Source organism: Felis catus, chromosome B1 (genome assembly GCF_018350175.1).
Source record: "Felis catus isolate Fca126 chromosome B1, F.catus_Fca126_mat1.0, whole genome shotgun sequence".
NCBI classification, from domain to species: Eukaryota; Metazoa; Chordata; class Mammalia; order Carnivora; family Felidae; genus Felis; species Felis catus.
The window spans coordinates 31747568-31891746 of record NC_058371.1 but is presented as its reverse complement, the minus strand read 5'-3'; the positions used below and the strand labels follow the sequence as shown (position 1 = coordinate 31891746).

The following is a 144179-nucleotide window of genomic DNA, read 5'->3' as shown; positions in this document are numbered from 1 at the left end:
ACCTGCACAGCGATTCACTTCTGTGGCTTTAAACACCACCTATAGGCCGAGTAATTGCCAAGTCTGTATTCGCAACTCATATTTCTTGCCCGAGCTTCAATTTTGGAACCCCAGTGACCCACTAGACCTATTACCTTGGATATCCCGTAGACCCCGAACAGTCACCATGGAAGCAATACGGAGGCCATAAATTGGTCCTAGTGTTAGCTATGGCACTCGGTGGCTTGTGAGGCTCGGAGCAGATTACCCAGTCTCTCTGAACCTCAGTCTCCTCGACTGTAAAATGGACCATAATAAGAGCTCAACTCATAAGGCAACTGAATAAGTCAACTTATGTACAGTTTTTTGAATGGTGCCTGGTATATGGTGGTAGGTCTCTGAAATGTGAATGTTCGAGGATTAAAGAAGACAATACAGGCACAGCACAGGGCCCATGGTAAGTGTTGAGTGGGCATGATCTGGTATGGTTACCTCCCAGCCTCAGCAGAGCTCCTTGGTCCTCTCTGTCTCCCTCAGACAAACCCACTCCTCCTCCAGCATTTCCTCACTCAGCAAACGGGGCATTTATCTCCCACCTCTCTGCTCCCCGTGTCCAAGCGATGACCAAGTTCTAGCTCTTCTAGCATATGACTTCCTTTCTCATCAGTCCACCTCTTCCATCCCTGCTTCCATGCCACAAGATGTCCTCCCCAGATTCCCTCAAAGCCTCCCACCGGGTCTCTCTGCCTCTGGTCCTGCCCCTGGCCAATCGATTCTTCACACCGCAGCCAGAGCAATCAGTTCAAGATGCGCATCGAATCTCGAAATTTCCCTGAGGCCTCCGCGTTGCCCCCCAGGCTAAAGCCCGATGCTCTTAATTGGATTGCAAAGCCAATTATTGTAGGAATTTTGCTTTCCTTTCCAGACTGAACTCCCAAGCTCACCCTGCTTTCGGTGTCTCTGCTTTCTCTAGCCTGTGTCTTTGCAGATTTTTCCCAAACCTCCTCACCTTGCCGACCATCTCGTGCTGGTCCTGTAGCTCTCAACTTGGATGACGTCTCCTCCAGGAAGTTTATCTGACTGTCCCCAAACCAGGTGAGGTATGGCCCCCAATTTACTCTCCTGGAACCATGTGGACTCTCCGAAATCACGAGCATCATACTGTTATAACTAGCTGTTTATTTTCTCCCCAACTTATGTCATAAAGGTCAGCACGTGATGGATGAATGCAAATACAGACAACAAATGAGCAGCCGTCTTTCATCTTTAATGGCCTGTGACATTGTTGATGACTCTCACCACATTGTGGGGGGCCCTTTCCAACCTGTCCCTAACAACATAAGCACGATGCCCTGGAGGGCCCATGTGGGAAATTGGGAGAGCTGAGTTTAAGTCCCATCTGCCGTTTACGAGCTATGAGATCTTGGTACAGCCACATAAGCATCCAAAAACTGGGAACAATAATACCCTTCTTCCAGATTGCTGAGAAGCTCAAATAACGCGTATGAAAGTATTGTACGTGATACCAGTTCCAACCCTTTCCTTCTTGGGGTTTTTGGTTTGCTCTCTTTCCTGCCTCAGGCTCACTCTCTCTTTTTTCTTCCCCCTCTCCTTCTTCTCATTCCTGCTAGAAGCTCCCATAACTTGGCTGACGATGGTTCTCAGAATATCTAGGGTCAGGGAGTTACCAACCTTTCAGAGAAAGAATGGAAGACACAGAGTTGGAGCTGAAGCGTGTTGCCTCATCACTTCTTCACTGGAAGCCTCAGTTTCCCCCACCCTTTAGGTGCTCGAAAAATTGCACACAGAATTCCTAGAGTGGCATATGGCTTCCCAATGATCTCTAAACACACTGTATCATTACCATTCAGAGATCTCTGCACACACTACATCGTTACCATTCAGAGATCTCTACAGGACTCCCTTCTCTGAGTTAAGTTCTTCTCCAACAAGTAATGGAGTATTTAAGATGAAAAAGTTAAAGATTTGGAGATTTCTATTAAGGCAAATAGAACAGCTTGAAGCGAAAGAAACAATGTCCTTTTTTTTTTAATGTTTTTTAATGTTTTTATTTATTTTTGAGACAGAGACAGAGCATGAGCAGGGGAGGGGCAGAGAGAGAGGGAGACACAGAATCGGAAGCAGGCTCTGGGCTCTGAGCCATCAGCACAGAGCCCGACGCGGGGCTCGAACTCACAGACTATGAGATCATGACCTGAGCTGAAGTCGGATGCTTAGCTGACAGAGCCACCCCGGCTCCCCAAAACAACGTCCATTTAAACATTTAATATGGCCAGGAGCATCACATAATTTTATTTCATTTACTTTTGACAACAACTGTGGAGGTACATATTATTTTCCTTGCCTTACAGGTGGGGAAACCACATTTCGGAGAAGTTAAGGAACTTTCCCAGGAATATGCAGTAAGCAAACTGTGAATTCAAATCCAGTTCATACTTCTGTCCTGACCTTTCTACAACAGAAAAAGTGTTTCGTTCATTTGATCGTGAGTTTCTCCTTACTAGCAATTCAGAATTGTTTTTCCCTCCTTCCATCGCATGTCCTAAACCAATCCTAGCACAAACCTGAATATTCGATAGAAGTAGCCTACTTAAACTGCTGGTTGACCAAGGGTTACGTGGAACTCACGCCTAGAAGTTGAAAGCCTAAGAACAGATCCCTAGTTTTCTGGAACAACGGCTACTCCCCATAACTCCATTAGTCTTTGAAATTGTGATGTAGGGGCTAAGAAGCAAGCTGGGTAGCCTATACAGGGAGGATGGGAGTAGAGAGGGAAAGGGAAGACGACGAAGGGTCTTTCAATGTGGCCCAAAGCCAAGATGGCGGCCAGCAATTCACGCACGCATTGCGGTATAACTCACAATGCCGCTAGCCAAATGGGGTGTCCCAAACCATAAATACATTAGAGATTCAGAAAAGGGGAGTTCATCTAAGACAGCGTAAGCACAAAAGCCTTCTGCTGGCCAAGCATGAGGGCAGGCATGCCAATTCTCACTCCTGCGTAGAGTGAACCGCCTTGTAATATACATCTTTGCGGCAACTCCCGGCAAGAAATGGAATCTGTTTCCCTACCTCTGAAACCTGAACTTGGCCCGTGACTTGCTTCACCAAAGGAGTGAAATGGGAGTGACTTCGTGCCAAGTTCTGAGCCCAGACTTCAGGAGACCCACTCTCTTGGAACCCTCTTGCTGCCATGCGCATAAGCCTGTGCTAACCGGCTAGATGACGAGAAACCCAGAGTCCGGTTGCCCGCTTTAACCCGGCCAATGGCCAGAACACCCTGCAGCTGACCAAAGGTGCATAAGACAGTCCAGGTGAGACCGGAAGAGCTGTTCATCTGGGCCAAGCTGAAATTGCGGATAAGCAACTGGGGACCTAAATAAGTGGTTGTTGTTTTGAGCCTCTCACTTTCGGTGCGGTTATCATGCAGCTATAAGCACGTTCGAGCATCAGTGTGAGTCGTAGTGTCCTCATCTGTAAAACTGGGATCGTAATCTTTTATCCCACAGGCATGTTGAGCCACTAAGCAAATAGGGGATCTCCAGTCAGTGCCGCATCAGAAGAAACATCAAAACCTGAAAACAAAAATCATTCGTCCCTTGTGCGGGTATCCGTCATCTTCCATGCCTTCCCTCTACAGGAAGCACGGCCCCCCTGTGTCAAGCCAGGCGTGCCCTCAGATAGTCGGCTGGGGCTGGGTGAACCCAATTCCTGCCTCCCCGATGACTGGATCTAGTCGGTCCGGCAGCAGGTGAGTGGTGCAGGATTGAACCATTCAGTGCGCAGTTTTAAGGATGACAGATCGGTCGTTGCTTCCTGAAAACAAATTTAAATTGATGAGACCTTAATGAATTCTTTCTCCCGTTCCTGGGGGAGGGGGAGGGTTCAGAGAATGCTTTAATCACACTGTGAATGGGAACTGTTTGCCAAGCTCTCTCCTCTCTGAGAAGGCACTGGATTTCCCCTGCTGAAGAATTGTGTGCTTGTTCGGTGAGAGCAGTTTCAGGGGCTGATAAAAACTGTCTGCTTCCACTTTAGCTGTCAAGGACTCGCTCCTCAACTTCTATATAATATGTAAGAGCGTGCCATGGAGCAGGGGGAGCATGGGGAAAGAAAATGTAGAGTGAACTGCAAATGCCAGTTTTAAATCGGGTACTCGGGGTAGGCAGCTTGCCAGCCAGTGGTAGCCTCTGAGGCGGAGAGAGCAGTTGTGGGTCCAAAAGATGAGGGAGGAAAACCTAAAGAAGTACATGATGTATCTGTGATACGCCATCGATATGCTGAAGTCCACTCGCGCTCGCTCACCAGAACCAATCATCCGCACTCCTTCCCAACTCGTTCAGCGTTGAGCAACTTGTTCAGCGTTGTCATGTGGGGAGACCTTGAGATCAGTTGTGATGAGAGTATGTACACCATGGAAACCGGCAAACCCTTTTTTGTAAAGAAGTAAGAGCTGCTAAGCATTATCTTTGCATCCCACTGCGGGGACCCTACCTCCTAGGAGATGAGCAGTTGTTTGCTCCTTAATAATAAGCATAAGCTGGCGGGGGGGGGGGGGGGGGCAAATTCAGTGTAGCCCTTACAGGGAGGGATCGTTATGGCAAAGTTTCAAGGAACAGTTCTTTGGAAGAAGGGCTCTTAAGAGAGGAACCAGGCCAAATTTGCGTAATGGAGAAGAAAGAGAGAGGAAAGAGAGTGAGAGGGGTGATTGCACGGGCAAGGCATGCCCATCGGGCTGACATGATGTTACAGAAAACCTCCAGTGAGTGAACACGAAACTGACACCCAATTCAGTGTCCCAAAGGTGGGATGGGATGCTTTCCAAAAGTGAACTAAAATTATCTTGTCTTTCACGCCCCCACCAAAATCATTCCCAGCTCTCTGAAAGCTTTGCAAGCCTTGATGAACATGGTCCACATGTATCTTTAGGAATAGAATGTGGGCTCAGCATCTGTTTTATTGGAGTTCTCTGAATTTTTCTCCATGGAAACACAAGCTGGTAAATAGAAACTAGAAAGCCGAACGTCTGTGTTCTTTTTCCATCGCTGTAACTGCTTTGCTTGATAACATCAGGCACGTTATCTCAATGCTCAATTTCCCCACTTTAAAATTACTTCACTCATTGGTAGATAAAGATGAACAATATCATCTTTGGGAACTATTCCAAGCTTTTTAAAGAAAGGCATAAACAATTATATGCTTATGAGAAATGGAATCATCTTATTTTTATTCCAAATACGAATATAAACATACTCAAAAAGCTCAAGAGGGAGAGAAATCCCTATTAAATATTTCTGTTGTCAGGGAAGCCTTTTTCTCTCCAAGTACTCCTCCTCCAGGCCATGAATTTGCAAAAGGGATTCCCGCACCAGACGGGGGTTCCTCTGGCCTCCCATCACTGGTTCAGAATACCGGGGGGCCAGCAAAAGAAATACAGGGAGTGGAGGAAATGTCCCATTGGGATGCCATTGTCCTGTGGGGCATGACATTCACCGTCTCAAATCCTCTCACCTCCCCGCCACCGTCCTCCTTCTGTGGCACTCCAGCCCCGGACGGGCCCGGCAATTAGCTTTGTTTCAACCCACACCTTTAAATTCTCGGTCACTGACATCAAAAGGACATTCAGGATCCGCTCGACCAGGTTATGACGCTTTTCTAATGTGAGTTTTATCCCCCCTCCCCACAGAAACTAGTTCATATCTTCTCCACAGCTTCCTTCATCCTGGGTCCTTGACCGTCTGAGCTCAGGCTGCAACAGAAAAAATACCGTCATCCGGCTGACTCAAACAACAAACATTTATTTCTACAGTTCTGGAGGCTGGAGGTCTATGGCCAAGACGTTGGTAGATGGGAGTCTGGTGGGAGTCCTTTTTCTGGTTTGTAGACCAACACCTTCTAGCTGTGTCCTCACACAGTGGAGAAAGTCAAAGGAAGCACGCTCTCCCATCTCTTTCTCTGTGGGCACTCATCCCTTTGTGAGGGCTCCGCCTTCATGACCTAATTATCTCCCAAAGGCTCCACCTCCGAAGACTGTCACCTTGGGGGTTAAGCTCCCACTTATGAATTTGGGCTGAGGGGACACACACCATCAGCCCATAGTGCCAGTCTTGCCCTACTCCTAATATGCAACATATAAGTCACCAGACAAAACTTTCCTCATTTTCCCTTCTCCCCCCAAAAACCAACACCTCCAGTTGGTCGTCAATCCCCTCTTCTCTCATTTTTTCCGAGACTCCAAACCATTGTTTATCACGTCTCTTTCTTTAATCTTCCATCTCTTGTCTTGACTTGCTGAATTCTGTGATGATTCTAAGACGTGCTAGTAGTAAATATCTTGTAACTGTTTATGTGTGTGAGTGTGTGCGCGCGGGTGTGTGTGTGTGGAGGGAGGAAGGGAAGATGAGAGAGAGAGAAAGCACATGTGGCAAAATGTTAAAAGTTGGCAAGTCTGTCAAATAAAATGGTCAAGTCGCTTACAGGGGAGAGAAATCAGGCTGGCCTCAGAGTTCTCTACAGCTACAGTCAAGGTCGGAAGATTGGGGTGCAATATTTAAAAGATCTTCAAGGAAAAAAAAAAGCTGTTACCCAAGGATTTTATATCCAGCCAAATTATCTTTCAACTCTAAAGATTGCAGATGGTCCTGAACATAAGAGAATTCAGGAAATATCAATTCTGTGAATCTGCTTTTGAGGAAACTACCAAGAGATGCTCAACTAAGAGATAATTGGGAAAATTATGAAAAAAAAAGATTGGCAACCAAGCTTAAATGCATCATTGTAGACTAAAACTCAAATAATTTCTGCACATTGGATCATTGAAAAGGATGTAAAATTGTGTGTTCTGTTGATACATAAAGTATGCCATTAACAGACATTGGTGAAGGAAAAGAGAAAGTTAAGTGAGAGGTGGCATAAATTTAGTGGTTTCTACGTCTGTAACAACGGGAAGCCAAAACACATTCCTTGGGGCGCCTGAATAGCTCAGTCAGAAAAGCATGTGATTCTTGATCTCGGGGTCATAAGTTCAAGCCCCATGTCGGGGGTAGAGATTATTAAAAAAAAATAAACTTAAAAAAAGAACATTCCTCAAAGATGACAAACCAGCTAATAAAAGAAACGTTTAAAAAATATACACAAAAGATGTTGTCAAATCTGGGTGAAGAGTATTGAGAGTTTTGTGCCATTCTTATAACTTTTCTTGAAATTTCAGATTATTTCAAATGCCATTTCTTCAGAAAGGCTTCTCAAACGATCATATCTAAAGCAGTTACCTAATATTTTCTCTCCTAGCAAGCTGTCGAACCTACCGTATCTCATAATTCTAGAGCTACAGCAGCCATCTCGGCTGTGTTTGTTTAACCGATGACACAGACACGGTACGGTGACATCCATCTGAAAGGTTGGTGGGAGTGGACCCAGGGCCAAGACTAGGGAGAGGCAAGTGAGGCACTCACCTTGGGCGCATAATTTACAGGAGCAACCAACACCTCAAAAATCAAGATAAATGATGTTTCAATACGGTAAAAAGTCAAACGTCAGGCAAAAATCTGTGATGAACAAAATATCATAATTTTTTTTTAATTTTTTATTTTACTTTTGAGAGAGAGAGAGAGAGACAGAGCGTGAGCAGAGGAGGGGCAGAGAGAGTGGGAGACACGGAATCTGAAGCAGGCTCCAGGTTCTGAGCTGTCAGCCCAGAGCCTGATGCTGGGCTCGAACTCACAAGCCATGAGATCATGACTGAGCCGAAGTCGGATGCTTAATCGACTTAGCCACCCAGGCGCCCCAAAATATCGTAATTTTAAGGGAAGACAAGATCCAGACCTGTGACTTTCATGACTCTGCCTCACTCACCTTACCTTAATCCTGATGTTGGTCCCAACAAAACTTTATTTATAAAACCAGGCAGCTGGCCTATGGGCCCTAAGTTACCATTATTAAAAATGTATATCAATCCCAATTACTGAAGCTTTTAGTAACCCCTTAAATTTTGCCTCGTCTTAGTCCCAGCCCTGGGAGACCCCTCTACTGCTAAAAAGCATCCAGGAATTGGGTAGACGTTCACGTATTTGTTCGAAGATCACGGGCTAGCCTTGGAGAGGAGGGACAGTTCTGAACTCAGCACAGATGGTGGCTGTCTGTCTGCCTGTCGCTCAGATTGTTGCTTGTCCTGGTTGATTTAAGGACCCCACGTACACTTTGCGAGCTGCGTATCTTCTGCATATTCATGTATTACGCTTCATTGAAACTATTTGTAGTCTGTGTGCTCCTTGAAGGCGATTATGTCTTTTATCTTGAACTCTAGAGCCTGAGCTCTAGTCGATGTAACAGGGTTACATCGGGGATTCAAAATCTAGCATTTTTATGTGTGTCTAACGAGGGTGATGATGGCAAGGAAACCCTCAGAGGTGTCACAGGGAGGAGAATCTGAGCTGGTGGCCTGGACCTGAATTCCCCGGGGGTGAACTTCCTGGAAGGGGTAGCTAATGCGATGAAGTTGACCTCCTTGGCATCAAGGCCCTGCTTTGGAATAATGCCTAAGTACGTAAGCATTCATTTCACGAGTTCTTAAGTTGGAGTCCAAAGTTGGGACAAACCAGAGATGCCTCAAGAGGGAGAAGATGTTCTTCCTGATAAGCAGGGCCCATGGGATCTTGCACGACTAACTGGAAAGCAGAAGAGATGTGATCACGTGTGCACACCCAAGCTGCTGACCAGGCCACGCTGGCTTCAGCAGATACTTGATAAAAGTGTGATCAGTGGGGGCGCCTGGGTGGCTCGGTCGGTTGAGCGTCCGACTTCGGCTCAGGTCACGATCTCACGGTCTGTGAGTTCGAGCCCCGCGTCGGGCTCTGTGCTGACGGCTCAGAGCCTGGAGCCTGTTTCCGATTCTGTGTCTCCCTCTCTCGCTGCCCCTCCCCTGTTCATGCTCTGCCTCTCTGTCTCAAAAATAAATACACGTTAAAAAAAAAATTTTTTTTTTAAATGTGATCAATGAAGGGGAGTCGTAATCTCTTCTGCCCCAGTGGCTGGGCCCTCCTTTTACCCTACAGGATACCAGTTAATCAGAGAACGGGCTGGATAAGAAAGGAAGGAGAAGGTCGCTAGGAACTGTGATAATTACATTTACCAGCTACTCGATTCTTTTGGATAAAAAGTTTCTGTCTTTTTCAGGAGAGACTATATTTGCACACCATCTTCCCTCAAGTCAGCAAATATTTCTCGTGCACTCGTGCACAGTACACCTTTCCTCCAAAACAATTTGCCCATTAAAGCGTTCGGAATTCATCCTCCGTTGGCTTCATTACTATGCAGGATGACTCATAGATCCGCCTCCCTCTGCAGTATCGAGTAAAGAGGCTACAGTAGAATAGACACCACATATTTGAATATCCAGATTTTCTTCCTTATTTAGACGCACAAAGATCCCTTCACACGCAGTAATACTTCTGGAACCATAAATAAGCAAGATCTAAGTAGGGCAGGTCCACGTTTTATGAAGTCATAAGCCCGTACAATTTAGGGGGCCTACTTTCAGAGGAAAAAAAGATAAAATTGGATATGAAAATGAATATTTAATCAAAATGAGAAAATGAATCATAACAAATCGCCATTTTTAAAAGCTGGTACATCTCGAAAACCTGGCCAAAAAAATAGCCCAGAGAAAGCAAGAGGCTGTTTTTGTCAATTTGCTGCCTAATATCCCTCTGTAATACGGTTTTCGTATATTTTTTTACTGTATTATCTTTGATCATTTATTAACCTGGGGATTATTTTGTAGTATCATTTATAGAGATAATAGAAAGACAAACCCATTTTTTTTCTAGCTTGGTTCTTGGAAATTTAGTTTTTTTATTATTGACAATTCCAATTTCTAGAGTTGTCATCAAATTTAAAAAGTCCTTTATCAAATTCCTTTCATATGAGCTGTAGAATTTGGAAGAATTATCCATAGACTTAATTTTGACCCAGCATTTCAAGGCTTGTTTCTCGCCACTCTCCTCCTGCTTCTGGAGCTCGGTGCGGTGGGACACGTCTGTACCGTGAAAAGTCTTCTAACCCCACGCTTTTGTGTCCGGATGGCCAGCAGTAACTGAGTAGACATGGAAGTGACTGTGACCAATATAAATCTATGCCATTAAACTCAGATTAAACTCATCCAATCAATTTTCCCTTAATTGGATCTCCAAAATGCCCATGGCCATCCCAACACCATCAACATGAAGTGAATGTGGCGGAGAGCAAGACCAAGGCCATGGATAGCAGCCCTAGTCAACTATGGCTAAAATGTCTTAATTTTGGAAGTTTCCTAACATGTACGTCCATGGGAACACATTGCCAGGTCCCCCAATAGGATCTTGGAAGGGGACTGAGCAAGTGAGAGGGCCCAAGGCTTACGATTCATTGGCTTGACTGTAAATCTTCCTGTCAGCCCGTACCCTTTCCCCAGATCTAGGGGTTTCTGTTGTGTTCTTAAGGCTCTCTTGCTGCCAATTGGACCCACATTCAAGATCTCCACCACCCTTGTTTCTCCCATATCCCTGGCCAGTTTCTGCAAAGGAGACTTCGGCTTTGTGCCAGCTCTCTATCTTATTCTTGACAGTCTTAGAGTGCTCACCAATAACCCCAGCATGATGGTGGGTCTGCCCTATTGGTCCAGGATGATCATGACCTCCCTGTTGGACTCTGAGAACCAGAGACTAGAGAACCAGAAAACTAGACTCTCCCCTCAGGTTACACTTGGAATACTTGATTATGACCTGGTTGTCTCTTGTCAGAAATGCTTTAAAATGCTGTTTGAGTCCAAGAGAAGCATGCCCAGGAGCACCTGGGTGGCTCAGTCGGGTCAGCATCTGACTCTCGATTTTGGTTCAGGTCATGATTTCATGGTTCATGGGTTCAAGCCCTGCACTGGGCTCTGTGCTGACAGCACAGAGCCTGCTTGGGATTCTCCTCTCTCTGTCTCTCTGTCTCTCTGTCTCTGTCTCTCTGTCTCAAAAATAAATAAATAAAAATTTTTAAAAAAGAGAGAGAAGCATGCCCATACTCTTTGTACTCTGGGCTCTGTACCTTGGACTCAGGTCCTTGGAGCTAAATCCTCAGATATCCTCCATCATATATTCTGTTCCTGGCTTAACTTATGAGCCAGTCGTAAGGATGATGCAGAATTGGTTTTGGTAATCTCAGCCCTATTCCACTTCCCACTGTCCTTAGGAAAGAGTTCACTTAAGTCACCTCTCCCTCCTTCTTCTAACCACTTGCAACTTTGCCTCCAACATACTTTCCTTTCCTTTCCAGTAGACCCATTATCTCAAAAGGTCTCTAATTATGACACTGAACATATTAATGACATTCAACTCATATCTGGGGTGGGGCGGGGGGGGGGGTGGTGGCTCAGTCAGTTGAGTGTCCGACTCTTAATTTTGGCTCAGGTCATGATCCCAGGGTCACGGGATAGAGCCCTGTGTCAGGCTTTGCTCTGAGTGTGGAGCCTCCTAAAGAGTCTCTCTCTCTCTCTCTCTCTCTCTCTCTCTCTCTCTCTTTCTCCCACTCCCTTGCCCCCCCGCTCTAAAAACAAAACCAGCCAAACAAACAAAACGAAAACCTCATGTCTTCTCAAATTCTTTATACTACACAAACTTTTGACTTCTTGAAACTCTTTCCCGTGGTTTCCACACCACCTGCGTCCTCACCTACCCCTCTTACTTCCCAGTCGTCTTCCCTAGTTTCTTTCCCTCACTGTTGCTTGCATTTAGACCTTCTCCATTGATTTGCTTCTTGGTCCTCTTCTTCCAATTTCTCTTTGCTTTAACTACAAACTTCAGAGATGACTTAAAGCTGCATCGCTGGCTCCGGTATTTCTTCCAAATTCCAGACTGGTATTTTCCAACGGACTTGTAGACATCTCACATGCGTGTCGTGCCTGGTTTCAAGCTTCACATACCAACACTGATTTCCTAATCGTCACCCATCAAAAGCTCTATCTCCATTAATAGCCTAACCACTCAGTCTGGGCTAGAAATCTCTCGTTCTCTCCCTCCTCCCTTCAACAAACATGTTAGAACAAATCATTGTGGGGTCCGGCTCCGCCACAGCTCAAACCCACCCCTGTCCATCCATTCTCTGTGGCCATCTCCCCCAGCCAAGGAGGCTTTTCTGCAGACGGCCACTGTGGTCCCCTACCTGATGCTCCTGTCTCCAAGCGTTCCCCAGTCCGATTTTTCCTGCGCACTGCTGACTTTCATTCTTCTGCAACACAGAGTAGCCCGTGTCAGTTTCCTTTCAAAAACACCTTCACGCTCAACAAAGGAAAGTTCAGGCTCCTGGGTGTGAGCTTGAACATCTCCGTAATACGCCCTCGATCTAACCTCCCTGCCTGTCTCCTACCTAAGTCCCGTGCACTTCAAGCTCCAGCCACCTAATCACACGGGCCCTCCCCAAGCCTTGCGCGTGTTGTTCTGTCAGCGCGATGCTCTCCTCTCCTCCAAAATCACCGTCTTTCCCTTTAAACCTGCCATCTTCTTAACTCGAGAGAATCCTCCTCTCCTCAGGGCCATGGCATAGGTCTGGAATGATGACAGTCAGGAGGGCTGTTGTATGGCGTGCGTCTATGGAGGTGGAGACCTGTCTTCCCCGTCGAGCCGCGAGTTTTCCAAAAGCAAGCAGCGAGCCTTCTTCCTACTTGTTTTTCTCCATTCTTGGCACGGCGCCTCTGCTCGGTGAACTGAAGGTTGTTGTGGAGGCTGTGGGATAAATTCCTCAGGGACAGCGTGACTCACTATGGCATGGCCACGCTGCTCCATAGGAAGGACACTGGGTTTGCCATCAAAGAGACCCAGATTCCAAACCCAGTTACATCATTCATTAGTAGCACAACTGGGAGCAAATCCCTTGCCCCCTTCTGGCCAGTTCCCTCACCAGTAAAAATGGGATAATCATAACTTTACAAAGCTTAAATGTCACAGGTGCCGGAGTGTTTGGGCCTAGAAGACTCTCAAATATTGATTGGACCTCATCCTGAAGTCCCTGCCAATCCCGCCTCAACTTTTTGTTTTTGTTTTCCTTTTCTTTCGTTCTTTCTTTCCTTCTTTTTCTTTCTTTCCTTCTTTTTTTTTCTTTTTCTTTCTTCTTCCTTCCTTTTCTTTCTTTCCTTTTCTTTCTTTTTCTTTCCTTTTTCTTTCTTCTTCCTTTTCTTTCTTTCTTTTTCTTTCTTTTTCTTTCTTCTTCCTTCCTTTTCTTTCTTTCTTTTTCTTTCTTTCTTTTTCTTTCTTCTTCCTTCCTTTCTTTTCTTTCTTTCTTTCTTTCTTTCTTTCTTTCTTTCTTTCTTCTTCCTTCCTTCCTTCCTTTCTTTTCTTTCTTTCTTTCTTTCTTTGGTTAATGTTTATTTATTTTTGAGAGAGAGAGAAAGCGTGTGTGTGAGCAGGGGAGGGACAGAGAGAGAGGGGGACAGAGGGTCCAAAGCTGGCCCTGTGCTGACAGCAGACAACCCACTGTGGGGCTTGAAGTCGCAAACCGTGAGGTCGTGACCGGAGCCGAAGTTGGACCCTCAACTGAAGGAGCCACCTAGGAGCCCCTGTTTCTCTTTTAAGCCGGGAAACATATCACATTCCAAAAATGTGTTTTGGAATGAAAACCCTTCAAAAATCTTTTCCTCTTTTTTTTTTTTTTTTTTTAATTCACAAGGAGGGAATAAAACTCGCGGCTAGCACAGGAAAGTGATGAGGGTCATAAAACCCTTATTGTGGTGCTTACCACATTACATTATAATAATTTATTGGCTGTGTGTCCCCTGTGAGCTCGTCAAGGAAAGGGACTGTGACCTTTTATCCCAGCAACCAGCACAATGCCGAGCGTGGAGAAGGCTTCCGGTATTCGTTTATCGTCTACTTGGAGAGCAACTTCACAATCTTTCACAGATACAGCCTCGCATACCTCTTGACCTAAATATTCCACTCCTAGAGTTTATTTAACACGTAAACTCACACAAGCGTACAAGCAGATGAATCTCCAAACATGAGGGTTGTGGTCTTGTTCATAGTAACAAACCAAGCGAACAAACAAAAAAAATCCCTCAAACGTCCAATGTTAGAGGTCCGGTTAAATAAATAACGCACATGCACATGCACATCAAGGAACGCTATGTAACATTGAAAACCATGAAGTAGATCTCTAGGCACTGATGTGAAGAGGTGTCCACTATATGTTGTTAAATGAAAAAAGCTTCTGCATAGTGCAAACATACACACTCACGCCCACAACACGCGCATATAGACACGTAGGCCTGTATGCAGAAGAACAGCTTCTTCAAGGTCATACAGGAAAGTGTATATAGTGGTAGTCTCTAGGGCTGCCTGGGTGGCTCAGTCGGCTGGGTGTCCGACTGGGCTCAGGTCACGATCTCACAGTTCGTGAGTTCGAGCCCCGCGTTGGGCTCTGTGCTGACAGCTCGGAGCCTGGAGCCTGCTTCAAATTCTGTGTCTTCCTCTCTCTGCCCTTCCTCTGCTTGCACTCTGTCTCTCTCTGTCTCTCAAAAATAATGCATAAACATTAAAAAAAAAAATTATAGTGGTAGTCTCTACAGAACAGGACTAAGGAATGAGGAGAAAGAGGAAGACTTTTCAGGCTCACCGTTTACCCTCCGAAACAATGTTAACTTTTCATCAGCAGCAGGAACGAATTAAATGTTTTGATAATAAACAAATAAGTGTCTGTTGAACAATTCTACTTTGACCTTGTCTGGGTAGAATTTGATTATTAATTTTCATCAGCGGGATACAGAAAGTGATACGCATAAACTCCTTTCTTTTCCCTTGACGTGAGTTCAAAGACCGTAGGCGCAATTTCCGGAACATTCGGTTGCAAAGCTGGCGTCTCTGGTGGTTTATCAATGTCACTAAGAGCACCAGATGCATTTATAATCCCACCCCTAAGAGTCAATTGTGGCTTGTTCTCTGTGATCAATTACCAGCCCCTTCTTACTCTCTTAGCGGAAAACACATCCTCCCCAGGACAAAAGGGAGAGTGGAGAAAATCAGCCTGCCGATTGTCTGTGCAGGCTTCACGCTCTTTCCCTGGAAGCCATGTGGCTGCCTTAACAGTTGTCCCAAAGCTGGCACTGCATAAGGGAGAGGCTTCTATAGCAGCAAGTGGTGGTGATTAATGTTAAGCTGTCATGGAAAATGTTTTTGCACTTTAATGTCAGAGAACTGAATTATTATTATAGGTCTGATGTTCCCTCGCCAAAGCTGTGTGTTTGCTCCCCGCCGCCCCCCCCCCCCACCGCCCCCGATACAAAATGAACACAGAAAGCTTTCTGGTTGGCTCCCAGGAGCATCTTTTGGAGAAAATACAAAAGGAATGCCGCCAAGCCAGCCAAGGCCCCTTGGGGCCCTGATGGGAGCATCAGGCCCTCCCCCCACCTGCCTGCCCCAGGCTGGAGGAAGCCCTAATAAGCCCCTCTGCCCGCATGGATCCCAGCTTGCCTGCTTGAGCCATTTGGAACCCCCAGGGGGTGGTGGACACCCCGGAGGAGAAAAGGATAGAGAAAGTCCAGATTTGGTACAGGGAAGAGAAGTTGCTGAATGCAGAAACAGGTGGAAGGGAGCATGGGGGCCAAGGTCAAGCCATACGCGGAGGTCTTTCAGATCCACGCCATCTGGATCTGAGTCAGACACAAAGCGTCACCCACCGGCCTGCCTACGAACCCCTCCTCACTCCCCCCAAGCAGAGGAGGAAGAAAGGGGTGCAAAAACTGACTGACTTTTGCATTGCAATAAAATATTTATTTCTTGCATAATCTGCCAGCAAATTAGATCAAAGAGCTGTCAGTTTAAAACCATGCAATTCATTAAGGGAACAAACTTAAAATATACTTAGTCTAAAATAACATTTACCAAGAGGCAGGATTGATGTACGTAGCTAGAACAGATCTAGGAACTAGAAGAGAGTACCAAAAAATGGAACGCTGACTTTCTGGCACCGTATCAACTCTTTTCAAAAACGGAAGGTCAGCATATTAATAATAACAACTACTATTTATTGAGATCCTACCCTGTGCCAGGCCAGGCGCTTTACAAAGTTTTTATCTGTAACCTACCACGTGGAAAATGTAGTTATTCTCAGTTTTCAGATGAGAGATCCGAGAATCAGAGAACTTGCTGAAAAGCATACGGCAAGTCAATGGTGGATTGCCACGCTGTCTGTCCGCCTGGCTGTCTGTCCACCGAACCAGACTGCTTCCCAGTACGTGCTATCAAAAGGGATACACATTGGGGCGCCTGGGTGGCTCAGTCAGTTGGGCGTCTGACTTCGACTCAGGTCATGATCTCGCAGTCTGTGAGTTCAAGCCCCATGTCGGGCTCTATGCTGACAGCTCAGAGCCTGGAGCCTGCTTCAGATTCTGTCTCTATCTCTCTCTGCCCCTTCCCTACTCTCACTGTGTGTCTCTCTCTCTCAAAAATAAAATAAAAACATTTAAAAATTTTTTTAAAAAAAGGGATACACATTATGGCTAAACAGTCTACATTTTAAGCTAATCTTTCATCCAAATATTTGTTTTCATTGCATCTGATTCAACCCTTGACAGAAGGTGGGTCCTAACTTCAGCTTAAAAGTATGGTCCTTGGGGTGCCTGGGTGGCTCAGTCAGTTAAGTGTTCAACTCTTGATTTCGGCTCAGGTCATGGTCTCATGGTTCCTGGGTTCAAGCCCCGTGTCGGGCTCTGCACTGACAGTGCTTGGGATTCTCTTTCTCTCCCTCTCTCTCTGCCCTCGCCCAAATAAATAAATAAACTTTTTTAAAAAATGGTCCTTGAAGCTACTCGAATACTGACCATGATAAACCAATAGGAGAAACTGACCTGGGGCCCTTGACTCAAGAAATATTGCTATATTTCATGTTTGAATCTGCTGGAAGGGGGCTGCAAGCCAATCTTGCATATATTATATGCTTCAGTATCTATAGCTGTATTCTTGTCCACTGGGTTAATAGCTACCTCACGAGGTGGTAAGAGAAGAAAATAACGTATTGGGTCAACTCTGGATTCGCTCTCTCCTCTGGGCTCCAGAATAGTATAACCAAAGCCATTTAGATGCCCCATAGGTACCTCCAATTAATTCATCACCTCTGGAAGTGAACACAGCATTGCCCTCCAAACTAACTCTTCCTGGTTTTCCAGGGAAGATCCTTCAGAGGGGGAGCAAACAGTTCGCTCCAGCCACGCGAGGGCCCCAGGGAGTAACTGGGGTGATAACTCCTAACTTCCCATCCCCCACATCAGATACTCACCAGGTCAGGTCACTTGTGTTCCTTAACGTCTCGGATGTGTCCGCTCCCCTCTATGCGTGCGGCTGCAGCCTTAGTTCAAGGTACCATATGTCTCTCCCACTACTGCAACCCCCTCCTGACTGGCTCCAATCTTTCCAGCCTTGCCCTATCCCAACCACCTTCCATATTGATTCCAGAGAAAGTGTTCTAAAGACCAAATCTAATAATGACACTTTTCTGCTTAAAATCAAGTGGCCTCCCTCTGAGCCCCCAGATTTTTTTAACACCTTCATTGAGATATAATTCACATATCATACAATCTACCCACTTAAACTGTTTAGTTCCATGGTTTTAGGATATTATGAGAGCCGTACATCCATCAACACGAGCAATCTTAGAATATCTTCATTAAGTAAAAGGAAACTTCATACCCATTCACAGTCACTCTCTTTTTCTCTCCAACCCCTCTCATCCTTGGCAATAAATGATCTGCTTTCTGTCTCTCTAAACTTACCTATACTGACATTTTATATAAGTGGGACCATACACTATGTGGTCTTTTAGGACTGACTTCTTTCCCTTAGCATGATGTCTTCCAGGTTCATCCATGTTGTAACCTATATCAGTATTTTGTTCCTTTTTTATGGCTGAATAATATTCCACTGCGTGGATACACCACCTCTGTGTATCTATTCATTCATCAGATCACCACCTTTTGACTATTATGAATAGTGCTGCTTCGAACATTCACATACAAGTGTTCGTATGGATATACATTTTCGTTTCTCTTGGCTAGACATGAGTCAAAGTGCTGGGTCACAGTTAACTTTTTTGTATTTAACTTTTTAAGAAACTGCCAAGCTGTTTTCTAAAGTAACTGTACTACCCTCAGATATTTTTAAATCCAAGTTGTTTAACGGGGTTTGCAAAGCCCTTCCTGCTTACCTTCCTGGTTACAGCCTACCCTTCCGTCTTCATCTCCGTCTATACCCCAATGCAGCCCGCCTGCTTCAATTACACCCACTTAGCAATCCCTGAAAACAAATCCTCTGTCTCATTTGGCTTCCGTAAACATTGTTTCCCCATGCTTGGACCACCCCTCTCCAGGCTAATGCCCACTGGTCCTCAGGCCCGAATTTCTGTGACACTTCTCCCCAGAGCCCCCAACAATCCTGGCATTAACCTTTCGCTCTGTCACGTGGGCCCTGAATTTACTATTCCAGCAGGACTCGTCACACGTACTGTCATTGGTGACCTCATTGGTGACCTTGAGCCTTTACTAAACAGTAAGCTCCCTGAGGGTAAGGATTATACTCTTTGTCCTTGGCCAAGAATGGTTTCTGGAGTCTTGGAGGTCCCCAATAAATATTTAGTGAGTATACAAAGCCGCTAACATGTAGTAGGTTATCACTCCTCTTCCCTGACGAATTGAGCTGTGGAGTGATGGGTCCCCATCTCCCTTCACCCAAAGGAAATCGTTCACCAATCCTCTTGGAAATGCACAATCTAATTTTTAAAATAAAACACTTGTGGTTCCTTCCTAATTCTGTTTTGCTTGGGCTAAGAATAAAATGAGTTGGCATTTCTTGGGTATATATCAACTGACAGTAGAGGGAGCCAAGCCAAGAATGTGTTAGGTAGCTGGTAGGAATCTGTATGTGATTAAAAATAGGCCATGTGTAATAATGAAAAATTGAAAATTACTCAAATGACCAACAATTGGGGAATAACTAAATCGATTCTGGTAGTAGACAGATAGATGAATAATACTGCCATTAAAATTGTAAATATGGAAATGTCTGTTTGAAATGATCCTAACGTTTATTTATTTTTGGGACAGATAGAGACAGAGCATGAAGGGGGGAGGGGCAGAGAGAGAGGGAGACACAGAATCGGAAACAGGCTCCAGGCTCTGAGCCATCAGCCCAGAGCCTGATGCGGGGCTCGAACTCACGGACCGCGAGATCGTGACCTGGCTGAAGTCGGACGCTTAACCGACTGCGCCACCCAGGCGCCCCTGAAATGATCCTAACAATAAAACCGGAACACCAACTAGAATATACACGTTGGTCGCAAGTAGGCAACATTGTGTGTGTGTGTGAGATGACAACGAACAGAAAAGATCACGTCATAGAACCATACTAACGGTGGGTGTTGTCTGGTGAAATTTAGAATTTTGCTCTTTCAATGTTTCAATGTTTCTTAGCTTTTGCCGTAAAGATCTATAACAAATGATTGCCACGTATTGCTCTGAAAGTGTGTGTCACAAATTAAACCTACTGAAGTTCCCTAAGGTAACTAAGGGCACTGTTGAAAATGTTTTGGATGTATATATGATGCACTGCAGCCTTTAATGTAAAAATCTCTATATATGTACATGTTGCATACATATATTGTATACCTACACACACATGTATACGTGTCTTCCCCAGTGCTCATAAAGAAGGCAAAATATTTTCACTCTGTGATTCCTCCTTGCACCTAGCACCTTTGGGAGTCAGACAAAACAAGCACTATGGTATCATCCCCTCTTCATCCATTTAACTTTAGACACAAGCCAAAACTGAGATTTGTGGGGCACCTGGGTGGCTCAGTCGGTTAAAGCGTCTGACTTTGGCTCAGGTCGTGATCTCACATCATGAGTTCGAGCCCCGCATCGGGCTCCGTGCTGACAACTCAGAGCCCGGAGCCTGCTTCCGATTCTGTCTCCCTCTCTCTCTCTCTCTCTCTGCCCCTCCCCTGCCCACATTCTGCTTCTGTCTCTCAAAAATAAATAAACATTTAAAAATGAAAACAAAACACAAAAACTGAGATTTGTAAGATGACTTGCTCAAGGTTACACAGCTAGAACCAAGATTGGAACCAAGATTGGAAGATCAAGATTGGATCAAGATTGGAACCAAGATCAGAACCAAGATTGGAATCCAGGTGTCTCCACACAGACACAATTCCTTAACTCTACCCAGAAACTGGAGCTAAAATGCGAGCAGGGAGGGCCCACAAGTACTCAGGATCTGCAGAGTTCTTTACTGAAGCATCTTGCCCAATATCCTGCCCCAGGAGACGCTCCGGAAGCGTTTGTTCAAAACATCGATGGATCGATGGGTCCATCAATGGGCATGAGTTCAACAGGTCAACACTGCTCAGCAAAAATTCTTTGGTATTCTATGATGTCATTTTCACCAGACCCTCACTAGGACTTCCAACTTTTCCTCTACAAAAATTCCATCTATTCATTTATTCACTCGGCAATTGGTTATTGCTTATTAATTACCAGGCAACTGCTCTGTGCAAGAAGCTGTGTTAGTAGCTTAAGAAGTGATAGGAATAAGGTATTGTTCTTACCTTTGATATATTTATAATCTACTAGAAGAATGCAATTCATATTTTTAAAAAATCCTAAATTTCCAGGCAAAATCTGAGGTCAAGAGATGACAAACGCTGTTCAGAGAATCCGGAGGAGAGATCCTTGTGTCTAGTTGACAGGATAGAGGCAAACGCCATGGAAACGTGGCATTTCGGCGGGGCCTTGAATGACAGGTACAATTTCAGAAGATGGGCTGGGGGAGGACATTTCAGGAGAAGCAAAGCATTTTCACAAAGACGCGAGGTAAAAAATTCACAAAGGTGAGGATCTAAGAAGCAGTTTCCTCAGGGAAATAAATGCTCTTCTGCTAACGTGGGTTCTCTTTTTCCACGGGTGCCTTTGTCTAAAGGTGAAGTGCACGGTTCCCCGGTCACCTCACGTGCCTCACGCAGATGCTGGGTCCCAGCTATGCAGGAACATGCTGTGAGGACTTGTGTGTTCAGTTCCTGTAGAAAGTAGCGTTAGCCCCGGTGTGCAGTGGAGTGTGAAACAAAGGTGCAGAGAGCCCGGGGCCGTTCTCAAGGTCACAGGATGAGTCAGCCGGGTAGAAACCCTAGAACGAGGGCTGTACCTCTCCAAGGGAGGCTGCGTAGACATGTGTGCGGGAAAGCACAGTGTGTTCCCAACCCCTGCCCTCTGCGTCCAAGTGGTGCCTTTCTTCCTAGGAGCTCAGCATGTGCTGTAGACATGATTTGCTTCTCTCTCTCTCGTGGTTGAAGGAAGGTGAAGGCTTATTTACCTTCTTTTCTCAAAGAGACGAACCAAAGTCCACAAGGAATCCTAAGCAGTTTATCTGACACCATGTAATATGTGCTAGAGTTAAGCAGGCTTCGGGCCCAGGAGTTATGTTCCATGTGGTTCCTGGGTTGAGATTACGGAGCCAGGGGCCGGGCATTCGAAGACCTGACTCGGGATCCCGGCTCTATCATTTGCCTACAGTTCCAGCCTGGACAATTGCCCCTCCCCTTTTAGTCTCTTCCTTCATCTGTCAATGGGAGTAACACGATGCTTTTGTGTCTGTCTTCAACACACATTTTTAATGCTAAGAAAACACATCTGAAACAGTACCTGCGAACGCACTCAAATTGGTTACTTTGGGGGGCCGGCGCGGGCGCTCAGTCGGCTAAGCGTCCGATGCTTGGCTTCCGCACAGGTCATGATCTCACAGTTTGTGATTTTGAGCCCGCACGTCAGGCTCTGTGCTGACCGTGTGAACCTGCTTGGAATTGTCTCTCTGCCCCTTCTCCACTCGTGCTCTCTCCTTCTTTCCCAATAAATAGACATTAAAACAATATCGGTTACTTTGGGGAGGAGAGTGGAAGCGATTGGCTTCTATTTGTTCTTGATGTACTTCTTTTTCATTCGGGATGGCTGACAGTGACCTAGGCAAACCAAGGGATAGAAATAACAGCACTCTCATAAACTACCACACAGAAAAGACCTAGCCCGGTGATTGCCACATAGGGCCTTCTCCATAAAAGTTGGTTTCGTGTTTTTTTAATGTTTGATTTTTGAGAGACAGAGAAACAGATCGCAAGCGGGGGAGGGGCAGAGAGAGAGGGAGACACAGAATCCGAAGCGGGCTCCAGGCCCTGAGCTGCCAGCACAGAGCCCCACGCGGGGCTTGAACTCATGGACTGTGAGATCATGACCTGAGCCGAAGTCAGACGCTTAAGTGACTGAGCCACCCAGACGCCCCTCATCTTTTGAAAATGAGCCAGTATGCTTTGTGGTGACGAAGAGGTGGAATGTAAGACAGAAAAAAAACAAAGAACAATAGAAGAGTAACACAAAGTTTCTAATCAAGGGTTAAATTCCTTGAGAGATCATGGAGACGAAAGAACACCGGCCTTGGCTTTGAGAAACAGACCCGTTTTCAAGGTCACTGCTGCCACACGTCCGTTCTAGGACATTGGAGAAGTCATAACCTCTCTGGGCCTTAGTTTCCTTATCTGTAAATGGAGAGAAAAGTCCTCACCGTATAGATTTACTGTAAGGATTCTATGAGACAAACACGTAGGATGCTCCAGAAGGCACTGAATATCACACACAGTACGGGCCACGGAAATAAAAACACCGTGTTTACCTACAAAGCTCCTACTTTACCTGCTTCGGGCACAGATTGTTTCACAGGGGCGTCTCTAGGACCGTATCGCAGGGGCTCACCTACACTGTTTTAGCCATAAATTATCCTTTTAAAAATACTTTGTATCGTACGCTTGAAAGTTACTGTGAGGGTAGAGCTTTCAGGTTCTTACCATTAACAACAACAAAATGCTCGTTATGCGAGGGTGAAGATAACGAACCTTACTGAGATAAACATGTTGCCACGTGTTCGTACCTCAAGCCACCATCGTATTGTATACGCAACGTCACGTACACAACGTCACGTGTCAATTGCCTCTCAATAAATCGAGGAAAAAACCATTTCCACAGATACAAATTGAAGCCCAAAAAAGCACACCAAAGACCCGCCGGAGTGGACCTCACTTTCGATCTTTCTGATCAAGACAGGCTTTTCAAGCTCACATACTTGTGGTCAAGCGCTGACCTCGGTGATCTCCGGGTACTTCCGGGACATGGCATGTTTACTCTCCTGCAGCCTTCGGTAGCAGATGTGTTTAAAGAGCAATAAACTCAAGAGAGTTTAAAAAAAAAAAAAAAAGAGCCATAAACTCAACAATGAATGATAGGTAGGGACATGCTTAATTTCTTCTGGCCCTCCTTGTTCTGAGCCAAAGAATTTTCCCTGGGTAGGAATTTGGCCCATGTACTCTGTTGGGTGTACCTAGCTGAGGTATACTTTTATTTTTATTTTTTTTAAGTTTATTTATTTATTTTGAGAGAGAGACAGAGAGAGCACAAGCAGGGGAGGGGCAGAGAACGAGAGAGAGAAGGAGAGAGAGAATCCCAAGCAGGCTCCACACTGTCAGCTCAGAGCCAGAGGTGAGGGCTCAAACCCACGACTGTGAGATCATGGCCTGAGCTGAAACCAAGAGTCAGTTGCTTCACCAACTGAGCCACCCAGGCACCCTGGGATATTTTTATAGGGAGCTGTAAATCAGGGATGATCTTTGTCCCTTTCAACTCAGAGCAGTTGGCTTTCTGCTTTCTTCACCTACGAAATGAAGCCGGCCTGTTGTCGTGACAGCTTGACATCATGGCTTGTGAGATTTAGATGAGACACTGTATGTTTGCACAGTGTTGTCCAAACTGGGAATAATAAACCATCCAGGAGAAAACCCACAAGGGGAGCCGAGGTCCCAAATCCTAGAACCCCGGCCTCAGTTTTCTTGTCCGCGGAGAGACTTAACGGAAACGTTCCTGAAACTCAGTGGAAAAGGAACATTTTGCTGTTGAATTTGATCTATTCTTTTTTTTTTGCCCTAAAATCTCCCGCTTCGTGTGTTCTTGCTCTCAGTGTAATACTTTGGATCTTGGTTCAGTGTCCTGTGTGTCTGAGCCTTGATTCTCTCTGCCACCTCCCTTCCCCTTCTCTTTGCTATTGTGAGCTCTTCCAGGCAGAGGTAGGGGAGCAGTAGTTCTCAGAGGGAGCATAGGGGCAGGTCGTGGCGTCTCTCGCTAATTCCATCTCTTAATGACGCCACAAAAGGGCGAAAACAATCTTCTGAGAAAGCTTGTCTTCTCTCATTTATTGGGCCCTCCCCGTGTGCCAGGCGCCGCGCTTACGGTCCGCGCAACAGTCTATGGGCCAGGACTTTTATCTACGTCGCGGTTAAGGAAAGGAAGAACTTAAGTGGCTTGTTCGCAGTCACACAGCTAATCGATGACAGAGGTGGGCTTCAAATCGAGGTGCATCTGACATCGAAGCTTTTAGCCCCTGGCCTCCACCGGCTCCTGTTCTACTAACGCTTGCGTTTGACCTGGAGCAAATCCGACCCCCACCAGCCACCCCACCTTCCCACAGGAGCAGGGTTGTTGTTCATCCAGCTGGGACATCCTCTTCCCTCTCTTGAAAACCCTGGCTAACTCCTGCCTGCCTTTTAAGACTCAGTTCCGGAGATGCCTTGGCTGACATCCCCAACTTGACCTCAAGCCCCACCCCCCATCCCCCACCCCAGGCTCCCACGGTCCTAACACTATGTATTTTCATATTTCGATTTTTGGGTTACCTGTGTGTGCTCTCACAGCGAGCAACCTGAGGGCAATTTTTTTTGTGCATTCCCAACGCTTAGCCACTGCCCGGCACCGGCCCGAAGTTGGCCCTCTGTACTTGTCCGTTGAATGAGTAAATGGATTAATATATAATGAATACGTGAACAGCAACAAAGGCTACAACAGAGAACAGCCCAACCCTGCTCCTTACTTCTTGTACCCTAATCTTTATCGACGCGGCCAACCAAGTAGCACTAAATCAATTCAACAAAGATTTATTGCGCCGTAGGGAGGTGTCGCAGAGCGCTGGCACTTTGCTTCAGAGTATCTCAGAAGCGAGGACCCTGGGCACAGAGGTCTGGTCTGTAAGAGGAGTGTGATAATCATACCTTTATCACAGGATTGCCATGGGGTCAGGTTGCAGAATAGATACAAAAGCTCTTCTGAAATTGCAAGGTGATATGCACATGTCGGTGGTTGCTATTTTACTGTTATTACTACGCACAAGGCACTCTGTCAGGCCCCGAAGGGGGACTTGAAGATGAGTAAACTACTGCCCACAGGACACTGGCCACATAATGAAGCACTCAAAGGCCTATGAAATAAGGCAGAAGTTCAACGACCTAGAGGGGCTCGCAGGAGGGAGAAATCAGGAGTCAGGGGCTAGGAAAGCCATTTGTCTAAGGCTGTGGGATCTGTGAGGGAGGTTGAACGGCAGGGTCACACTCCGAAGCCATTTATGGTCATGGGCAGTGTCATAAGCAACTGAACTGTGTGGTATTTGAACACAGCAGGATCTTCCAGGGTGTGGTCAGTGAAGGCCACAGAGACCTGGGCTGGATCTCAAAGAATGGGTTGGATTCAGGTTCGGGGACAGGTTGGATTCAGGTTGTCCTTGCTGGACAGAGGATACAAATAATGGCAGGCTAGAGCTTGGAGAGTCTGGGAGACTAAGGATCGAGGAGAGCAGAGCCAGGGCTCGTGGTGCTCTATTCAGGCCTCATCCCATGACCCCAGGCGAAGCATCAAAACCGTATGAAGGGCCACCCTGGGTGGATCCATAGTCCATTCAGTACTCTATATTTGGACCGTAGCTCCAGGGGATATTTTGGGAGAGCTTCTGGTGATACTCTTTGGATGAGTCTTTAGCGATTGGGAAGATAAATTGTATAATAACCTACTCTGGAACAATCATTCATGACTTTTTATTAACCCTGTCTTCATCTCTAGGCAAAAATTCACAGACACACAAAAGACGATCTTCAAGGAATGTTCTATGATACAAAGCTGTTTCATAGGCTCTTGGATGGCTGATAGAAAAAAAATTTTTTTATATAAAAAGCAACACTTAAAAAAAAAAACAAACCCAAACTGTAGAGATGAACAGCAGACCAGTTGCCTAGGGCTGGGGCTGGGAATGGAGATTGGATTGATTGTGCAAACTGATCACGTTGGCACAAGGGAACCTTTGGAGGATGGAAGTGTTGGAAATTACAATGGGTGGATTTTATGTTGTGCATGTTACAACTCACAAGATTTAAAATAAAAGAACTATATAAATGCTTCCTTCAGTCCTTAACCATAAAACATTATTCTTTTTTTAAGTTTTTTTAGAAGTTTATTTATTTTGAAAGAGACAGAGATAGAGCACGAACAAGGATGGGCAGAAAGAGAGAGAAAGAGAGAGAATCCCAAGCAGACTACGTGCTGTCAGTGCAAGGAGCCCAATTCAGGGCTCGAACTCACGAAGCCAAGAGATCATGACCTGAGCTGAAATCAAGAGCCAGCTTAACCGACAGAGTCACCCAGGCACCCCAAAACATTATTCCTTACCCAGAAAGAAATTGCAAGGACAGAGACGAGAATGAGAGGACACGCAAAGTCATGTCACAACAGAAACGTAAAGACTTGGGGATGGTCAAGCTAGAAAGGCGAGGGGGAAGGGAAGAGAGGAACCCTGGGGGTACTCCGTGGGGGAAAGGGATGCGAGGTGATCTGTGTAACCCAGGGGAGGTTGAACTCACTGAGATGGATGAATGTCTACTTTGCTCTGAGAAGTCGGGAGCCACCCAGCACTGGGCGTGGGCCCGATGCCCTGCTGTTGATGTTGTAGGTCTTTAAACATTGGATGAGGGTGTGGTGTATAAAGACTTGAAGGCCCTTTCTCTCCCTAAGAGTCTATGATTCTCTAAACTTGGTGAAATGTGGCCTTGCCTCACACATTAAGAGAGAAGAGAGAAAGCAGACCAGATTTGTGTTCCTTTCCTTCCCAAAGCGTCCGACTACGAAACTGGGCAAAAAGATCCCGCAGCCAAGACAAGGGACTTTCTTTACAGTAGCCAGAGCTTGAGAGTCAATTCTGTTGAACTTTGGGGCCTTGAGGTCTTTGAGTTCAATCCTCGGCTTGGCATCTAGAAGCTTCCATCTGTAGAACTCTGAGCTCCCTTCGCAGCCTTTCTCCCATGTTCCCTGCTGCAAACCATCTGTTCCAGGGGAGCTGACCAACACACAGCCCCTCCCCCCCCATGCCTTTCACATTTTCCATTCTGCATCGTTCTTCAGATCACTACCCCTGCATGAAATGCCCTACTCTGATCATCACCCTTGCCTAAGCCTTAACCTACCCGCAAGGCCAAAATCCAGTCGCATCCTGCCACTGCCTCACCAGTGACATAGTTGTGACATAGAAGTGTATCCTGGGAGTACCTCACCGGGAGCCGTCTGCCGGCAAAGGTCAAAGCTGATCATTGCGGGGCTGAGACTACAATAGGCCCAGGGATGAACTGGGAATCCAAACGGGCCAAAGCCAAGGGGATGTTGACAGGATTAGGGGATCCAAACAGAATGCTGATCCAGTGAGGTTTTTGTTTTCTCTCAAAGTTTTAATTTATGTGTACTGTATATGTAATATTCAGAAAATCCAGAATGGGATGCCTGGGTGGCTTAGTCGGTTAAGCATCAGACTCTTGGTTTCGGCTCAGGTCATGATCTCGCGGTCCGTGGGTTCGTGCCCCATGTCAGACTCTGTGCTGATGGCTCAGAGCCTGGAGCCTGCCTCAGATTCTGTGTGTGTCTCTCTCTGTCCCTCCTCCATTCATGCTCTGTCTCTCTCTGAAAATAAATAAATAAAACACTTTTTTTTAAAAGTTCCAAAATAAACAAACAAACAAATAAATAAAGTGATGCCCCTGCTGAAAATGTAATGGTCATTGAAATGCCATTTCTTAATTTGGGGCAAGCAAGAGAGGAATAGTTGTAATTTCTCTGTCCAAAGGTTTTTAAAAATCAACTTACTGGGGCGCCTGGGTGGCTCAGTCGGTTGAGCGTCTGACTTTGGCTCAGGTCATGATTTTGTGGTTTGTGAGTTCCAGCCCCGCGTTGGGCTCTGTGCTGACAGCTCAGAGCCTGGAGCCTGCTTCCGATTCTGTGTCTCCCTCTCTCTCTGCCCCTCCCCCGTTCATGCTCTGTTTCTCTCTGTCTCAAAAATAAATAAATGTTAAAAAAAAATTAAAAAAAAATCAACTTACTAAGTATTCTCCAAAAGGTATCCTCTTGGCCTTTGATGGTCTCTATTTTCAAACTGAACAGGAAAAATTGAAAATGAAGAGACTATATCCTAAGGGGGGGGGGTGTCCAAAATTGAAAAATGTTACAGATATTTCAGTTTATATTTTCATAACCAGTAATCGGTGATCTCTCTATAAATAGTACCTTATTATTTGAAGATACCACAATATAAAGGCATGTTAGGCACAAAGCTCTTACGTGCAGTAAATATGTCATAAGCTGAAGTCAGTTGACACACTATTAGTTACACCATTCCCAACCACCAAACCCGCAATCACTTCCCAGCTTTTGGGTGACATGCTTGGACAGCCTGTCATATTCAAGGTGATTATATCCTAGGGAGAAACAGTTGTATCCTTTGGAATAGGTCCAATTCCCGGAAATGCCTCAGTGATCAAGATGGAGTAACCAAGGTCCCCAAATTGTCTCCTCCCGTCTCACCTCCCGTGTTGTTTCTGCACAAGGAGGAAGGGCTGAAGTGGAAGGAAGGAAGCGGATGTGCTCTTGGCATAGTTTGGCTGTGGTTCTAAACCACTGATTAACCAGTACTTGTCATCTTTAAAAAGAAAAACTTGACTCCTGGTTCCAATTTCATAAGTGGCTTTATAGCTCAGGAAACTTCCACCAAAGGGCCCATCCTTAAAGAAAAAATTTTTTCCTCCAACTGCAGTGATAGGATCAACATTGAAATGGGGGCCACGGGTGGTTGGTCCCCTAGTGTAAGGATGCGACATAGCTTGGTGCTTTTCTGAGTCTCCTTACAAAGACTGGACGTCACAGATGTCATCTGTAGGGAGGAGAAAATATGTTAACTGTAACTGTAGAGGGAGAACATGATAGCCTTTGGATCTTTGGAATGGCCAAGCTCATGAACAACAGCAGTAAACAAGTTTATGCCTTTGGTGTGTTTAACCTAGATTTCAGCCTCACCGAAACGCAAGGCTTCTCGAATGCCAGCTCGGGCTCCGTCAGCTTGATGGGCCCACCTCTGCCATCAAAGGATTGGAGCCCCTTGTGTGAGCTCCTTGTGTGAAATGTATCCTAACGTCGGCCTCACCGGGGCTAATCTGTCTGAATTGCAGGGGGTCACGTCACTCCGTACTTGAAAAGCCTCCTGGATGGCAATAGTCCATATCTTTCCACGCCACGTCAGGAATGTAATTCTTGATTCCGTAGGTTACATATGTTCTGCCCAGACAGGCTTCCCCATCATTGTGCCGGACCAGTGAACATGGGGTCCTCCGCAGTGAGGTGTTTACATCATTGCCAGAGGAGATGCACCCGGTTGCCCCGTCACATTTAGCCCCAAGAACTGCTGCGTGGCCTGGGTTATGTCCACCAGCAAGTCGCTAATGACTCATTTTGAGCACGGGAGTTCTTTCCATCTCCATCTGGAGGCCATAAAAGGTGCCCCGGTGCCTTTATACCCCATCATCTTCTTCTGGACTTGTACCACCAGGCAGAGGAACAGCTCCAGAGGCAGGGGCTTGAAGAACCAGACTTAAGAGTAGAAACTTCTAACTTTCTCTTGAATAGTTTAACCCAACTTACTTTGTTCCTTTTCAATCTCCAGCTGGCTTTTATTCCTGCCTTTTATATATGCAGATATTTCCACCCCCAACATCCCTCGGTGTCTCTGACACCAGATCTCAGGGAGCACTCCCACCTCTAAATTCCTTATTATCTGTACTTCCTCTGTGATAACACCTTGTATTACCACTTAGCTTCTCCTCAAAATGATCGGATTTACCAACTGTGTTGCAAGACCCTCGATGGCACCCAGGCCAACCTGAGTTTCCAGTGTTATTATTACTTTTTTTATTTGCTATTTTTTTTATTTTTGAGGTTGGCATCTCCCTCTACTTCCCACTCTCTCCTTTGACCCTGAATCTTCAAATTTAGACCAAAAGAGTTTTCGCAGGTGCATTCATTTTTTTTTTCAATATATGAAATTTATTGTCAAATTGGTTTCCATACAACACCCAGTGCTCATCCCAAAAGGTGCCCTCCTCAATACTCGCAGGTGCATTCAAATGAAAGTGAAGGTGAGGAATTTGGAACTGCCCTCTGGCCAGAGGGAAAGGAAGCCCCAGCATTCAGGATCAATGTCCTCAAATGATGGCATCGTAAGCACCTCAGATCAAGCCTGATTTTTTTTTTTTTGAGAGGAGGGGGGCACCTGGTGGCTCAGTCATGATCTCGCGGTTCGTGGGTTCAAGCCCCGCATCAGGCTCTGTGCTGATGGCATGGAGCCTGCTTTAGATTCTCTCTCCCTCCCTCCCCTGCTTGAACTCTCGAAAGAAAGAAAGAAAGAAAGAAAGAAAGAAAGAAAGAAAGAAAGAAAAAGAAAGAGGGGGAGGGACAGAGAGAGAGAGAGAGAGAGAGAGAGAGAGAATCCTAAGCAGGCTCCATGCTCAACATGGAGCCCAACACTGGGCTCGATCCAACCACCCTGGGATCATGACCTGAGCCGAAATCAAGAGTCAGACACCCAACCAACTGAGCCACCAGGGGCCCCAAGGCTGATATTTAAAATTAGGACTCTTGGGGCGCCTGGGTGGCTCAGTCGGTTGAGCGCCTGACTTTGGCTCAGGTCATAATCTCACAGCTCTGTGGGTTCGAGCCCCACATTGGGCTCTGTGCTGATGGCTCGGAGCCTGGAGACTACTTCGGATTCTGTGTCTCCCTCTCTCTGCCCCTAACCCACTTGCATTCTGTCTCTGTCTCTCTCAAAAATAAATAAAAACATTAAAAAAATAAAATAAAATAAAATAAAGTAAAATAAAATAAAATAAAATAAAATAAAATAAAATAAAATAAAATAAAATTAGGACTCTCTATATCTACACATCCACATCGGAAGTTTTAGGCTCGTCTGAGCCTTTTGTTGGTGTGGTTAAAGGAAACAAATGCTGTTGCGGGGCGGGGGGGGGGGGGTCCAGCCTGCATGTAAATGATTCCCTCAGAATGAAAGGGCTTAATGTAAAACATTTTTCTGCAAGTCATTCCACATTCATTAAGTACTATCACTGGTATTTGTCTCTTAAACCCCTTTTACGAGTGGGAGGACCCCAGAGAGTTTACAAATAACGCCAGTGCCAATGGAGGTGGTTAGTACGACCTAACACACATCCATCTACTGGAGAAGTCCTGGGAGGAGAGACTGCTTTATCATTTATTCCAGTTACTCACTCTTGTTTCGGCCATCAAGTCGTGTTTAAAGGGGCCCTTCAAGGTTATTTGGCTCAAACTTCCAGCAAATTCTGGGATTTGCTTTCATACCTGACCTGCGTTCGACCACTCCGAGCGTTGGCAGATCACCCCTGTGGGAGGCAGTCCCACCCCCCATGCCTAGCTATGGCGGTCAAGAAATTTCCCACGGGGGGAGGGTGGGAATCTTCTTGGTATTTGTCTGCACTTGCCCCCCCCCCCCCGTCTGCTCCCTTCACTGAATGGAACGTCTTGACCTAGTAAGTCTTGTCCAACCCACCAGGGCACGGACACCCATGTGGGTTTTGTACGCCTGAATATCAGAGACGGTGTCGGAATATGCGTGGAGTGTGTAGCCCCTTTCTCGTTTCTGTTACTTCAGATAAGTTCAGTTTAGAGAGTTATATAATTCTCAAATTTATAAGGGGCCTCAAAGTTCATCTAGGACGTAAATTCACAACCTGAGCAAAAAAACCCACCTGACTCTTTTATGCACAGAGTGCAGATGCGCATACAGCGCGTAAACATACACATGGCATATCAGGTGGTGGTACATTTTTATGGCAGAGGGTAACGAGGAAAATCCATCTTTAAAAAGGATCTTAGGGGAGAAATAACGAAAACACAAAGTTGAGAAACACTGATGGGCCAGTGTCTTGAGGCCAATTACCTCAGAATCCGTCAGGAGTGGGATCCAAACAGCACTTTTTTTTTTAATGTTTTTTATTTATTTTTGGGGAGAGAGAGCATGAGCTGGGGAGGGGCAGAGAGAGAGGGGGGCAGAGGATTCGAAGTGGGCTGTGCGCTGACGGCAGCAAGCCGGATATGGGGCTCGAACTCACAAACCGTGAGATCGTGACCTGAGCCAGCCTACGTCGGACGCTCAACCGACTAAGCCACCCAAGTGCCCCAAAACAGCACAATTTTTCAAAACTAGTTTTCGACTATACAGCCGAGATTGAGCACCAGTGACCTAGACGAACCCCCCTCTTATCCCATGGGGCATTTGGGGACCGAAAAAGGGAAGTAACCTGTTGTGATGAGCAAACTAGACAGGAGTAGAGTCCCTCTTGACGGCTATTTGAACCTTTTTTTTCACCGTGCCATGATGTTTTTTTCAACTTTTCTGTACCATTTTGTTATGCTTCTATAACATGTTAGCCTGTGGACAATTTGGCCCATGTGTTTATACCACACTTTATCCTGACAGCTTGAGTAATGAGGTACCGCCCTTTGTGAAAGTGGAAAATGTGCTATCTGCACATGGTTTTTAAATTTTTCAAATATAAAACGTCTATTATAAAAACGAAGTTTCTGTTTCTCAACCCCGACTCCAGTATCCCAGTCACTGACTTCCTCCCCCAGGCGTGGGCTCTGTGCCAAGCGTCTTGACTATCTTTCCGACAAAATTGTGTGCCTCCTTCGGTGGCTCTTAAATAATGAAATCGCTTGATAATTAAACAGAAAATGATAGTGTTCAAATCAGGGCTCCCAAGTGGCTTTACTCCCAGCTTCATTATATCTTCCTCAGGGTCTGGTAACAAGTACACACTCTTCACCAGGAGTGAAAATAGCATCACTTTGAGCAAAGCCACTCTTACACTTTCATTTTATACCGAACCTGCCTATACTGAAAATATCCCTGTAAACTACGACCACAACAGGCTGTCTCATTGTCCCATTAGATGGCAGCAGGATGGTAAGTTACCCAGCATTTCACAGAACAATCTAGAAAACTTTGCCTATTGGGGCACCTGGGTGGCGCAGTCGGTTAAGCGTCCGACTTCAGCCAGGTCTCGATCTCGCGGTCCGTGAGTTCGAGCCCCGCATCGGGCCCTGTGCTGATGGCTCGGAGCCTGGAGCCTGTTTCCGATTCTGTGTCTCCCTCTCTCTCTGCCCCTTCCCCGTTCATGCTCTGTCTCTCTCTGTCCCAAAAATAAATAAAAAACGTTGAAAAAAAATAAATAGAAAACTTTGCCTATCACAGACTTCCTCTTTTTTTTCTTCCTTTGAAAGCAAATTGCTTTAAGCACACATCAAAGTCCTGAATAACTGATACATTTAATAAACTGTAAAAAGTCATGGTGTTTTTCCAAATGCATATAATCGTGTGTCATGCTTGTTGGATAATTTGGATTACTTGGATAGTTGGATTATTGATTCCTCTCATTCATGATGAGAGTTTTAAATTAGAACCTTTCCAAGGAAAAAGAGAACATCCATCTGTCTTTTTTTTTTTTTTTTTCAGAGAGAGAGAGCGAGAGAGAGCGTGCGCAGGAGACGGGCAGAGGGAGAGGGAGAGATCATCTTAAGCAGGCTCCATGCTTGTTGCAGAGCCCGATGCCAGGCTTGAGCCCATGACCCTGGGATCATGACTTGAGCCAAAATCAAGAGTCAGAGGCTCAACCAACCGAGCCACACAGGACCTCCTAAGTGTCTTTCTTAACACAATATTCTCGACGTCCCAAAAGATGACCTCCGGCAGCTGGGGCGCCTGGGTGGCGCAGTCGGTTGGGCGTCCGACTTCAGCCAGGTCACGATCTCGCGCTCCGTGAGTTCGAGCCCCGCGTCAGGCTCTGGGCTGATGGCTCGGAGCCTGGAGCCTGTTTCCGATTCTGTGTCTCCCTCTCTCTCTGCCCCTCCCCCGTTCATGCTCTGTCTCTCTCTGTCCCGAAAATAAATTTAAAAAGTTGGAAAAAAAAAAAAAAAAAGATGACCTCCGGCAGTGACAAGCAATCATCTATAGACTCAGGCTAGGTTGATAACTAGTGTCCAAACCTCTGCTCCTCTTCCCCACCCAAGTCTCAACTCTGAAGCGCTACCCTAAGGAGAAAAACCAATGTTATTTCCCTGGGAAGAGACATTTTGAAAACCGTTCTCTTGGAATTTATCCCTACCCTGAACATGCTGACATAGAAGTGATAACAGTGAAATTTGGAAAGTTCTTCCTCAAATAAGAGAATACTCACGCTGAGAGGAAAGACAGAACGCATTCCACCCCGTTATTTCCTTTGACAGAGAGAAAACTGAAGACGAGGGAGGTTAACTGGTTTGTCCAAGGTCACGTGGGAAAATTCACTCTTACTATGTAGTTGTTGGGTGTCTACCGTGTGCCCAGCATGTCCCAGGCACGGGGGTACAGCCCCCAGTGGGTTTCCATCAGGGGCATGAGCGGCAGCCCCAGGGCCAGGATTTAGTTCCGTCCTCTCCCACCGTTCTCCATTACAGTCCCCTCTGGGGGACCGCTGGCCTTGCCTCCTCAGAGGATCAGCATTCAGAATGATAAAAATAAAGCAATTTCCAGGAAGGTGGAGCCTCATTTCTCTCAGTCCCTTCTGGTAGAAATTGAAGGATATTTGGGAGGAAGCCAGGGACACGAATGTGTCCTTATTTGTGGACATGATGCCACTGTCCCAAAGCCCACAGGACATGGCCTTGACTAATTTTATAGGTAGCCCTCCTATGGTTATGCGTCCCCTTGTGAATCAAGAGGGTCGTGGGGGCTAGATGGGTGCTGTCACCCTAGAACACACACGCCACCAGAAAGCTGACCCACTCGGAGATTACAACCGAGACTTATCTCCCTAGAACGGTACGACAGCCAATCGGGCCATAAACAGAACAGCCCTCGAGTCTGACTTTCAACCAACGACTTACTGTTCCTGAAATGTGTATTTATTTTGGCTTCATGACTTAACAGAAATAGTGTGAGGTAAAATGACATGAATCACTTAAAGCCTCTCAGATGGTGAAGTACCAGTCTTGGCTGGAAATATAAAACAAGCCATACAGGCACAAGGCATGCACACACACACACACACACACACACACGCACGCACGCACAGAAGTTAAGACTTATCCCTACGAAAATAAAATCTGACAATAGGAAACTTCTTGGAAGTGTCACTCTGGTACATCTCTGTGAATGGATATCTGTTTTGTTTAAAAAATTCAAATAGGTGGATGAACCTTGAGAACATTACGCAAAGTGAAAGAAACCACTCACCAAAAAAAAGGCAAAATCTATAGGATTCCACTTATGTGAGGTATCCAGAGTAGTCAAATTCATGGACACAGAAAGCCGAACGGGAGATCCCAGAGGCTGGCGGGGAGGGGAGGATGGGAAGTTGTTGTTTAATGGATACAGAGTTTCAGTTTTGCAAGATGAAAATGCTCTGGAGATTGGTTGCACAACAATGTGAATATACTTAATAATACTGCGTTACACTCTTAAAATTGATTGCGACGGTAACTTTTACGTTATATGCATTTTACCTTAATTTAAGAAGATTTTGAAATAGAAATGAAGTAATACATGTTCTCCATCAAGAATTTTCTATCATGTATCAGTGATATAGGTGTCACAGAAGAAAAACTTTTCCTCTACCCTCTTAGGGGTTGTGCAAGGGGCCTGTGAATTAAATTGCCAAAAGCCAGATTGGCAGGAGAAAAGATGATGTTTCTTTACATAGGTATTTGAGAGCTCACAAAGAAACCAAACTAAACTGAGGGTTTATGTACCTAATCTTAACAAGGGGAAAGGAATGGGTCAAAGAAAGCTCCTAGGGGAAAAACGAATGGTTTCTTTAGGAAAAACAAATGGGCTTTTAGTAGAAAAAAAAAAGGGGGGAGATAAGATAGTCTGCGATAATGTTTATTTATGCAAGTGGGAGAGCGGTCTTCTTTATCTTCTTTGGGGCCTGAATCTTCCCTGGAGAGGGGATTTATGATCATTTTCATTCTAGATATCCTTCCTGGGAGTCAGACTGCCCAGAAGAGGGGAATTATGACAATCTCATTCCCAGGAGTTTCTGCTTTTAGTCAGATACATGTGTGAAGGTGGGAGGGCGGGCAGTCAGACAAAGCTTCTTTCTGGATCTGTTGATTGTCAGATGTCTTCAGCTCAAAGTAATTCTTATGCCACTGCCGTCCGATTTAGACTACTTCCTAAGCGTTATTCCAAATATTAAAAAAGGTGCAGTTCGTAATATTTCCCAAAACGTTAGTTACCATGTCTGCCAAACGAGCCTCTTCTCTCCTTGCAAGGGGCCCAAAATTGTAAACCTCATGTTGTAGTTCAGTTTCAGTCCACAAAAAGCTGAGAGTAAAAGCTCAAAAGATCTTCTGAGATCAATCGTCATCAGCAAAGGGCAGCGAAGTGATAAAATGGGGGGCTGTCATTCAGTACAAAACTATGATTTTACCCCTGGGAGGCACCCGCTGGGTGGCACAGAGGATTTTATTTTTGCTCCAGATTCTAGAGCCCAGAAGAAATGAAATTATAACATGCCCTCTTTGAGGGGATGTTCATTGGTCCTCGGGACCAAAGAGATACAGGTTTGAGTTGCTTTTTTTTTAGAAGGCATGTTTGTCTGTCTATGTATGGGTATTTTTCAATATTGCTTTCATTCTTAAAATTCTATATGCTTTACTGCTTTGCACCAAGTGCTGGAAATAAACCTAAGGAGTTTTCTAGGCAGAGTAGAAACCTACAGAGTGTGATCCTGGAACAGCAGCATGTGAGAGCCAGTTAGAATGCAGAATCTTGGGTCCCACCCCAGATGTACTGACTAGAATCTGCATCTCTCAAGAATCTCTTTAGGGGATTCTTGTGCCCTTAAAAGGCTGGTTAGAAGCATGGAGTTCCAGGTAGGCTTGGGTGGCTCAGTTGGTTAAGCCTCTGACGTAGGCTCACGTCATGATCTCGTGGCTTGTGGAGTTCGAGCCCTGTACCAGGTTGTCTGCTGTAGGCAGGGAGCCTGCTCGGGTCCTTGGTCCCCCCTCCCTCTGCTCCTCCCCTGGTGGTGCATGCTCTCTCTTTTTCGAAATAAAATTTTAAAAGGAAAAGAGAAACCTGGAGTTCTGCATTCCACCTCAGTGAATCTTTTCTAAAGTCTGAGACTCCTTGGCCTAGAAGTTTCAAGTTACTTACCGTGAAATTTCATATCCATAGAATTCCTGTGACAACAGTGAATTGCTTGTGGAGGAGAGTGCTGGGAGAGGGACGCTTTCAATGTCATACCCTTTGTATGGCTTGAATTTTTTTTTATGTGTCTATATTATCTTTTTTATGTTTATTTAAGAGAGAGAGTGCGAGCATGGGTGCAGGAGGGGAAGAGAGGGAGAGAGAATCCTAAGCAGTCTCCGTGGCTTGAACCCACGAACTGTGGGATCGTGACCTGAGCCGAAATCAACCGACTGAGCCACCCAGGTGCCCCTTAGGTGTCTATATTTTCTTTATTATGATTAAGTAATCGTGAGCTGTCTCTAACCACCACATTTCAGTAGGACATTATAATTTACAAAGGACTTTCGTGATTGCACAAATACTCCAAACACCCATGAACCAAGAAGTGACACATTCGGGTATCCCTATACTAACAAAGGAAGATTCTGAAGTACAGAAATCAAGAGCATAAGGAAACATTGAATTTGAGCCAAACATGGGATCCAAGTGTTTAACATGTTTTTATTATGAAAAATTCAGACATTTATAAAGTAAATAGAATATCCTAATGGACTCCCATGTTCTATCATTCCCACCCCCTATTCCATTATTTATATGTATACTTTTTTAAGTAAAATGTACGTACATTGAAATGCACAAATCTTACCCAGGTCCCTTTTTTCCCTTAATTCCAATCTTGTGTGGCAGAAATCTGGCTCTACCACCTCCCAAATGTAAATGCTATTGACGGATTTCCGGCTGTTTCCTACACTGAGTTGAATCATCCTTCCCTCGATTTAGGTTTGGCCAGAAACGGAATGCCTTTGTTCTCAGTCAGAAAGCATATGGGATTCTAAGTCTGACTGCTGCATTGTTACCCACTCCGCAAGTGAAATCGGGGCCTGCCCCCTTCAAACTGCCCTCCTGGCCAATAGCCTCCCTCCAAGACCGAAGCTCAGAGCCCCTTGGCTGTGCTCCACCCCCACCCAGCCTTGCACCCCATCCGCAGCGCTCTGCGTGGGCTCTCGGGCCATCGGAAATACCGCCGCTCATGTAGTCTCATGTGCCAGGCGTTGCTGGCGCATCATCTCATCTCCAAGAGACCTGACCTTGCAAGACTCCCATTTCACTTTAAAAGCTGGAAAAGAAAATCTAAGCTTGCCTTCCATGTCATTGCAGGAGATGAGTCAGCAGAACAGGAAATTCTCCCCGCACAAGCCCTTCTGATCCCGTGGGTTGGGCGTGTGTGGCATCGAGAGCGAGGGCTGGGAAGGGAACCGGCTTCTCCCCTGGAACCGCTTTGAAAGGCGAACAATGTGAGTTGGCCGGTGAGTTTAGAAGTGTTGACACACACACCTTGCCAATTAGGACTGTCCCGACATGTTTTGGGGAAAGCTCAGCTGTTTCCAAATAAGGAACAAGGCAAATAGGGAAGCCGGTGGTTGCGAAAGTCTAGGTGGCTTTAGAGCCGGAGAGGTGAGCGGAGTTGCTGCCCGTGACACTCGCCGTGCATCTGAGCGGCAAGGCCAGCTTTGTGGGATGTTTGAGGGAAGAAGTGAGTTAAGGGGGGGGGGGGGTCCCCGAGAAGGTCCTTAAATGCCACGGAAGCCCTAGTGGTGCAATTGTGCACACGTGGTGGGTTACAAAACAGCGAAGAAGAGCTGCGGGCACTGGAGACGCCTGTGTGAGGCCGCCACCTCTGGCCCCGTCTGCATGACACTGCCCTGTCCACCGAGGGCGCTCAGGTCACGGCCTGGGTTCTGCGCCTAACCAGCTGTGGGGCACTTGGAGTAAGTCTTCCAACTGTGTGGGGGCCCAGTTTTCTCAGCTGCAGAAAGGAAATGCTTAAGAGCACAGTAAGCTCTTCCATTTCTAAATCGCAAACCTTTCTCGACCTGGGATGCAGTTACGTCCCGGGGAAACCCCATCGTTAAGTTGAAAACAGCGCGAGGTCGAAAAGCATTTAACGCTCCCAACCTACCGACCGGCACCGCCCAGCCGAGCTGACCCGACACGTGCTCAGAACACGGACGCGAGCCTGCAGCCGGGCAAAAGCGGCTCACGCCAAGCCCGTTTGGTAACAGACTGTTGATCGGCTCGTGGGATGGATTGAACACCGTACCGGAAGTGAACAACAGAACGGCTCTATGGGTGCAGAAGGGTTCCGAGTACCCGGGTTGTTGGCCCTCGCGATGGCGAGGCTGACTGCGAGCTGGGGCTCGCTGCCACGGCTCCGCATCACGAGACACGATCGTGTGGCACGTTGCTAGCCCGGGAAAAGATCCAAATTCAAAATTCGAAGTATGGTTTCTACGTGTGGAATACGTACGGTGGGAAGATGCGAAGTCGAACCATGGCAAGTCGGGGACCGGCTGTACTGCTGCTCCCTCACCAACTCAGACTGGTGTAGCATTAACCCCACTTTCTCCTGCCTTTCATGACTTTTCCAATGGGACAGGGAGAAAGAAGTGGCTGAGTGCGGCCGTGAGCGAAGCCAGGACTCTTTAAAATAAGTCGCCTGTGGGAATCAGGCGCTAGGTGCGGGGTGTGTGTGTACATTTCTATTGTGTGTGTACATTTCTATTGGGTGGGGCTCTGTAGAGGGGAAGAGCATTCAGCCTGCTCTAAATGTTTCAGCTTTGCAGGAAAATAGATGCAGCAAAGATTGAGGAGTGAGATTTTGCATATGAGGAGGTGGGGGAGGAGCAAATGCGCTGAGATTCCAGCACTGAATTAAAAAAAGAATGAGGACACAGAAGGGTAGGCTGAAAATGAGCCAAGAAGTAAAAATATGCTGGGGCTTTTAAATAGGGTGTAGCCAGAGCCGGTTAAATCCTACCCTTCCACTCCGACTGGCCTTCCCCTCACCCCGCCCGGACCCATTCTGAATTCTTTCAAGGCGCGGGTCCCTCCCCCCCTCCTCCCCCGCGGAGAAATGATATAGGAGCCAGGAGGAAGTGACACATTTTCCTGCTTGAATGGAGCAGGCCCCTGCTGCAGCCTCCAGCCGTCGTCAGCAATCTTATCTCCCCCCGGCCATCCATCCATCGTGGGCGCCTGGTTCCTCAAACAATGGTTTCCTCTGGCTGAATGAACCCTGGGTGATGACCAGAACACCCCAGGCGAGCTCCGTGCTGAGAGGTTCGGGACAACCGTGCATGGTTCGTGTTCCTTTCCAGGGCACCACCCCACGAATAATCAAGTGCAGAGGGTAGCACTTAGCGTTTCCAAAAAACGGGTCTGAGTCTGGACCCTGCACCTGGCGAAGTGCAGGGCCCTTGGGCGGTGAAGTGGGAGAATCCTGAGGTTGGTATTGAGGACTGAATTTGAGTGCCAGCTGTGTGACCTTGGGCAAGTTATGCAGCCTCTCTGAACCTCTGTATCTTCCTCTGTAAAAGGAGGAAGGGCTGGTAATAATAACTGCCTTGAAGGTTCTTGTGAGGATTTAATAAGGTAGCAGGTGTGAAGGGCTTGGAGTGTTGTAAATATGCAAAGTTCATTTCCCTACCCCGCCCATCTTAGACACCCCCCCTCACCGGTCCAACCCACAGTACTATTTGCTTACCCTTTAATAGCACTTTTTATCAGTACCTTACCAGCATAGCACTTAATTTTATGCAGTTATAGTGTAGTTTAATCATGTAGGCCTCATTTTGTCAGTCACACAGAAAACATAAATCAGCATTCCAGGCGAACATCTTATTAGCGGCTCCCAAATGACTAACTAAATGCTGTACTGACTAAACAATAAAACTACATAAGAATAGAGAGTGAAGTTAAAAGCATCACGGGCAAAAATAACCTCTAGACCTCCCTGTTCCCATACGGTTTTGTCCTGCCTGGTATGTATCTCCACTTTGTAGGATTTTCCTTTTTTTTCTTTTTTTAATTTTTTTAACGTTTATTTTATTTTATTTTATTTTTTTGAGAGAGAGAGAGAAAGAGAGAGAGAGAGCACAAGCAGGGGAGGGAGAGAGAGAGAGAAGGAGACACAGAATCTGAAGCAGGCTCCAGGCTCTGAGCTGTCAGCACAGAGCCCGATGCAGGGCTTGAACTCACAAACTGTGAGATCATGACCTGAGCCGAAGTGGGACGCCTAACCGACTGAGCCACCCAGGCGCCCCTAGGTTTGTTCTTATTATGTTATAATCACCTGGCTCCATACTTGTCTCTCAAGAGTCTATAAGCTCCTTGAAGGCAGGGACAATGCTTCTTGTATCTTTGTATTTCCAGAACATAGCTTAACAAACTACGTTGTGGGTGCATAATAACTTTAATCAATTACTTTGAATAAGCCATTAAACTAGTAGATTTTTTTCCTGTTCTGTTCACTGATGTAGCCTCTGCACGTGGAATCGTGCCTGGCACATAGCAGGCTCCCCTAAACGTGTGTTGAGTGATTGCCCTGGGACCTTCCTGGGTTGCACTCTCTTCATCTGTATGAGGCTCGTTCAAGGGGGGGGGTCAGTGGACTAAATTAGCAGTTCTCAAACTGGTTCTCCAATGGGCCACAGCAGAATTGCACTGGGATTTTATTTTATTATTTTTTTTTTCCAACGCTTATTTATTTTTGGGACAGAGAGAGACAGAACATGAACGGGGGAGGGGCAGAGAGACAGGGAGACACAGAATCAGAAACAGGCTCCAGGCTCCGAGCCATCAGCCCAGAGCCTGACGGGGGGCTCAAACTCACGGACCGCGAGATCGTGACCTGGCTGAAGTCGGACGCTTAACCGACTGCGCCACCCAGGCGCCCCTGCACTGGGATTTTAAAAGACACAGATGCCTGGACTCCCCTGCTGAACGATTCAGTAGGTCTGAGATAGGAGCTATACATTTGTAGCTTTAAAAAAAAAAAAAAGGAAGAAGAAATCTTTCCAGATGATTCTGGACAAAACCCAGGCCTCACTATGTTAGATATTTCTAACAGTTCTCATGTAGTATGATTTGGTACATCATTTTGACTGTTTCAAAAGACTGCATGCAGATCATCAGAGGAGTTTGCTGGGCTGATATAAGGAGAATATATAGAGCTTGATTTTGTGTTCAGAGGAGTTAGAGAGGAACGCTTTTGGGGTTTTTTTTTTTTTTGATGTTTATTTTTGACAGAGAGAGAGCGCATGCAAGCAAGTGGGGGAGGGGTAGAGAGTGAGGGAGACATAGAATCCGAAGCAGGCTCCAGGCTCTGAGCTGTCAGCACAGAGCCCAATGCGGGGCTCGAACCCACCAACTGTGAGATCATGGCCTGAGCCGGAGTTGGACGCTTAACCCACTGAGCCACCCAGATGCCCTGAGACACATTTTTTTTTAAAGAAATAAATACATATTGCATATGTCTTTCTGTTTAAAATAAGTAATTTATGACATGTATTTTTTTTTTCTGATTTTCTGGACCAGACAACATCTTCGGAGGCAGAGAGCATAGTTTCAAACCTCAGATAAGTTGTTTCAGGTAAACGTCCCTTATTCAGACCACCATCAGCTGGCTGCTTTCGGGGTTCAGACAGGACCTGAGTAGTTGCCCCTGGACCTTTGCATGTGCCACAAAATCCTCAAGTTACCAGGGGTACAGAAACCAGGAAGGGTTTTGCATTTCTTCAAGGACACACTCTACTTTGGTGGTGGCAGAACCCATTTAATATTTCACCGAGTTGGTATTTTCACCTGGCTGGGGTCGTTCAACTCTAGTACTGTACTATACTCCAGCGATGGTTGACTGCACCTTTTAGATTGATGCTGACTGGCTGGCCCAATAGTCCTCTTAACATTTGGGACATGCTAATCAAATGACAAAGGTCACTTCTATACCCCCACAAATATTTTTTCTCTCTCTCCCAAGTCAAAGAGTGTCCTCATCTGTTATATAACGGTACAAATTGGGGATGAGGAGGCTGGGGCGAAGGAGGGAAGTAGGTCTATTTTAACTGGATCAAGTTCCCTCCCACTCAGTAGTCAGGGCATCCGCGAAGAAGCCACGTACTGGAGGGAAGAGTCCAAGGGAGACCTGCAGACACCTTAGCATCTCTTAGCAGCCAAATAAGGATGGGTCAATGAAGGCACGGCAGTCATCTGTTGAACTACACCAGTAATTCATTGTTTTTCTTTCCTATGTTGATGAAAAATTTTGTGGCTTTGACACTCTCACTGAAAAAAAAAAAAAAAAAAAAACCACCTGTGACATTTCACAACATTTAGGCCATTCAGTCAACTTTTCTGACGCAGAAACGTGTTCAACCCCTCCGGGATGGTAAGGGTGTCACATGTCTGCCTTTCTGTTCCCCTGTGCTTTGTTTATATCACTATGTGACTTCTGGTACCAACACGGCCAGACAAGATCAGTGACCTGGTCGCACAGTCCCCCAGGATGTTCTGTGTGGTGACAGAGGAAGGGATATCCCTCAACGCCACTGCCCACAGGGGTGCTAGGGAGAGGGCTTCTAACGAGTCTCTGGCAAAACGAGTGCTTACCATTGAGCTGCACGAGAAAGTTCAGGATTTAACAGGGAAACGCCAAACTGCAAGGTTCTGGCTGACGAAAAAAATTGAAAGAGACGGTGCACAAATCCCATAGCACTTTTCAGGAATTTTTAGGAGCTGGAGTGACAAAACGGAAGTCATAGACATTTTGGATTTGGCCACAGAGCTGATTTCTCTGGAAGGACCAGAAGCTCACGCTGCAGGACATCCAAAGCCTTCCTTCTTTGGGATCCAAGGCTGCGAAGCACGCCTCCAAGCACGACCTGGGAGACGTGGCTCCTTTGGTAACCAGCAGGACTTGTATTGAGCACGCAATCATTCAAGAGGCGCCAGCTGATGGGGGTGGCATAAAATGGCATGTGCTTCATGACTGTACTCTCAGACTTTCTGCAGAGGGATGAAGAAAACCGGGGGTGACTCTTGCACGTGGAACAAAAGTAGCCTGCGTGTCATTTGCCAGGTCTGGAGTAACCATCACCCTTTCTTCAAAAATATGTCTCCATGGGGCGCCTGGGTGGCTCAGTTGGTTGAGCGTCCGACTTCGGCTCAGGTCACGATCTCACCGTTCGTGAGTTCGAGCCCCGCGTCAGGCTCTGGGCTGATGGCTCGGAGCCTGGAGCCTGCTTCCGATTCTGTGTCTCCCTCTCTCTCTGCCCCTCCCCCATTCATGCTCTGTCTCTCTCTGTCTCAAAAATAAATAAACATTAAAAAAATATATATATGTCTCCTGTGAGCAGCTGGGAGAAGCAGTCGTGTTCTCAGCAGCAGCTTTTAAGTGACTGGAAACTCTTTGTAAATAAATGGAAATAGATCACATTCTATGGCATCATACTCCAGTTCCCTCAACTATAGTACGGTCATCCTAATGTATCCGATTGTATTATTGTGACCTTGCATCCGTAGGGCTGTAATAATGAGGGGCGCCTGGGTGGCGCAGTCGGTTAAGGGTCCGACTTCAGCCAGGTCACGATCTCGCGGTCCGTGAGTTCGAGCCCCGCGTCGGGCTCTGGGCTGATGGCTCGGAGCCTGGAGCCTGTTTCCGATTCTGTGTCTCCCTCTCTCTCTGCCCCTCCCCCATTCATGCTCTGTCTCTCTCTGTCCCAAAAATAAATAAAAAACGTTGAAAAAAAAAATAATGAGAATGAGGGTGACAAGCAGCACTTGCTTTGCCGCAGTGATATCTTTTCAACACATTTGTTGCTAGTTGTGGGACGGAACAGGTGGTATTCACCCCATTTCATCAGGGTGTCGGGTCTAATAAAAATACAACACTTGATTGGGAGTGATACCTTTTTTGAACCAGGAGCGCTGATTCGTGGGAAATCATCTTAAAGGGCCTCGATTCTACCAATATAAGGATATTTACTATTTACTTTGAAGCATCTCATATGACCTCCCCCCATCAATAAAGCAGTGGTTCTTAATATTTTAGGCCACAGACCCCTTTAAAAACCTGAGGAAAACTGTGGGCCCTCCACTTGGAAGAAGGCACATTGACATATGCATAGAATATTTTTCAGGCTGTATCACGGGGCTCATTCACCCCAAGTTAGAATTCCCCTGCTATAGACATAGGATAGATAGAAAAAAGAAAGATCTGGAATGGATCTTCTTTCCACAATTCTTTGGGGCCCATCTCCATGGTGACCGTTTTAGATTCCAAGTTCCAGGGCCATACCTTTATAAGGTGAAACTTGAGATCCAGCTATTTTTGTCATTATTTTCAACTTCTCTTCTTGCAACGGTTCTCTGCCTTGGCCATATGTTGGAATCATATGTAGAATTTTTAAGAATCGCAGTGTGTGCCCAAAGCCGTACCCCAGATCAATCAAATCAGAATTTCTGGAGGGTAGGAGCAAGGCATCAAGACTATTTAAAGCTCCCAGATAATTTGGATGTTAAACCGAAGTTGAGAAATCCTGCTTTTCTGCCCCTCCGTGCTTGAGAGAATAATTCTGTCAATCTGGGTATTCCAGCCGCTTGCAACCCCCTATATCTTCTGTGTCTTTCTGTGATACATCCAGTGTCTTTTCTGTGTGGGGTATAACAATTTCCTCTTTAAGCTAATAATTGCCTCTCACCTCGTTATCTAGAATGTCACTGAGAAATGCATTGTTCAGCTACCACTTAAGAAAGATTTCGTTTGACTCAGAGGTTATGATGGGGGAGAACAAGAAGCAGAAGAAAACAAAAGCTACCCCGAATCGTTAAACTCCATCCAACCTCATGGGTATGCTTTACTGAAAGAACAGAAGACAGAGAGGAGGTGGTGGCCCCAAAAAATTCCTCAAGCTGATTTTGAAGAGGTAGATGACTCAGTTAAATCTGCAAGAGTGAAGAGGTCCAGAGAAAAGGCAGAAACATCTCAAAAGTGATGCTCCTTTCATCGGCAGAGGTGAGGAATAAGGTGAACATCGGGAGGTGGGATTGAGTAGGCCAAAAAAAAAGTTCCTACAAAGTCACGATTTTAGAGCTAGAAGAGATCACTGAGATACCCAAGAGTTATTTCTTTCATTTTCTAGGTGAGAAAGCAACCCAGGTTGGTGGTGTCTCTGCCTGAAGTCTCTCAGCTGGTCGTGGTGGGGTAGCCATGGGCCCAGGCCTCCTCAATGGCCAGGCCTCTCTCATCTTCAATGGGCTAGAGCTCATTAATACGGTGACCGCCCACTTTGTCATCTAAACCTAGACACTTCTGAGAGTAAAAGAGGACAACAGGCAAACCTACATGTTTTTTTTCCTCTCTAAAACTCATTTGTTGGGGCCCCCCGGGTGGCCCAGTCGGTTAAGCGTCTGACTCTTGATTTCGGCTCAGGTCATGATCTCATGGTTTGTGGGTTCGAGCCCCGCGTCGGGCTCTGTGTTGACAGCATGGAGCCTGACCGCTTGGGGTTCTCTCTCTCCCTCGCTCTCTGCCCCTCCCATTCCGACCCCCTACCCCCATTCACGCTCATTCTCTCTCTCTCTCAAAAATAAATAAACAGGGGCGCCTGGGTGGCTCAGTCAGTTAACCGTCCGACTTCAGCTCAGGTCATGATCTCGCAGTCCGCGAGTTCGAGCCCCGCGTCAGGCTCTGGGCTGATGGCTCAGAGCCTGGAGCCTGCTTCCGATTCTGTGTGTCTCTCTCTCTCTGCCCCTCCCCCGTTCATGCTGTGTCTCTCTCTGTCTCAAAAATAAATGTTAAAAAAAAATTTTTAAACAAAAATAAATAAATAAATAAATATTTCAAAAAGAGAAAAGTTTGCTGGTTCTGAATCCTGTTCCTTATATCTTTTCATCCTTTCATCTGGATTCTAGCATCCCTGGAGGGTAACACATGGACGCTTGAGAGAACACTCCTACAAAGGTAATAAGGCCCCAGATGTGTGTCCTATGCCTCACTCTCCACCTCTTTCCTTATAGAGTTTCTTTGTATGAAAACTGGCCTTTGTAGGGGAGCCTCTGAGTTGACTTCTCAGAGATATAGTGTTGTCCCTCAGATGAGTGCTATTTCTCCTTCCGCCAGTGGTTTTCCTTTTTGAGCAAGCAATGCTCTGATTTCTGTGACTTTTTGCTTGTTGAAAGACAGGCCGGCCCTCTTTCCCGATTAGGCCCTGTTTACTTAGGGCTGGGTTTAAATATCTGCCACAGATTGGTCAGTGATGACAACGGCATTTCTAGTGAGTTTTCTGTAAGTGCTGCCTTTATATTAGCCTGTTAAAAATTTACTGCTGGGACCTTCCAAGAACAGAGTACATTTCCTTATGCGACAGTAATGCGGTTTCCAAATGGCTAACTACGAATGTCTTCCGGACCTTCTGCTTTTTATTTTTTTCTAAAAGTGTCCAAGGTAGTTACCAGACTCTGAGATACTTGGTAAACACCTTTGTAATCGCTCTGGACTGATTTAGAGTGAATTCCTGTTATAAAACTTGACATTGGCGGGGCGCCTGGGTGGCGCAGTCGGTTAAGCGTCCGACTTCAGCCAGGTCACGATCTCGCGGTCCGTGAGTTCGAGCCCCGCGTCGGGCTCTGGGCTGATGGCTCAGAGCCTGGAGCCTGTTTCCGATTCTGTGTCTCCCTCTCTCTCTGCCCCTCCCCCGTTCATGCTCTGTCTCTCTCTGTCCCAAAAATAAATAAACGTTGAAAAAAAAATTTTTTTAAAAAAACTTGACGTTGGCTAAATTTTAGGACTCCATTTCCAATCAACATTGGGACCAATAAGGAGCAGGACTCAGTCAAGTTAATACAATCCCTATAAAATACATAGATTTCAGAGATCAATACTCCAATGTCCACTCAGCTGAGGTAGCCTCATTTTCCGATTTCTTAACATAGCAGCTGATTAATTCAATTATCTTAATTATTATCATTATTTTAATTTGAGAGAGGGATATAGCACAAGCAGGAGAAAGGAGCAGAGAGAGAGAGGGAGAGAGAATCTCAAGCAGGCTCCACGCTCAGCGTGGACCTGGGCTGGATCTGGGCGTGATCCCGCCACCCTGGGATCATGATCTGAGCTGAAATCAAGAGTCAGACGCTCAACAAGGTGCCCACAATGATCTTAATTCTTAGTGGCTTGCCAACCACTGGTACCCCTCGGTTTGCTGTTACTGTAGACTTTTGCTATGTGGATGCAGCTTAAGCCCATTTATTCCTGGATATAACAGGATTTTAGCTGAGGACCTGTCTCCCAACTTTGATGGCACATGATGGGACCATGAAGCCTCCAGTGATTAGACAGGCTTATTTGTGGAGGTAGATACCTGTGTTGGAGAGAAGTCTTCTTAGGTTGGAAAGGACTCTGGCAGGGAACATAGGCGGGACACTGAATAGCATTCTCACGTGACCTTCAAAAGAATCACACATTTTTCCTTCTGCACCTTGACGGGGATGGCTGAGGTGGAGGAGGTTAAATCACAGAGGGGCGCCTGGGTGGCTCAGTGGGTTGAGCGCCCGACTTCGGCTCAGGTCGTGATCTCGCGGTCTGTGAGTTCGAGCCCCACGATGGGCTCTGTGCTGACAGCTCAGAGACTGGAGCCTGTTTCAGATTCCGTGCCTCCTTCTCTCTCTCTGACCCTCCCCCATTCATGCTCTGTCTCTCTCTGTCTCAAAAATAAATAAACGTTAAAAAAAAATTAAAAAAAAAAATCACGGAGGTGGGTGCCTCAAATAGCATTTGCCGAGTGGCGTCTTATCTCGTTTCCCTCGCTGAAAGCAATTTTGAAGTTTAACTTCTGTTGTAGCTTTATTGCCTTCCAAATTAAGAAGTTATTAAATTTAAATTTTTATTGCAAAGCTACCAACATACCATGTCAGAGAGGTTTTTGCAGGTCTATTAAGTATGAGCTGGATTTGATTCATTAAGCTTTCAATTTGCTCCAAAGCTGTCTTCAAGTGTTTGCGGAAGCATACATAACCTTTTTCGGGGGTAGGAGTCTATCTAAGGAGGAGCGATACGGTCATACCGGGCCACATTTAGGGGCTTCATAGATGGGTTTCTATGTTTCATCCCCAAGGAATTTTTACCCAGCCAGCTGTAGTTTGATTGTTTTTAAAATGTGTGTGTTTGAGGGGGCGCCTGGGTGGCTCAGTCGGTTAAGCATCCGACTTCGGCCCAGGTCGTGATCTCACGGTTTGTGAGTTCGAGCCCCGCGTCGGGCTCTGTGCTGATGGCTCAGAGCCTGGAGCCTGCTTCGGAGTCTGTGTCTCCCTCTCTCTCTCTGCCCCTCCCCAGCTCATGCTCGCTGTCTGTCCCTGTTAAAAATAAATAAACTTAAAAAAAAATTTTTTTTTAAATGTGTGTGTTTGAGGACTTATGTCCTCTAAGTGCTCTGGGTCAAGATATGTGACCAAGATAAACAGTAGTTTCCTGGGAAAATGGAAGGAGCACTATACTGAGTGGACTGAGAGCCAGAAACTAGTTTCTAGCTCCCAGACTCTCCACTGACTAGCCCGGGTGACTTCAAGGAAGCTACCGGCATTTAATAACGAACACCTTAACCTCTTAGAAACCCAGTGTCCTCATCTATGTCGTAAAGGTCTTCGAGATAACGTACACGACGTTATAAATAAAGCTAACGTACTGTCCATATGCAGAAATCTATTGTTGATCTCATTGTCATGAATCATAACATGAGGGATGAAGCCTGAATTATGGTAAAAACTGAAACGAACAGACCTTTGGCTCACTCAAAAATTTGGGAGGTGAACACAGGAAGACCCGCATACACTTTCCCCCATACTCTTCAGGGACTTCCAGGGTTCCCAGGCAGACTCAATGTTGGACCAGGCTTCGAATTCAGAAGTGCGTTAAGGTAAGACATTGCAAGGTGTGTGTCAATATCGAAGGCTATTTTCTGAATGGCTGAGTGACAAACTGTTTCTCGTTCGGAGGGGCCTGGAAACAACATGGACCAGACTTGGATACAGCAGAGCAGGGTCCAGTCATCAATATGAGAGGAATCCTAGGTCCTTGAATATACTCAGACCCAATAGTTCATCTGAATAGCTAATGCACAACTGATGAATAGAAGGTCTGGTGGAGGCACATCAAAGGATTTGATCTTTCAGGTCGAATGTTCCAGGCTAAGAATGTATGTGAAGGAGGAAAGGTGTGTGATGAGGACTCATGGAGTACTGTTTCATCACTGTTGTTAATGAGTCCAGAGGAATAATGAAGGACAGTGCGGGATGTCCAGCCAGGAGGCGTGGAAGAAGTATTCGCACCGAAGGGGTTCTCATGACTTGGTGCAGAATGCCTTGAGCTAGAAATGAGCAGGCAGTGGGTGATGGCAAGATACAATACACCTCATATACTGGACGTATGAGGTTAAAGCACAGAAACAACGGCTTAAGCCCGAAAGTGCATTACCAAACATCGCGGCAGAGGTGTGCGCTGACTTCTGGAAAGAAATACAGGAGCGATCCCTAACTGACAGTGTGGTGAGGGATGAATACGGAACAGCTTCTATCATGTCCAGATCGATCTGTATCGCAACTCAAAAACAGCCTTTACGTGTGAGCATAGATTTCTTTTGATGTTGGTTGGCCATCAGTCATGACTACACTTATTCTAACATCATTGTTTTGCCATCTCAACAACAGAAAAAGACATTTACTTATGTGGAAGTCACTGAATCTATGAGTGGTGATGTGCTAATAAACTTCTCATCACCAGCCTTCTGGCGGGGCGGGGGGGGGGAGGGGTTTAAGGAGTATGGGGAGGTGAGCTACTTTCTAGCATTTGCTGCTTTCTGAGGTATAGTTTCATCATGCCCAATTTCTATCCCACAGGTACAATAGATGTAAATAACCTCCAAAGCATAGAAAATAGTAAAATGACAAGATGATTAGGAAGTGATGAGTGTTTTATTATCTTTGTTTATAATATGAATAATTTGATTGTCAGTTTACAATTTTTCCTTTTTTTTTATTTTAAAAAAAAATTTTTTTTTCAACGTTTTATTTACTTTTTGGGACAGAGAGAGACAGAGCATGAACGGGGGAGGGGCAGAGAGAGAGGGAGACACAGATACGGAAACAGGCTCCAGGCTCGGAGCCAACAGCCCAGAGCCCGACGCGGGGCTCGAACTCACGGACCGCGAGATCGTGGCCTGGCTGAAGTCGGACGCTTAACCGACTGCGCCACCCAGGCGCCCCAACAATTTTTCCTTTTTAATAATGTCTGGTTTTTAACAACCGGCTCACAAAATTCCTAAAAATTTAACAACTAGCTCTTGAGAGACAATATGAGAGGCTCCAACACACCATTGCCAATGAGCGAAAGAACATCAGAGCATCTTTAGGGAGAGATAAAAAGAGAAAGGAAGAGCAGTGAAATATTTTTTTATTTATGAAAAAAAATATGGAGAAGTGTGGGTTTAGGTCCTTCTCCATTCAAGTGAATACTTAACTGTAGAATGATAATGCTGGTTTGTGGCTCAATGATTTTTGTCCCATAAGCTTGGGGAATGTTTCATGTTAGATCTCATTTGCTGCGTATTCACAATGTACATTTAAACATTGCATAGTAGGGGGCGCCTGGGTGGCGCAGTCGGTTAAGCGTCCGACTTCAGCCAGGTCACGATCTCGCGGTCCGTGAGTTCGAGCCCCGTGTCGGGCTCTGGGCTGATGGCTCAGAGCCTGGAGCCTGTTTCCGATTCTGTGTCTCCCTCTCTCTCTGCCCCTCCCCCGTTCATGCTCTGTCTCTCTCTCTGTCCCAAAAATAAATAAACGTTGAAAAAACAAATTTAAAAAAAAAACAAAAACATTGCATAGTAAAGAACCCTTTACTATGTTCCCCAACTTTTTTGACTGGTAGAATCATTTTTTTCCCCACAGAGTACTTAATATTTCATGGAAAATAGATTGAAAAACACTGCCTTGTGGGTATGCTTAAGTATCCCGTCTCTCAACATTTGTTATTGATGACTTCAATCAGACAATTTATGGCATGTCAGTCCAATCTGTGGTATACTAAATCAGTGATTCTCAAATTTGACTACTTATCAGATTCACCTGGAAGCTTATTTGCCTATTTTATTTAAAATTTAAAATATGACCCCCTTTGGGAAAAAAATGGAAAACATGACTATATGAATAGTCTAGGATATTGAATAGGATATTGAATGAGATAATGTATTGATACATAGATCAAAGCTGGGTCAAGGAAGGAAGCTTTAAGGAAGCTAGAGTGATTATTGTAGAGAAGAGAACATTTGGGAGACATAGTTATGTTCCAATATCCAGATGACCTTCATATTCATGTTAAAGATGTCCCAGATGGGAGAACCTGGGTCTATAGAATAAAGTTGCCATGAAGTGCATTTCTATACAATATAAGGGTGAATTACTTAGTGGGTATAGCTGTCTAAAATCAGAATAGATCTTAGTTCTTGATTAATTGGACATTTTTAAGCAAAGGCTGAACGAACACGGGAGGGCCCGTTGAATAGGGAGTTCATCCATTGTGAGGATTGAACTAGTTAATCCCTAAAGTTCCTTCCCGTGTTGGATCCATATGTTTCTGTTATTTGGGCATAAAACACATACTAGTGTCATAGCTAAACTCAAATGCCACCTAAAAAGTCGGCAGCACAGAAGTAGACTTATACTTCAAACAAACAGGCCATTTGGATAATAGTTTGTCAACATTGCAGAGCATTTATGATTATCTAATAAGCAATACTGAAAATAGATTTCAGAGATAATGTTTAATTTCACAGAGTTTGCATCTCATATCGAAGAGATATTCAGCTATACATCTATAGACGATCTCCAACAAAAGCATAAAACAACATTTTCGGTTGCAATTTACAAACTCAAGGTTAGTGACATGAGTTTACTCATGAAGATCTTTTTCTCATCTTTAAATATTCACACTATTAAGAGACGAAAAGAAACTATTTCTCTGTTTTATGGTTGAACCATGAATTAAATCATATCTGTGAACACAGCTATAATGGACTGCAACTTTTCCTTTAATGTGGAAAACCTATAACATAGATTTTATCATCAGGCTCTTATACCAGCAGTAGAGTGGACTTTTAAAGGACTTTTTAAATTCAGTTTATTCTTTCCCTTAGTATATACTGATTATAGACAATTTGGAGAAACACGAATGTCAAAGAAGAAAAAAAAATTGCCAGTTTGCCGCTGCCTGGAGACATTTCTGGTGAACACCTTAGTACATTTCCTTCCTGTCTTTTTCAGCTCTATGTATTTTGTGTATGTTTGTTGTACAAATGTGATCATATTGTATCTGTATTTTGTATCCTGTTCCTAAAGCATAAGCAACTTCCTCTGGTTTTACAAACATTTGGCTACATAATAATCCTCCTGGTGGCTTCACTATTGTTATTTTTGAACACCTGCTAGTGAAGGATATTTTCATGATTTGATAGTGCATACTATACCTTGAACATTGTGGCCTGAATTGTCAATACAGTCTAGACTATGCAGGGTTTTGGAAAACTGCCTTGTAGGCCAAATTTGTAGATATTAAGGAAGTACGTAAAAAGCTGACATCTGCTTATAATTTTCCCTATAAAGCCTTTGAGCATATTCCATGTTAGAAAGCATGGCTGTAAGTAGTTTGTCAAAATTTTAAATTGTATCACTCTCCTTTTACCCTTGAGTTCATGGTCCTTCCTAGATACCTCTAATTTTTTTTTTTTTTTTTTTTGAGAGAAAGAGAGAAAGGGGGAGGGGCAGAGAGATAATCTCCTTTTTTTAATTTTTTTTTAAGTTATTTACTTTTAGAGTGAGAGAGCATTCAAGGGCATGCCAGCAGGGGAGGGGCAAAGACAGAGGGAGAAAGAGAATCCCAGGCAGGCTCTGCACACCGTTAGCGTGGAGCCCAGTGTGGGGCTCAAACCCACAAACTGTGAGACCATGACCTGACTCGAAATCAAGAGCTGGATGCTTAACCAACTGAGCCACCCAGGTGTCCCTAGACACCCCTAATTCTAACGGCCTAGAGGAGAGAAGCATCTGAACTTCTCATTTAGTGTGGAGGAGACTTAGTATTCATCTTAACTCCAAGGAAACACACAACTTTCAAGTGATTCTCCCCCCATTCTATAAAATTCTTTAAAAAGCCAGCTTGCAAGATCCCATTAGCTCCATTCTTTGTTGAGATTGTGGGTGTCCTTAGTACCTCTCAGCTTAGATTTGAAACAAAACACCTCCGAGACTCATAGATTCTCCGGGACCTTACCAGGAAGAGTTTTCCTCTTGGTGTTCCTAGGCTGAACTCAGTTTTGCAGGGAACTATTATTTTGTGCATCTTACACACGGTTAGGTGTTGAAGTTCTGGCGAGGGGCTTACATGAAAAAATGTTTACGTGAATGTGTGTGGATCATGTGGATGAGGGAATGATGTCCTATGGGATTCTCTTGGATGATATGTATTCAGGGACAAAGGACCAGTTCGAAGTAGTTGGGATGAATCTATCTATAAACAACTTACATATTTAACCAACCATGCTTAATAGATATAGATCCGAATGACCAAGATAATGTGTAAAATGCCTTTTATTTCCTGGGTCAGGAAGGGTGAGTGAAAACATTCACGACATAGTAAGCTTTTTTTTTTTTAATTTTTTTTTTTAAGCGTTTATTTATTTTTGAGACAGAGAGAGACAGAGCATGAACGGGGGAGGGTCACAGAGAGAGGGAGACACAGAATCTGAAACAGGCTCCAGGCTCTGAGCTGTCAGCCCAGAGCCCGACGCGGGGCTCGAACTCACGGACTGCGAGATCATGACCTGAGCCGAAGTCGGATGCTTAACCGACCAAGCCACCCAGGCACCCCACGACATAGTAAGCTTTAAGGAGGCAACACTTCAGTGGTTTCCTTCCCAAGCCAGGGAGATTTATTCATTCATTGGTTAATCCAATAAATTAGGTGGTTGGTGATATGGAGATGAATAAGACATATTTCCTACCTCAAAGAACTCAGTCTAGTAACAGACACGTATTTAGATAATTTTAACATGATCTCGTAAGAGAGAAGTACATTCAATTTTATGAAACTATTTCAGAAGGTAGGGAATGAGGGAACATATCAGAGAAAGCTTTCTGCAGGCAGTTACATCTGAATTGGTTTTTAAAGAATCAGAAAGAGTTTTGCTGGCTGAGGAAGGAAAGAGAGATGGGTAAGTGGGACTGTTGAGGCAGGGGTGTGGAGAGTAGATGGTGACATTCCAGGGGAAAACTAGCATCATCCTAGATATGAAGAAGACATGGAATCAAGACTTATGTTCTGCCAGTGCTTGTTTGCTTATTAGACATCTGTAGAAATGTCAAGCAGGCAGGTAGAAGTGTGTGTCTGCAGTTTCAGGGTGGGGACAGCGCTGGAGATCTAGATTTGGCAGGGACTGGTATATACATGGTATTTACACCTATAAATACTCGATGAAGTTGCCTGGGACAGAGAAGCATATGCAGGGCAGAGACCAGGAAGACATATCGTCCTAACATTTAGAGGCTGGTCTGGGAGAAGGAGCTAGCATCCTGAAAGGGGTGTATAGAGAGACTGGAGGTAAACCAACCCTGTAACACGCAAAAAAGGGTCTCAAAAAAGCATGGGATGGTCAGTGGTTTCAAATGCTGCTGGGAAGCAGAGAAAGAGAAAACCAAAGTGAACCACTGGAAGATCATTAGTGACCTTGGTGCCTTTTCATGAAAGGGTAGGGACAGAGCCCTACTACAGTAGCAACCCTTGTCTTTGGGCTAATAGGTATTTGGGCCTCTCTTCCCAAGAGCCATTCAGAAGAAAGGGAGGCAGCTTGAGGCCTGCTGAAATTACTGCTTAGGGTCACTGATCCTTGATTACTGGACCCATCTCAGCTTGTCCCAAGATTCCATACAATGTTCTTAGAACAGTACCCAGCACATAGTGCTATATGAACTTGTTGTAATTATCTCAGTTTCTAGAAAAGCCTTACTGGCTTCCCAGAAGAACAGATCATTTATGTAGACCAAATCATTTTTCAGGAAGTGTGAATATACCAATCTTACACGTGACAAAAACTGAAGAAAATGGCTTATGTATAGGGGTTCCAGTCCTCTGGTTGATTGGTCTAGTCCCTCATTCTCTCTTTGTCTCTCCCTCTTAGTTCTGATTGAGGCTCACTGGAGAGCCTAGGATTGAATTATTAAACAAGGGCAGAGAACGTAAAAAGGAAAACAAGTAATAAAAGGCAGATGCAGAGAAATGCATTTACAAAATCAGCCAAGATAGAAGTACATACAGCACAGTGCGTTAAAAGTTTTGTACCTGTTTGTACAGGTAGCTGCAAGATGAAAATACAGGGTGGATTTTTAGTTTGGGTTCGTTCTTTGGTTAAGTGAGAAATACTAACATAGCAATGGAGGAATAATAATACAATGGTACAGCTTTTTTGAGTGGAGACATTTTGAGACTTATTTTACAACTGAACTGTTCTGGAAATCAAGAACAAGGTAGAGAGTGGAGATAATGGAGAGGTGTAAATAATTATAAACTTCCCCTTGGTCTCTCAATGCCTGACCACTCCTCTCAGCCTTAAGGTCAAATTCTGGATATTTTTACAGATATTTTTCACGTGCAAAGTAGAGATCTGTCTCCTAGGAGCATCGTGGGGATTAAGGGAGATCTGCAAAGTGTCCAGTTGATAGTGAGTGCATCATTAATGCATCTTTCAATGACGTACATATACATCTCCTTTTGGCTGATGACAAGTGTTTCCTGGTCGTTTTCCTTATACCTCTTAACTATTGAAGATGCTTTCAATACAAATCTAATAATAAGAGCAGCAAACATTTAGCACGTATTCTAAGTCATTTAATCTTAGAAACAATCCTATGAGGTAGGATTGTTACCCGCATCTCATCACCGCCTCACCATTTGGCAGCCTGGCTTCGGGGCCCAGTTCTTTCCTCAACCACCGCTTCCACTTTTTCGGCAGGACAGACCTGGGCCGCTTTTTTCGGCCATGTTCTGCTACTAGCAAACTCAGTTTTCTGTTCAGAAAACACTGAACCGCTTTCGGTCGCCAAGGGCTCTTGCCTCAGTTGCCGGGGCCCATCAGAAGGTAATTTATTTCACCCAGATGGAACCGGCCCAGCTGCGTCTTTCCCAGACCCAGGAACTGTTCCCCTGGCCGAGCCGCAAGGCTGCACCCCCCCCCCCCCCCCCCCCCCGGTCTTTCATTTCATCGGCCATAGTGTCACTATTTTGAGTAGAAACACAGTATGCTCAAAGACACAGGATCCCGCGAATCCACCGCGAGCGAGCACGGTAACCGCACGGCTGAGCCCGCCCGGGAATCCATGCACAGACGCGAGGGTTTGGGACACTGATGTGCGCGGGACCGCCGACCGGGCCAGGGACAGAGGGCAGGACGCGCGCGGCAAGACACCAGACCAGCAGCTCGCGCACCGGGGCGCGGCGAAGGCCAGGCCGCCCCGGCGCAGCGCGGGGCGGAGAAGGAAGGGGCGGGAGCCAGGAGCCGGGCCGGCCGCTCCCCGCCCCGCCCCCTCTGGTCTCCGCCCCGGCCCTCGCCCCGCCCCGCCCCGCCCCTCGGGCCCGGCCCGGCCGCTCCGCCCCTGGGTGACGTCACTGGCCAGGCCAGCCGGCGCCATTTTGAAAGTAGAGTCGCCTGCCCCTGCCGCCGCCGCCGCCGTCCCTGTCGTAGCTGCCGCCGCCACTGCTGGAGAAGGAGAGAGAGCGGGGAAGCCCCCAGAGTGAAATCCACCATCCTCCTGACTGGTCTGCCCGCCCCTCCTTCCTTCTTCCCCGACCCCCGCCCTCTCCCCCCACAGGTGCCATCCGCCGCCATCCGCCCTCCCTACCCCCCCATCCCCAGGTGAGGGAGGTGAGTTCAGGAAGCGGCGACCCCGAGGAACCCAGCAGGGTCACCATTTGCAGCGCAACATGGCAGGTAAAGGAGAAATCACCCTCGTCCACTGACAAGGCACCGCTTCCTTCCTCCTCCCTCCATCACCCCCTAGCGACCGTCTGTGCCTCGCGTAGAGCCACGGGGCGCCCCTCGGATTTCAGGGAATTGGTCAAGTGGGGTGGGGTGGGGGTGGGGAGGGTTTGTTGAGGCGAGGGGCGGCAGTGATACCTAAATGGCTTTTTAAACGAGGGCTGGAACCTTGGCATGGGTGGGGGTGGGGTGTGTGCTGGCGAGCCGAGGGGTAAGGCGTGGGTGGGGCGGGGTGGGGGCGAGTGCAGATTTGTTCCTACTCCTTTGGACCCGGTGTAACCTCTGCTCCCCCCACCGTCTCCTCCCCGTCCTTCCCCCCCCCCCCCCCGCCCCGAGCTTTTTATACGGATCTTTCTCCATATAATTCCAATTTTTTTTTTTCCTGCTGCAAGCCTTCTTGGGTGTTTATACCAACGTATTTTGTACTGAGAGGGAAGAGTGCCTTCCAAGTTAAAATACAATGGGGACCTATGTGTATTTTTTCCCCACTGTGGATACATGTATTTTTGAGACCATGAACCTTTATTTTTTGTCTCGAACCAGCTCCCTTTCGTTTCTTACCCTTCGTGTCCAAAGAGTGCAAGGCCTTGTTAATCCACCAAGTTGCATGAAAAATGTGATTTAAACTTTCCGTTTTGTATGTTAGTTTTTGTGCAGATGTCCTTTTCCCAAAAGGGTTTCGTGGAGTTAGTTAAAATAGTTGTGGAGTTCAGCGATATAAATAGCCAAGGGGATTGATTTAGGTAAAAGCTTGGGGGGGGGGGGGTGGGAAGGATGCATGGAGAAAACCGGCTTGGAATGTTTAGCAAGGAATGATGGTGAAGGAAGGAAAAGGTGATTGCTTTGAGGATTATCTTTGTACATTTTGATGTTGCTGAGTATCTTCCTGCTTCTAGTAGAACCAATTCTAGTTCTTGATTCAATTTCTTCCTTCATAGAGCCAGGGCATTTCCTTCTTAGTGCTTGGAAGTGAAATAGAAACATTGAGGAACTAAACCAATTCTCCATGCGTTTTCTAATATTTAGATAATCTTTAAATCATCAAACCTTTAAAAAAGTTAACATGTTGGATTGACTTAGGGTTTGCTGTAAACAAGTTGCTCCTTTGGCCTTGTCGAGTAAGTGAAATGAAAATTGTTTTGCACATGATGATGACAAACGAGCAAAATTGTTTGCAAGGTCCTTTGGACTCTGAGGGATAAGGTGGAGGGAGGCAAGCAAGACAAGCTTCCTCTGACAGGCTCTTGAGCATTTATTTCGGTTTCTTTTCCTGTCTGGAGCCGGTGATGTGCTGGTAATGAAATGCAAAGAAATGGGTGGTGAGTGTTGTGTTTGCTGTGTGTGCGCTCTGGTGATTGGGTTCACACGAATCATTACTCCTCACCCGGGCAGTAATGTTTCTGAAGTTTTCTCTTCGTTCCGTGTTTTACGGTAGCTTAACCTTATTAACCCTTCTGTAGGCTTAAAGGAAAACTGTCTAATTGGTGGTATGTACTTTTCTCTGGTAGGTCTGGCGTGACTGTAAGGCTTTTACTGTCTTTGAGGGGAAGGGAAAATGGAAGTTTTGAACACATGTGCAATGTTAGTGGTAGTACATGGCCTTTAGATTATCTCATACCTGGGATCTCTGTCTCTCCTCAAATGCAGTGCCAGCTATTGGAGACTAACCTTCCGAATTAATGCTCTGGGCTGGTGGTTGTATGTGTGGGCAGCACTAGGCTATTAGTGTCATGCCAACCATGGATACCATCTCTGTGTTTACGAGAGTAAACATGAACAGAACTGAGTTTTAATTGGTATGTTTTCTTTTTCCAGGAGCTGGAGGAGGGAATGATATTCAGTGGTGTTTTTCTCAGGTGAAAGGAGCAGTAGATGATGACGTAGCAGAAGGTAAGAAAGCATTTAATCATGCAAAGTTTGAATACGGAATCTTCAAAGTCTTGATTACTGAAGGATTTCTTTGCAGCTGAGTCTGTTCCAGGTTAAGAACATACTGTGTTTATTGCATAAGCAATGGAGGGACAGTTTTAAAGTCATCCTTCTGGAAAATAGTCTTCAGGGTTTTTTTTATTAATACCTTGTATCATTATTTTTTATTTCTATTGAATGAAAGGAGCACTGGATGATGATGTATTAAAAACCATCACAAGAAAAATCTAAGGCTCGTATCATAAAGGTTTCCTGGCTGTATAAATTTCTCGTACAAATAAACGGTGATGCATTTTCATGTTTGTAAATCATTTTTAGATAATTGTGTTGAAATACGTATCAGCATTTAGCTCGGAAACATTTTTCAAAAAGGAGGATCTTTTTTGAAGGAAGATTTTTAGTTTAGTTTTGTTTTGTTTTTTAACTTGTGTGCTTTGAGAGGGTGATGTTGGTTGACATTCTGTGAAGAAATGCTGACTCAAATGATACATTTTATTGTCTTGTAAGGATTAATTTAGGTGGATAAGAAAACAACAGTGTTGTGGGTACACAGCATGGCTTCCTGGGAGCTTATTCTGGTGCAGTTAGAAGCAGGGTTTGATCGGTTGAAGTATTTAAGTCTTCTCCCAAATTTCTTAGTGTATTTCAAAAGCTTAACATTTTGAGACGTTAGGGTTTTGCACTCATTTGGGGTGGTCTTAGGTGCTGGAGGCATTATTTCCCATAAAGTATTTGTGTTATTTCATTGTTCAGAAATATTATTTAAAGTTTGAATTTTAATGGTATCCTGTCTTGAATTACAGTAGGAATTTTTGAACAAAATTCAAACGAATTAAAATGTACTTTTAATTAAAAAAAAAAATGTCTAGGGGCACCTGGGTGGCTCATTTAAGCGTCCGACTCTTGGTTTTGGCTCAGGTTGTGATCTCACAGTTTGTGTGATGGAGCCCTGTGTTGGGGCCCTGCGCGGAGAGCATGGAGCCTGCTTGGGATCCCCCCCCCCCCGGCCCCTTTCATGCTCACACACGCACACACACTCTCTCACTCTCAAAATAAATAAACTTAAAAAAATTTGTCTAGTGAAAGTTTATAAATCATCTTTCTCGAAACAGTATTGTCCTATTAAGATTCTGTTTCTCACCTACTGCCTACAGTGCAGTTTGTTTTGAGGATTTCTTTGATGATAGGATGATGACTTTGTATTGAGCCAGTGAAGGGTTTGGATTTGCATGTGCCCATGTCTTTCTCAAAGAAGTGTCTGATCAGTTTGGTGGGTCCTTTGGGGAGCCAACTGGTATTCATTATATTTGTGATACTTTACAGAGCCCTGTCACATTTCTGATGAGTCCTCATCTGTGTTTCAGATGAGAAATTAGACGCTTTAGTTAAGAGAGTTACTGATGGTCACACAAATGGTACAAATCAAGGTTTTCTGGTGAAGCCTATGGTGTTTGACTTGAGAGATCCTAAGTTCAAGGGAGGAGCCATATGTGACTCATTTTGTGATTCCATTACCTGTTGAATAGTAGGCACTCGGATATTGGACCATTCATTCTGTGCTGTTGTGTAATATGCACCAAGTTATGAGAGTGGTGTATACTAGAAAACTTCTTTTGTTGATTGCCATTGATTTTTGTATGAAAGATCTGTTGGGGGGCTTCCTAAATGTTGAGCACTGGGGCTGCGAGGTGTCTGGAACATAAACCCTGCCCTGAAGGAGCTTGCAGTTTACTTGTTAAATGGTAGGCAGAAAGACCACATGAGTTTTATTTAATTAGAAGAAATTGATGGTTCCAAACTTAACCTAACTGAATCAAATGATAGTTTGTGATATGTGTCATGGGATCAGTTGTAATTCTCCTCCTAATGCTTAGGAGCTGTATTTTGCTATTGATTCATCAAATAATTTTCTTTTGAGGTTGTTAAATGATACTTTAACATACAACCCCATCATCTTACCATGTTGAGGTTTAGTATGTACCTTTTAATAAAAATATGACTTACGCTAGCACGTACGTGTATGCTAGTGTATTAAGCATAACAAGCACCCAGTTTTCAAATGATACTCCGTCAATTTGGGGATTTTTGCATACGGCAGCTTACATGTCATAGTGTATCATGTTTATGTTACTAAGGGAAGATTTGCTTTTCCAAAATAAGATTAATATGTTTTCTCCTTTGGTTTAGACTGTAATCTGTAAACAGGTTACATCTAGCTAAATCTTTAGTTCAGCTTGCCTGTTTTCTGTTAATGATGCATTGGAAGTTCTTTACCATCGAAGGCTCCAAATTGTCTTTCCTCCTACGTGCAGTTAGCTGTCATGGCATACCATTTTTACTTCTGTAATGCTTTAATCTTCTTTCCATACCCACTTTCAGCTTAGTTCAGGTTCTCAGTATCTTTCTTTTCAGGTTGCAGTAACTTCCTAAATTTCCTAAACTTCCAAAAATTTCCTGCTTCTCGTCCTTTGTTTTGCTTCTCAGTTGATCTTAAATGCTATCCCAGTTTTATGTTCCTCAGAAATCTTCAGTGGTCCCTGCATCTGCAAGGTTACATTCAAATATTTCAGCCCGGAGTACCAGACCTGTCACCAGTATGACCCCTATTTCTCTCAGTTCATTGCTGATACAGTTCATGATCCAGCTCAGTGGATGCTGTTCTTCAAAAAAATTTTGTGCGCTCTTACTCTATCTAGGGTCTTTGTTTTTGCTCTTCCCACCTTGGAATGCCTGACACTCCTCCCATACTTCATCGCTTATCAGAATCCTTCAAGTCACATTTGTAACTCTTTTACTTCTCTTCCTTTTTTGGGAATATTTTTTACAGTCTTTCTTTATAGCACTTTGTATTTATAATTTACCCTAAACCTCTGCGGTTATACTGTAAGCTTAGTGCAGGACTAATGCATCTTTGTGCTCTGTGCAGAACGTCCTATACAAACTTCTGTGCTTAGGACGATGCCTGGCACACAGTAGGTGTTGAGTATTTGTTGAATGAGGGAATGTGAGTGTTAGGAGGCTTTGAAGGGGAAAGAGATGGGGTGAAAAGATGATTGAGACATACTTCTGGAAATCGTAGAGGTATTTACTCAGCAGGCTTTGTAACTGGATTGATGTTCTACAGCTGTGTAATGGAAAGAAGTCAGGAGACCTTGGGCTTTTATCCTGGTGACAAACTAGTGTATGTCACTTGGGATAAGTGCTTCTCTGGGTTCCAGTAAGCTTAGCCTTAAGGTGACAGGACTGGATTAGATGATTTCTGTTGTTCTTTATACTGTAGTCTAGTTACTTCTGAAAGATGCTTTAGAAAAGAAGCAGCTCAACATTATTACCGCGAAGTTAAATTGTGTGAGATGTTGGGCTCTTTGGGGGCCTTAATTTAGAAAGAAGTCTCTACTTAAGGCTTAGAATTTTTCATTGTGTACATTGCAGAACTAAGAATTTTAATGTTTGACCAGATACTCTTATAGACCTTTGGCCCACATAGACACTTTTTGGGATACTTCTTCTGTGCATAGGTCTTTTGGGGCACTTTAAGTGCTTTACCTTTGGTGTAGCTTCTTGTCAGAGAGAAGGGTGAGGTACTAAAATCTCTATCATTCAGATGGTCTCCTGTCCTGCAGTTTTCATTTTAATCTTTGTGGTAGTAGTAGTAACATTTTATCTATACTTGAAAATTTTCCTTCACTGACAACTTTCTCTCGTGAGACTATAGGTAACATAGACACCAGTGCTAGGCTACATAGTTCGAATCCTACTTAGTCCTTTACTAGCTGTGTAATCTTGGGCAAGGTAACTCACTTCTTTGTGCCTGTTTTCCTCTCTCTAAAATGAAGATCACAGTAAAATCTGTCTTAGGCTGTTGTTTTGTTGATTAAATGAGTTAATATCCAAAAAAACAGAAACCTGGCCCATAGTAAGCGTGTTATAAAGGATTTAGCTGTTATTATTTGAACACTTACGGTAAGTAAGGAAGAGTTGGAGAATGTGAAAACTGGGGAATTGTCCTTAAAGGTTACTAAGAATTTCTCCTCAGCCAAAGTGAAGAGATTTATACGTATTCTTTGGTTCCACTAATATAAAGTTCAAAAAACATTCAGCACTAAACCGTAGCCTTAGAGACACATATTAAACTGGTAAAACTTTGAAGAATAGCTACAAAATAATTGCTGTAAAAGCCAGTATGTGGTGGTTACCTTTAAGTGACGGACGGGAGTCGTTCTTGAAAGGGTCTGGGGAGGCCTCATGGAGACAGTGTCTTGACCTGGGTGGTGATTGTACTGACTGATTATCCTGGTCATTTTGTGTTGATTTGTGATTTGTGTGTGTTTGTTAGATTTCACCCCAAAAGGTGTATGTTTGTGTGTGTGTGTGTGTGTTTAAATCAATACTGTACTCTAAAAAGGGTTTAGAGCGAACACTGGCCATCCCCACCTTCACCCACTCTCTAATCCTCCCTCGTCCTTCTGAAGGCAATTAAATTGAACTCCTCTAGTTGTATTCCTTAGTGCTTAATTTTTGTGAATAAAATGATATTTCTATTTCTCATCAGTTTTAGACATTTCCAGTTGACTTTCTAGTAGATGAAGATTAAGCTGTTGTCATTATCACCCCCATACCCCAACGTTAATAGCCAATATTATGGGTTAAGAAGTCAGTGCTCACAGGGGCACCTGGGTGGCTCAGTTGGTTGAGAGTCCAACTTCAGCCCAGGTCATGATTTTGCGGCTCCTGGGTTCCAGCCCCACGTCTGGCTCTGTGCTGACAGCTTGGAGCCTGGAGCCTGCTTGGGATTCTGTGCCTGCCTGTGTCTCTCTGCCCCTCTTCTGCTCATGCTCTGCCTGTCTCACTCTCAAAAGTAAACATTTAAAAAAAAAAGTCAGTGTTCACATTGTTATGACCATTCAGATATATATTGAACCCCCATCACCTGGCATCATCAACCTATGGCGCATGCTGTCCTATGTATACATCACTTGATCCATTCCTAGTCCTCTGTATTTAGTAATAGAAACACTGATTGTATTTTTAAAATCTGGTTAAACAAATTAGAAAAACCAAGATCATCATTTAAAGTGAAACAGTAAGGAATTTTTCCTAATTTTTTTTTGCAGTAGCAATACCTGGTAATCTGTTATTTGCTTAAATTTTACTTGTGGAAATATTAAACATTCAAATACATGTGGATAATCTGAAGTCTGTAATTTTTGGTTAAAAATATGGGACTATTGTTAACCATTCAAGATGGTTATTTTAATTTAATGTAAATTTTCATTATTTAATAGTTAATACTGTTAACTATTAAATAGGAATTTTAAATATACATCATTTTAATGCGAGTATAATTTTCCTCATTTCCGTATTTGACATTCTTAATTTTTTATAGGAAATTGTTTTAGGATATGAGTTTATTACACGATGCCTGTTTTTATGAAACTTGGATCCACAGGCATAGCATCTTTTCAACGCTTGGCTTCCTGTTTACTTTTGGTAGGACTTAGACTTACAGACTGGTTCTTGGGGGAAAAAACTCAATAGTAGAGCCTAAATACTCCCCAAATAAATATATAACTAAAATTGTGAAAAACAATTTTTGAGATACCACATGAAATTTAATGTTTTTAAATCCATTCCATATATCTAATGCTACATACAGTGTAAACAATTTAAGATCATTTGTGTTCTGTGTTTCTTAGAGTAGTATGCATGTTAGATTTAGGCACTAAGGCCATTAGTAGGAAAAAATAGTAGAACCTTGATATGTGTGGATTTCAAAATAGTGGCACATAAGCTATATTCCAAAACCTAATGACCCGTAGGAAAGGCCTTATTTAACATTCTTGTATCACATGTGATACTCCTCCTTGCCCTTAACACACATTACTACTGATAGAAGTCTTGTGCTCATGCAGTAAATCACTTAGCGTAAATTTGCCCATTAAATAATGTGAATGATTGTATTTATCTAGCATTAGGCAGTATCCTTGTTTTTTGTTTTGTTTTGTTTTTAATTTTTGGGGGGTGGGGTGGTGGCGGGCAGAGAAAGAGGTAGACAGAGGATCTGAAGCAGGCTCTGAGCTGACAGCAGAGAGCCCAGCGTGGGGCTGGAACTTGTAAACCGTGAGATCATGACCTGAGCTGAACTTTAGGTATGTTCTGATACTCTTAATGAACTAAATTTTAAAATTCTAGAAAATCGTGGAATAAGCAGCATGATGAGAGGTTGTTTGAAGCAAAGAATTTGTTATTAAGTCAGTAAAAAGATTCCCATATATTATGTATTTGCACATCCGTATTTTCTTAGTTGAGTTGCAAGAGGAAAGATAAGCTATATTTTAAGTTTCTTTTGTCGTTAATAAGAAAATTGAATGGTTGGACATAGATGTTTTATTTATTTTTTATTTTGTTATTTTTTTGCAAAAGTTTATTAGAATATAAGATTAGAAAGGAAGAATAGTAGGAAAGCTCTCTTTACAGAGAGGGGACATTTGGAAGTGAGTGCCCTGGACATAGATGTTTTAGCTAATCTCCTCAACTATAATCTCTTTACCTTAGGTGATAATGGAAAATACAATTTAGTAACCAGGGGTCCACAAGTGCCTTTTTAGTAGTAGTAAAGAGAAAGTCTTGGTGATACTTAAATTACATTTCTTATAAATAATTGAATTTGATTATTATCACTACATAATCAGCATGAGGAAGAGATGGCCTGGTCATCTTAATCACAGCGGTCAGCATTTATTGGGTGCTTAACTATGTGCCAAGTACTATGTTAGCTGCTTTATATATTTCATTAATCTTCACCAAAACTGAAATAAGTAGATGTTGTTTTTCCAGATTATAGATGAGGAAACTAGGCTAGGAAGATTAATTGTGTATCCTTGAGCAGGTGATGGAACTGGGATTCTTAACTTCAAATTTAATTTCCCTTCTAATGTCCGTAATGTAATTTTTTAATTTAAAAGCTTGCTATTTCTCTTAGTTTAAATGAGGGTGTTTTGAGGTTGTTGGAATGTGACTTGTTTAACAGAGTTTGTAATGTCCAGTAGATGTTGTTTTGAAGTAATTAAATCCAATTTGGAGATTTTCTGGATTTTCTAATGGAATTTTTAAGCTAGGATGTTCTATAAGTGGGCTATAAGGGCTTTTTAAATCTTCTGAGGTCGTATGTCACATATTGTGTATACTTGTACATACGTGCATTTTTCTGATCAGAGAGGTCCACACCATTGTCAAAGCAGCTATTTTAGAGTGTGGTCTGATGACTTCTCAACTCTTTCAGAAGGTCTATGAAGTGGAAACTATTTTCATAATAATATGATGCTTGCCTTTTTGACTGTGTTGACATTTGCAGCAGTGGTACAAAAGCAATGTGGGTAAATCTGCCGGTGCCTTGGCGTAATCAAGGCCGTGACACCAAATGGTACCAGTAGTCATGGTGATCTTCACCATGTACCAGTAGTTCAAAAATGCCAGTTTTACATATGAATGTCTTTGATGATGCAGTAAAAACTAATTTTATTAAATCTGAGTCTTGAGTACATGTCTGTTAAACATTCTTTGTGAGAAAATGAAAGGTACACCAAAGCACTTCTGCTGCAGACCAGAGCACAGCGGTTGTCTGGAGGAAAAGCATTGGTGCAGTCACTTGGGTTTGAAGGTGAACTAGCTGCTGCTTTCATGGAACATTATTTTTGATAGAAATAACTATGGACAAATAAGTGATGATTATTCAGACTTGGATATTCGGCAGAAATTTTCTCAAATGGACAGTGAATTTGTTGCCTCAGTGGACAGTATCTGTTGGCTGTGATAAAATTTGAGCTTTCAAGCACAAATGAGAATATTGGAAGACATGTATCTGCCATCCTGAGTTGGATAACTTCCCAATACTCAAAGAATTTTCAGATAAGATCAGTAGTAATATTAGTGACTGCAATTTTTTGATGTCATGTAATGAAAGGTGTCAACATTTGGAAGCTCTGTATAACTCTGAATCAGTATTTTGCAAATATCCAATGCTTGTGAGGTTAAAAAATGATGCATGAGTAAAAATGCAAGACACAGCATTGGATTTTAATGGAACAGACAGCTGATATGGTTTCAGATTCCACAAACCTTTAAGAAACTACTGCTTGTCCGGTTTTGGTGTAGTATCAAAGGGATAACCATAATTACCTGAAAAGCCTATTAAAATACTCCTTTTTCAACTACGTACTTGAATGAACGTGGATTTTCTTCATACATCTAACACAACACACTGTGGTGTGTTGAATGCAGAAACAATCAAGAGACAACAGGCATCTTCTGTTAAGCCAGATTTGCAACAGTGTAAAAACAGTGCCATTCTTCTTACTAATTTTTCGGGGAGCAGGGGAAGTAAAATCTCTTTTTTTTGTTTGTTTGTTTGTTAATGTGTAGGGCTTATCATTAATATATTTATTTATTTATTTATTTATTTATTTATTTTTTAATTTTTTTTTTCAATGTTTATTTTTTTATTTTTGGGACAGAGAGAGACAGAGCATGAACGGGCGAGGGGTAGAGAGAGAGGGAGACACAGAATCGGAAACAGACTCCAGGCTCTGAGCCATCAGCCCAGAGCCCGACGTCGGGCTCGAACTCACGGACCGCAAGATCGTGACCTGGCTGAAGTCGGACGCTTAACCGACTGCACCACCCAGGCGCCCCAATCATTAATATTTTTAAATTGATAAATATTTTAAAATTTGAAAGGCCTTTGGGGACCCTCAGATTTCAATTGTAAGGAAATCCTGCCACCCAGAAATACCTGACAGTTGTTGGTTTAGTCTGTTAGTAGATTTCACTGTATTGATGCTTTAAGAGAGTCTCACAGACCACTAGGTAAGTAATCAGAGTAATATGCTGCTTTTGTGCATGAATGTCCAAAGCTTTCCCATAAAAGCTTTCTTGTGACTTGATATTGTTTCAGCCTACTCCCTTGCTGTTCTTTGGATACCAAATTGGATCTGCTTAAGCTCTTTCAATCTGGTGATCTTGGTGAAGGAAGGATACCTTTAGGACTTTAAAATTATCTATTTTTAAACTTAACCTCCCTTACAGAGATTACATACTAGTGCATATTTGCCAAAATACTTCAGCTTTAAAAGTTTTTGAGGTCTTTTCCCACTATCTGTTCAGGTCCTGTTAACATTAATACTTAATGAAGGATTACTGAGTTCCTCAGAACCTGGCATGGTGCCATTTCTGGGTTGCTGCCTGGTTATTAGAAATGAGTTGGTGCCCTTGGCATTGTGTTTTATTCTGAGCCCAACATGCAGGAGTTTGATGTATTGTTTTTTCTTGGAAGAAAGGCATAAAATTGCCTTGGTAACTTTCTACTTACCAACTCTATTACTAAAGAGAGGGAATGGTGTTTTCTTTAAATTTTACTTGAAAGCACAACATAAGTCTATTTTAAAATAGATGCTGAATTTCCCATTCTAAGAATTCAGTATCAACTCTTGATTGCTTAGTATTTTCAGTACTTTTGTAGTTCTTTTTCTACCCTTTAAAGAACATTTGTCAAAGAACTTTAGGACTTTTAAAACTAGCTACACCAAGTTTCTCTTCCATGTTCAAATGCTAGGTTTATTAAAAAGGAAAACTAATTTTTTATAATATATTTTTTAGTTAATATTAGCAGTAGTTGATTGAAATGTCATCTAGGTCTTTGCCAATGTCATATGTAGAATCCTTGGCAAATCATGATTGAATGCTTTTCTGTAAGCCACTATACCAGGAGTTGTAGTTTTTTAATTTTAGTTTCTTTTGGTTGACTTCCTCTGAGAAAACTGGGATTTTCTCTTCTGAAATCTTTGAATAATATCTTTTATACAGTTCGGGGGTGGGGGTTCATGGACCAATGACTGTGTTTAAGAACCTTTGCTTTAATTCAGGTTTTGCCTATGGTTATATGCCTACTGAAATTTGGAGGAGTTGAGGATATTTTATATGGAAATGATAACTTTTAGACTGTTAAGAGGGTATTCTTTCTTAGGAATCCTTACTGTGCTTACTGTTTCTTCTATGATATTAGAGGGATGACTCTTCTCTAAGGTACTGGACTTGACAACTTTAGTGTGTTTCCATCTTAATTTCTTTTTTTTTTTTTTTAATCAAAAACTTGTCTCTATAACCATGGGTAAAACTGTTAGAGGACTATATTGAGTTTTGAACCAGCTGCTTGTTCTATACTTCATTCAGAAGGAATCTAAATTTTTCATTAGCCTGTATTAAGAGAGATACCAAAGTAGATAAAAGGGATTGGTAAGAAATATTTTTAAATTTTCTAAAGATACAGAAAAATTTTTAACTTATAGAACCTGACATTGTAGAGCTTTAGGTCTCCTTTGTGTGAAAGTGGAACCTTTTCGTCTCCTTTTTTCTAGCTTACCACAAAGTAAGAGTTCTGTGGGTCTGGAATAGATGTGTTTCTAAGATAACGTAAGGGGAATAGTTAGTACATTTTTATTGACTCGTTGATTGGGAAGGCTCTATTTCAAGAGAGAAAGGCTATTGTAGGCAATAAATAATTCCTTATCTAGGGATGCAACATGCAAAAATGGTTATTATAGGAACTGGTAGGCTTTTCCCCCTTAACATAAAAGGAGAATTAATTTTTTTCTAGCAGCAGAACCAACTCTTCAAACGGAACATTTTTAAGCCTATAAAATAAAAAGCTACTTTTAATTTTAATGCATTTTTATTGTTAAAAATAGATAACAAAAACCACATAACAAAGCTTACCTTACTAACGATTTTTAAACATACACTTGAGTAGTGTTAACTATTCACATCATTGTGAAACTATCTCTAGATCTTTTTTCATCTTGCAAAACTGAAACTGGACCTGTTAACACTTCCCTGTTCTCCTGTCTGCCCCTGGTATCCACCATTTTACTTTCTGTTTCTATGAATTTGACTACCTTAGATAACCTACAAATGAACCTAAGACAAAAAAGTATTTGTCTTTTTGTGACTGGCTTAACTTCATGTCCTCAGAGTTCATCCATGTTGTAGCACGTGACAAGATTTCCTTCCTTTCTAAGGTTTAATAATACTCCATTGTATGTAAATACCACATTTTGTTTATCCATTCATACCTTGATGGACATTTAAGTAGTTTCCACCTCTTAGCTAGTGTGTGCTTTTTTTATAGATGTCTTTTTATACATGGCTCGGGTTCTATGGGAAGGAACAACAGAAATACTTTCTTTAAAATTGTTTTTTATGTTTGTTTCTGAGACAGAGCATGAGTGGGGGAGGGGTAGAGAAGAGAGGGAGACAGAGAATCCGAAACAGGCTCCAGGCTCTGAGCTGTCAGCACAGAGCCCGACGCGGGGCTCGGACTCACAAACCTTGAGATCATGGCCTGAGCCGAAGTCAGTCGCTCAACTGCCCGAGCCACCCAGGTGCTCCAGAAATACTTTCTTTAAATGATTGGAGGTTGGGGTTGTAGACAAGGAATGATCAAGATTGTATTTTTTACAACAACCTTTGAGGTAGACACTGCCATTTTGTACACAAGGACACTGAAGCTCAGAGTTGAGCGTTGTTAATCTAAGATTGAGTCAGTAAAACTGTTCTGCTTTTTAGGCTTCCATGTTTCTTCTGTGTGGTTCAGTTTTTAAAAATAACTATTTGATTACAAATTTAAATATTTTGTTCTCATAGGGAAAGGGTAGAGAGCTAAGGTGAGACCTTAGTTAGTATCCACAAGTGAACAAGAATATGTAATATTGAGTGCCCAGTGCTGTAGAGAATGTGTAGGAAATAGAACAGATCCTTCACTTCAGGTGTATTAGGAGGGTCAAAAGTATTAAAAGAAGCCTTTTCCATAACTTTGTGGCTTTTGGTATTATTAACCTGTTGACATTACTGGGAGATCCTTTGCAAATCCTGTGTAAAAAATTTACAGGTAATGTTGGGATGTAAGAAATTATTTTCCCTTTTCTAAGTTGGCATTGTTTTTAAAGTTTATTTTTGAGAGAGAGACAGCACGTGAGCGCACATGCAGGCCAGCAGGGGGAGGGGCAGGGGGAGGGCGGGAGAAGCAGAATCTGAAGCAGGCTTCAGGCTCCAACCTTGTTAGCACAGAGGCCAACGCAGGGCTTGGACTCAAAAACCGTGAGATCATGACCCGAGTTGAGTCGGACACTGAGCCACCCAGGCACCCCTCAGTTGACATGCTTTTTGACGTTGAGATGGTGATGTAGTACAAATACTTAGTTGTTCTTGGAATTAAATGAAAGAATCATCTTTGTCTCAAGTCTAAGACATAAATATGTCTTTCAGTGATTTCAAATAGCTGTGAATCGAATTTACTCATGAGTATCTTTGAAGATCTCTCCAAGTTAAATGTCCATGGTAGTGTATAAGCCTTTTCTTTCTTCCGTCTTTCCTGTGTGTTTCAAGACCTTCATTTTAACAGTTTGGCCATTCCTTAAAATGTTAAACATAGATTTAACCATAGAACCCAGTAATTCTGTTCCTAGGTATATACTTAAGAGAATTGAAAACATGTGTGCACAAAAACTTTTACATCAACGTTTATAGCAACGTTAGTCATAATAGCAGAAAAGTGGAAACAAACCAAATGTCGATCTACTGACTATGCATAAAGCAAAGGTGGTGTATCTATACAATGGAGTATTATGCAGCCATAGAAAGGAACGAAATGCTGTTAGGTGCTGCAGCTTGGATGAACTTTGAAAACATTATGCTAAGATGAAGATGAAGAAGTTGGTCACAAAAGACTACATATTATATGATTCTATTTGTATGAAATATCCGGAAGAGGCAAATCTATAGAGACAGAAAGTAGATGAGTGGTTGGTAGGGCTGGTGGATGATGTGACTGCCAGTGGGTACAGCGTTTCTCTAAGGGGGTAATGAAAATGTTCTGAAATTAGATAGTGATGACGGTTGCACAGTTTTGTAAATAGAGTAAAAAAGCTGAATTGTGCACTGAATCTGACAAATGAATAATAGTAAATAAACTTTTTAGTTTTACACATACAAATGGTAAATCCAAACAGTGCAAGAGATACAGAGTGAAAGTATGTCTCCCTCTTAACCCCCTTCTCCCAGGTTCTGTGTCTCTAGAGATACTGTCAAAATTTTTTATGTGTTTCAGAAGTGTTTCGCGGTTGCAAATTGTTAACTTTAACAGAGCATGTTCATCATTTCAGATTTGAAAGTGGGAAAATACGTTCCAGAAATCCATGATATGCAAGGTTTATAGGCCTTGTCTTAGGATCAAAAAAATTGCCAGGTAGCTACCATTTTCTTTTAACTGTCCTATGTGGTTTCTGTAGCTTCAGACTGAAGAGTTGCTGAGAAGATTGTACATATTTGGGATGTGCATCTAGATGTGCAATTAGTAGATTCTAAAGCTGAGTAAAATTTGTGAAATAACAATGTCTAATAATAAAGTAATAATGTCTCACATATCCAAATCTTTAAAAATAACAATGAGGGGAGGTGCACCTGGGTGGCTTAGTCGGTTGAGCGCTAACTTTGACCCAGGTCATGATCTCACGGTTTGTGAGTTTGAGCCCCATGTTGGGATCTGTGCTGACAGCTCAGAGCCTGGAGCCTGCCTCAGATTCTGTGTCTCCCTCTCTGTCTCTGCCCCTCTGCTTCTCATACTCTGTCTCTCTCTCTCTCTCAAAAATAAGATAAACACTAAAAAAAATTTTTTTTTAAATAACAGTTTGGGTTCATTGATACCTGAAGTCTGTGTCTTATCCCTCATTAAATTAGACCTTGAGTATTTTTCCATCTAGATCTTACCGTTCCTAATGATGTCTGTAGTGACTAGGTCCTTTTTTGGTGATTATTTAATTAGGACTAAACTAGACATTAGTAGGCTAGATCCTAAAGACCAAATGTGTCTTTTTTCCCCCCTCCTTATGTGTCTTTTTGACTCTTTGGTAAATACATTAGCTCCTTGTTATGTCTACCATCTCTAATTCTCAACCAAATTTCTTGGAAATTTTGTTAACATTGTACAAATGCCAAAATGTGACAGTTTTTACACTGCTCAGTTTGGTGAGAATACAGTTTCATTAAATTCTTGTTATGTGGTAATTTATTAACATTAATAAGGATTTTTATTTAAGGAAAAATAATTCTCTGAATGTAAACATAAACTGTCTGATGTATTTTAAATAAGCGCTCGAGAAACTTAGCTAACTGCCTATCAGTGTTGTTTTGCATGCATTATCATTTAATCTTCTCAGCCAGCCTCTGAGGATAGGTATTTTTATTTTATAGATGAGGAAATCAAGGATTAGACAAAGTAACTTGATCAAGGCCACAGTGGTAAGTGGGGAAGCCAGTGGTTGAGCCTTGGTTCTTCTCACTTTAGAACTACCATAAAGTAAACAAAAAAAATAATAAGATCACGCATAATCTCACCATTTTTAGATAACATCTCAACATTTTGGTGTAGATCTGTCCTTTTACTGCTGTGAATATATATATTTTAAAAACTTGTTTTACATGTGTAGTTTTGTATAATGCTTTTTTTCTATTTAACATCTAGAAAGATAAATGGCTCTTGTACTTAATTTGGGCATTTTAGTTTTCTACAGTTTTTGCTGTTGTAAATTTATGATGAACATCTTTGTGAGAATCTTAATACTTTAGGGTATGTTTCTAGAAATGGAGCTGCCGGTCAAAAGATACGACCTTTTTATGGCTTATGTAATGTATTACCAAATTGCCCTAGAAAGTTGGTGTTGGTTTTCTCTTCCTCCAGCAGTGAATAGGAGTACCCATTTCCTAACCTGTTGACAACGTCTAGCACAATAATACCATTCAATAAAATCTTTTCCACTTATTTGTTTGAGCATGTTTAACTATGTAGGTTCTGTTCATGTCCTTTATTGTTCTTTGGGGGTACTTTTCGTATTCATTTGTAATAGGTAAACTTTCCCCCCACCCCGCCCCCAACTTCCATCATCATAGCTAGTGAAAGTTGTATGGAAGCTCAAAGAAGTAATTTGGGTCTAGAGTAGATGGGAAAGTCTTTTCTAAATGAAGGGGTTTTTTGTTTGTTCTTGCCAGGCAATGGAAGGCAGAGGGTAAGAAAAAAACATTTGACAACTGTTACTTGTTAGTTTTCTTATCTGCAAATGGGGATGATTAGTAGTACTGGCTTTGTTATTCGGAGGATTAAACGTATAGGAGTGCTTAGTTTTGGCATATACTTACTGCTTGGAAAATTTAGTGGATGCAGTTATTTATTGCATGATTAACAGAAATAACACATTAAAAATTAATGGAGTAAATGCCTATTCAAGCCCACAAATCAAGATAAACTAGTTGTTTTTGAGATTTGGGGCAGGTTATACAGGCACTTTCAGTAAATATATGTTGCATTAATGAATACAGCTTTAGCTTGGTTGAGTTAGGAGTTTGGGGAATCCAAAGACAGAAGTAGGAAGATTAGTTTTATCGGAATTTGGGTTAGGCAGGGGTCTGGCACTTTGACTATTTGAGAAATTTAAAATAGAAGTTCAAGCTCATTCTTTAGGGGTTTTTTTTTGTTCCATTTTCCTGTTGTTCTCAAGTCTCTCCATTGTTGTTTTTTTTTTTTTCTGTCTTTCCTGTGATTGGATACTCTACTTGAGGGGTGGGGCTTTGAACGCACTAGAGCCAAAGCAGCCTTCGCTGCTGGTTTCATTTTCCTCTAGCAGGTAAGAAATGGGAGTTTGGGAGCACTTGAAAGTGTGATCTCAGGAAAATCCCATTAAAAGTGTTGACCCTTAACTGCTGAGGCTCTTAAAAAAAAGCCCTTTCTTCCGCCTCTCTTTGGCGACGTTCTCTATTTCTGTTGTGTTATATGATGATCTGAATCCTTTACCAGACCTTGAGCAGACTGATGAGTAGGTGTAGAGCCCATAAAAAATTTTACAGGAGTCTGAAGAGAAAGCACATTTTATTGTACCGGTGAACACCCTTATTTCTCTCTCTGATTCCTTATTCAGAAGTTGTGCTGTGTTTTATTTTGTCAAAAGAATTTTATTAGCGGATACTAGTACTTCTCAAGCTTTCTGTGCTTATGGATTTCCCCGAAATCTTGTTAAAATGCAGATTATGATTCTGCATGTACATCTGGGGTGGAGCCTGTGATTTTTCATTTCTCATCCACTCCAGTGAGGGCCATGTTGCTGCTGTTGCTGGTGTGTTGGTGTACAGTCTACACTTCCAGGGGAAAGGCAGCTGGTTTATAGCCAGCTATAGGGGAAGGGAGAACAGGTACGGTAGTATCTTAATTATTTTACTCAGCATTTCTGACAGACTGAATAGATTCATTGTGCTGTTCTCACATCATTTAACATTTGCTCAATAAATGAATAAACACCTCCTGGGGAGCTTTGTACTAGCTGTTAAAAGAGCAGCTTGCATCACAGTGTACTGCACGTTAGCCATCCGTAATTGTTAGATTGAATTTGTTTGTATTTCAAGTTTAGCTCAGGCCAATATCTTAGTATACATAAAGGTTTGCTTTTGCTAGTAATTTGCTTTTTTAAATAGATTGGCCCCCTAGTGCTGTGAAAAAGATGAATTTAGGAAATAAAATTTTAACGCCTTAATTGGTTATTTTATAACTGCTAACAGATTTCTAATAAGTATAAATTCTAATAGGTATAAATGATTAAGTTTTGAATTCTTTATGATTTTCTGTTTGCTTTGTTAACATTGGAGGTACCTTTTCAGTCTCCTATCAGGATTTCTCTCTTCCTAACCACCCAATCTTAGTTTTATTTTAAGTTGATTTTTATTTTATCTTTGTAGCTCAGGTACATAGTTGAACAAGCTGGTAAATTCAAAATGCTTATGAGGAAAAGGAACCAGTTTCCTGTCCCTTTAACCTGTAATCACCTTGAGTCCCCTTCCCCACACTTTTCAACTGGCTTATTTTCCTGTTTCTAAGTACATAGCAGCTGTTTATCCATTTTAGATGTCCTCAGAAGTAAATGGTAGTTAAGAGTTCTGTTCTGCCTCTCTTAACTGCTCCTTTTTTCTCAATATTGCTCTACCATTATTATTGTTGTTTAAACCAGTGTTCAGTGTTGTGGTAGGCTGAGTAATGCTCTCCCCTGCCCCTCAAAGAAACCCACATCCTAATCCCCAGAACAAGTGAATTTACTTCACCGGAGAGGGAGCAGAGATGGGATTAAATTAATGATTTTGATCTAAGGAGGTTATTTGAGATTATCCTGGCCCTAAATGTAATCACAAGGACGCTTGCAAGGAAAAGAGGGAGATAAGATCTAAGGAGGAAGTAGTAGATGTGATACCAGAAGCAAGAGGTTGGAGATACAGGGGAAGGGTCTTAAGCCGAGGAATGCAGGTGGTCTCCAGAGTTTAAAAAGCAGAGAAACCAAATTCTTCCTTGAGTCTCTAGAAAGAAGCCTAGCCAGGCTCGTACCTTGAATCCAATGCAACTGAGTTTTGGGCTTCTGGCTTCCAGAACTTCAGTGTGCTGTTAAGGCACCAAATTTGTGCTAATTTGTTACAGTAGCCATAGGAACCTCATATAAGAGTGGACATGATTGTGTCCATATACCCTGTGCTGCTATGCTCTTTTCTCCAGAGTTAATAATTACCTTGATTTTAGTTTGTTGTTGTTTTTAGTCTGTCGCTGCTATTTTCTTTCTGCACCTTTCAATATGATTTTCTTCATTGTCAAAAGAATCAGATAACGTACATACACACCCCACCTTCTGGTGTTTTCTCCATTTTGTTGTTTCAGTCTAGAGTGATTTGCTTTGTTTTCTGTGAATCTATCACGAAACCACCTTAGATTTTCTGACAGGTGACTAAATCTCCTGTCAGTATATTGAAGTACATCAGATGTTCTATCACTTTTACTTTTGCCTTGAGCTCTATCCTTCGGTATGGCCTGGCTTTTTTCTACGTTTATTGCACAGCTGTTGTCCTTGTCCTTTCCTTCGTTCTTATTTTTACTTCACCATCATGGGAATTCCTTTTGCTTCTTCTGTGTTGGATCTCCTTATTCCTGGATTCCATAACTTCCTTTTTTGGTTTGCTCCCTCATTTTAGTGGTGCGTACCATCCAGTATTTCACAAGAAAGATTTCATGGGTGGTACACGCTTTGAGATTTCGCTTGCCTGGAGAAGTTGTCTTTACATTACTTTCCCACTTCAAAGTTGGGCTGGTTATTGGAAATAATTTTTCCTCAGAATTCGGAAGGAGTTTTTTCTTCTTTTTTTTTTAACGTATCTTGAGAGTGTGTGTGCACACGAGCGGAAGAGAGGGAGAGAGAATCCCAAGCTACAGCACGGAGCCTAATGTGGAGCTTGAACTCATGAACCGGACTCATGAACCATGAGCTCATGACCTGAACTGAAATCGAGAGTCAGATGCTTAACCGACTGAGCCACCCAGACACCCTGAAAGGCATTTCTTTTGTCTGCTAGTGTCTGTCACTGCATTTGAGAAGCCTGATGCCATGCTGTTTACTCTTCTTTTTTCCTGTTTGGATGATGTGCCTTGATACTGGGCTAGTCGTCATTGGGCCGTTTCAACTTGTGGATTCTTTTCTTTAGGTTTTTCCTTCTTTATTTTATGTGTTCTTTCTGTAACTCCTATTATATGGATCTTGGGCTTTTTACACCGATCCTCCAATTTTTTTCTTCTCTTTATGTTTTGTTCTGTGTTCCAGAAATTCTCAATTTTGTTTTCAACTCTTTCACAGATGTTTTACGTTTTCAGTTATGTTTTAAGAGCTCCTTTGTTCCTTCTTCAGCAACCTTTCTTTTTGAGAAGATTGATTTTTTTTTAATGGCCGTTTATTTTTAAGAGAGAGAGAGTGAGCACACGAGCAGGGGAGGGACAGAGAGAGAGGGAGTCACAATCCGAAACTGACTACAGGCTTCGAGATGTCAGCACAGAGCCCGATGTGGGGCTCGAACTCACAAAACATGAGATTGGGACCTGAGCCACTGAGGCGCTCTGAGAAGACTAATGTTTTAAATTTTTTCTAATCTTGGCGTTCCATTTCTTTCACGTTCCTTTTTTCTTATTTATGTCAGCAGATTGCACTATCTGGTAATCCTTGGTTGTCCATAGCATTTAAGAATGAGGAGCTGAGAAATAGACTGGAAATGCCGTGAGCACTGACAGATCTAGTCAGCTGTGAGCTTCACAGTAAGGTGTTAAACCTGGGACTCTCACTGTTTCAGTGAGAGGGAACTTCCAGTGTCCTGTCTCAGAAGGAAGCCTGTATGGGGTTGGGTGTGTGTGGGGGGGGTACTTATATTCAAGCCTGGCTGCGGATATTTTGGGAGCCAAGAACATGACTGAGCAGCTCGTTGTTTTACGTGCCCTCTAACTTAATCTTGTTTTCAGTGTGGTACTTCACCATCAGCCTTAGCTCCCAACTACTGTCTTTGATCCAGCCAGTTCAGAAAGTTGAAGTGGTTCTTTGAGAATGGGGCTTCTTGCATCTTAAACAGATGTTTTAACTGGTAGTCCTGTTTGGAGCCTTATTCCTCACTGTTGTCCTTTCTTGACCCTTTGCAGGGTCTGCAGGGTGAATCTGCTTGCCTCTCTTGGCAACTCCTTCCATACGTTCTTAGGTTTCAGTTTATTTTATTCTGTGAGTTACCTGCTTTCCATTTTCCATCACATTTGTTGTTGTCTTCCTTCGGCTGTTTCCCTGAACGTTCCTTTGTTCTTACTGTCTTAAACTGTTTTTATTCATTTATTGTCATTTTAGTGGGATCTAGAGGGGAGAGAGAAATGAGTTTTGAATTTCTGTGTTTAACAAGTGTATCGATAAAATGTTTATAGTACGATTTTCCTTCATGTCCCAGAACACTTGGTAATTACTTCGTCTACCATGAAACAGTAGAATTCACAGAATTTGTATTTGTTTTTTTTCTATATAAAAGCAGACGATTTTTTCTTACATCTAAATTCTAAGGTTGTGTACTATTTGTTTTTAATATACTAAACTTTAAAATATTGTGTAATTCTTTCCCTCAAGTACAGCAAAGGGTGACAAGTTAAAATAAAAGACACTAACTCGCTCTTTCAAACCTAAATTTTAGGCATTAAGGAATCAGCCAAAAGCAGTGAGATTTTTAAAAATTTTTTACTATCGTTTTAAAACTTTGACATATATTCTGTTAAGCTCTGTAAAGGGTGGATCTTTATTTACTGTTAATAAAGCACTTGCCACCATGTGTGGCATACATAGTAGGTGCTCATGAAATATTTGTTGAGTGAGTGCATATGTGAAATTTATTCATGTATTTAAAATATCAGAGGTGTTAGCTTTATTAGATGCAGATGAGTTTAAGTTTTATTTCTACTCCTAAAATTGATTTTAATTAATTAAAATGTTTATGAGTAAAGACATTTATAAGTAGAATGTAAGATTATAGTCACTTACTGATTGCAGGGCAGCTAAGATCATAATTTTCTGTTGGGAATTATCATTGTTCCTGAAGCCCAGACATAGAGGGAGTAATAATTTTTCTGTTTTTCAGGGGGAGCTCTCATCCTCTGATATTAGTAATAAAACAGTTTTATACTTTTTCTGTTTTACAGATTTTATTTTTAAGTGATAATCTACACCCATTGTGGTTTCAATTTAACGACCCTGAGATATAGTCGAGTGTTGGCCCAGTACCATGCTGCCTCTGCCTGCCTTAGATGTTTTCTTTCTTTCCTTGCTCACTGGTAGCTCCAGTCACCTGGGCTTTCTTGGTGGTCCATGAACAAACACCGTCTTGTTCTTGCTGAGGGCTTCAGACTTGCCCTTTTAAATCTGGAATAAACTTTACCTAGACTTTTGTGTGGCCCTGTGTAAATTAACTGATTCCCCTCCTAACCCTAGATAACTCTGTGTTCTCTGCTTTTTTTTCTTTTTCAAATACTCTTGCCATTATTTGGAATAATCTTGTTTGTTTATTGTTGACTTGCATATTGTAGGCTTCCTTTCACATTTTCAGTTTCATGCACAAGGGAATAAACTTTTGTTTTATCACTTTATTCTTAGCATTTTGAATAGTTGCAGGCACATAACAGTATTTGGCACTTAGTGGGCATTTTGTAATTATATTTTGAATGGGCAGGTAAATTGAACAAGGTGTTTTCACATGTCATCCCATTTTTAAATATTTGAGACTTTAATTTTACTAAATGTACACACTTTTATTTAAAATAGAAAATACTGTATGCTAAAGAATTTGTAGCGCTCATAATCATTCTCTCCAGTTTTGTAAACCAGTAAAATGAGGCCCAGAGAAGTACCCAGAGTCCTACGAGCTATTATTTATTATAGGCCAAGCTGCTATAAAAGACCCATACAGTGGTTCCCCAAATTAGCTAATTGCTCTCTCCTGTAATCCTACAGTGGTAGAGAGTAGTCCAGAGTGGATAAGCTGCCTTTGCCAGTGATTTTCCAGGATCCCAGGTTTCTTCTGTCTTGGTGTTGTAGTATATGCTCTTGTCTGCATGGTCAGAATTAGGAAATTTTCTAATTTTTTAAAATAAGGAATTTTCTAATTTTCTTTAACCTCTCATTTTCTTTAAAACACTATGTGGTTTTGCTGAGGGACAGGGGTACCTGGAGACCCTTTCTTTTTTTTACTAAAAGGAGAAAAGGGGGCATGGCCAGTTGCAGGGATAGTCTATCTCTGTTATAGCTAGTAATTGTTAGAACTTTTACTCAGGCCTGTTTACTCCTTAGTGCATTGCTCTTTCCTTCCTACTTCATCTGTACATAATATTAGACATTTTCTTCAGGAAGTTCAAGAATAAAAATGTTACTGCACCTTTCATTGTCAGATAAAATGTTGGTTAATCCATAATGACATAGGTTCTAGAGTAGTAACAGAATGATAACAACTAATGTCTTCAAATTTAGTTTTCTTGTGTCTTGTTTGATGCGGGACGGGATAGGCCTACATCTCCTTTTTAGGAGGCAAGAATCCTCCTCCCCCATTTTGAGTACCGTTATGTAGCCTGTTACATATGTTGCCATTTGCAACAACATGGGTAGAGCTGGGAAGTATAATGCTAAGTGAAATGTCAGTTTGAGAAAGACAAATACATTATGATTTCACTCATAGGTGGGATTTAGGAAACAAAACAAATGAGCACATCAAAACAGAGGGAAAGAGAAAGCAAGAAACTCATAACTGTAGAGAACAAAATGGGAGAACAGTAGGGAAGATGATCTGTCTCAGTGATGGTTTGGCAGGAACTTGCCAGCTTAGATCTTGGTTTTCATGCTGCCTAGGTGGGAGAAGTCCATTCTGACATTTTTTGTCATTGTAGGTGGATTCATGGTTTTATAGCTAAGCTAAATATGAAATGAGGTCAGACAGATAATATTAGATCTATACAATGATACAGGAAGAGCTCTTTGCTGGGGGTAGGAGCGGGGGGGGGGGGGCGGGTGGAGGGGTGGTAGGGTTCTTTGAAAGGCTTCGCAGCCCTTTAAAAAGAAACCCAAGGAAGAGAGAGCTGCTGTTTTCTCTTTCTTTCTTTCTTTCTTTCTTTCTTTCTTTCTTTCTGTCTGTCTGTCTCTCTCTCTTTCTTTTTTTGCTGTAATGTATGAGAATATATCTAGAGCTGCTATAGTCTGTCTCTCCCTTGTCCCAACTTTTTATTTTGAAAAACTATATATATATAATTTTTTTTAACATTTGTTTATTTTTGAGAGACAGAGAGAGATAGAGCACAAGCAGGGGAGGGGCAGAGAGTGAAGGAGACACAGAATCTGAAGCAGATTCCAGGCTCTGAGCTGTCAGTACAGAGCCTGACACAGGGCTCAAACTCACAAACCATGAGATCATGACCTGAGCCGAAGTCAGACGCTTGATCGACTGAGCCACCTAGGCCACCTCTATTCTGAAAATTTTTAAGCCCGCAAAGAAGTTGAAAAATACTACTATAACTATTATTTAATCATATTCACCAATTACAAGCATGTTGGCACATTTGCTTTATCTCTTCTCTCATACTTACACCTGCATTCTTGTCCCCAAATCTTTTGAAAACATGTTGGAAGCAGCATATGCTTTACCCTTAAATAACTTAGCATTAATCTCTTAAGAAGACTTTCTCTTAAACAATAACATTATCATACCCAAGAAATTTAACATAAATGCTCTCTGTTATATAGTCCATATTTAAACCTCCGCAAGTGGCTCAAAAACTGTCCTTAAATTTTTTTTTTTTTTTTTTTTTTTTAGTCCAGGATCCAGTCAAAGCATTCTGTTAAATTTGAAGAGTCAAAGTTTGTTTTCTAAAATACCATACTTTCTGGATTTTGCTGTTTCCTCATATAAAATCCAGGTTAAACATTCTTGGCAGAACATCAAATCATGTAAATTTGTCCCATTATTGACAATTGTTAATTTGATCACTTGATCATGTAGTGGTTGCCAGATCTCTCAAAAAAACAAAGCAAAAACTTTTTTTTTTTTTTTTTTGTAATTAATAAGCATTCATTGATGGTCCTTACCTGAGGTAGGTAGTAATTACATTGGTGCCTCAGAATTTCCTAATCTCCCAGCTCTCTCCCTTTTTTAGTACCATTGTGGACTTACAGGTTCTTTTGTTATTCTGTGTATTAATCTGTTAATGTCCCCTAATCTGTCAGTGCCACTGTTCCTTTTGATGCTTAAATGGTCCTAAATTTGGTCTGTGAGAGAGACCTATCAAGTCCCTCCTGTGCCCCCATTACATGCCCAAGTTAGTCTTTGATCACTCCCTATTTTTCTGACACAAGATGTTTCAAGAGTGTAACTTTTCTGCCTCAGACTTGGAATCAATATTTTTCTAAGAAGTTTTGGGTTCTTTTAATAGGGAATGGTATTTAGAAGCCATTTTAGGTGCTAAGTGTTTACTACTGGAATGTCATTTTTTTTCTAGACAGCTAGGAAATTAAAAGGATTTTGCAGTTTTTAATTTTTGAGTTTGTACAGGATGAACTATAATACCTTGTTTTTTCAAAAGGGACTTACAAAATATATCAGTCAATGTAGTTTGTAAAACTTACTGTATTGTAATTCAGACAGCTAAAAAAGTTTTAAAAAATTATCTTACATACGAATTAGAAATTTGAACATATACAGTATCGTGGATATTTGATATTAAGGAAGTACTGTTTGCCTTTTTTCCCCCAGGTATGATAGTGTTTGGTTATATTAAAAATGGTGCCTTTATCTTTTAGAGATACCTTTGAAATATGGATGAAATAATTAGGTATCTGGAATATGCACAAAATAATATGGGATGGCTTTATGGATAAAACAAGAGTGACCCTGAGTTTTCTACCTACTGTTGCAGATGACTAAAATAGTTTGTGATGGAATTAGGAAAATATTAATTTCTACAGATCTGCCAATTTAGATTGAATACCGGAGAGTTCTTTTTTACCTCCCCCAGCCTATATTTGTATCTTTTTCCTCTTACAGTGAGAACCTCAATTCCCAAATCTGTAGCTATCTTTTGTCAGAATATGAAGATGATAAGAATTTGGATCTTTGATGAGATAAACCAGTGGATTAACCCTGCATTTAATTGCTCTATACTGGGATTTCTTGTGAGGGATAACAAATAATTTTTTTATTGTGATAAAATATACATTAGACTTACTCTTTTTTAATCATTTTCAGTGTACAGTTTATTGGCATTAAGTATGTGCACATTGTGCAACCATCACCTTCGTCCATCTCCAGAATTTTTTTTAAGATTCTATTGTCAAGTAATCCCTACACCCAACATGGGGCTCGAATTTAGAACTGCGAGATCAAGAGTTGCATGCTTCTCCAAGTGAGCCCAGCCAGGTGCCTGAGAACTTTTTTTATCTTACCAAACTGAAACTCATTCCCATTAAACAGTAACTTCCATTCTCCTGTTTCCCAGTTCCCGGCAACTCCCATTCTACTTCCGTCTCTGTGAATTTGATTGCTCTAGGTACCTCATAAAAGTGCAATTACACAGTGTTTGTCTTCAATATACCAGTGTTTGACTGGTTTATTTCATATGGCATAATGTCCTTACCTTAATCTGTTCCGTCTGCGATAACAAACTACCATAGACTGGGTCGCTTAAACAATTTATTTCTCACAGTTGTGGAAAGTCCAAAATCAGGGCGCCAGCTGATTCTGTATCTGATCAGGGCTGGCTTTCTTGGTTCACAGATGGCTGTCCTCTCACTGTGTCCTCATATGGCAGAAGGGGTGAGAGAGCTTTTTGGGATGTCTTATGTAATGACACTAATCCCATTCGTGAGGGCTCTACCCTTATGACCTAATCACCTCACAAAGGCCCCACATCCTCATATCACTGAGGGTTAGGATTTCAACATGAATTCTGGGCTTATTTCATCAAAGATCCAGATTGTTTTCACCTTCATATTCTGACAAAAGATAGCTACAGATTAGGGAACTAGGGTTCTCACTGCAGGAGAAAAAAGATACAAATATAGAATGGAGGAGGTAAAAAAACTCAGCATTCAGTCCATAACAGTGCTCAGAGCTTATCCATGTTAGAGACTGTGTCAGTTTCCTTCCTCCATTGTATTTAATACCACTTTGTTTATCCAATCATCTGTTGATACACATTTGGATTGTTCCCACTTTTTGGCTATCATGAATAATGCTGCTATTCAACATTGGTGTTCCACTATTCAAGTCCCTTAGAGTATTTGGGTCTGTAGCCAGAAGTGCAATTGCTGAATCATAAGCTAATTCTGTGTTTAACTTTTTGAGAAGCACCATACTGTTCCACAGTGGCTGTTCTGCTTTACATTTTCACCAGCAGTGTACATGGGTTTTAATTTCTCCACGTTCTCCCCAACACTATTTTTGGTTTTTGTTTTTGATAATAGCCATTCTAACGGATATGAAGTGGTGTCTCGATGTGGTTTTGATTTATATTTTCCTGATGACTGGTTATGTTGCACATCTTGTTATGTGTTTTTGTCTGTATATCTCCTTTAAGAGAAATGTTTTTCCAATTCTCTTGCCTATTTTTAATTTTTTTTTTTTTAGTTGATGAGTTTCAGGAGTTCTGTATATATTCTGGATATAATTCCTTGTCAGGTATATGATTTGCACATATTTTCTCTCATTCCATGGGTTGCCTTTTCACTTTTGTGTCCTTTGATGCACGAAAAGTTTTTATTTTGACGATGTTCAATTTACCCTTTTTTCAGCATCATAGTCAAGAAAGCATTGCCAAATCCAGTGTCCTGAGGCCTTTTTCCCTGTTTTCTTAAAATTTTATGTCTAATGTTTAGGTCTTTGATCCATTTTAAGTTAATTTTTGTAAATGGTGTGAGATAAGAGGTCAACCTTCATTCTTTTGCATGTGGATATCTAGTTTTCCTAGCACCAGGTGTCGAAAAGACGTCGTCAATAAGCATTTGACCATATGTGGGGGCCCATGTGACCATAGGCAGAATAGAATAGTGATTATCTCTGGGTGCTGTTTCATTGGTGTGTGTATCTGCGTTTATGTCAGTATCACACTATTTTGATTATGGTAGCTCTGTAGTGTTTTTTGAAATAAGGAAGAGTGAAACCTCCAACTCCCCCCTCCCCCTGCCCAAGATTGTTTTGGCTATTCAGGTCCCTTCAGATTCCAAATGTTAGGCTTGATTTTCCTGTTTCTGCAATAAATGGACCTAGACATTGATAGGGATTGCATTAAATCTGTGGATCACTTTGGGTAGTATTGATATCTTGACAGTAGTAAATCTTCTAGTTCGTGAACAAGGGATGTCTTTCCATTTATTTTTAAATTTTCTTTTAGCAATACGTCTTTCACCTTATTGACTAAATTTATTCATAAATGTTTTATTCTTTTTGATGCTATCATAAAGTGAATTGTTTACATGATTTCCTTTTGGGGTTGTTCATTGTTAGTGTTTAGAAGCACAGTTGAGTTGTGTGTGTTGATTTTGTGTTCTGCAACTTTGCTGAGATTATAAGTAATTGTATTCCTTAAGTAGAGTGCTAAGATGTTTGAAAATCCCTTTTCTTTGACTAAGAACGTATCACCTAGAAATCTGATGAGAGCTCAGATACAGGGTTTATCCTTCAGACACTCTGCCCTACCTGTCTGTACAGGTTGGCTGCTTGTGTAGGTTAGGTCTCGTGCAGTAGTATGTTTTTGTGCTTAATGTCATTGTGTTAAGTCCCTTCTTAATTCTGTTTCTTGCATATTCATCAGAAGAGGACATGAAACCTGAAGTCTGATTATCCTGGAGAGAGTACACCCTATACCAGTGTATCATCAGATGAGAAAAATTGTTGCCATCTGATTTAGTTTTTGTTGGTTCTCCTAACCTGTTTATTAGGATTCTAAGAAAATAGGGCAAACAAATTATTTCCAGGGGAGTGTGGATGGGGTAAAGGAGTAATGTGGTAGGGAAACTTTTTACATTGTTTTTTTTTGTTTTTTTGTTTTTTTTTTTAATTTTTTTTTTCAACGTTTATTTATTTTTTTGGGAGAGAGAGAGACAGAGCATGAACGGGAGAGGGGCAGAGAGAGAGGGAGACACAGAATCGGAAACAGGCTCCAGGCTCTGAGCCATCAGCCCAGAGCCTGACGCGGGGCTCAAACTCACGGACCGCGAGATCGTGACCTGGCTGAAGTTGGATGCTTAACCGACTGCGCCACCCAGGCGCCCCGAAACTTTTTACATTGTTAAATAAAAAATGGATATTTTGGTTTGTGAGTTAGAATGCTGTTGGTGTTCTGACTTAAGGTTTGTGTTTGATTAATGTTAGGTTCTTTTCGCAGTGCAGGGTATCTACTGCTGGCATGTAGTTGTAGGGGCTTCTTTACAACCATGTGTGATGTGGTAGTTTGTGCTGCTGAGCAGCTGTGTGTCTGATTCCTTTTAAGATTATATGGGTATATTGTTAAAGTGTTCCTGTGCTAGGCTTGGTGACACTGCATTTTTTGGAAATCATCAAAATTTAGTTAAATTACCATAGTAGGATGTTTCCTGGGGATGATAATGTAGATTAAAACATCTTTGTTTTATCCAACAATAGAACTGAATTACATGGGTAGGAAAACCAACAGGCATTTCCTGTCCTATTTATTAAAACAGAGTCTTTTAAAGAATGTGTAAAGTGCTTTACTTAAACAAATCCGCTGTGTTGACTTCCGGTGGAAGATGATGATCTAAGTCCATGTGTTAAAACAGACAAACACACACCGAAATGACCAACAAGATAATGGGAGAGTTCAGTCTCCTTGGAAACCCTGGAAGCATGCCATAACTAAACTAAAAAGAATTTTGGCAGGAAAAGGTACAAATGAGAAAGAAATATAGTGAGGGAAGTTCTTTCTGTTTAGCTTGGTGTTCATTTTTGTGGTTGAGAAGCCATCCTGGGGTATGAGGAAAGACCTATTTTGAGCTAGAATTTAAGGGTGGTCCATAGGGTAGTTGATTGGTATGAGATTTTGTACTTTGAAGCAAGGATTGAAAACTAAGTGACTCAATGCTTCTCACCAAGGAGAATATCCGTAAAGAGGGGCTAGCTACACATGGTTGCAGGAGAGAGACTAGACTAACTGTGAAGCACAGAGTTGAAACTTCCTGCTCTGAAGCTACCTTATTTGGCCTGCAGGGCTGTGACTTGACCACTTATTGCTGAATCTATATGGTGACCAAGGAAGTGTGGCGGGCGGCCTCCAAGATTGCCCCCAGTGATCCTTGCCTCCTGGTATTCATGTCTTTTATCTAATCCCCTGACCTTGAGTGTGGCTGGACCTGGTGGTTTCTCCAAGTATGACAAAAGTGAATGGATTAACTTGATGGCAAAACTTTCGAGGTTAGGTTACAAAAAGGCTTTGGCTTTCATGTGGGGCTGTCCTCTTTCATTTGGTCTGAGGGAAACAATCTACCATTTTGTAAGCTTCTCTGTGGAGCTTATGAGGCAAGGAGCTGGTGTTTCTGGCCAACAGTCAGTGAAGACCTGATGATTGCCAGCAGTCACGTGTTTGAACTTGAACTGCAAGCAGATCCTTCCACCATCCAGTTTGAAGATGATAGAGGCCCTGGCTGACACATTGACTGCAGACTTGTGAAAGATCCTGAGCTGGATGCCCCCAGCTAAGCCACACTCAGATTCCTGATCCACAGAAACAGAGGGAGTAGAGTACATGTTTGTTGTTTTAAGCTGCTAAATTTGGGGTAATTTGTTAGGCAGCAGTTGAGAAACTAATACAGGAAGTAACCATGTGAACACACACACCCCCACCCTAGAGGATTGAACTTGGTTCTAAATGTTTTCTGATTAACCTAAGACAATTCCCAAATGTTACATAAACATAGACCTTTCTCTATAAAGATGAACACATGAAAAGGTGGACACATACAGGCTCAGTCTAAAAGAAGGTGACCAGTGTGAGCAGGTGATTTCCTGTGATAGGGACTTATTTCAAAAAACAAGAGAAAATGTTGCAATTTAAAAAACAACTAATTACTGTTCTCAAGGAGATTCCTGAACACTTGAACAAAAAAAAAAAAAAAGAGAGAGAGAGAGAGAGAGCAGGAAAGAGTTCTTAAGTGAAATTTGTGCTTCTTAACTGTTAACTTTTTGGAGTGGTAGCAGAGGGCTTTAGAAATAGTCTCACAGTTCAGAGGAGAAAATGAGATGAAAATTATATAGGCATAAGTATAAGAAACACAAAGAGTAGGGGCGCCTGGGTGGCGCAGTCGGTTAAGCATCCGACTTCAGCCAGGTCACGATCTCGCGGTCCCTGAGTTCGAGCCCCGCATCGGGCTCTGGGCTGATGGCTCGGAGCCTGGAGCCTGTTTCCGATTCTGTGTCTCCCTCTCTCTCTGCCCCTCCCCCGTTCATGCTCTGTCTCTCTCTGTCCCAAAAAAAAAATAAATAAACGTTGAAAAAAAAAAAATTAAAAAAAAAAAAAAAAGAAAGAAACACAAAGAGTAGATCCAATGTATAATAAAGGTTCAGAGTGAGAGATCAGAGCAAACATATAAAAGATAAAGTCAGAGAAACAGTAAAAATTTTCCTAGAGAGAACAGGTCAGAAGAGCTCAGGGAATATATAGCTAACATTTATTGAACACTTATTATGTACCAAGTATTTTTCACATTGAAACTCACTTGAAATTGTCTACAACCCCCATGAGATAGGGTCTTTTAATATTCTTCTACAAGTAATTAAAGTGCATACCAAGCAAAATAAATGAGATCCATACCTAGGAATAGCCTAATGGATTTCAAAGATTTCAAAACTTTAAGGTATAGAAATAAATAGTACAAGTATCCTGACAAGAAACAAGTTACCTGCAAAGGAAGGTGTATCAGATGAGCATTCCATTTGTCTTCTGTATGCTAGCACTATGTGTGGCTGTTAAATCCGTTAGGTAAAATACAATAAATTCATTTCCTCAGTTTAAGTGCTCAATAGCTATGCGTGGCAAGTGGCTACCGTGTTGGACAGTGCAAAATAGAACATTTCTGTTACCGTAGAAAGTTTTGTTGGACAGCACGGTGCTAAAAGATAGTGGAGTGGCATTTAGAAAACCCTGAGGAGAAAGCTGTTACAACCTAAGAATTTTAAATTGCTAAAACTTCACATAGGCAGGATAACAGAATGGCAATTTTCAGGCTTGTAATGATTGAAAGTGTGTCACTCGAGTACTTTTCTTGAAAAAATTCTACTCTTAGTATATCCGGGCAGCTGGGAAGTCAGCAGCTCAGAAGCATGATGAATCAGCTTCAGAGTCCTGTTTGTTTAACCCTCTGTTTCTCAGAATAACCCAAGATACATAAAAGGGAAAATCTCCGTTCATGGCAGATCTGAAGAGAATGTCCTTCATAAGCTGAATTTCAGAGTGTCAGAGCAATGATTACAGCCTCCTCCAGCTCAACTCCAGAGCTAGCCACAGAAAACAGCTTTTATTTTAAGGACAGTTAATCCACTGAAACCGCTTTTGTTGAAATCGCACAGAGAATCTTCATGCCACCAAATCCAGGCTTACTTCTCAGCCCTCACTTTACTTGATCTGGACACTTTTTGGACACAGTTCATCCCTGCCTCCTTTTAGAAACACTTTGCCTGGCTTCCGCAAAAGCTCTTCCTACCTTACTGGTAGTTCCCTGTGCAGTGTCCTTTACTACTAGTTAGCTTAGTGCTAGGTGCGGGAGAGCTCGAGGCCCAGCCCTCAGGCCACACCTCTTGTTTTCTGTAATCATTCACCAGGAAATCATATCTAGTCTTTAAATGCCTTCTGTTAGCCGATGATGCCTTAATTTGTGTCTCTCCTTCCTTCCTAGGTGGTTGAAATCCATACTAAAGTTATAAAAATGAAATTCTTGGCTCCTTTCTTAACCAGAACCTGCTGTTTTCTGGTGTGTCTCTTGCCAGTAAATGACACTGCTTTTCCTCCATTGGGCTGGGTTCTAAGACCTTGGAATCCTCCTTTGATAACCTCCATCCAGCCGCTAATTCTGGCAGTGCTCTCTTCAGAATGTGTGCTGAATCTGTCCATCTTTGTGGCCACCACCTTAGCTCAGACCATCATCATCTTTGCTTATGCTACTGCAGTAATTTAGGAACCATTCTCCTTCCCCACCCCCACCCCCCCATTTTGTGCTGTAGTCACACAACAGATAATCACTTTAAAACAAGATAGAAATTCTGCGAGGACTTCTTCTCATTCTTAAAACAAAGCCACAGTCCTCCTCCCGTGGCCTACGAGGCTGTATGTATATCTGGCCTCGGCCAAACGCTCCATCTCCTGTACCACCTTATTATGTAATTAGTCTTGTCAAATATAGCAACATTTCTACTTAGCTGCCTGCTTGAAATACTTTCCTTTACAAGTTTGGATGACTAATTCCCTGTTTGGTCTCTGCCTAAGTTACCTCCTCAGACAGGCTTTAAAGCTCTGACCACTCTACCTGAAATAATGCCCCACCCTCATTACTTTTCTTCTCTTGTTGGTCTTTGTATTTTTCTATTTTTATTTCTGTTCTATTTATACTGCCCTGATACATTTTGTATTTATTTGTTTATAATACGTCTCCGTCACTAGCATGTATGTTCCATGAAGGCAGGGATATTTATTTACTCTTGTACCCCCAGCAGCTAGAAATGCTAGCTTGACCTAGAGTGCCTAGCATGTGGTAGGTGCTCACTCAAATATTGTGGAAGGAATGACCGTCCTAAAAATGAGCAAAACAACAAGTGCACAAGATTTATAAAAAACACCCGTTTCCAGAATTAGAGGAATAAATCTTTAGTTCAAGTAAATGGAGAAAAACCTTTAATGTAGAACTTTATTTTTCAATGAGATTCATGAAAGAAATTGCGTCTTTGAGAATGGAATCGTGAAAATCTCAAATCATTGGAAAAGCATGATTACAATTATTTTAAAAAGTTTAGTAGAGACCATGAATTGCAGTGCAAATATAATTTGCACTGGTCAGGAGTATCTCTTTGAACAAACTAACCTGCCTCGGCTGAGAGAAAAAGGATGAAAAAGGGAAAAGATGGAGAAAAAGAATTTTCTGGACTAAATGTCTTTTTTTTGTAATAGTATGTGATGTATTCCTTTTGGTTGAGAATTTTGGTGAAATCATTCATGACCAATGGAAGTTAACTTCTTTCTTTAAACCTGCCATTTACACGCTATTAAAGAATAGTTGATACAAGGCAAACATCAGTCTATTAATGTTACTAAGTACATTCAACCACCATGAGAACCTGGACATTATTCTTCTTGCTTTCATCTTTAGCTCTCCACACCTTATCAATGATCAAGCCTTGAGAAGCCTTGCGTCGTATACTTCATAAATGTATTTTAAAATCTGTACACTTCTGTCCCCTCTTTGTATCTCCATGGTTTAGTTAATGGAACAGGTGATATTAATAAAACCAACTTTCTAGGTTTGTTGTGAGGGTTAAATACCTGACATACAATAAGTGCATTTTAGATGTTTGCTACTTATGATAATATGGTTACTGTACTGTCCTGGCTCAGATCACTATCATTGCTTACCCGGATTTCTGGAGTGACTCCAGATTGGTCTCCAGACTTCCCTCTGCTTACCCTTCTCCCAGTTCCCAGTTCTCTTCACTTCAGTCCGAGTAATCTAAAGGCACGTCTAATTGGATTACTCGTGTTTAAAACGGCACAGTGAGCTCCCTTTAATCATTGGGGTAAAGTCTGTAAAATTTTCTGTAACATACCTTAATGATCTCTAACTTCTTTCTGTAAATAGGCTTCCCCTTTGTACCGGGTTTGTAGGTGAGCAGGACGAATCCTGTCAAAACAAAGTGGAGTTGGGTGTGACTCTGCCAAGACAGGTGGACAGTGAAGGGCTTTCTGGTTCTTCTAGCATGGCCATAATAATCCTAGTTTGTAAATATTTTAGGCAGATACTAATAACCAGGTGCCCATTCTAGTTAAAAAATATCTTAAGGCATGCATACATAGATGCACAAGCTTTGTGCAGTACTGCTCTGTATAATCTCCATGGAAACTATTTGCATCATATTTTGATAAGGCAACTTTAATGAGGTGATTTGCTTTGTGGTTTGAATTATGAGCCACTTAAAAGTTAGTGAACATCTAATAAAGATGGTCACTTTAGGTTTAGAATGGTCAGTTTCAAGTTCTTCATTCTAACATTATATATAACATAAATACACCAAGGCTTGTTTGTTACGATCACACCTATAGAGTAAATGTATTAGCAACTGTTTATCTTTCTGTTCTTTGTTGCAGGAGGGTATGGTTCCATTCCATTTTATCCAAACATGATATCAGATTATCCAGGAACAAGTTAAAAAGAAGGGAGACTCGTTCCAGAACACATCTCTGGAAATTACCCTATGGACCCTGACTCTCATGGCAACATTACAATGTAGGTTCTGTATGAGCATCAATAGCCAGTGGTCTTTTTTGAGCCTATCACATAACATGTTCCTGTTCACTGAGTCAGAGGTTGAAAAAAGGTGTTTAAAAAAGCTGTTAGCACTTACTTTATTGTTGAAAATCATAATATAATCAAAGCGATATTTTAGTCCAGAGACCTAGGAGTACAGAATCTTAACCTGCAGCCTGAGGCTTCTTGAGTGTACAGACAGTCGCTGACTTAATGATGGTTTGACCTACGATTTTTCAGCTTTATGATGGTACGAAGGCAATATGCATTCCATAGAAACTGTACGTTGAATTTTGATCTTTTCCTGGGCTAGCAATAGATGGTAGGGTTATTTGCTCCCAGTTGGCCATGTGATCACAAGGGTAAACAGCGAATATGCTTAACAGTGATTCCGTATCTATCATATAATCATTTTGTTTTTCACTTTCAGTATAGTTATTCAATAACTTAATGAGCTATTTAACACATTATCAAAACAGACTTTGAATTAGATAATTTTGCCCAATTATAGGCTAATGTAAATGGTCTGAGCACATTTAAGGTAAGCTAGGCTGAGCTACGATGTTGGGTAAGTTAGGTGCATTTACATGCACTTCAATTTATGATGGGTTTATTGGGCTGTAACCCCGTTTTAGGTCGAGAGTATCTGTATATGCAAAGAAGCAGCAAAGCAGGGCAGTTATGACACATTACTACTTAGGGCTTCAGCCTCAGTCTCCAGGGAGCTTTGCTGGACCATTTGGAGAACTTTACCTAAGCTAGATTGGCCTCAATAGCCTAGAAACAGATAAGGTTACAATGCTTGCTTCTGCTTTGTGCAGCAAAGCCCAAAGCCCAGCCAACATCTCCTGCCTATCACGTGCCTGATTCAAGGTTCATTTCTTTACATCTATTGCTTGTTTAGCCCTCAAAGCTACACTGTGAGATAGGTATTTAAAGATGAGGAAACTGAATCTTTAAGAGCCTTAGTTACTTCCTCAGGGTCTTACAGGCAGGTGAAGTGAAGAAAAGTCCAGTCTGACTTCTCATCATTTCCTGCACAAGTTTCTTACAGATACGGCCCCAAGAATGTATTACAGGTATGCCAAGACAGTGATCCCTCAGTTCCTGTGGGGTGCATGCTGAGCTGGATGGGGGGTGCTTAGCTGACTAGAGTTCCTGAGCAGACATGAACAGCCTAATCTTATCTTTACACTAGCGTGCCTTACAAACAGTGTATTCTGTGTGTGCCCTGACATGAGAAAGATCGACACACTGGCCTGCTCCACTGAAAGTAACAAGTCAGCAAGGGGGAACGTTAGGCGCCAGTTCTTATAGCCATCCTCCTTTCAGCCTCTCAGGTTACGGTAATAACCCCTAGTCAGTGCCAAGTAGGCAAGAAAACTTCAGGATGGTCTGGAAGGGAGAGAGGAAGAAATGGTTGGGGCCCACTTCCCCAAGAGCAGGTGAGTAGGTCAAGCCTTACTTACTTCATAGGAGCAAGGGATTGCTAAAAGGATGGCACATACTTAACTTGCTTTTTAGGCTGAAATAAAATGTTCTTAAATCTTGAACATAGCACTTTAGTGGAAGGGGTAGACCTGACCTTTCAGAAAAGGTAACAAAAACTTTGAGCTCCCTCTAGAGGTCAACAGTGATAAAGGAGCATCATCATGGGAAATAACCTAAAGCTAGTCTACCCCTTCAGCAAGAAACTAGCATTTTATAGATGTATTATCCAGGAAAATACTTTCTTACATTGGAGAGTAGTTAGTTGCCTTTGAGAAGAAATTTAGGTTAATCATATTTTAATAGCTTTGTGGGGTCATTCCTAAAATTCAGTGTTTGCTGTGTTATGGTATATTGAACTAATAAAGGAGAAAAGATCATGATAATAGATTGTGTCCAGACAAAATAGCATGCTTTTAATTTACTTTTTTTTTTTTTTTTTTTTTTTTGAGAGAGAGAGAGGGTACGTGTGTTAAGGGATGGGGGTAGGCGCAGAGACGGAGGGAGAGAGAGAATCTTAAGCAGGCTCCATGTCCAGGGCAGAGCCCAGTGCAAGGCTGGATCTCACAACTGTGAGATCATGACCTGAGCCAAAATCAAGAGTTGGATGCTTAACCAACGGAGCCACGCAGGTACCCGCAAATTAGCATGCTTGGAGCTCTGCGTGTTGAAGCAGATCAGATCAAAATGAGAATTAATTTCTGTGCTATTGTGTGCCAGAACATTTTGACTTTAGCAGAGATAAAGGTGATGAGTATACCCACTGTGTTCTCATCCCTACCTCTCCAACATCTGAAAAGAAAAGAACAGTGAATACCAGGAGATTAATATTCTGAGGTTCAAGTTGCCAGGCATATGTTAAAACTTCTAAGAAAGCTAACATACAATTTAAGTTTTAGAACCTCAGTTGATCAAATGAGAAATCTGTTTCAGCACAGATATCTTCCTCCGGATCAGATACTTCATGGATAAGAATTAGTTACGGTGCTGACCTTTACTGTGTTTACTCCTTTTGTTCCCAGTATTGTTTATTTTTCTCGTCAGAACTCACCGAGAAAGTTCAGTTCTTAAACTTTAGTATGTAACTATAGAATGAAGAAGTTAGAAGTCATGTTTAATTTGTGGTAATATTCAGAATATATGAAAGTTACATTTTTTTAAAGTTCCTGAAGTGCTTAAAAAAACCCAGAAGGATGGGAACATCCCACAAAGGGAGCCAACCTGAAAGCTCTCAATGGCCAAATCTGGAATAATTTGAACAATACAGTAAACTTCACAGTATGATTATAACCCAAAATATGAAATAAATAAATATGAGTTCATACTGATGACTGAATAAAGAAGTGGGAGAGAAAAGACAAATTTCCCCTAGAGAAGAATTCTGAATATGTAGATATTCCTCCTCAGGGCAGTAGTGCTTAATATCTCCATCCCTTAAATGTAGGCTGCGCTTAATGACTTCCTACCAGAGTACCTTACTGGGGGACGGGTACTTTATAGTGGAGAAACCTGGCAAACAGCATCATGGCCAGATAATCTAGGTTATCATCAATAAGTCATATTGATAAGATGTACCTTCGCATGATGTAGTAAGAATGACATTTCGTCTCTGTGATCTTCCTGCCAGTAAGCCATACTGGCAGTGTGGCCAGGAGAAAAACAATATCAAATTTAGGGACATGCTGTAAAGCACCTGGCCATTACTCTTCAAAACTGTCAAGGCCACCACCGAAGAGAAAGTGTCACAGACCGGAGGAAGCTAGAGACAAGATGACTAAATACAATATGGAATCCTACATGGGATCCTGGAACTGAAAAAAAGGTACTAGGGAAAGATGACTGAAATCTGAATAAAGTGTGGAGTTCAGTTAATATTCCAGTGTTGGTTCTTCATTTGTGACAGGTAAACCATAGCAATGTAAGGTGAAGGTGTATGGGAACTCTCCGTACCGTCTTTGCAACTCTTAATGTAAATCTAAAATTAGGCTAAAATTAATTTATGGAAAATAAAGATTCAGCTCAGTTAATTCTTATGCTGTGTAGCTTTTGTTCAGTGATGTTTGAAAACTCCCCAGGTGTTTTGAAAAATGGAGAACTTCTCTGCTATGTGTATATGTATCATCACTTGCAGTTAAGTAGTTTGTGAGTTTTATGTATAAAAGTGAGAAAGACCCTATCTCATAGAAGTGTAGTGAGTAGTTTCCAACGACACGAGCATATCCAGCACCGTAGCTTCCTGCTGTAGCAGTGGCAGGAGTTGAGCAGAGCAGAATCCTGCTTCGTTGCTTCAGTCCCATTCTGTTTTCACATTGATTGGCTTATGACTTACAGAAAGTAACTTTCATTAAGTCACTATTGTTGTGAATTCCAGGTTACAAAGAAATAAATCAGAGATCCATTTTTGTCCGAGTGAGGTCCCTGACAGAGATCGATGGTCATGGGTGGAGTTAACGTAGTTTTTGCAGACGTGTTGTCTTACAGGTCTTTAATTTTCCATATTTGAAGTTTCCTGATAAAAGCACGTTATTTTTCTCCAGCCATCGTTCTGTTTTCTTCCTCCCCTAAATGTATTAAGTGTATGAATACGTGTTATATATGCTTTGTGAAAAATAAATTCTCTGAAGAGAGAAATCATCTTTCAGTGTTTCTTGGCAAATGAAATTTCATTGCAAATTTTGAAGTTCACAATTGACTTAACTTATGGTTGAATTTTTTTTTTTTAAGTTTATTTATTTATTTTGAGTGAATGAGTGAGTGAGAGGAGGTGCAGGGGAGGAGCAGAGAGAGACAACCCCAAGCAGGCTCCGGGCTGTCAGTGCAGAGCCCGATAAGTGGGGCTCGCTCTCACAAACCTTGAGATCATAACCTGAGCCCAAAATCAAGAGTTGGACACTTAACTGACTGAGCCACTCGGGTGCCCCACTTGAGGTCGAATTATTAATAGCAGAGCTGAGACTACATCTCCAGGTGTCTTCTTGTTCTTACCTAGTAGTTAATGAAGGGCCAAGGGAAAGTGTGAAAAGGGAGGAGGATTTAAAGAAAAATTAGAGCAAAATGTGAAAAGATATTGGCAAAATAAGAACATCTGATGTTTCCCTTCTATTCTTATTCTTCTATTCTTTAACGGTCTAGACATCAGTGAGCATCTTTATACTTTTTTTTTTTTAATTTTTGGATTATTGGAGCGCCTGGGTGGCTCAAGTCAGTTCAGTGTCCGACTTCAGCTCAGGTCATGATCTCACATCACAGTCCATGAGTTTGAGCCCCGCGTCGGGCTCTGTGCTGACAGCTCAGAGCCTGGAACTTGCTTTGGATTCTGTGTCTCCCTCTTTCTCTGCCCCTCCCAGCTCACTCTCTCTTCCTCTCTCTCTCTCTCTCTCTCTCTCTCTCTCTCTCTCTCTCTCTCTCTCTCTCAGAAGTAAATAGACATTTAAAAAATTTAAAGTAAAATAAAATTTTTGGATTATTTTAGTAGGATGATTTCTGGAACTGACATGAAGTTCCAAGAGAATGAATGCTTTGTGGCTATTGGTATAAATTATGAAATAGTTTTCCAAAATAACAAGATATACTTCTCTACAGTGCAGGTAGAGCAGTTTATATTTTTCCTCTAGTTTAAGAGATAGAAAATGGTGTGTTATTTAAAAATTAATTTGAGGGGCACCTGGGTGTCTCAGTTGGTTAAGCATCAGACTTTGGCTCAAGTCATGATCTAGTGGTTCGTGGGTTCGAGCCCCGCATTGGGCTCTGTGCTGACAGCTCAGAGCCTGGAGCCTGCTTCGGATTCTGTCTCCCCATCTCTTTCTGCCCCTCCCCTGCTCATATTCATTCATATTCATATTTTCTCTCTCTCTCTCAAAAATAAATAAAAAAATTAATTTGAGTGGATATTTTATTATATTTTACCAGTATTGCTCTTCTGTGAATTGTCTTCCCCATGTTGTATGAGCTGTTTTTGGAAATACAGGTATTTTTCTTAGCCACTTGTCTTTAGTTATTTTGTAAAAGTCACATTTTTCTTTCATTATCTATCTATCTATATCTATCTATCTATGCTTCTTCTGATGTATTTATACCCTTCCAGAGATCTAATATACATTTTTCCCCCCTGATGGACTACATACAGAAGGGGTAAAGGATTGGGGAGAGGAAAGGTGATATTTATTTATCAGGCATTGTCATCTTTTTTTTTTTTTAATTTTAGTCAAATAGTGTGTAGTGATAACTCATGACTTAAGAGATTCATCTGTTGTCAGGGTTTTCATGTTAACTCTTACGGTAATGGTTATAGGCATGTTAACCTGGTCTCCCTCCCTGTCTTGAGCTTTGGAAACAAATTCCATAATGCTCTGATTGTTTCATTTATGTTGTGTACAAATCGGATCAAACATGCTTTATATCTTTTTTTTTTTATCTCCATGATATAATGTAAGCAGCATTCTTTCTCAGTACAATTAGATTGTATTTTTTTGTGCTGAGAATGTAAGGTACACATAGACAAACTTTGGAAGGTTGTATACTAAAATCATGGTCTATCAGTAATGGGGTTAAGAGTGATGATTGTCTTTTTTTACAGAGCAGTTTGTGTGATTAAAAGAGTTAAATCCCATTGCAGATCTTACACAAATCATAGTATACATAAATACATCTATACCTGTTTTACAGTTTGCACATGTTTGTTGAAAGACTGTTTAGTTATTATCTACGGTTATCTCTTAGTGATGGGATTTCAGGTTTTTTATTCTTTAAGTTGGTTAAAATGATCACTATATTATTTTTTTTTTAACAAAAACAGAAAACAAATATTTTTATACTTAGGTTCCTGTAAATCTTTTTAAGTATTTTTATTGCAATACTGGTTTTTATCTTTTGCCTTAGAGTTGTAAGATTATCAAGTGGTTAGTTAGAATCGGTGGTTCTTAATCTTTAGCTAATTTTATTGTGGTTAGAGAATGTGGTCTTTAAATTTGAAATTAGAATTCTTTAAGGGACTGTCTGTGGCTCAGTGTATGAGTTTTTTAATTGCATAGCTCTTTGGAAGATACATGTTCTTCTGTATTGGTATAAAGTTCTCTGTATGTGTGTATCAGTTTGATCTTTCAAGTGTGTATACTTTCTCCTCCCCTCCCCCTTCTTCCCTTCTCCCTTTTTTCATCTGTCACGCATGGAGAGGGATGTCAGTCTTCTGCTGTAGTTACAATTTTTGTCAATTCCTTTATTTCTAAAACCCTAAAATATATATAGTAAAAATATGTGGAAAGATTCATGGCTGTTAACGTCTTTAGCTTACTTTTTATCATTATATACATATTATAAACTCTGTCATACTGAATTTCTTTTCACTTAATTTAACCAGTGGTTGGAAGCATTAGTGGCATTTACTAGGCATGGGCCAAGTGTGCTAGCTCTTTGGCAGTTTGCGGGACAATCTTGAACAAGAAAAAATCGTCCCATGGTCTGCATGACTTAGAATATTCTGCCAAATGCTTTTGGTGCTGGAAAAAACTTACTAATATTTTCTAAGCTAAAATCTGTTTTATTTATCACATATTATTTTGCATGGGTTTAATGTATATACTGATGTTTGCTGTGTAAATCAAGGGAACATTGTACTTTGAAATACTAGAATTTTACAAAGAATTCTTCATGATTTTCCAGTCACATCAGCAGTTCAAGGCTGTTGATGTTTTTTGAGTTACCACTATTGTATACCTGTATAAGTCTGCATTGATAACTGATCTATTGTGATTATTCTACATAGAGTGTCATCATGCTCACATTTACATATTGGTGGGGGGCTTTTTTATTTTGTTTTTCAGTATTTTCTACCTTTTTTTTTCTGGGACTGCAGTGATCCACATGGTAGAACACTTGATATTATCTTACAAGTCAGGTCTTTGTTCTTTTTTCCTGCTTTGCTCTTGCTTTTTTTTTTCCTCCCCCCTGTGAGTTCTTGATCTTTCGTACTGCAGTATCTAGTTGGTTAATGCCACCCAGTGTATCTTTCATTTCAGGTAGTGCATTTTTCATTTCTAGGTGTTCCTTGTCTTTTCTCTTACATTTCTCAACATGTTTATAATTCATTCTGTGTTCTGGAGCATATTTACAATAGTTGTTTTAAGGTTCTTGTCTGATAGGGCCTTAATTCCATCATCATTTTTGTCATTTCGGGGCCTTCTGGTTATGGGTCACATATTGCTGCTGCTTTACATAACTGGTGATTTTGGATTAGATGCCAAACGTTGTGAATTTACATTGTTGAGTATTGGGTTTTGTTCTAGCACATAGTTAAGTTGCTTGAGATACATTTGATTCTTTCAAAGTCTGTTTTTAGCTTTGTTAGGACAAATTCAGTCTTTTGTGTTGATGTAGTTCCACTTACTAAGGTGATGCTCTTCTGAAGACTTTACTTGGTGCTTCATTAATTATGAGGTTTCTCTACGCCAGCTGGTAGGGATCCCCTAATAGTTCTGAGCCCTCAAAAGCTTTCTAGTGGTTCTTTTCTAGGCCTTGTGGAGTGTCACCACAAATGCTCAGATTCAGTTTAAAGAACCCAAGTGTCCTCTCTCTTTCTGTGCTCTGCTTCAAATTCCTCCTGATTTCTGTTTTCCATAACCCCCAGTTTCTGTCTCCACAACTAAGTGAGATTGCTGCTCTGTCTGTCTGACTGCTCTGTCTGACTGCCCTGTCCAGAAAGTAAAGGGCGTTAAATATGACTCACTTCTTTCTCTTGTCTAAGGGTTCACAGTCCGACAACATTTTTGTTCCGTTTTCTAGTCCTTCCCAGCAAGAGGATGCGTCCAGATTGTCTTAGTCTCTCCCTCATGGCCAGAAGCAGAAACTAACTCCTAACCCTCATTCTCACCCTCACCCACATGTCAGAGCTAATAATTATTTGCTCACCTAATATATAGTAATTTTTGTTAGTTACTACTATTGATATATACCATCTGTTAGTTTTCTGGCTGTACCCTGTTTTGTTTATTATACCACTTAGGAAATAGGGAAGACAGGTAACAAGAAATGTTGTGCCTGGTGAAATAGAAACAGACCAGTAATACTACTGTTGTCACTCGTACTACCACCAACCACCACTCTGCCCCCAGAAGAAAGCAGTGATTTCAGCTTCCGAGAATGAAACCTGGCTGCCAGTGGTTTACAAAGAAAGGAAAGGGTTGGAAGAAATGAGAATTCCATTTTATGGAATACATTTTAATCCTTGATTTTATAAGATTTAACGAGTCAAAAACATTGTGTATATTAAGTTTTCTTACTAAAAATTTGTGCCTTTTAAGTGCTGTTGCCTGGAATTCGATCTATGCCTAAAATTGCTCTGTGTTGACTTCGGGCATAGTAGGGCAATTGACTGATGTTCTTATAAAAAGATTAACATGGAGTTTTTTCATTGTGAAATAACATTTTATTGGCCATAGGAAATAATCTTTTTTTTTTTTCTTCCTTAAAAGAGGAAGTTTTTGTTCTTTGATTTTTGTTGTTTGTTGCTTTACACTGTTCAGCTAAGCAGTGGCTTGGTTGGCTGTTTCTCAGATTTTCTCTTAGTTCATTGGCTTTTAGCAAGATGAAAAATAACAGACACCAATGTATTAAGAATATCTATAAATGGGGGCACCTGGGTGGCTCAGTCTGTTGAGTGACTGACTTCGGCTCAGGTCATGATCTCATGGTTTGTGAGTTCGAGCCCCGCTTTGAAAGGCTCTGTGCTAACGGCTCGGAGCCTGGAGCCTGCTTTGGATTCTGTGTCTCCCTCTCTCTCTGCCCCTCCCCCACTCATGCTCTGTCTCTGTCTTAGAAATAAATAAACATTAAAAAAAAATTTTTTTAAAGAATATCTATAAATCGAGGGGTGCCTGGGTGCCTCAGTCAATACAGCGTCTGACCTCGGCTCAGGTCATGATCTCACAGTTCATGAGTTCGAGCCCCGCATTGGGCTCTGTGCTCACAGTTCAGAGCCTGGAGCCTGCTTCAGATTCTGTGTCTCCCCCTTTCTTGGCCCCTCCCTCACTTGTACTCTGTCTCTCTCAAAAATAAACAAACGCTAAAAAATAATAATAATAAAGTGTGTATAAATAGAGAAAGTTGTATGCCTTTCACCCAATATTTTCCTTCCTCAGTGATTTACCTCAGTGATTTAAAGTGGGTTGACTTCTATGGTATATAGTATCTTTGGTTCTTGGCCCTTTTTTTTTTTTTTTTTTTTTTTGATAGGCTGGTTGTTAGTTTTGTTTCTAGGATTCCTCGGCCTGTCTCAAGTGTGCCTGTTAAAATTTTGTACCCTTGCTGTGAAGCTGCTTCAGTATTAAGCATTTATGACATCACTTTACTTTGGGGTTCTAGTTGTAAAATAGCCGTTCCTGGGATAAGTGACCATTGTAAGAACAGATGTCGTCTTATTCCTGTTACAGTTTGCACTAAAACACTAGTCTGTTTCTCTTCTTCCCTCCCCTTCTCTTTTCCTCCTCCCTTCTCTCTCTTACATGCACACAGACACACTTCTCTTTTCTTCCCCACCCTGTCACATATTCAGTGACTGCATTATAACCAGCTGTAACCAGTACTATCTTTAGTACCTTGGGGTGTTATAATAAAGCCTACTGTTTTATTACTTGATTCTTGTTCTGTCTTCTGAGGATAACATAGATACAGAATCCTATCACCACCATTCCTATCCCACATCTCTTCAGTACTATTATAATGACCTCCCTGTTGACTTAATCATCTCTAGATTTTTCTCCTGTCCAGGTCACTTTAGAAAGATAAGATTTCTCCCCCACTGGAAATTAAGCACATCTTTCAGCAAGTCCCTCTTGCTTTCCAGTGCTCAACAGGAAGGCTAGTCAGGCTGATTATACTGATCATTGACTTATCCTTTAGTAAGTTACAGCCATAACAGCTCATCTAACTAACAAGAGTTGTAATTTCTTTAATTTAGGTGAACGCAACAGTTTGGGAAAAAGATGAAGTAATTTAAATACTGAGCCAACTCTGCCTGTTATTCCATTGTGTGAACAGGAAAGTGAATCTGGTGTTGGTGTTAGGTGTGAGCATTTCACCAAGTTGAGAGTTCAAAGAGAAGTATTTTTGGTGCAGCATGACTTTGTATGCAAATTAACTAGTTCATCTGGTGCATTAGCCAAAGAAACCATAAGCTAGCAATGCACTGGGGGAAGTTGGCTGAGCTGGACTGACAACAGAAAGAATTTGCGTCTCCAAAGTGATGCTTGTCTGAGTGGTTTGAATTTAAAGGTAATTTTTATGATGTATGGTTTTTAACCTTATTCCCTGATTTTAAAAAGAACCTGACCTTCAGGTAAGAAGTGACTCCATATATTGTGTCTGGTATTGTTAGCTTCTATTTATTTTCTCTCTCAAAGTGTACCCTAATGTACTTTAAGTGCAGGGCTCTTGTATGATTTTAAACCTTCACTACAGAATACAGAGCACCCAATGAATGGCTTTTATGTGTGATTTCTTATTTGGCTCATTGCTTGTGCAACAGTATGTTTAATATTTACATATTAAATATTTAATAATTACATTGTAGCTTTTCCAGCTTTGTTTTATTGCTGATATTTAGTTTTGTGCCGTTGTGATTGGGAAATGTACTTGGTATGATTCAAGGGTTCTTAAATTTGTCATATTCGTTAGGTCTCTTTTTTATGTGCTTTAACTGGGGAATTCTCCTGTGTGTATTTGAAGAAAATGTGTATTCTGTTTTTCTTGGATGGAATGTTTTATATATATACACACATATATATGTGTATATATATATATATATATATATGTACATATTTATATATGAATATATGTATTAGAAAAATATATAAATATATTTTAAAGTATATATTTATATATTTTAGAACCCTGTATTCTTAAGTATGCTTCAAGTAAAAAATGTTGTTGAAAAAGAAAAAAAATAACTGAGGGTACTCACTTAAAGCATGTCAGAGGGGAGGTGGGTGGGGGAATGGATGAAATAGGTGAAGGGGATTAAGAGTACACTTAATCTTGATGAGCAAAGTAGAATGGCTTTTTAAATAATTATGTTTGTCTTTACAGATTAGTCTGATATATTCAGTTTCACACTTTTATGTTACATATACGAACACTAAATTTATTTTTTCCTCCTGATACCGCTGACCACAGTGCGCTTCTGAGATAAGGTGTTTTTTTTTGTTTTTTGTTTTTAATTTTTTTTAACATTTATTTATTATTGAGAGACAGAGAGACACAGAGCGTGAGCATGGGAGGGGTAGGGAGAGGGAGAGACAGAATCTGAAGTAGGCTCCAAGCTCTGAGCCGTCAGCACAGACCCCGACGTGGGGCTCGAACTCACAAACTGCGAGATCATGACCTGAGCCGAAGTCGGTCGCCCAACCAACTGAGCCACCCAGGCACCCCTTGGATAAGGTTTTTAATCTGGAAGTGGGGTGCTGTCCACACCTTCTGAAATTACATGCACATTTTTGTGTGCACTTAAGCATGCAGTTTTTTGGCACGACACGTGTAACTTTTAGTAGGCTCTCAGAGTATTCCAAAAAGGTAAACTGCCTTGGACCTAGACAATGAAGGAAGCAAAGAAAGCTTTCCAAAATCAAGCTGTTCTTGGAAAAATCACTAAAAAGAAAACTATAAAATGGAGTGTTGGACAGGTTATTAGTAAAGATACGTTGGTCAGTAATTTTTTTTTTATAAATTTTTTTTTTCAACGTTTATTTTTGGGACAGAGAGAGACAGAGCATGAACGGGGGAGGGGCAGAGAGAGAGGGAGACACAGAATCAGAAACAGGCTCCAGGCTCTGAGCCATCAGCCCAGAGCCTGAAGCGGGGCTCGAACTCACGGACCGCGAGATCGTGACCTGGCTGAAGTCGGATGCTTAACCGACTGTGCCACCCAGGCGCCCCTGGTCAGTAATTTTTAAAATTGGAGGTGTATAGTGTTCTTTATTATAGCAAATCAACAAATTGTTACAGTGAGCTAATATAGGTCAGAAAATGGCCTTTCTCTTGTAAAAAAAAAAAAAAAAAAGTTTATTTAAATTGCATATGATGAAATCTTTCCTAATTTGGCATAATGCTTTATAGTGAAGAACTTGTTAATAACAGTGGTGAATTTTTCCAGTGTAGTTGCTTTATCTTAATCCCTAATTCTGTAACTTAGATTTTTTCCCTTAGAAAAATGACTCTGGTGTCAATAAGCAAGTGAAATACCCTATAATTTTATTTGAATTTACTGTGAAATTAGCACTGACTTCGGGTGTAACAGGACTGCTTCTAGTAGCCTGTGTGGTGTTTGGGAGCCACAAGAAGAGCTGTGCATATTGACGGTGCATAGCACAAAGTGTTCCTGATATGTGTGTGTTCTGTTTGCAGACTTTTGTTTGAGAGGCCATAATTTGAATTTATTGATTTATGACTGTTAAAATTTCATCTAAAGTTACTTTTACATTTAAAAAATTTCCCCCATTTTAGTTATATCTGCTTTAGTTTCAGAGGCCACCTTTGGGTTCGCATAAAGAAGCTTATCAAAAGTATATAAGAAGGAAAATTATCAAGATAATTATTATAATGTTTAATGGTCCTATTATAAAATGTTTCACAAATTGTTGATTACACTCATGATTTTAGTGAAATACCAGTAAACCACTAGTATTTGAGTATAATTTGTATTCCTGTTACAGTAGATTCATACTGATTTATTCTAGAGAGAATGTGTTTTTGGAGAACTAAAATATTCATGAAAGAACCTTAGATTTACTTATTTCTGATGGTAGGTTCATCTGTAGGCCTGGAATGTGTTAGGAAAAACATGCTAAGTTCTGTGTAAGTTGGGAAAGAAAAACTAAAATCATCTCTTCTTTGTTTTTGTTTCAATTATACAGCAGATATAATTTCTACAGTAGAATTTAATCATTCTGGAGAATTACTAGCAACAGGAGATAAAGGTGGTAGAGTCGTCATCTTTCAGCAGGAGCAGGAGGTAAGTGTTTAAAGTTTAATATATCTAAATTTCAGTTTGCTTTCGGGGCTAGAACTTGTATTGCACTGGAGTATTTCATCAGAGGATTTTGACTTTTTTTTTTTTTTTTCCCTTAATGTTTATCAAGCAGAATATCCCAATGGATAGATGGCTCTGCTTCTCTTAGCTTTGTGTGTGTGTATGTGTGTGTGTGTGTGTGTGTGTGTGTGTGTGTGTGTGTGTGTGTGTTGTTTTGACTATAAAAACACAGCGCTTTGTTAGATTTGGTTAGAGAAAGGAGTGGGAAGTGGTGTTAATTCAAGATTTTAACTGGTTTTGAAGCCTTGGCCCTCATTTTTTTTTCCTCTTAAAAACCCATAAAGCAAAATTGCTTTGATCTCTTCTCAATGCTTAGTTTGCTTTGTGTAATTGGGGGTGGGAGGCTAGTTTAAAGAAAAAGCTGTTGAGTTATTTTGACATCAGTTCATACTAATACTGTTACTGTGGTTTAAATAAAACTGTTTTAAATGACAATTGCATGTATACCCATGTAATGTAATTTATAAGCTCAGTAGTACCCCTTTTCAAGCAGAGTTGATTTGAAAATTGTTTTCCTTTTCTCTTTGAAGAAAGGAATTTCTCATTGCAGACTCTTGAGATTAAAGTGGGTTTTGTTTTGTTTCGGGTACAGCTTAGGCACACTTCTAAATCCGATTGACAAGATTTCTCACTAAAATTTTATGTTAAAATTTGTCACACTAGATTTTCCTTTACTTTCTCTGTCCATGCATAGATCAAAGTTAGACATTATTTAAAATCATCTGTTTTGAAACATCCTGTCCCTGTTTATATATCCAAAAAGAGTTAAAAGTAATGTGCATAAATTGCAGGGTTTTACAAATAGATGTCTAAATCATAACAGAGAGTTAGGTTTTAAAGGATTGTGAAGTTCCTTAAATAAGCAAAGAATCTAGTAATAATACTACTACTTTGCACTTCTATAGCGCCTTTGACCTGAGGATCTCAAAGTGCTTTACAAACACTAATGAATTAATCCTCACAACACCCCAGTGAGGTAGGTAATTTAATTTTAAAAGAAATGATTAATAGTGTCTGATTAGAAGATGCACAAACACTAAATATGTCTCCTTTTATTTATTTATTTATTTTTGGTTGGAAGACAATATGAAAAGACTCCAGCTTTTCTTGACAAAGACTGTTCTTATGGGAAGGGGGGAAGCAAAATCAGTTTTCTGTTCCTAATTTCAAGCAACTAAAATCTTGACCATAGGAATCTTGAAATACTTAGAGTTGAAATGGAACCTTAGATCATTACAGTTTCCCTTTCTATTTACAAATGAGAAAGTTAGGATATTAACAGACCACTTGATTAGTGTGGCAGAACTAACAGCTAGGACTCAAAACTTCTGACCGCCATCTTTTAATATTCTTCGGTGCCTTTCACCTTAGATAACCAAAATATGAATGGTAATTTTGTTATTCAGAAGTTAGAGCTGGCATTCTCTGCCCTTGAGTGGTTTTCTTTGTTTGTTTGGTTTTGGTTTTTTACTGGATGTTAATGACTATCTACAACTTAGCTTTTGTTTTAAAGAAAGGTGTTTGGAGCTTTTGATAAATCTAGTAGGGGTTTGATATACGATAAATTGGAATAAAAGATCTAACACAGGGTTACTGCAACTGCTCGAACGTTTTACTTGTATTGGCAAACAAGGCCCCAGATTTGAGGAATAGGTTTCCTTTGATTCTTTTCTGAAATTCCATTGAAGATTCTAAAGTGCTAATATTTAAGATACATACCCTTATAACAAGGAATGAGCAAAATGACTTTTTGAGAAGGATCATTGGTACCAAAAAAGGACTTCCTTTTTCACATGTATCTGACCTTCTTAACTGCATTTAAGAATTCAAGATAGATGCATTATCTAGAACCTCAGGTTAGTAGTGTATCTTGAGAATTACTTAGTACAAGTATCAGTATGTTTTAAGCGATGGATTAAATAGTGATGAGGTAATAATTTACTTCTTCCTTCAAAACTTTATCTTGTTAATATTAATTTGGTGCCTGTTACCTAATTTATTTTCCACGTGTTTAAGCCCTGTCTTATATGGAGCGTGTAGTATAGGGCTGTCTTCAGGACACTCACTGCCTACGTCACTGATAATGTCTGTGCCTTACGTCTAGAGGCACCTTTATATCAGCACCTAATATATTTAGATTAGATTTTTATGAATCCACATCTGTTACATCTGTAAAATAGTGTTCTAGTTTGGAAAGTGGGAGAGAACTTAAAGATGGTCTTTTTCTAGTTTTTAGATAATCCCAGAAAAGGTTTCTATCAAAAGGTTGTATTGCTTAGTTTAATAGCAGAGCTCTAGAATTAGAACTTAGATCTCTGAATTTCAGTCCAGCTTCTTCTAACAGTTACAGCTATTAAACATACATTCCAGGGAGCACTGGTGCCTGTCCAGTGAGCCTGTCTCAGTGTCTGATAATGATGCCAGCTCCGTGTACAAAACAGTGGCATTTGCATTCTCGTGGCTTTATCTTCTCACTGGGTGGCTGGCGGGGTTCCTTTCTAAACTTCACTTGACTGGCACGGCAGACTGACACCTTTAACTCACCGTTGTGTCTCACTTCTTTTACCCTTCAAGTGTGGCTGATCCCCTTCCTGTCATCCTGTCGGGTACCTCTTGCTGCCTGTCCATCTGTTCCACAGTCAAAGAAACTGGGTAGTCATTTAGAGGGCTGTCATTCAGTTCGAGTGTATTTCACCCTGGTGATGCTAAAACATTTTTTGCTGTCATTTAATACTATTTTTATAACTAATACGTTCCTGTAGTTTTCTGTTTGACAGAATCTCTGTGATAGAAGCAGGTCGCGTAGGGAAATTAAGGCCCAAGGGTAAGGTGATTTCCATGAGGCATTCCACTTGTCCTGTGGTCAGTGAGTGTTGATACCCAGTCCAATGTTTATAGCATGTCCTAAAGTAGGTGAACAATCTTACTGTTTTCATAACTTTTATGTAATAGCTTTTGACAACAAAGTAGATGGCGGGATATATTCTTGTTGATAATGAAAATATTAATAGTTTTTCTTGGGAGATTCCAAGTAACTGTTAGACTAGGTGGTGTTGGTGTTCTGTATTTTGTAAAGGATCTTTCGTTTTATGGGTATTCAAATTAGGTGGGCGGCAGTTGTTGAAATTGCTGATTTTTCTTTTGACTTTGGATTGCTCAGACCTTCACTTTTCTCTGAGGCTTTCTGATTGATATAGGTTAAAGTGTGTGTAGGGGGGAGATTTTTTTTTTTTAAGGGACAATTAAGGAGAAAGGTGAGAAGGGAGATGTTCCTTTTTTACATTTCTTCCTAGATTATCATATAGAGCCTTTGTTTTCTGTGTTCTAGGAGTGCTAGTAACTTTCTAGGCTTTTTCTCATTTTTTGGTTGTTCTTAACGTGGCATTCCCAAAACTCCTTAACAAGATATAGAAGAAATCTTAGAAATCATGTTTATCACAAAAGATGGGTAGGGGGTTAGGACATCTGGGTGATTCGATTGTTAAGCTTGATGTCGGCTCAAGGACATGATCTCACAGTTGTGAGATCAAGCCCCCTGTGTCAGGCTCCATGCCGAGCATGGATGGAGCCTGCTCTTTAAATTCTCTCCCTCTCCTCGTCCCCTTTTTGTGTGCCTGCACTCTCAACTCTCCCTCTCTCTCCCTCTCCAATAAAAAAAAAAAAAAAATGGGTAGGGGTTTAATATGTATTTTCTTGGTAAATTATTTGGAAAGACTAGAATGGAGCTCAAAATCACCAAGATGTTGTTAAGGGCGCCCAAGTGGCTCAGTCAGTGGAGCATCCAGCTCCTGAATTCGGCTCAGGTCATGAGGTTCATCAGGTTGAGCCCCACGTGGGGCTCTGTGCTGACAGTACAGAACCTGCTTGGGATTGTCTCTCTCTCTCTGCCCCTCCCCCACTTGCTCTTTCTCTCTCTCAAAATAAATAAACTTAAAAAAACAACAAGATTTGTTTTTAACAGATTCGGTATCATCCATACAAAGGGGTTGTTGATTTACTTTGATGTTTAAGTGAAGAGAGAACCCACTTTTCTAGGGTGATGTGGCAGCATTCGCTTTACATAGTATTTACTGAGCAGCAACCAGAGCAGCAGATTTAGCGGCGTTGGTGAGAAATGGTCGAAGGAGCCACGTCTGTGTAGCCAGGAGAAGAGACTGTGCAGAGTCTTGATATTTAGGGATTTATGCGGGAAGAATTGATTAGTTTCTTTTGTATATGGAAATAAATACACAAGATCTGGATGCCCATCTGTCAGGAGTATTATAGAAAGAATACATGAGAAGTTCAAGAAAATCCAGTGTGGTTTATGCTAAATCAAAGTATCTATAAAATAAGGTTTCTTCTCTTAGCTACCGGGCTTAACTGTCTTCATTTTTCATTCACTCTTTGATCTAAGTTTTGTGTTTTTCAAAGAATAAAATGTTAGAATCGCCTGGGAACATGCATTTCAAATGCAGATTACTGGACTGTGTCTCAAACCCACTAAATCAGAATGTCTGGAGGCCCGAGATCCCACTTTTACTTTTTTTAAAAGTCCTTTGGGGACCTCACTTGATAGAAAATGTCGAATTGAAATTCTCTGCATTCCAGTACCAGGATAAGGATAAAAGCTCCATAATACAGCTTCAAGTTTATATCTAAAAATACATTTAAACAGATAGATCTTAAATGTATTTAAGATACATTAAATGTAAATACCTTTAAGATAGATCACATGATACATACAGAAAAATGCACAGAAGAATCACAAGTGTACAGTTCTATAAATTTTCACAAAACAAACACACTTGTGTAATTCTTCCCTGGATCAAGAAATGGGATATTACTGGCACTTTAGAAGCCTTCTTTGTCCTTCCTGTTACTACTACCCTCCTCTACCAGAGATAACTGTGAAATTTGCTTTGCCCATATTGAGCTTTATTTGTATATGGTGCATTCACAGAAACTAAGTGCTAAAATGTATAAGCTTTTGCAGGGGTTCTCAACCTTTGGTGTCATGGATTTCGTCAGTAGCCTGGTCAGTTCTGTGGACTTCTCAGAATGTTTTAATTGTATATAATAACATAGGATTAGGAAGGAAACTATATTGAAAAATACGTTTCAAAGTGTTTTTAAAAACACTTATTACTGAGTAATAAATGTTTTTTTGTGGGGTGCCTGGGTGGCTCAATCAAGTGTCTGACTTCAGCTCAAGTCATGATCTCACGGTTTGTGAGTTCGAGCCCCGCGTTGGGCTCTGTGCTGACAGCTCAGATCCTGGAGCCTGCTTCGGATTCTGTCTCCCTCTCTCTCTGCCCCTCCCCCACTCATGCTCTGTCTCTCAAAAATAAATAAACATAAAAATATTTTAAAAATTGAAAAAGTAAATAAAATTAAAAACAAAAGTTTTTGTGGGTAACAACTGGGGTGTGATTTAAAAACATGTCATGTCTATAGTGACAAAGTGATGGATGCTGCTAATATGGTGTTTTATCACCTATATCCATAAATGAAAGAAATGCTGAATTTCAGCTAGACATTAGTAGGAAAAAATATTTAAATTTCCACCACATCCAGGTTCACAAAATCCCTGGGTTTCATCCATGGATAGGTAGTATATGAGCCCCAAATTTACAGCCCCTGGTAAAGCAGTCTCTTTTTACCAATAAAAAGACTGGGGTCCCAGACAATAGGTTTAATCATCCAAAGTCATACACTTTAATAAAGAGATGAACCCTTAATTCTAGAATCCACATGTCTTGTTTCTCTGCCACAGTCGCAAAATCTTATTTAATCTTCACAGCAAAATAATGAAGATGTGTGCACACCTCCTGTGTTTCAATTTATTACCAATTTATGGATGAATTGAGATTAGAGAAGATAACTTTTCTACGATCACATAGCTAGTGAAGTCGGTAATAGTTAATTTCTGTATAAATTGGAATGAATATCCACAGAGCTGCATATTGTTTAACATATGAAAAAAAATCTGACTTCTCTAAGTAATGAGCCTAAGTGATACAAGTCACACAGGAAAATCAGTTTCATTACTTTATCGTAATGGGGAAAATACTTGATCTTGACTTTTTAATAGTAGCCAATAACGAATGATGTCTTCTCTGTGGTAGGCTTAAGGAGGGAAAAGTTAGAGTTTGGATTGAGAGTTTAAATACCTCATTTCTGTTTGTTCATGAATTCATCCAGCCACCTCTCTTGTTCAGCCGTCTATTGTCCACATTTCTATCCAACCAGCTGTCAAACACATGTCACCTACCTACTAATCTTTTGAGGTTCCAGCTCAAAGAATTCAAAATTCAAAAGAATTATATTTTCCAGAAGTGAAGTATCAGTTTAAAGTACCATTTCTGATTGCTAAGCGTTATTAGTATGAATGTCACTAAACAACTGTTAGACAAAGTAGGATTCCTCTAAATGTTATTTTTCCTAACACTGGATGAGATCTTGAAAGGATGTTTTTGACATATTAAAGTAATTTTTTCACTTTACCTGTTGCCCAGAAATTTGAATTGTCCATATTTCTTATATTGTCCCCCCAGAATCCAAACAACAAAAAACAGATCCAAATCTGTGAAACTAATAATACCCAGGAATTTTAGAATTTACTTTTTTTTCTCTCTGCCATCTTCTCAACCTCACACATACAACACTTCTTAATTGTATTTTTCTCACAAGTAATTTCTCCCTCTTAATTAAAAACATCATATTCACTGTAGATAATTTAGGAGACATGGACAGGGGGCAAGAAAGTACCTATAACTCCACCAAACAAAACCCAACACTTTTGGTGTGTATTAAAGATTTGTCTTTCTAAAATGAGATTATATTTAGGGTGGTATGTTATTTTTCCTCACATACTGTATGTAAAGACATTTCATGTTGTTAAAGATTCTAAATCCTCATCTTTAATGATTACATGATACTCCATTACAGACATGTACTGAAGTTTATTTAATGTAATCTCTGTTGCTAGAGATTACCTAGATTGTTTATTTCTTGCTTTCTGATCTTTTTTTTTTCTTTTTCTGTTATGAATAACACTATAAAAACATTCTTGTAGTTGAAACTTTGAAGCACCTATTACTTCTTTAGAACCTTCTAGAAGTTAAGTAGCTGGATCTAAGGTTGTGAGCATTTTTATATTGGCCAATTCTCTTCCAGTAAACTTTACGAATTTATACTTGAACCAAAAATTTCTAAATACAGAGAAGAAATAAAATCGACAAATTGGTGATTAAAAAAGGTATTTTTACTGGATTTTAGTTTTACCTAAACTTTTGATACTTCCAGTAATTAAAATTGTTTCCTCTATGTCCTGTTTTTCTGATGGTGTATTTAATAAATTGATTTGTTATAGGCCATGTATTGTGAGGAGAGTAAGTTCTTTCAGGAGGCTGTTTCTCAGTTTTGTAGATTGGCTGCCTTTAAGTTTCGTTTACTTTTTCTGTTTGTGTTTGCTGATTGCCTGCCTCTAAATTATTTAGACATTTACCCATATTTCATATTTTCCCATTTCAATTCAATATCTGATTGAAATTTATTACTCTGCTTTATGTAATTTAGAGATCGTCCCCTCCTCTACCTTCCCTCCCCACCCCCAAACTGACAGGCAGGTTATTCCAACATACATACTGATAATCTTTTTACAATGACTATTTTAAATGCATCTGTATCAGACAGAACATTATTTTATAGAGTTATATCTAGTCTTTACTGTATTTTACTTTTTCAGTACCTTAAGTGTGTTGAACTAATCTTTTTTATTTTTTCCATATTGTAATTGAATTGTATATACAGGTTTCAGAATTTATTGAAGTTGGTTTCTTTCTCAAATAACTCCTTTTGCTCTTTTCAAAATAAATAACTTGGTCAGAATACAGGGTGTTGCAGGTTTCCTAATTTGAGAAACTAACATTCGGCTTTTTGGATTGCAGGCCATTGTATGTTTAGCCATATCATGTTGTGTCTAAATAATGTGGATCGATTGGACATTAAAGATGTGGGATCCATCTGCTGTTGGTTAAGCAGTCCAACTCTTGATTTCGGCTGAGGTCATGATCTCACGGTTTGTGAGATTGAGCTGAGCCTCGTGTCATCACAGAGCCTACTTGGGATTCATTTTCTCTCTCTCTCTCTCTCTCTCTCTCTCTCTCTCTCTCTCTCTCTCTCTCTCTCTCTCTCTCAAAATAAACAAACATTCAGAATCATTTCATCTCATGAATAAAGACCAGTCTGTGTGTTAATCTTGTTTAGAGAGGAAACCAACTCCATAAGAGTCTAAGTTGTCTAAAGTGTGTGTTGCTTAGTATAGTATATAATAGGCATTCAGCGAAGGGGCACAACTTACTATTTAATAAGAGCTGAAAAATCTTGAAATATTCCACCACCATCATTGTGATCAGAAAATGATAGAAATTTCTTTTTTTGTTGTTGTTTTCTGTTTACATCGATTGTGTTTTATCTTGCTTTATTCTAGAAAGTTCCATATATTTGCATTGATAGTGGTTTGTTAATCAGATACGAATTGATTTTGTTTTCTACCATTTCACTTGATTTGATGGATATTGAGGTTGTTTATGCATTAAGTTGTTCATACATCTTTGCAGGCATGGTTTTCCATGAGGTTATACTTTTGAAGTGGAATTGTTGAATATCTACATTTTTTAAGGCTTTCAATAAGTATTGACAAATTAGCCTCCAGAGAAGCTGTGTAAATATTTATACTTCTTCTGGTAGTATATGACTTGAACCATATTCTCATCATTAAAACGATGGTCATTATCACATTTTTTATTCGTCTAAGGACCAAACATTCTTCAATTTTGATTACTAACAATAATGAGCAGTTCTACATATATTTACTGACCATGTTTTATATAAATTGCCAACTTTTGACCTTTGTCATCTTTCAAGGAAAGGTATTGATATTTTTTTATAGTGATTTTTTTTTTTTATTTAAAAAAATTTTTTGTTTTTTACATTTAGAGACAGAGCACAAGTGGGGGAGGGGCAGAGAGAGAAGGAGACACAGAATCCGAAGCAGGCTCTAGTTTCTGAGCAAGTGGTCAGCACAGAGCCCGATGCGGAGCTTGAACCCACAAACCACGAGATCGTGACCTGAGCGGAAATTGGACGCTCAACCAACAGAGCCACCCACGCTCCCCTTTCATAGTGATTTTTAAGGACCTTTTATAATACATCATAATACATCTTATATAATACATAATTTTCTGGCCTATACTAGCCATCTTGTTAGCTGTCAGTCTTTCTCTGCTGTTTACTTTTGTCTTTATAGTAAGAAGTTCTTTTTCACTTTAAAATATATAGAAATTCACCATTGTACTTACCTTTTGTTGCTTTTGTTTATTTTTGAGCATTTAATTGCTCCCTCTGGAGTTTACGTGTGTATAAGAAACAAAGTTCCAATCTTCTTTCCAAATGGTTGGTTGGTTCTAACACCATTGAATATTATGGTTTTATATTTTGTTTTGGTTTGTTTAAACCTCAAGGGCATACTTGAGTTCATGAGCTCCAAACCTGTGCACATAGGCAGGCAGGTGCACATACACTGCTTCTCACATGCTTTCATGTACCTTTCCCTGTAGATAACAATAGAGGTAGATTCATCTGTCCCTATAGGTAACGATTTAAATGTGTTCTTATAATATATATTTTGTTTTTGTGTGCTGTATTATTAATTAACTGTGGTAAAATATCATATAAGGTGGAACTTCTCAACCGTTTTCCAAGTCTGCAATACAGCATTACCAACCATGTATACAATGCTGTATAACAGATTGCTAGACAACCCCCCCATGCAGCCCCTCCCCCCACCAATCCTGCATAACTGAAACACTATACCCGCTGAACAACAACTTCCTACCCTCTTCCTCCTCCTAGCCCCTGGCAACCAGCATTCTAACTTGCTGTTTCTATGAAGTTGGCTACTTTAGATACCTCATGTAAGTGGAATCATGGAGTATTTATCATTTTCTGACTGGCTTGTTTGATTTAGCTTAATCTCTTCATGGTTCATCCATATAGTGGCATAAGATAGGCTTTTTTTTAAGACTAATATTCGTGTGTGTTTGTATGTCACATTTTTCTTTATTCATGTATCCATCACTGGACATTTAGTTTGCTTCTACTATTAGTTTGCTATTCACATAGCTATTGTGAATAATCTCTTTGAGATCCTGTTTTAATTCTTTCAAATATATCCTGAAAAGTGCAATTGCTGAATCACAGGGTAGTTCTATTTTGAGGAACCCACATACTGTTTTCAAAGTGGCTGCACCTTTTGTGTGCCACATTTTTTTACACTGTATTGAAATAATACACAAAAGCATACAAAGCATTAGTACATTATCACATAGCAGACATCTAGGTCAAGAAATAGAACTTTCCACCCTTCCACATAACCCTTCTCATTCCCCTTCCAAGTCATTAATTTCTCCTTTCTCCCCTTAAAGAAAAGTCTATTTATAAGCCTGATTTCTAACAACTGAGTTTGATCTGTACTTTTAGAACCTTCCATAAATGGAATCATAATAAGGGTGTATCTGGCCTTTTTGCTCAATACTACGTTTGTGTGTATATAATTTGCTCATGTTCATTGCTATGTAATGAATGTTCTTTTGTGTTGCTTTACTACAATTTATCTGTTGTGTTGGAGGTGCAAACATTTTGGTTGTTTCAGTTTGTGGCTATTAAGAATAATACGTCTATGAGCGTTATTTTTTGTTATTGTTTGTTTTTTTTGTTTTGTTTTCATATTTTCTTTATTGAAAATATTGAAAATATATAATATTGAAAATATTGAAAATATATAAATACACTAAAAAGAACCTCAAATCCATATATATATTTGAACTTATCAGTCTGATATTTTTTCTTCATAATTATATGCAATTAAGGCAGAATTTGTTTAAAAATTTTTGGAGACACCTTTATATGAAGAACAAATTTGTTCTATAGAAAATAATGTAGAGGATGTTTACAACTCAGAGAGTCTGAAAATAGACATTTCAATAAAACTGGCTATTTTATTCAATCACAGGAATGACATTGGAAATATAGCAAAGATCACATTGAAAATTACGAGGGAATTAGACACTAATAAAAATGCTCCAAAAGATAATTGTTTTAAGATGTTGGTGATATAAGGAAGGGGTGGGAAGGAAAAGGTGGACTTGAATAAGTTAGTTAAGCAGAGTGATTAGTAGTTACATAATAACTGCAACTCAGGGATACATTAGAAACTAAAATGTTACTAGAAATACAAGTTTTTAAAAGTAGTGTGTTACTAAAAATATGACAATGTGCATGGTGGATGCCTGAAACTCACCCAATTAACATTTTAAAGTATAATTTAAGGCCATTTTTACTTTTATTTTGAGAGTGAAAGGTGTTGAATAGTTAGGTGGGCAGAACAATTTCATCACTACTGGAGATTGATTTTCACTTCAGTAATCAAGAGAAAGGAATTTAAATTTTGCTGTCCTTAATTGATGTAGTATTTAGAATTATAAGCAGTACAAAGAGAAGGCTTGTTTTTCACAAACAGCTTGATTGGTAGAAGATTCCTTTCTTTTTTTTTTTAAAGCAGTGCTATTTTACCAGTTGGATAAATTGTCTCTATCCAACTATTGACTACAACCTCCCACATTGACCAGGATTTCCTTTATAATTTTGATTGATTCCTGGAATAGGAAAGACCATATTCCTCATAGTAGTTTGCGACTTTCTCTTCTGTTCTCCATACTATACAATGTGACTAATGATAACCAATGAGTTTTTATATGATAAATAAGTTATATTCACTTATGTTGGTATCTAAAATTTTTTAAAAATATTAATTTGGACGGATTTTTACTATTTCGACAAGCACTATTTTTATTTTTTGGTATTTTCATTTAATTTATTTTTTTAAATTTACATCCAAGTTAGTTAGCATATAGTGCAACAGTGGTTTCAGGAGTGATTCCTTAATGCCCCTTACTCATTTAGCCCTTCCACCCTCCCACAACCCCTCCTGTAACCCTCTCTTTGTTCTCCATATTTAAGAGTCTCTTATGTTTTTTTCCCCCTCCCTGTTTTTATGTTATGTTTGCTTCCCGTCCCTTATATCCATCTGTTTTGTATCTTAAAAGTCCTCATATGAGTGAAGTCTTATGATATTTGTCTTCTCTAATTTCGCTTAGCATAATAATACCCTCCAGTTCCAACCACGTAGTTGCAAATGACAAGATTTCATTCTTTTTGATTGTCGAGTAATACTCCATTTGTGTGTGTGTGTGTGTGTGCGCGCGCGCGCACGCACGCACCACATCTTTATCCATTCATCCATCAGTGGACATTTGGGCTCTTTCCATACTTTGGCTGTTGTTGATAGTGCTGCTATAAACATGGGGGTGCATGTGTCCCTTCGAAACAGCACACCTGTATCCCTTGGATAAATACCTAGTAGTGCAATTGCTGGGTTGTAGGGTAGTTCTATTTTTAATTTTTTGAGGAACCTCCATACTGTTTTCCAGAGTGGCTCTGTCAGTTTGCATTCCCACCAATAGTGCAAAAGGGTTTCTCTTTCTCCGCATCCTTGCCAACATCTGTTGTTGCCTGAGTTGTTAATGTTAGCCATTCTGACTGGTGTGAGGTGGTACCTCATTGTGGTTTTGATTTGTATTTCCCTGATGATGAGTAACGTTGAGCATTTTTTCATGTGTCGGTTGACCATCTGGATGTCTTCTTTGGAGAAGTGTCTGTTCATGACGTCTTTTGCCCATTTCTTCACTGGATTATTTGTGGGTTTTTGGGTGTTGAGTTTGATGAGTTCTTTATAGATTTTGGATACTAACCCTTTATCCGATATGTTGTTTGCAAATATCTTCTCCCATTCTATCGCCTTTTAGTTTTGCTGAACATTCTTGATCATGTTTTTTGGTCCACATAGTCATGCATGAAATTACTATGTCATGAGGTGGACAGCACAATAAAAAGTGGTTTGCCGATTTTATCCTCATGTACAGTACATGAAAATTCTGGTTGTTCACGTCTTTGCCAATATTTTATTATCGATCTTTTTAAATTTTCAAATATTTTGGAGATTTTGTGTATGTCATATTATACTTTTTTTAACACTGATTGATCATCTTTTAATGCGTTTATTGGTCATTTGGATATTATCTTTTGTGAAGTGCATGTTTCCTACTTGGGTAGGAGCCGAAATCAAGAGTCCCCTTTACTCTTTAAATTTTTAAATTTAAAATTTTTAAATTTTTAAAACGACATTCTTTGATGCATTCTTGTTCAAGTGTCACAGTGTTGAGGACAGGGGGATTATGTTTCCTTTTCTTTATATTTGCTCAAAGTACTTAGTTCATACTTGCTCACAGGCATGATCATTATAATAATGTAAACATCCCTCCCCAAGTTTTAGGGGAAATCTCACTGCTCACTAAAGATTCAGCTCTCTGGAATCCACTAAGTCAGTTTCTGTGCATGCATCTGTTTTATGGCCTCTTCTGTGTGTTACTGCTGCTGTCATCTCTGCTGTTATTCTTTGTTCTTGTTGATTTGTCTTTAAAAATTCTTCTATGTAGGGACCTGGGTGGCTCAGTACGTTAAGCATCAGACATTCAGTTTCAGCTCAGGTCATGATCTTGGCGGTTTGTGAATTCAAGTCCTGTCTCCCTCTCTTTCTGCCCCTCCACTGCTTGCGTGTGCATGCCCACATAGTCTTTCGCTCACTCACTCCCTCTCTCTCTCTCTCTCTCTCTCTCTCACACACACACACACACACACACACACAAAATAAATAATTAAAAAATTGTTTTACTGTAATTTTAGTGGAGTTTCGGGAATATGGTTGTTAAGACGTGAGCCCAGCCTGCCATGTTTAACTTTGTAGACATAACTTTCTTCTTGTGTGATGTAGTTTTTATTTGCCTGTTGTAAAGAAAAAATGCTTCTTGAAATCCATTAAGACTGCCAGTCATCTCCATGATTTTGTTTTTGTATCATGTAATCATGTTTAGACCCATGTAATAATTACTGAGTCTTTAGGATGATGGGGTTTTTTTTCCTGTTTTAGAAGATATGTTTGTGCTTTTCTTATCATTTTATATATTGTGACCCATAGAGACCCAGTTTTTGCATATAGAAGTGTATGTGTTTGCCCTTGGTTCTCTATATTGCTTACCTGAATTAAATGGACCTTATTTCTGCTTTTTAAAAAAATTATTTTTTTATAACTCTTTTTAATGTTTATTTTTGAGAGAGAGAGAGAGAGCACACACACACACACACACACACACACAAGTCGGGGAGGGGCAGAGAGAGGGGGAGACAGAGAATCCAAAGCAGGTTCCTGCTTTGATTGGGGCTCAGGCTCAAAAACCGCGAGATCATGACCTGTGCCGAAGTCGGACATGACTGATCGACCCAGGTGCCCTAATTTCTATTTTTGACTAAAGTTTCACATACACAAGTTACTTGAAGGTAGAGAATCTGTGTTATTAAATCTCTCTATTGTAGGTAGTAGGAAACATCTGCACTTCACTTGCTCAAGTTCAAAACACATTCATATTAAAAATTGAATTGCTGTGGGGCACCTGGGTGGCTTGGTCAGTTAAGCGTCCGACTTCAGCTCAGGTCATGATCTCCTGGTCCGTGAGTTTGAGCCCCATATCAGGCTCTGTGCTGACAGCTCAGAGCCTGGAGCCTGCTTCAGATTCTGCATCTCCCTCTCTCTGCCCCTCCTCTGCTCACGCGCTCTGTCTCTCTTGTCTCTCTCTCTCTCTCTCTCTCTCTCTCTCTCTCTCTCTCTCTCTCTCTCTGTCTCAAAAATAAAAATAAAACATTTAAAAAAAATTGAATTGCTATGATAGTTTTTTTGGAGAGTAACGTGACAGACCTTTTGAAACAGTAATTTTAGATAGAAGATGTATGTTTTTTTCTGAAGTGATATTAGCATATACTTATTTAATGGATTGGGTTATCTGATTTGGTGTAAGGTTGTGGTAATGAGATCAAGGTTCTAATCCCCATGTGGATTATATATGCCCTGCATTCTTAATATTGGCAAACTCAGTAATAATTAATACTGCTACTGGAGGGTACAAAGACAGCTGTAACCGTGAATGATCGATCCAGGTAATCAAGCTACCAGAAAAAAACAACCCAAAACAGGCTTTTAAGATGTTGATTCAAGGGGTGCCTGGGTGGCTCAGTCACTTAAACCTCCGACTTCAGCTCAGGTCATGATCCTTGTGGTTTGTGAGTTTGAGCCCTGCGTTGCTGTGCTGACAGCTCAGAGCCTGGAGGCTGCTTAAGGTTCTGTGTCTCCCTCCCTCTCTGCTTCTCTCTCTCCTCTCTCTCTCTCTCTCTCTCTCTCTCTCTCTCTCTCTCTCTCTCTGTCTCTCTCTCACAAATAAACATTAAAAAAAATTTTTTTTTAAAGAAGACCTATGTCCTAATTAAAAAAAAAAAGATTCAATAAGGTTTTCTTTCTGTATGGAGAATAATAACCAATGAGCCATTCTTAGATAATCTTAAACATTTCACTTGATAATTCTGTTTTACCTTAAAATAGTTGACTATCAGTAATATCGTTCCTGTGAACTATTTTCCCATAGGTTCTTCTTTGAACTAAACTTTCAGTGTTTTTGATGGAAAGATTTTTAATCATGTGATAATAGGTTAAAAGATAAAATTCTGAACATGGTTATAACTCTGACTTTTTCTAAGGTGTTAGTGTTAACTAAAGAAGTTCACCAGCAGTCTCTTTATCCAGTAGCTTAAACCATATTCACTCACTGATACTAAATGAAATAAATCATCGGTGTGTGCTAGGCTTATACATATAAGAAGGCTAATTTAAGGAGCGTAAACAATTGTTGATGGGTTTGTGGGGAGTGGTTTGCTGGTTAATGCTGAATGTGGACTTAGTAACAGAGCTATGTGACAGTGGTCTTAGGGTGGGAGTTGTGGTGGCCATGACATTGATGAGAGCTCTTAATGAGTTTTTTAGTGGTGAAATGACCTAAAGGCAGGCATGAGAAAGAAGAGGAGGAGGAAAATAATGCATCATATTAAATAACTGAGGATTGACCCTAAAGTGGGCAGAGAAAGAAAGTGTGCCTCAGCCAGCTGATTCTGATAAGCTTTTATTTACTTTTCCCTTTTTGGATGAGCTCCCTCATTAAGGATGCTTAGATTTTTTTTTTTTTTAACCAGTAGTCCTTTATTATTTACTAAATAACGGTAAATTAGTAATCAGATTGATCCGTACCCTTTTCCAATTATATTGGGCTTAATTATTAGTCTTTAGCTTTTCCTTTTTGGTGAAGCTGTTTTATTTATTCCTTGAAGACCTTAAACATGAAACGCAATTGTATTTAAGATGCAGATAATTAACCAGAATTTTGCAAGGTCTGTTGGAATTGATTACATGTTTGATTATTTTTTGAAATATTTCTCAACAATCGTCCAAATATTTTTGTTTCCATTTTAGAACAAAATCCAGTCTCATAGCAGAGGAGAATATAATGTTTACAGCACCTTTCAGAGCCATGAACCAGAGTTTGACTACTTGAAAAGTTTAGAAATAGAAGAAAAGATCAACAAAATTAGGTGGTTACCCCAGAAAAATGCTGCTCAGTTTTTATTGTCTACCAATGGTAAGTGTTAAAATTTTTTCCTTTTATATGCCCACTGTGTACACCTATTCTGTAGGATACTTTCACCTTTACAAAGTAGAATAATTCAGAGATTTCTGCAAATAGACACTTGGAAATATGTCTTCCCACATGGAATGTGTAAATTCATTTTTGTCTTCCCTTTTGTATTCTCTTTTAGTTTCTCTAAATTCCATGAAAGAGATCCTTTAGGTGTCAGTTTTCTTTTAGTACACACACAGTCTGTAGGGAAGAAAAAAAAAGACTTTACTATTAGATTTAGATCAGGTACCGTTTGTGCCACTTCTTGGCTTAAGTAGCCTTGAGCAGATCATAATAGTTGAGTCAGATTTTCTTCATGGGCAAACTGGAGATAGGAGTATCTATGTTACAGTATCATTATGAGTAGTAAATGTGATAACTCTTAGTGTGCATAGTGAGTGCTCGTTAAAGTGTGCCTAAGCTCTCCAAAGAGTATTTCAGTATAAATACACACTATCTGTCAAAGGATGGTCTCCATTCCAGGATACTTTTTGGGAGAGCACTCTTTCTACTTGATACTTGTTCTTTAAGGACACGAACTGGAATCGACATACTGCCTTCTTCCCAGCAAGCCTCATGGATGGAAGAAGATTCTTCTTACACCATTTTGTTTGCTCGAGAAAAGTTATTAACTAAGAATTAGAATTATGTAATGACTACCAGAATTTAAGAATATCTCTTTTTGTTCTTCTAAATTTTTTTTATATAAGTTGTTGTGACTTGGTTTATCCTTGGGGGCTTGGGTCTGAAGAGAATCGTTAAGAGTGATTGAGGGGGGGTACATCCAGGTTCTAGTTAGCCATTGTCTGTGAAAATTTAAATTAAAACTTTCTTGAGGCTGTATAAGGCACTATTAATGAAATTAGATTTTAGTACCTAGACCTTACTGTCCTTTCCCATTTGCAGATGATAAAGTCAAGAGACTTCTGGGGTGATGTGGTGGAGATTACTGAGTGACCCTTTCATCCAATTTAGGCTTTATCACCCACTGTATCAAGTTCTTAGAAATACATTCCATAAAATGATGCCATTAGCTGACACCATAAATGTTTGCTGCTTCTTAGGTGACCACTTTTCGGATCGTCAAAGCTCTCCCCAACCAGCACGTTGAAACCCTCTACCCCATCTCTTCTCATATAAACTGCATTCGCCTCTCTTCTCCTTATTAAAGGAAAAATAAATAGAAATAAAAATGATTTAAAGCTTATAACTTAGGGCATTATAGATGAAGGAAATGTGTTTATTCATGTTGTATGTTGGCTTCTAATCTTGGTTCACTTTAAATTTAGATGTAAACTAAGTTATTTCAACAGCACTTCAGATACTGCTGTTTCACATCAAAATAATACTTGATCATATCGTTTATATGGTTTCTACTTTTGGAAGTAAATGCCCCAAGTAAGTGTGCTGGGGCATACATACCTCATATATTGGGATATTTGTTCTTAATAATTTTGGCAGTTCACTTCTTACGGGATAAATTACTATTCTTTTATAAAGGGAGATTTTTAAAGTAAAAGTTGAAATAGAATAATGGAGCCTGCATACCCATCACCCAGCTTCAGCAGTTCTCAGTTCATAGCCAGTTGTTTTTTTCAGGTGCTTCTGCTTCTCCATCTCCTCAGTATTGTTCAGAAGCAAATCCCATTTCAGTTCATTTATGGAATAAATCTCAAATACCTTTCAGTTCTCACTTGATATCCACAGGTGTCTTCCATGCACTCTCTGTGATTTGAAATAAGCAAAGCAGTGTATAATCAGATGAGCCTTCCTAGACAGAAAACTTTACAGAGGCTCAGTGGAGGGGGAGACCAATGGGGATTCCAGTGTTTGGGTCTTAGGAATATGACTCTATGTAGTATTTTTCTGTAGAATCAAGTGTCTCCCAAATAGGTTTACTGTGTAAATTTTAAAGTCGTTATTTTAAAGGGCACTGCACAGTGCATTGTAGGTATCTTTTGTCGTTATTATTAAAGAGTACTAATAGTTATTTGGGGATGCATTATTTTTTTGTACTAAAAGGTAGAGCTCACTGTGGAAGGATAAAACAGGTATGGGAATTTTACACACTGCTTTGTCTGGGTGTGGTGGGATGGGAAGAGGATGGAAGGAGCAGAACTTAAACTATATCTGAAAAGCTTTATTCTTTTTAAAAGAAAGTACTCATGGGAGAACGTCAACATCTCAACTCTGAGTAATAACTTTATATAATTTGGTATTGTTGTCTGTGTGAGATTAAGCATAATGATACCTCCTCCTCCTCCACTTGTAATGGGCCTTTACTCTCCTAAAAGATGAGAAGCTACTGTGGGAGAATGGTAGGGAATAGAACCAAATATCGCAGCTTTGATTGACCCAAAGTAATCTCATTTTCATCTTTGCATTGCTTTGCCATGGTCCCATCATACACTGTGCAGTGTTCCCCATATTGTTCTTACTTAAGTCACTTCATAGTGCCCTCCTTATAACTTTAGTTCATTTTAATGTTTCTTTAAGTGACTTTATTCTTTTTCTCTTTCATCTCATTTCGCTTTCTCTGAATTCTCAATTCTTCCATGTTGCAGAAATGTCCATCTCTAACCTGTTGGCCATGAGTCTTGAATATATGAGTAGTACAGAGTTCACTAGTAAATAACTGTTTTAACAGCTTGTTAATAAGAAGCTTTTGAATAATAAAGCTGCATTCCCACAAAGGAAACTTGGTAGCATGGTCTTCCCTCTCCCAACCCTCTTTTTATGGTGAGAGGGGCACTGGGACTTGGGGATTTCTGGAACACCCTTTACTAATTAGTATTGACAATGTAGGGAACCACCAAAGAGCAGTGGTTCTTAACCTTTTAGAAAAGACCGATTTCTTTGAGGAATCCAATAATCCTCTTTATAGAAAAGCATATATATTTAAATAATTTTGCATGCAGCTCTATGGAGTTTGATTATTGTTTCATACCTCCAGTAGGCCAAAAACTACAGCTAGAAAAGTCACTACTGTAGAGCTTAGGAATTTTGTTTCTGTTTTTTTTTAATTGTTATACTTATTAAAGTATTTCATTTCTTGGGGCTTCTGGGTGGTTTAGTCAGTTAAGCGTATGACTCTTGATTTCTGCTCAGGTGCGTGTATGCTTTCTCTCTCAAAAATGAACAAGCTTTTAAAAATATTTAAAATATTTATTTCTTGGGGCGCCTGGGTGGCTCAGTCGGTTAAACGTCCAACTTTGGCTCAGGTCATGATCTCACAGTTCGTGAGTTCGAGCCCTGCATCGGGCTCTGTGCTGACAGCTTAGAGCCTGGAGCCTGCTTCGAATTCTGTGTCTCCCTCTCTCTCTGTTCCTCCCCCACTCATGCTCTGTCTCTTTCTCTCCTTCAAAAATAAATAAAAACATTAAAAAAAATGTTTTTAGTATTTATTTCTTTTCTTTTTTAAAAAAAGTTTATTTATATTTTGAGAAAGAGAAAGTGAGCAGTGGAGGGGCAGAGAGTGGGAAAGAGAGAATCCCAAGCAGGCTCCCCGTTGTTAACACAGAGTCCAGTGCAGGGCTTAAACTCATGACCCACGAGATCATGACCTGAGCCAAAATCAAGAGTTGGACATTCAACCAACTGAGCCACCCAGGTGCTCCTAAAATACTTTATTTCTGACCTGCCTTGTTCCCATGAACTGCACTCAAATTGTACAGGGAGAGAAAGAACCTTAAGCAGGCTCCTGAGCGGAAATCAAGAGTTGCTTAACTGGCCGAGCCACCCTGGTACCCATGTGGAGTCTTTGATAGATCTACTGGGAAGTATGGGAGGAAGGGAGATAGTCCTTTATCATTTTTATTCTAAATTAGTTAATTAAAAACTTTTTTAACCTCTTAAGTGACAAATTTATATCCCTTAAAAAATGTTGAAATTTAATGTTTTAAAAATCTGTTTACCCAGTTTTTCATGATTTTTTAAAATATAATTTTCTTCCTAAAACACTACTAGGAACCACAGACTAATTACATTTTATTTGAAAAATTTGATACATATATTGTGATTTCTTTATATCTTTAGTAAGGATGGTGAATTTGAACAAGCTATACGATAGTTACGAATTGGTGAGGGGAAGCTTTTCATTCTTATAAAATGAAGAGTTTAGGGGCGCCTGGGTGGCTCAGTCGGTTGGGCGTCCGACTTCGGCTCAGGTCATGATCTCGCAGTCCGTGAGTTCGAGCCCCGCGTTGGGCTCTGTGCTGACAGCTCAGAGCCTGGAGCCTGTTTCAGATTCTGTGTCTCCCTCTCTCTCTGACCCTTCCCCGTTCATGCTCTGTCTCTCTCTGTCTCAAAAATAAATAAACGTAAAAAATAATAATAATAAATAAATAAATAAATAAGTAAACAAACAAATAAATAAATAAATAAAATTTTAAAAAATGAAGAGTTTAGGCTTGACTTATTTATATCATGCATTTGGGGACAAGTAAAATATCCTAAAATATATAAATCTTTACATAAGATTTATATATAGTATATATTATGTTATATACAGTATATATATATTTTACACATAGCACATAGAGAATTTTTAACTGCAAGATAACTCTAAACATTACTAGGGTTTAGATGAAATATTAGATTACAAGTTAGCAAAATTAGCGATTTTTTTCTGTTTACACTTCATCTTTGCAAAGGGCATCCACAGGGGTAACTGACACACTTTCCTACCAGGCAGAGAGAGGTGGTGAGGCTAGAAGAGTCCCTGCTACCCCTGTATGTGACAGAATTGTATAAAGTGTCCCCATACACTATTTTTTTTTAAGTTGTTTTACCCATTTGTTTATGAAAGGACCATTAAGAATGTGATACATTTATATGAATGCAGTTTTAGGATTATAACATGAAGTATTAAATAAACGTGCTTGAGTCCATAATGATTTAAATAAATGATTGGTCAAATAAATAAGCAGGGAGAGGGGATACTTCTTACAGGAGAATTTCAAATATATGGATGGATGCTCCTCCCTACAGGAACTGTAACTTGATTCTCTAAGTGTGGACCAGACTTAGAGACTCATTTCCAAAGAATAGAGTATGACAAGGGGGGAAAGAGTAACTGCAGTGGAGAAACCTGGCAGATACTGCCTTAGCCAAGTGAGTAAAGCTAACATCACCAGTGGAAAAGTCATGTTGATATCATGTATACATGTGTACCTTACTTCACCTCTGGTACCTTCCTGAAAACCAGTGATCCCAGTCTGATGAGAAAAGAAAACAGACGTACCCAGCTGAGGGACATTCTACAGTACCTCACTACTACTTCTCAGAATGGTCAGGAAGATGAAAAATCAGGAAAGTCTGAGAAACTGTTAAAGTCAGAGAGACCAAGGAAAGTTGACAACTAAATACAGTGTTGTTTGGATCCTGGAGTAGAAAGGGCTTAGTAGAAAACCTGGTGAAATCTGAGTAAAGTCTGGAGTTTAAGCTAATAGTAATGTACAATGTTAATTTCTTAATTGTAACAAATGGTTAAATAGGATGTTGCATAAATACCATGGTTGCGTAAGTTGTTGACATTAGAAGAAACTGGGTGAAGGGTATAATGGAAACACTCTGTGCTACCTTTGCAACTTTACTGTAACTCTGAACTTAAAATAAGCATTTATTTAAAAAATACTATTTTCTATGTTCTTGATAACCTAGGAATTTTGTCTTGAAGAACTTGGGGACATAGCTTTTAATTGGTCGTTTTGTTTTTTTTTTCAGTCCTGTTAACAACTTGACTTAAATCCCTAGTACAGCAGGGAGAAGATAGATTTAAACAAAGGCATCCAGTCTTGTGAAGGAATTTGTGGAGTCTTGTCTTGTCTTGTCTTGTCTTGTCTTGTCTTGTCTTGTCTTGTCTTGTCTTTTCTTTCTTTCTTTCTTTCTTTCTTTCTTTCTTTCTTTTCTTTCTTTTTTGAGAGAGAGAGAGAGTGCACGCATACACACGTGAACAGGAGAGAGGCAGAGGGAGAGAGAGAATCCTAAGCAGGCTCCTGAGCAGAAATCAAGTCAGGGGCTTAACTGGCTGAGCCACCCTGGCACCATTGGGAAGTCTTTGATAGATCTGCTAGCAAGTATGGGACAAAGGGAGATAGATATTCCTTTATCATTTGTATTCTAAATAATAAGCTTTCTTAACTCTGTTCTCTATTGAAAATTAAATATTAAGTAAATATATATGTATGTGTTTGTATATATATGTACAGACATATATGTGTTTACATGCACAGATACATATATGTATAATTTTTTCCCCTCTAGCTTTAATTACTTTTTTAAATATTTTTTTAATGTTTATTTATTTTGAGAGAGAGAGAGAGAGAGTGTGTGTGGATAGGGGAGGGGCAGAGAGAGGGAGACACAGAATCCAAAGCAGGCTCTGGGCTGTGAGCACAGAGCCCGATGCCGGGCTTGAACCCATGAACTGTGAGATCATGACCTGAGCTGAAGTTGGATGCTTAACCCACTGAGCCACCCGGGCGCCCCATAGCTTTAATAATTTTTAAAAGATAAAGGACCTGGCTGTGACTTGATTTTAATATCAAATGGTACTTTATGAGTACCATTAACATAAATTTGTGATTTCTGTATTGTATTTCTATGAATATGTGTTTTTATTCATCAGGTAATAGGAAATTTGTTTTTAACGTTTATTTATTTATTTTGACAAAGAGAAAGAGAGGGCCTGAGTGGGCGGAGGGGCAGAGAAAGAGGAATAGAGAATCCCACGCAGGCTCCACGCTGTCAGTGCAGAGCCCGACCTGAGCCGAAACCAAGATTCGGACACTCAACCACCTGAGCCACTCCGGTGCCCCGAAATAGCATGTTTTAATGTACCTATATATTTTTCTTCCATTAGTATTACTCTTTTTTTGAGGACTTTTTCATTTTTCTCTGCAGATAAAACAATAAAATTATGGAAAATCAGTGAAAGGGACAAAAGACCAGAAGGGTATAACTTGAAAGAGGAGGATGGAAGGTATAGAGATCCTACTACAGTCACTACACTACGAGTAAGTACTACTTACGAAAAAATGATGGTATGACAAATAGTGTTCTGTATTCATATTATATATGCTAGATACTTAGCAGAACTTGAATAGGATTAACTGTAATCTGCCCCCTCCCAATAATTCTGTAACCAGGTAGGACATTAAAAACTCCCATTTTAAACAACCATGTCCCACATAGAGGTCTCTCGTGCCGGGGGCTGACCCAAGACCTAATGCAAGACTGTTGTATAGTATGTCATACTCTTTTGCTCTCATGGTTTGAGTGTTAGCTAACACAACCTTAGATTTCAAGATTAATTTTCTTTGGAGATCAAAAAAGCAGAAATGGACCAGATATTCTGGTTCCTGCTGAAAAATACCAAGAATTAGGTGCTCTGGGCCAATTTCCTTTTTAGCCATTTCAAACTGGGAAAATGTTTAGCTTTGTAAATCTCAAGCAAAAGATTGGAACTAGAACGCACATCAAATTCTAATAGTATAAAAGAAGGTAAATTGACCAAATTATTTTTCTTCTCATTTCAACACTTTAAGGATCAATATCAGTTGCTGTATAAAACTAAATCTGTGTGCTATTTGTAGTGTTCCCTCAAAAACTGGAGTAAAGAACTGAACCTTAAGTGCCATTGTAAATAAATGAGCATTTTGTAATGACTGTTTTTCATGTATTGACAGGTGCCAGTCTTTAGGCCCATGGATCTAATGGTTGAGGCCAGTCCACGAAGAATATTTGCCAATGCTCATACATATCACATCAACTCAATTTCTATTAATAGTGATTATGAAACATATTTATCTGCAGATGATTTACGGATTAATCTTTGGCATCTGGAGATTACAGACAGGAGTTTTAGTATCCATTTGGTTTCTTTTTTTGGTGTTCGGTAAAGAAGGCATGTTGTGCCCACTAGTTACTTCTTCATCTCTCCTTCATGTATTTTTATTTTTTCTGCTTATAGGAGCTTCTTACTATACCACTTTTTTTTTTTTAAGTTTATTTAGTTATTTTGAGAGAGATACAGGAAGAGAGAATCCTAAGCAGGCTCCGCACTGTCAGCACAGAGCCTGACATGGGGCTTAAACTCATGAACTGTGAAATCATGACCTGACCGAAGTCAAGAGTTGGTCACTCAACCAACTGAGCCACCCAGGCGTCCCTATAGCATTTCTTCTTTGTGCTTAAGTGATTAAACACTGGGGGAAGTTCTTTGATAAAGGGCATAATGTATTGATTTAAAAATAGGATTGTTGGGGGCGCCTGGGTGGCTCAGTCAGTTAAGCGTCTGACTTCAGCTCAGGTCATGGTCTCGCAGTTCGTGAGTTCAAGCCCCGCGTTGGACTCTGTGCTGACAGCTCAGAGCCTGGAGCCTGCTTCGGATTCTGTGTCTCCCTCTCTCTCTGCCCCTCTCCCACTCACACTCTGTCTCTCTCTTTCTCTCAAAAATAAGTATTAAAAAAATTTTAAATAGGATTCTTGGAATTTTAAGTACTATTACGTATAGTAAGTTCAGTAATTAGCGCTAAGTGCTTTGCTATATAATACTGTGTATATTAAATACTGTTGCAGTCCCTGTGAAAATAATGTTTTTAATAGTTGAGTTTTTTGTAAAAAACAAATTTGTGGAGTATTATTCTTTAAAAATGTAATTATAAAAATATGCTCACTAGAGTTGGAAAAAAATTCATATAAGTCATGATGCAATAGTGGTATAAAGTCAGTAGAAATACCTTTCCCAACGCCATTCTCACTGTTCATATTATCCTTCTGAGATTTTTCTGTACAAGTGTATGATACTATACATACCTGGCATACACAGCATACTATGTGCATACAAATCTAGGGTTGTATATAAATATATTTAAGTTTGTCTTCCTTTTATTTTTTAAGGTTTTGTAAATGTTAGCAGTTATTACCACGAGTGTCATTGTATGTATTTTTAAATAGACCTCATTTGAAAAATTAACACCTTACTGGAATTTATACTCTACCCATATTGTATAAAAGAGCCTTTTTCCTCCAGTCTAGTCCCTTTACCAGTCTCGTTAGTGAAAAGTACTATTTATCAACCATTTATGTTTCTTTTTGTTCTTTTCTAGTTTTTACGTTAGGTACATCAGCTCCATTTTTGTGGTGCAGATAGGTTCCCCTTGAAGTTTTTTACTTTTGTTTGGAATGTACACTAGCTCCTGCCAATATTTAGGAAGGTAACTTATCAATCGGTTCCTTGTGGCTTCTGGGATTTGTGTCACACTCAGGAAAAAAAGGCCCTGCTACATTCTAACAGGATATAGAATTCACCCATGGTTTCTTCGAAGATTTTTCCCCAAGCGTTAGAATCCTTCTGGGATTTATACTCCTTTAAGGAGTAGAATGCAATTCAGAATTAATACTTGTGCTTAATTAAGTTTATGAATGAATTTTAGATTTGAGAACTGCAAGATTATATTTGCCCTTTTTTCTAAGTGGAAATTCCTTAATAAAATGCTATTCAGATATTGTGGATATCAAGCCTGCCAATATGGAAGAGCTAACAGAGGTGATCACAGCAGCAGAATTCCATCCGAACAGCTGCAACACGTTTGTATACAGCAGCAGTAAAGGAACTATTCGGTTATGTGACATGAGGGCCTCTGCCCTCTGTGATAGGCATTCTAAACGTAAGTTTACTGTGTCTTTTTTTCAAATGATAACATTTTCTGGTTTTTTGACACTAGCGTCAGATGTGGTGACTGCATTTACGTAGGTTTATAAGTCTGGGAATCCGTGTGCCCAGGGTCTCCCGTGCCTTTTGCCCAGCTGCCTGACTCTACACGAGGCTCTGGAGCTTACTCCACTGGAACAACATGAAGGCCCTCCTGGGAGCATGTCTGTCGATGTCCCAGTGGATATATTTTTAAATGGAAGATGATTTTTTGGGAACCTGGGGTTAGGCTCTCCAACTCTGTATTCAAGTGTAATCCGGTTTTTTTTTCCTCCTTCCCTTCCCCCCTCCCTTCTCTCTTTTCCCCCTGCCCTCCCTTTGTCACTTTCTATTTTGAGTTTTCTCGGAAGACTTTTCTGAGAAGAGCTTTCCTTGGTTTCAAAAAAAATGAAAAAGCGCCAGGTTAAAAAATTAAGGGTTTACATTATTATTGTCTTCATGTTACTGTAGACGTGAAATTCATTTGGTACGTGCCTGTTATCAAAACAGTTTCACCTGGCCACTAAAACAGTAGACTCTGGAATGAATTTGGACGGTGTGTTTCTTGCGGTGGCAGTACAGGCAGTCGTGGAGGATGCGGAACCCGCAGACCTGGTGCACTCTGGAGCCCGAAGCCCGGGGGGAGCTTAGCTCCCTTAAACCAGCCGTAGGGCTCTGGGTGTGCGCTATGTACTTGGGCGTCTTTGACGTCGGCACTAAATCACTCCTAAGAAACCTCCAGGGAGGTTATGTTCGTGTAGCCAGAGAGAGGTTTTTCAGTTCTATATACTAGCCTGTCACTCTGACTCACTTGTAGGAAGTTTGTGAATGGTTGTCTCAGCAAGTGCTTTGTCCGAGCCAGAATATTATACAATTTGCCCTTTTTTGCTTGTTTTTAGTGTTTGAAGAACCTGAAGATCCCAGTAACAGGTCTTTTTTTTCTGAAATCATCTCCTCTATTTCTGATGTAAAATTCAGCCATAGTGGTCGATATATGATGACTAGAGACTATTTGTCAGTCAAAATTTGGGACTTAAATATGGAAAACAGGCCTGTGGAAACATACCAGGTATTTGCAGTTTTTTCTTTCAATGAGCATATACCTTGTTTACTTCTAAGTCTTTATAGTGGATTTTGTACTACATGTTACTCCCAGTACAGCATGGTCAGCCCATAGGCTTTTTCCTTCAGACATCCATTGAGTACGTTGCTTCGCCTAATGTTAATTTTATGTATACTTTTGTAGGTTGTGTTGTCTATTCAGTTAAAGTGTGATTTTGCTACCAGTTTGGTTCAGTAGTAACAACTTTTCTTCCCCACCCCTGTCTACATTTAAAGTGAGGAGGGGAGAGCAAGCTCTCTATTAATGTCTAGGTGGGGAAGAGGATTGGGGAGAATGGCCAGTCCTACTGGAGATGTCCTGGTTGGAGTGTGCACAGTAGTAGTTTAAAACTGAAGCTGAACTTGGGCGTGCCCAGTCAGGTGGACCGGCGTTCTGCCTCTTGGCTGATAACTGTTGTCTTAAGCTAAAGGAGAAGGGCTTGAAAGCCCAGCAGACGGCTCTAGGTGTTGCCTATCTGTTGTAGGATGTTAGGTCTGGATTCTCTTCTCATCAGCCAGCCACTACCATTGATCCCCTGTCTCTTCTAGAGAAGAGAATGAAGGTGTGCACAGCTGGGAACAGGGTGGGGGGCAAGCAGAAACCTGGGTGAAGCCCTAGGCTACAGTGTAGAAAACACTTAACACTGTTGTATGAATAGAGAACTTATAAACGGTACCTTCTTTATGTTATATGTCTTCCATAAAATTAGAACAACGTTTCTCTAACTTTTTAATCCTCTTTGACAAACTACTTAAGACTCTTCTTAATGGTATTTGAAATTTTAAAATAAATGCTATGTTGAAGCAAAAGCAAATACATACTGCTTTGTTTTCACGTTACATTTGTGTGACCTGCAAGATTGTAATCTATTTCCTGGGGTTCCTCACCACTACCACCCCATTGCCATTGAGAGTAATTGATTTCAACCTTAACTTCATACACTTAAAATTGTTTGGTGAGAAACCCTTATATGTGCATTCTAAAACTTTGTTGGACTGTTAGGATTTACCTCGTTTTACCAGATTTGCAGGTTTTCTGCTTATGCTGAATTAGTGATTCAGAGTAGAGTCACATTATACTCAAATGTAATGTATGCAGATTCAACTCTTAACTGAATTTATATAATCCTCTTTCTGAGCTGTGTGACTAAAGGGTATTTTGAGCTTGTTAATTTTTTGCCTTCTAACTCTACATGAGTTACAGTTCTTCTGTGTTAACAAATTTGTGCTTAATGTCACATAGACATGGCTGAATCATTCCACTATACTTAATTGAAATGGACACTTAAAATGACTTAAGGTTGTTTCGTAAAGAATAGAGAATTCTAAGCATTTAGAAGGTACCTGCTCTTTTCTGTCATTATTTATTTTATAAGGCTCTCTAAGTAAAGTCAGTAAGATAGAGACCCCTTTTTCCCTCTCTCTGGTCACAACAAAAGCTTTGGAATGTCCTTTGTAATTTAACGGTGTTAATACTGAGAAAAATGCATCATTTCTCAGAATACTTTTTAAATACCAGATTTAATGATTTTTCTGGCTTATAACCCTTGTGAGATACTAGTGAGTAAAATACAGAATTATACTTCAGAAAACCAGTACCTCTTCATTAATTTTTGATACTCCATAAGGAATATCAAGTAATAACCAATTTTTTTAGTGATGCCTACCTCGAGTAACTATATGAAGTTGATCCTTGAACAACATGGTTTGAACTCCATGGGTCCACTTACATGTGGACTGTTTTTCTATAAAAACAGTATAGTGCCATAAATGTATTTTCTCTTCCTTATGATTTTCTTAATAACATTTTCTTTTCTCTAGCCTACTTTATTATAAGAATACAGTATATAATACATATTACATATAACATTAAAAAAAATACATGTTAACTTTATATTATCAGTAAGGCTTCCCCAGCCAAGAGTAGGCTATTAGTAGTTAAATTTGGGGGAGTCAGAAGTTCTATATGGATTTTGACTGCAGTGGGATTAGCACCCCTAATCCTCATGGTGTTCAAGGGTCAGTTGTAATTTATCACCAAACCAGGGGCGCATATGCTGCGCATAGTATGGGTATGTGTAATGACAATATAGGGCTTCAGTTATTTATGCCCAGGAAGTAGTTATTTAAAAAGGAAGTAAAACATAATACTGAGTTCTTTATCAGTAATTTATTGGTTGAAAACCAAGTGTTAACATATTCAACTACAGATATAATAATAATAGCCTTTAATTATCATTCTCTTATCTATACCATTTTCAAATGTTCTCTACCTGAATAATTAGTCAGGCCTATAACGTGTTCATTTGCCATGCCCCAAAGGGTATTTTTCTCTGTCCTACAATGGGAAAATGTGTGTTCTTGGAAAGGGGCTCATTTGTTTGTAAAAGAATAAAATTATTGCCTTTATTGTTACCAAGAGAATTGAATTTTAATAAGATTAAATAAAGTGTGTATGTATCTCTGTATATTTCTTTTTTAAAAAAACAAGTAAGGATTTAGTTAAATTGTTTTCCTAATATCAGTCAGCAGATATTAAGATGTAAATAAATATATCTGTAATAATGCATTTGTACTTAAAACTCAGGTTCATGAATACCTCAGAAGTAAACTTTGTTCACTGTATGAAAATGACTGCATATTTGACAAATTTGAATGTTGTTGGAACGGATCTGACAGGTAATTGATTTTAATTTGAACTTCTCATTCAATTGTGCATTTCTTTTTTTTTTTTTTTTTTTTTTCAACGTTTATTTATTTTTGGGACAGAGAGAGACAGAGCATGAACGGGGGAGGGGCAGAGAGAGAGGGAGACACAGAATTGGAAACAGGCTCCAGGCTCTGAGCCATCAGCCCAGAGCCTGACGCGGGGCTCGAACTCACGGACCGCGAGATCGTGACCTGGCTGAAGTCGGACGCTTAACCGACTGTGCCACCCAGGCGCCCCTCAATTGTGCATTTCATTAGAGGAAAGAAATTTGCTGTTTCACTTCTATGGTTGCCACATTCACTGAAAATACAACTTCTTTTAGATTGACACAAATTATAAATCCTGACTTCATTTTCTTTCAGTTTCCTTGAAATAAATTCAGTAATCTTACAGCAGTAACAGCAGAAAAAAATTAAACCTGTTTCACTAATAAATATGAAAATGCACAAAGAAGTCTCAGGATCTTAAATTATGACTTAAATGTCTTTAAATATTTCCCTTTGTGAACCAGATCAATGACATTTTTGACATGTCAGTAGTTAAAATGGTGAAATTTCAGTTTGTTCATCAAGTATGAAACTGTTTTTAGAAATATTTAGTCAGTGAATATTTCGTTTGGAATGCTACACACCAGTTTTTCCAGACACTACATTAATATCTCATGGAGGTGGTAATTATCATCTGTAATTTTAACCATATTACCATGAGTAATTAGGATTTTTATAATCCACAACTTTGCCATGGTATGCTTCATTTTTACCATGACACGAATATGTGTATCATTATTTCCAAGGATAAATAAGTCTTAATCTTTCAGGTTTTAGTTTCAATAGAATAGAACATGGTACAAGAAAACATAATTTGGGGATTACCTAAACTTGCCTTCAAGGTAATTAGAGGTACTTTTAGTTTAATCGGTGAAGCTTGATAAAATTCGAGTCTCGTGGTATTAATGTGTTAAAGAGGATGATAGAACTTAGATCGTTTGTCTTTGGTATGACTTTTAAAAGTACTTTTATCTGATTCTAACATGACACCCAGTAATAGGCTGGCCAGAGTACACCTAGACTAGGAATAAGCAAGCTTTGCCTTTGAATGCACTAACCCCGAGGCATCGAGAAGTTTCGAAAAAGAAAAGAAGAGGAAAGGAGAAATTAGCAAGTAGGAAGAGAAAGAAGACACTGATAGAATAGAATGCGGCACACTGCTACAACTAGTTCTTCCTCACACGGTTTAAATTGATTTCCCTTAACCTTAAAATAATTTTTTGGAAATGATTTCAAACTTACGGAAAACTTGTAAGGGTGACACGTCTTGTTTAGCCCTTACTCAGGTTCGCCTGGTACCTTTTGCTGGGTCTTTTTCTCTCTCTCTCTGAAGATATGCAGGTAGGGGCTCCTGGGCGGCTCAGTTGGTTGAGCGTCCGACGCTGAATTTCGGCTCCGTTCACAAACCCCCAGTTTGTGAGTTCGAGTGCCACGTCGGGCTCTGTGCCGACAGTGCAGAGCCTGCTTGGGATCTCTCTCTCTCTCTCTCTCTCTCTCTCTCTCTCTCTCAAAAGAAATAAATAAACATAAACTAAAAAAAAAAAAAAAAAAGACATTTAAACAGACGCACATTACTTGTGAACCAATTGAGAGTAAATTCCAAACATGCCCCATTGCCCTTAAATTTAATTTAATGAGTATTTAAATTTAATAAGTATTTCCTAAAACATAATAGTTTCTCCCATGTGATGGCAGGGCAGTCCTCTAAAGCAGAGAAACTCGCGTTGGTGCAGTCCTCCTGTCTAATCCACAGAGCCCATTAAAATTTCCCCAGCCTCGGGGCGCATGGGTGCTCAGTCAGCTGAGCCTCTGACTGCAGCTCAGGTCATGATCTCACAGTTCTTGGGTTCGAGCCCCGCGTGGGGCTCTGTGCTGACAGCTTAGAGCCTGGAGCCTGCTTTGAGTTTTGTGGCTCCCTCTCTCTCTACCCCTCCCCTGCTCGCTCTTGCACTCTCTCTTTCTCTGTCTCTCAAAAATAAACTTCAAAAAAATTAAAAAAAAAAAAAAATCCACCCCCCCCCCCCCAGCCTTCCTCAGTCACGTCCTTCCTAGCAGAGGAAAAACTCTGATCAAATAGCCAATCCAAAGGTATATGTAACGTTTAGTTGTCCTATCTCCTTAGTCTTCTTTAATTTGGAACAGTAGTTCTTCGTGTTTTCCTTGTCTTCTGCAACTGTGGCATTTTTGAAAAACAGGCCAGTGATTTTATAGGATGTTTCTCAGTTGGAGTATTGTCTAATGTTTCCTCGGGACTTGATTCAGGTGACACATTTTTGGCAGGTATACCACAGAAATGCTGGCCTAACGAAACCTTTTAAATAGACCTACGTGTCCTAATCCATTAAAACCTCACAGATTCAAATAATACAAGGATGCCGGTCTAAATTACATAAATCCTTTTAAAAAGAAATACAGTTTTAGTACCTTCAGGTATATGCACCTATTTAAGTTTGATTAAAATGTTGTCAAATGTCCTTTGGGGGAATTGACAGTACTGTGTAACGTACGGTATGTGCAAATACTCAGAGTTGTTTTCAAGTGGTAAACAGTTCCTTGATAACCTGTGATCTTATTTACAATAATAATTTAAACCATGTGGGAAGAATGGGGGAAGTAATAATAGCACCAGACCCTTTCCAAATGAACGGTTTCAAACTTAGGTTTTGCTCACTGGGATACTTAAAACTTAGTAAGTGTTGAGCGGTGATGGATGGAAGGTTGAACTGACAAAGAGCTACCCTGGGTAGGATTAAAATTTGGCAGGCCTTTAAACGGCTGCTATTAAAAATATTGGTCAAAAAAAGTGCTTCAGATGTATTTAATGTCACAGGTAAAACGACTTTCTGTTCATAAAAACTTCATATGCTACTCAGTATTCTCAGAAGCGGATTTCTTAAACCATTCATAAGCTCGGATGATCCCAGCCAGACAGCATCCTGGGAACAAGTTCTCTAGTTTATCATTTAAATCACAAAACAAAGCGTTGGTTTCTTACGAGCGGTTTTATCCCGTGGGGTTTGGGGGTTTCAGAACCCGTGGTCCCACGGTTGGTGCTTCAGAAAGCTACAGGTTTGGTCAGTCACGTAACAGCCTGTAGGGGCAAAAATGTTCGACAAAGGTGACGTCAGTACTAGTAATCAGAAGCTGCCCTTGAGAATGCTTCCCGCGTCGGTGATGGTGTGGGTAGTCATGAAAAGGAGTCGATGACAGAAAACCAAGCTCCCCAGCCCCAGCCCCAGACTAGTACCAGTTTGTTTGGATGGTCTCGGGGTTGGTGTCAGCAGCCCTCTTCCTAAATCCAGATGTGCTCGAAGTCCCTATTTCCTGTGGAGCACACTGGACTGGGTTTCATCCCTGAGCCGTTGTACTGGAAATAAACTCTCTTCACTTATTTGACTGCACACTTGTTTGCTTTTGCAGTGTTGTCATGACCGGATCTTACAATAACTTCTTCAGAATGTTTGACAGGAACACAAAGCGAGACATAACCCTAGAAGCGTCGCGGGAAAACAATAAACCTCGCACGGTTCTGAAGCCACGCAAAGTCTGTGCAAGTGGCAAGCGAAAGAAAGATGAAATAAGCGTTGACAGCCTAGACTTCAACAAGAAAATACTTCATACGGCCTGGCACCCCAAGGAAAACATCATTGCTGTAGCCACTACAAACAATCTGTATATATTTCAAGACAAAGTGAATTAGGGTTGGCATTCCCAGCCGAAGAGCCCACTTCCTGCTTAGTTGAGATAGTTGAATCTAGCATTCGTACCTAAAAACGAGAGAGGTCCATTGTGGCGCCCCTTTCCAGTGTTTGACAGTGTGCCATTCGACAACACATTTTTTATAGCTACATGGAGAGATCTCTGTGGATCCTCACCGCGGTGTTCTCCATGTCTGCTAGCCATGTAGGTAAGGGTAGGGCACTTTTAATTTAAATGACTTCTTGCACCATCTTGCCTAATGGACTAGATTGGACTGTGTCAACATTGATTTCCTCCACTTTTTATGCCTTCCATTGTGATGACGTCAAACACAGTGAAAGCCTTCAGTCATGCTTATGGGATTTAATTGTGTATCCTCATTACTGTATCATTTGTGGGGTACACCCCTCCCCCTTTTTTAAATTAAACACAGCTCATTCTTACTGTGGCTTGTAGCATTCCTCCTCTTCTGGCCTCCTGGACTCTTCCCCTCCGTCTCTCTCACCCCTGCCCCTCCACCCAGTCTTGGTGGTGGTATATTAAAAAAAGAAAGAACGAAAGCACACAAAATGAGTCAGTTTGGGGTCAGTGGTAAAGGGGGTATATGTTGCGAACAAATGTTTTAAATAACAGTTGGCTGTAATCACTCCTTGCCGTGTCTGGCACCGAAAATAAGGAAAAAAAAAATACTACTACTGAATAAAAGTGACAAAGAATGGAGAATCTGGTTTTCTTTTTCTTTTTTAATCTACCTCTCTAAGCCAATATTTTGTGTCATACTTTTGGGCGCAGTGAGATGAAATGAGTTTCCATTGTTTAATCGGTATTTTTGTTAACTATTTTTAACAAGTGTTCTTCTACATGGAGAAGAAGGGGTCTTGGTTCTGTATGAACATGTTTTGAATATATATTGGTATTACTAAGGATTTCACAATCTATAAATTGCTATTAGAGATTTTTTTTTTTTTTACTGTGGTTATAAGTATTGGATACATTGTGTCTACACTTAACTCATCTGTTAATGAAATTGTTGTAAATGGGAACCAAATTTGTAGAACTTCATTTTTAAAGACTTTTTACAGTGCTTAATTTCATTTTTGCCTTACTAAAGTTAAAGGTTTAAAAAACTTTCTTAACAGGTTAAAACTTTTTTTGTCATTCACTCATAAGACATGACATAAAACTATCCTCCAGTGATTTACATAGATAAAATTGACACTGCACTAAATATTTTTTTTGTATTTTCCTGCTATCAGATCTGAATGAAATGTACTTTGCCATAGATATGTTTTTCCTCTATTTTTGGTTTTCCAAAGTATTAATATTAAAGACAAACTTTAAAGGTTCAGTGTTCAGAAAGTGCTTAATGGACTCCCAACAGCTGCCTCAAATAAAAATTTAGTAATCTGTAAATGATTACATTTTCCTTAAGTGGTGATACCTTTTCCAAAGATGAAGAGTACTCCTATTTTTTAATGGGTAGAATGTACCTTTGTCAGTCTTGCAGAAGCTTTAATGGAGAAGAAGATGGACTTTATTTTTAAAACTATAAATTGAGTAGGCATGTATATTATTAGAGAATGGTTAGGATGTTTTGGATGAGCAGTAATAGACAACCTAGAATTTTAGAGGACTCTGAGTGCTTCATATATATATATATATATATATATATATATATATATATGTCCACTACCTATGGTTCTATTCTCATCAATGAAAGATGATGAAGCAATTCGACCGTAATTCCCTCTATACTTATACGAATATTATGTCTTGTAAGTCAACATTTTTAGCACACAGGAGAAATTTTATGTAATAAAATTACTGTATCTTTTGGACCTAACAAATTGGAATTTGTATTTAAACACGCTATGTCTGGAAATTCTTCAAGTAATGGCACTTTTACTAACTTATTTGGGGATCTTGGGTGCATTCCTAATTTGTTATTTATTCTTCACACTTGACTCGGAGTGGGATGTTCTCCTGCCACAGTATCAAACGCTGATGCTCGTCTCTGATCAGGCAGCTTTCCAGATCTACGCGGAAGATCGTTTCCCTAAAGTTTGGGTGTAGATCTTGAGATTAATACCACCAAACAGCTCTTGGAAATTCTCTTTGGATTCAGCAATAGCTATAATGATTCTCACTCATGACACTAAGGGTTAGTTTTTTATGTTTAAGAGAAACATTACTACAGTTAAAATGCCTCCATAAAGGAATGCTATTACAAATTGTAATGATATTCTCAAGTATCCATTTTTACTTATTTGATGTAGCAAATTAGAAGCCCAGCCACTCATCTCATATGGTCATGGTTAATCTTTTTATTAATAAAAATTTTGCTTAG

At 40.8% G+C, this 144179-nt stretch overlaps 1 protein-coding gene and 2 long non-coding RNA genes across 7 annotated transcripts in view; 2 read left to right on the top strand and 1 right to left on the bottom strand.

Moving 5' to 3' along the window:
• The window catches only part of LOC109498796, a 6116-nt gene extending 4955 nt beyond the window's left edge, over positions 1-1161 (bottom strand). For both annotated transcript variants that reach the window (XR_006596446.1, XR_006596447.1), the window contains exons 1-3: positions 989-1161; positions 135-276; positions 1-39 (exon numbers count right to left, since the gene is read on the bottom strand). The exon at positions 1-39 is cut by the window's left edge and continues 162 nt beyond it. This is a non-coding gene — a long non-coding RNA (uncharacterized LOC109498796). The remainder of the gene's footprint in view (positions 40-134; positions 277-988) is intronic.
• LOC123384810 overlaps positions 1-2483 on the top strand; it is a 5989-nt gene extending 3506 nt beyond the window's left edge. For all 3 annotated transcript variants that reach the window (XR_006596448.1, XR_006596449.1, XR_006596450.1), the window contains 2 exons: positions 953-1074; positions 2352-2483. This is a non-coding gene — a long non-coding RNA (uncharacterized LOC123384810). The remainder of the gene's footprint in view (positions 1-952; positions 1075-2351) is intronic.
• Positions 2484-58039: 55556 nt separating this feature from the next.
• PPP2R2A (protein phosphatase 2 regulatory subunit Balpha) lies at positions 58040-142552 on the top strand. Of its 2 annotated transcripts, XM_045055361.1 has the most exons (11): positions 58040-58354; positions 60218-60292; positions 94143-94281; positions 107691-107788; positions 124377-124542; positions 131485-131597; positions 132270-132447; positions 134088-134252; positions 135175-135344; positions 137964-138055; positions 141554-142552. In XM_045055361.1, the coding sequence occupies exons 3-11, from the start codon at positions 94266-94268 to the stop codon at positions 141831-141833; spliced, it is 1278 nt and encodes a 425-aa protein (XP_044911296.1). In that variant the 5' UTR covers positions 58040-58354; positions 60218-60292; positions 94143-94265; the 3' UTR covers positions 141834-142552. The 2 variants fall into 2 exon arrangements, with proteins under 2 accessions (XP_044911296.1, XP_011279742.1); XM_011281440.4 differs by lacking the exon at positions 94143-94281.
• The last annotated feature ends 1627 nt before the right edge of the window (positions 142553-144179 follow it).

What these genes read in the sequence shown, in the direction of transcription:
- PPP2R2A (XM_011281440.4), top strand. An exon ending in AGATGATGACGTAGCAGAAG is followed by an intron (nt 60,293 to 107,690) that starts GTAAGAAAGCAT and finishes TCAATTATACAG; the next exon opens with CAGATATAATTTCTACAGTA. An exon ending in GTTTTTATTGTCTACCAATG is followed by an intron (nt 124,543 to 131,484) that starts GTAAGTGTTAAA and finishes TTTTCTCTGCAG; the next exon opens with ATAAAACAATAAAATTATGG.